General features: G+C 40.4%; 2 protein-coding genes across 2 annotated transcripts; both read left to right on the top strand.

The window, feature by feature from the left end:
- The first annotated feature begins 38,197 nt into the window (after positions 1 to 38,197).
- BAZ1A (bromodomain adjacent to zinc finger domain 1A) lies at positions 38,198 to 103,715 on the top strand. The gene is made up of 27 exons (XM_042790809.1): positions 38,198 to 38,413; positions 39,181 to 39,330; positions 46,613 to 46,891; positions 58,545 to 58,688; positions 64,869 to 64,970; positions 66,214 to 66,301; positions 67,849 to 67,983; positions 68,646 to 68,748; positions 71,661 to 71,827; positions 72,625 to 72,720; positions 74,579 to 74,717; positions 75,175 to 75,321; positions 77,710 to 77,805; positions 77,934 to 78,158; positions 78,812 to 78,977; positions 79,250 to 79,363; positions 80,126 to 80,250; positions 81,985 to 82,593; positions 85,422 to 85,585; positions 85,771 to 85,928; positions 88,458 to 88,606; positions 96,428 to 96,675; positions 96,793 to 97,019; positions 98,195 to 98,679; positions 99,769 to 99,914; positions 102,039 to 102,126; positions 102,664 to 103,715. The coding sequence occupies exons 2-27, from the start codon at positions 39,218 to 39,220 to the stop codon at positions 102,852 to 102,854; spliced, it is 4,704 nt and encodes a 1,567-aa protein (XP_042646743.1). The 5' UTR covers positions 38,198 to 38,413; positions 39,181 to 39,217; the 3' UTR covers positions 102,855 to 103,715.
- A 13,678-nt stretch (positions 103,716 to 117,393) lies between these two features.
- On the top strand, positions 117,394 to 123,030 carry CFL2 (cofilin 2). The gene is made up of 4 exons (XM_042791157.1): positions 117,394 to 117,452; positions 118,929 to 119,236; positions 119,337 to 119,413; positions 119,505 to 123,030. Exons 1-4 carry the CDS (start codon positions 117,450 to 117,452, stop codon positions 119,615 to 119,617), a joined length of 501 nt encoding a protein of 166 aa, XP_042647091.1. The 5' UTR covers positions 117,394 to 117,449; the 3' UTR covers positions 119,618 to 123,030.
- Positions 123,031 to 140,627: the final 17,597 nt, after the last annotated feature.

Below are 140,627 nucleotides of genomic sequence, written 5' to 3'. Positions count from 1 at the left end.
ACTGCCATTAGTAGAGCATTAAGAAAATTTAGTGCTGATCATGACTTCTTGTGCTGCAAGAAGTCCACTAGTGGAACAGTCCACTGGTCACGTGTTTGGATTAAAGGACTGCTGCTCAGTGTTTTTGTGCAGAAATTCTGTGGTTTTGTTATTTTTGCCCCTTGAAAATAAGAGAGTACAATAAAATGTATCCTTAGCCTCAGAAATAGTGATCCAAATCCCGCTTACAGTCTAGGTCAATCTGGGTTCTGATACATGAGTTCTGGCAGATGTAGCTGAGGCATCTTTTGCCCTTAGCTGTCTATCCTGCCCCACTGCAGGAGGCTGCGGCCTGTGTAACAGGGCAGCAGTCAAACCTGTATCCATAATATCTCTACCACCCCAATTTATGGTCTTTCATTTTAATCTACAGTTAGCAGTGGCTTTGTGCAGAGAACATGAGTTGACAACCAGGGCTGTTGATGGTGGCCTGAGTGCTCTGTCTTTTTTCTGTTGCCTGAATGCTTGAACAACTTCTAAATCAGCTCCTGTACTGCTATAGTTTACAGTACACTGGTTTAAGATAAATTGTAGCCACTCTTAATTGTCCTAAAAAGTTCTATCATTCAGGAACTAGTGGATAAATTGTTCAGATGTCCACATGATAGAGGTGAAAGTAGAAATTTGACCGGCCATTCTGACAACTAAACTGTCTCTATTTCTCAATGAGATAGAGCCTTCAAACACTAACCTGCCAGGTCTGGGTAAGGTGCAAGAACACAGCTGCTTCCTTTCCACTCACTACAGGCAATGGTGAACAACTTGGCTAGGTAATGTATTTTAGGAGATAAAGCTGTTTTACTGATTTGGGCCACTTCCAGAGAACCTATGGAATATAGCTCTCAAAGATGAAATGCTGTGATGCCTAATTTTTTATGAACAATCCAATTTTGTTTCCTTTATTACTGATATTGAAATATTTGGCTATCATTGCAATTGCTATAATGCATTCTGATATCATGAACCAGTCATAAACCGTGACAACTTGTCATCTTTTCCACACTTGAACCCGTACAAGTTGCAGGGGTGGTAGTATCAGTTTCCTCTGTCAATCAAAACAGCGTGCTTTGGGTTTTAGTTAGAGGAGGAATAAGTAATTTATCCTCCCAACAAGTATTGATACATTGTTAAGTGGCCAAAATGTTTTTTTTTTTTTTTCTTTGGCAGGTAAGTGTTTATGATCTTCTATACTAACATTCAGCTTTCCTGTCAGAATTAAGAGTTCCTTTTTACATCTGTCCAACACTGGAAGGACTTAACAAAATGTGAAATCTTGATCCATCAGGTTAGTATATTCCCAGCAGAACCTAGTAAAAGGTCACGCAGGGAAAAAAAAAATTGTTCAGGTTTTCTGTCCTTTTTCAACATATAGGGATGCACTTTCTAAAAAATGTGTGGAATGCAAATAATAGTCAGATTGGTTTTCTCTCACTTATTCCTTCAAAAGATGTTCCAATTTATGTTTCTCCTCAGATTTGGGATGTGATGTATTTCTTTGTGTTTAAGAGGAAATCAAACACGCCTTGTCAGAGTGTTAATGAGCATCCATACTCTGTCACTATAATCTCACCTGTTTGAAAATCACATGATGTGCTAATATGCTTTTTGGTAGGTGAAGGTAGATGAAATCAAACCAGCTCATGTGCTGACTGGGGAGGTAGTTGTTTAGTAATATAAAGCACTTGCTGTCCTCCAGTGCCACTGAGCATCCTGCCTTTCCAGCATTCCCAGTTCTAGTATATGTCCTGAGAATTTCACTGTCAAACCTGGGTCTGTAGTGTCTTTTCTATCTATAATCCTTTAGTAACCCACTGAGTCTGTGAGATGCCTTTTAATATCCTCAAAACAGCTTTAGCTAGCTTAGCTCCCTTCCTGAAAACAATGAGCATTTGTGATAAAATAGGTAAGTGAAATGGAACAGCCATCTCCTCTTTTATGGCACACAGTGTTCTAGACAAAAAGTAAATGTAGTTTATTTCACTTAATGTAATGAATCAAGTATTTTAATTAGAGGACATAAATCTGTTTTTTTTTTTTTTTTTTTCATTTTTTTAAAGCTTATTCTGGGTATTTACTTCAGTTTTATCTACTGTGAAGCCAGTGAAATACCCATTTTTGTGACTGGTTCAAAACGGTGGTAGCAGGTGCTGTATTAATTTGACAGGCTTCGTGGCTACATGAAGGCTGTATTTGTCTCTTAAATTAATTTATGCCTTGTGAAATTTTTCTCTTTCAGGTGGTTCACGCAGACATCTGTACTCAGGCTTCACTTCTTCAGAAGGCTGATGTTGTTGTAATGAATAATGTTTTTGAATATTTTCTTGACAGACAGGAACAGGCCAGGTAAGCTATGTGTCCAAACAAGTTATCTATTTGGCAATGTGTGTGTAACCTTGTGAGTTATGGTAAACCTTAAGGTTGTGCTTTTTGAAGTCCCATACATAAATTACATAAGGAAATTGTTTTAATCTGCCTACACTTAATTGTTATACCTAACTGCTAAGGTGTTATGGCAGTTGTTTATTGTTAAACCCACTAAACACTGCTGCTTTGTTTACCCAAGCCTTGCCCTGAATCCTTGCACTGATCTGTTAAAATAGTATCTTGCTGTGAAAGGATCTGAAATTACTATATCAGCATAAAGCTTAATCTTCGCAAAGAAGACAGATCACTGACTTGTGAATGTCAGAGCTTTAATACAGGTGCACTGCAAAACATGGTTATTAATGATATTTCTAATATATCTTCATAAGGATATGGTAGCAAACAAACGCATGCCAAAGGTTCTTCTCTTTCAGGTACAAGACACTCGTAAAATGAGCTTTTGCTAATCCAACAGTATCAGTTTAAAATGTTAATAAGTTTACTGTTCAAAGTTATTGTGCCTTTAGAATGGGCAGTCAAAAAGAAAGGGTGCCTGTGTCTCCAGCATCCCAGCCAACAGTGTAATTTGCTAGCAGTTTCAGCTAAGGCTTGTCCTACTGCCCTTGATACCAGGCGGTAATGTTAACCAGAGAGGCACAGAGTGGATGAGTGAAGGGTAGTGGGTGTTTCAAATTGCCAGGAGATTTGTTTCCAGGCACATGACTGAGAATTCATTTGATTCTTCAAGAACTCAGGGGTAGTGGTTTAATGTTGCATTAGTACCATGAAGACAAATGACATTTGAAGAATGCTGGAAATTAATTCTTTTTAGTCTGAATTGCCGTGCTGTAAGAAATATCTGACTTGCAAAATCGGAAAAAAAGGAATGCTGGGGACTGTATTTAAATACTCTTGATTGCTAATGTCTTAAGTATTTTGTCATGACTACAAAGTATGTATGTAAAGAGCAGGTTGTTGTTAAACTTACTAAAGCAGTGCACTCAGAGACTGGATTTTCTTCAAAACCAAAATTTTAAAGGGACCATATGTCAATGTTTAATGTTTTGACAATACAAAATGACATGCATGTATATGTCAGAGTTAAAAAGTTACAAAATCTAACATTGTAAGACTATATATTCCCTCTTTTTAATACAAAGCTTGATTTTGTTATTACAAAGATACTTGCTTAGATTCTAATAGTGACTGATAAGCATATATAGCAAGTCTTTAAACTTAGTCTACCTCTGGCCACTAGACTGTAAAAGTGTTAGATTCATTTTATATCAAATATGGGTTTTATCCTAAAAATTGGTGACCTACTTCTATATATGTTTCAGAGCTTGTGAATTTATTGCTTGTAAAGTAAGGAAAAGAGAGTCCTTATTAGTGACAGTGCCAAGCCTTAAAGAATCGCTTTCAAAGCTCCAGGTAAGTTCCCTTAGCCAGTTTTAGCCAACACATTTTGTCACTTTCTATAAAAGTGTCAGTTCTGTAGTTGAGGTTAGCTGCTTGCCAGTGTTGCTGCGAGGAAAGATACGTAATTTTGTGCATAGATTAAAAGGTGTGGGACTCTGGATTCTATTTCCTGGTTGACCACCAGCACATATTCCTGTACTTTGATTTATTTCCACCTGTAAAATGGATATCCCAGCCTATATCAATAGGCTGCATGAATCATTGTATTATCATGTGTATTATTATCAGTACCTTAGCTGTGTAGTTAAGGAACCCCACAAAACATTGGCAAAGCCATATTACAATGTAAGTTTTATGATAATCATATCCACTTCCATCAGACTTCTTCCAGATACAGGGGTAGAACCTCAGAAGTACAGATGTATTTATAAATTTTTAGAGGCAAAACCTTGAAATGTTTTCTCTGTTTAGCTCTACATTCGCACGTTGCCCTGAAACACAACAAACTGTTTTGTTAAGCCAGTGGGAGAAAGGGACGTATTAAAGAAGGACCATCCCTGAGGATACTCTTGTCTTTTGACCTGCTGTCAGCCTAGAAAATTACAATATGCCAGTATGAGCTACCTGAAGTACCAATTAGGGAGACATGTGGTCTCCCAAGTATCCAAGTGATTACCATCCGGTGTCTTGGATCAGTGACATAACTTTAAATTGCAGTTGGAAACAAACACAGTGACAATGCAGCTTACGCTGAACACCCTGTGCTGCTGCTGTTCTTCCCTGAGTAGCAACCACCTCTGATGGACCAACCTCTGCTCTGGGTCCATTCTGCCATAGGTCATCAGTAGATTACAGTTGTTATGTGTATGATGCCTAGACAAGTTATGTGGGCTGGCTTTAGTTGGGAAACAAAATGCTGATCATACATGACAAAGTTAGTTGTAAAGTGGCTTGCTCGCCACAGTAGTTTTCTTTAGAGAAATTGAATCACTTGTTGCCTGTATGCTGATGGGTGAAATAGATCCTCAGCCTCAGGAGCAGCAATGGTGTCATTTGACCTTTTCTTGAAGCAGGCAGTAGTTACACAGCAGCTGAGAAGCCCTTTGTAGCCTTAATACAATACTCCCTGCGTGTAGAACAAGAAAGTACCTGTGATTCTTCCATGGTACAGTTAGCTGCTCCCTCAGTGCTTCTGTCAGAACGTTGCTCTCTCATCGGGATACTTGAGGCTTGTACAAATGCATATAGAGAAGCAGTTGTAACATGCTAACAAAATGTCTAGACTGTTGAGTGAGATAATTTTTTTTTAATTTATTTCTATTCCCTCCTATTTAAGTTAAATGGCATTTCCGGAAATTAATTTATCATTGCTACGTTTGGAATGACTAATGTCTCTTGCTATGTCTTGCCTTCTTAACATTGTACTGACCTTGAAACTCCTGCTACATTTCTCAGTGTTGTGTTGATTTAAAGATCTGTTTTCAATGTTTCAGACAGATATACAGCTCAGCCAATGGGTCAAAGAGATGCAGCTAAACTATGATGTGTATATGGAAAAGGATGTTGACAGAGGAGCACTTGAACAAATACATTTATACAACGTTCTCTAGTACCTGGAGAAATGTACTAGTATCCTTGTAATATATATTTTGGATCTAAAATTAATTTGGATTGATTTGTGTGAATAAATAATGTCAGAATTCTTACTGTGATTTATCCGAGTCATGTCTGTGGTCTGTAATGAAAAAAAGTCTTTTGAAACAGGTTTTCTTATGGAGGCATTCTATCTCAACACAGTATATTGACTTCTACCTAGGAGATATCTTTATGGTTTAATTTTTGCAGAAATGTTAGAAAGTGTGGCTATGTACTAATGCTAAAAGAATTTTTGTTCACTTGCATTGTGCACTGCTAATGTTTGCTAAATACATCAAACTTAAGAATAGCAAATCATTATTAAAGTGAATTATAAGAATGCATTTAGCATAATGTTACTTAAAAGCTTCAATACTTTAGAGTTTGCTGTTTTGTTTTGGAATAGACCATCTATTATTATCAGTAATAACATTTATTATTAAGAGTATTTAATGTTCCTCATACGGAATTTGTAGGTTTTCTTTCCAGGGTCTGCTTGATAACCAGAGCATCTACTGTCATAAGTTATGAGAAGTAAGTCCTTCAATTTAGTTAGTTGTCCTTAAGGTGGCTATTAATGTAAAATACCGAAAGACACTGAGGAGCCATTGAGAATTAATACAGCAAGTCCAGGACAACAGAACTCTGCTCCACTTCCTGCACTTCTGCTGGGGATGGTCGGAAGTGTAATAAGGGGTTAAGTAGCTGAAAATTCTGAACAGGTGTCATGGCTTAGCAGAGGCTTGGTGGTGGCGTAAAACATTGGAAATTCGTAACAGAGCCTCCTCAGAGAGAAAAGATCCACATACGCCCACCACATTTATATTTAGATTTTACGTTCTAAGGATGTGAAGCTTTTAGTCAGATGAAGAATGTTTCATTTTTTAGCAAACATTAACAATCCAACTGCAAAAATACTAACTTCAGGAGTTTTAGACTAAATGTGATATGAATTTAGAAGCATTGTTAGTGACTAAAAGTTTGCTACACAACTTAGGACTAGTGCAAATGGGAAAACTTCAAATTGCATTTCAGTCTTCAAACGAATTACAGGTCAGTGAACTTGATAATATATGCTGTAAGCAAAAAGGAGCAGTGGCCATTAGGCACTCAGTAACATAGTAAGTAAATGTTTCTGTAGAAGGATAGTGAGTTTTAAGAAGTCTTGTTTTTTATGGTCTGTTTGGAGTAGAGGAGGATGTTTTAACTTGAGTGATACTGAACTGCTGCCCAAATACTGTGTTGAATCTGTTTTTCATGCATTCAAAAATGAAGAAAGATGGAAAGCTTTTCTTAAAATGTTTATTTTATTAAAGCACAGTAACTTAACTTTTGATTACTTAGTTGTCAGTGAGACAAATGCCCCTAGAAAGGGAACCTAGGAGAGGCTAAGCAATGGGGTGAAGGTAATGCAAGGCTAATAAATCTAACAAAGAAAATAAAAAATGAGAAAAAAAGGCATGTGCAATTCAGAATGAGGAAATGAGCACTATAGTAATCAGTACAGTACAGTGGAAGCTGTGACTGAATTTGGAGTGTATAAATAGGCTGCTATAAAAGGAAAACTGACTGGCTCTTAAAAAGCTACTTCATAACCCTACTATCATGTGAGAAGAAAACACCATGTCAGAATGCTGCTTGCTTCTTCCAGACGTCCTGCAAAATCTTCTGAATCAATTGTCAGGACTTTTGGCTCATGATACTGGGTATAATCTGTGCCCTGCACCTTGTTTTGGTAATACAGGAACTATAGCTTTCATTGCAGTTGTTTCCCCTCTTCATGCTGAGTCTTCAAATACTTTTTTTGAGTGTTGATCTCAGATTAAAAAAATTTCAATAGACTGGAGCAGATCACCAGCATATTTAGTGACATCTGTATCCTCTGACTCTGGAAATAGAATGCACGCATCTGGAGCTCATATGCAGCAGAGGGTGCAACAGAGAAGCTCCCCTGTCTTTTTTAGACATCAGGAGAAACTCAAGAGGTGAGTTCAAGCTGCTGAAACTTCTGTCTTCCTCTCCTGCCCTTAGCAGGTCCTTGATTTAAACCCACACCCCAACATGTTCACAGAGAAGAGGTGGTGGTAATTCAGTTTGGTTTTGTTAAACTGATACTCAGAAATACAATGCCTCTGTGCCTTTAGACAACTCTTCCTAACGTGGCTTCATAGGGCCATTCTTAAGGATGCTATGAGTTGCTTAACACATCTACCGGAGAGCTAGAAACAACTAAGGTGTGAAAACGGTATTAATTGAATTTGTCCTGTTTCCAGCTTTAACTTTTGTTATCTGGCCCCTTTTAGTTGTGTTATAGGTTCCCACACACAAGGGTTGCAAAAGTAAGGTGTGAGGAGGTTTTCAAAACCCTGTGTGAAAGTGGGCAAGTCAGTCCTCCCTGCATATGCTCAGAAGGGCTCGGACGTCAGCTGAAATCCTCCCAAGAGTGTGAGTACTGCCTCAACTCAGGCTTTGCTTGTTCAGCTTGAGGAAGCTGCCAAGGGTATAGCCAGTGTGCCGAGTCCTTGTTCTCAGTCCTGCTACTGCTGTATTGCGTGCTATTGGGCAAGTGATTGAACTTTTCTCTGCCTCGGTGTCTACAGTGAAAATAGGAATAGCAAATCCAAAATCAGAGCAAGATTGTGAATAACTTGAATATCAATTGCTTTAAGATTGTCATATAGAAAGTGCTAAACAGCCAAGCTGTTCTTTGTAAACTGACCTACTTTGAAAGACCTGAAAGGCAAAGAAAATATCAGTACCTCTCCGAGATAAACTTTCTAGCTGTTATCTTCACAAGACAGCATTGAAAAGCCTAGGTCAACCACACTGCAGTGTTGAAAATGCATAAATAATTATTTCCCAGTTCCCTCAGTTTTTACACTGTCCTGGCTGTTAGATGACCACTGGTGTTGGGAGGAGGGGACAGGGTAGAAACAGTAATAAGGCAAAAACTGTCAGGCGGTAAGAATGATAGATTAATTTTACAGACAGAAAACATACCAAATATTTTTGCTCGAGATTCTGCTTTTAAAGAAATCATCAAATGCTAGGTGTGGGCAGCCTGGCTCTCAAAGGTGAGTCACTTCTCGTGTGCTTTTTCCCAGTAAGCAGTACTGGGAGGATCTAAGGGCACCTGCCTGGGAAAACTTGACAGTGGGACAAGCTTGAAAAAATCCATCTCTTTCATTCCTCACCATCTATATCCTGCTCTCTTTCTCCTGTCTCTTACCTCTTTTCATCTGCCTTCTCTCTCCTCGCTCCCAGCACAAGGACTGGCCCGTGGTGCAACAGGAGGCACACCAAAGCTCAGCCTGCACGTTGTCTCCATTACCAGAAGACAGTAATAGCGACTGTAGCCAGTAACTTCAGCCGAGCAGCTTCTAAGAGTCCATGCTGACTGGAGTAACAGTGGAAGGGGCTGCTTCGCGCTCTCCAGGAATTCTTGGTAGGGACTCCAGAGAAATGGGCAGAACCAGCTCCATCTTGTCTCTGAGGCACCATGACAGTCCCAGGCTCTGGCTCCCCCACCTCGGTAAAGTGGGAACTCGGCACACAGTGCCGCTGCTGGTTGCCAGCATTTAACAATTGGCCTCTCAAAATCCGCCCTTGGGCTGTTGCAAGCCCTCTGCAGTAGAGGGGCATGCATTTGTAGAAATAAGTAGAGAAGTAGGCAATGCTGCTTGGCCAACAAATGCATGTTAAATGACTTTTTAGAAACGTCTGTGCTTCCACTCATTATTTGAGAGCAGATTAATGTGGCACAGGGTTTTGAGGTAGGAAGAGAGATGGGATGTCATGCTTAAATATATATATGTATATTAATTCCTGAAACTCAATGCAGCTTGCCACATTTAAAAAATGAAATGTTCATGTGGCCCTAGGGATGAGTCTTTTCCAACAGGAACAAGGTAGCCATACACTTGAAGGCTTGGAGCTGATCACTTCCAGAGTCCCTTGTAGCTTGGAACATAGGAGTCCCCTACATGAATGCATGCTGGAGTCATTTCCCACTTCTCTTTTTCAGCAATGCTAACAAATACATCTTAAAAACCCAAACTCAGAAGTTCCCTATTAGTTACAAGCCTTTTCTACTAATTATTTTGCATTCCCCCTTTTTTTCTGTGGCATGACCTGCATGACACCAGCCCCTCCTGCAGCTGTGGTACTTCTACTTACCTGTAGACCCAATCTTAGGGGTTTTTGGATTCGTTCTTCTCGGGAGGTTCCTCTCCTTCCACTTGATGGGACAGAAAGAGGAGGAGTTTTCAGTTGTCATCCCAGGGTGCAGCAGAGTCCTCCTGGGCTCTTTCTAATCTGCCCCTTTCTGGGTGAAAATGGCCGGGAAGGATCACTTTTCCATCACCTGCCCCGAGCCCCACCACAGGCCTGCGGGGCAAGTGGGAGGGAGGGGAGGCTCTGCCTCTCTCCTCCCGCCTCTGCTCAGCTGTGCTTCCCCAGGTTTGCCGGAGCGTGGAAGGCAGACAGCCAAAACTGTCAGCCTGGGCTGGAAATAGCAAGGATGGGGAAAGTTGGCAGGAGATTTCATGCCAAAATTTGAAGCAGAGTATTTTACCAGAGTTGCTAGCCGCCGCAAGAGAGATCAGGCCCCAATTGTCTGCAGTATTGTGTGAGCGTGTGTGTTGTGTATGTATGTGTATATATCCACCCACAGAATGAGACTGCGCTTATCCTCAGGAGTCTACTATGTACATGGACAAAGGTAGAAGAAAGGAAATATTATTTCCTATCTTCCAGATGGGGCATTGAATTTTGTGTTGTTATTGTGATTGTGTAAATGAGGTAATTGCACGCACATGGTCTGCTGTAGGATTGGTGAGTGTACTTTTTGTGGTCAATATATTCAAGGAATTACAATTGTACACATGAAAATATCCACATAGCTGTTAAAATAAATAGTTTCTATTTTTAAAATGACATTAAGAAGATAAATAGTACACAGTTTACTGGGGAGGGAGGAGACGAGGGAAGCATCACTGACAGCTTCCTGGCAAAATGTTTAAGACACTAGAATACAGGCACCAAGCTGACACACAGATAAACACTGCAAGGGCACTGGTGTAATGAAAGATGAATTTGGATGGAGCTGCCTGCTTCCTACTACTTGAACAAAGAAGCAAACAAAGGAAAAATAACAATTTTAGTAGTAAGTGAAATGGAAAGCTAACAAAACATGAGGCTTAGTGTCTTAAACTAAGCATGATGTTGCAGAAGCACTTGCCGACTAACTAGGGCTGGATGCTGAGGAGCAGTGTTCTGTACTAGAGATAATAGATGCTCACATACTTTCTTTCAGTCCTGCATAAGGTGTGCAAGCTGAGGATGTGCATAAACTGGTACATTTCCTTGGTAATTTCGAAAGCATTTTGAATGGTAAGTACATTTCAGTTAGGAACTGTGACAATAAGGTAAAACAATTAGGAACTAGTATCCTACTATATAGTATGTGTACTAGGGGTGTCTCTCTCAGAAGTCTGCACAGGAGCATCTCAGACACTCTCCCTGATCCTTTCCCACTTGGGCATGTTAGAAAGACCGGACCAATGACTGGTGGGTCATTGTCAGAGCTCCATTCCTGCCAGGACAATAACCCAGAAGGTCGTCAGCAAAAAAGTCCAAAACAGAGCCAGGCAGTGAGTGGGTCACAGTAAGCATTCAAGGATTTTATAATCAGAACTACCACACATGTTAGTACAACATGTGTTGCAATATTGTGAGTCTGTAGTTCTAATACACTTACTGGAATTAGTCAGGACCTCCACTGCCTAGTTAAAATCTGTGCTTCATAGACTGACTCTCAGTGTCATCAAGGTGTCAGCCAAAAATTCTGAAGCTGCACAAAGATTTGCTGTGGAAGAGAAGACTCCAAAATATGTACAGCTTTTGGCCCTCTTTCAGGAAGGGGCTGATTGTGGAGTACAGTACATGTTGTTGGGCTTTTTTTATTTTTTAATGACTCATATTTTGGACCTTATTCCTGTTTGTCTTTCAACGCCAAACAGAAATTGCTATTTAGGTCGAACTGCTGTTTTGGTACTAATAGAAGAAGACATCAATTTTGTCTATGGATTTCACAGCTATGCATTTGTCAGAGTGAAGTTCCCTCTTTAGGCTACTGGTGACATTTAGCTATGGCAGTGTTATACCAGCTTTCAGTGCTACCTTTGCTGTGTTACTTGTGCACACACAGAGGTGGGATATAGCTGGAGGGCTACCTTTCAGATAGAGCTGCTTTTTTTTGTTCATGCAGGCTCCGAGTACAGCATCTTTTCCGCCCAGCTCCTGCTTTCGGGCTGCCTCCTGCTGCTACTGCACTGTCCTGGCTCTTACCTTCTCAGCTCTCCTCACCCACTGGCCTAATCCTGCCTCTTTTCCCATCCCTGGCCGCTGCCAGCTCTGCTGTATCCCGCCTCTCTGCAGGGCTGTCTCCTAACCTTGTCTCCCTGGGCTCTTCCTGACTGCTTCCAGATGAGTGCCAGCTTTGGAGAGAAGCCCAGCTCGCACCTAGCAGAGGGTCTTAGCCTGTGTTCTGCTCCACACCCTGTCTCGGATGCTGATGTGCCTCTGCGGTAAGGCACGCTGCGCTGCTGCCCTGGAACCAGTGCCTCGGAGACATGTGCGGGAATGGGAGACCTGCTTGCTCAGGTGGCAGAAGAAGTCTGGCACTAGCAAATGAGGTTGCTACAGGCCATTCATCCCTTCCCCTCAGGTAACCAAGTGAGTTGAATCATCTATGCGCAGCATGAAGTCTGCACAATTTAAGTGTCTTGCCTCTGCAAGAGCCGCTGTGATGTATCAGATGGTGCTGAGCATGGAAACTGTTAGATAAAGTAAAGGGGAGCACGCTGGTTTGGACGCGTGCTGGTGTAACTCCATGTGTGCAAGACTTCAGTGAATATCCTTCAGTTCTTTTGTGCTTAATATCTGGCTCTCCACCTTTAAGTTAGGGTACCAAAACTTCTTAAGAGGGATCTTCAAGCCTCTCTACACATGGATACTCAGATACTGAGCTACAGCCAAAGTTGTGGGCTGAGGGAGAAAGTACAAAAACGGCTTTAAGCTATCTTTGAAATTCTTCCATATCTGTATTATTTTGCTTGCTCTAATTAAAATAAATAAATAAATAAATAACATTTTAACTTGCAGAATAGCCAAATATGATCTGGTTAGCAGTTATCCCAGGGTCTCTACTACCAGCTAATGTCTAGAAGGCTGAAAGTACCTCTTAAGGCTACGATTCTTTCCCATCCTCCTCAGGCTTTCCTGCAGGTAAGGGAAACCTTAAAATTACGTGTTTTGTTGTTCAGTTCTGAGAGGGCTTTGCTGACAGGAACAGCACAACTGATCACAGCATGAGAACTAGATTAATTTTTACTTTCACAGAAACCATCTTGTTATCTATGTAATTATCCAATCCCTTTTACAGGACATGCGTGACATACAATCCAACGTTGCATTCCTTTTTCTCTGTGTCACTGTGGTCTGTCCTTGTTTTTTTCTTTTGTTTTTGTGTTTCGTTTTGTTTGGTGTTTTTTTTCTGGTCAACTATTTTACCCAAACTTTGTATTCAGAACAGCTGATGCCACCCTGAAACTCTGGTAACAGAAGGATGTTCTTCCATGCTTTACTATTTTTTCCTCTTACCACTCATCAGTTTGTGTTGATATTCATGCTCTGAATTAACAGAAGTTCGTTGCAGCACCCACATTTCATCATAACTGTACATATGGTTTAGCTCTCACAATAACAGGGATGAGTTTTTATTTAATAGCTAGAAAGAGGTATTTTGCTGAGACTTAGAAGCAGACCATTCAACCCAGAGCTACTGTCCTTCCAGTAATATGGATTTGTTTTTTTACTGTCTTGTAACTACAGTGTTATGGTATCCAGACTTGGGATTATTCTTTTGTCCTTCCTACAAGTGGCTACAAGGGCATGAAGGGAGTGGAGAAGACACAACTGGTCAAAAACTAATTACCCTCTCCCCATGCAGGACTTAATGGTGATGAAGGACCCTGGCACAGAGGAGAGCAGACAAGCATCCTGTATGTGTGGATGACATCCATGCTCACAGCCTAGATTAACTGGCAGAGCTATCTAGGCTCCAAAGCAAGTATTTCTGGCCCATAGGAATGGGATCACCTCACTGCTGTGATCACAGCACAGGAGGAACAAGGTGCAAACTTCTCAGCATCTCCGGAGCAGCCTGGTGGTCATCTGGTGGGGAAAGTAGCGATATGCTGCTTGGTGCACCAAAGAGGTAAAGCCTACAAAGCCCAGTGATGACCTGAGCCTAGGGATGGGCCCTGTTTAGTGCTGCACCATAGAACTCGCAGCCCTGAGAAGCCCAACCCTCTGCAGCCACTGCGTTTGATAAGTCAGGACTTCTTCCCATAGCTTCCCACTTTGCTTCATGTATGAACCAAACAGTTTTCTCTCCCTTGCCTTGCAGAACTATCTGTCCTCTCTCAATCACATTCCCTCCTTTATTATTCCTACAGTGTTTTCAGAAATGCACATGGGCTGTCCCATTACCTGTCACCTCAGTAAGGGGAGTTAAAATACAGAGGTCAACAGCATGGGATAGCTTTCTGCCCGAACTGGTTCACCGGGATGCTGGTTCCCAACCAGCCTCCCTGTGAGGTGGGAGAGGGGCAAGGCAAGAAGGAAAAGCAGGAGAAATCAGAAGCAGCTAAACCTGTTCTGAAAGAATTAGGGAGAACTGCTCCAGGCAAGGAGGCTGGTGGGGGCTGCGGTTTCTGTGTCTGTCCCGCAGATCTGGGGTGATGCACAGCTGGTGCACAGCCTTCCCTTCCTCCTCTGGGTGCTCCCCATTCCCAGGGCAGCTTTAAGGCACTGGCCATCCAATGTGGGGAAGAGGGGCCAATGAGCCAGTTGGCAGGAGGAGGGCTCTGCCAGTGGAGGACTGGCAGCACCTAAGGTGGACGCAGTGTGGGATAGCAGCTAGCGCTCCTCCTCCTGTGGGAAACTGCCCTCTTTTCATTTTCTGTTCTAACACTGCTGTGCTCAGTGGTCTTCACCTATTACCTGTGTAGTCCACACAGACTTGCTCTTTCCAGACTGGCTCATGAGAAGGTTCCTTCCCATCTCCCCTGCACTTAGACCCTGGTACTTGAAGGAGCTTTCCCTGCAATGCCAAGGCTCAGCCTAACACTTTTAACCACGCCTAAGGCCAGTGATTTTTCAGAAGCCATATTTATGACCACATATAAATTAGATACAGATTGCTTAATTTGCATAGGTGCCAGACACAGAGATGCACAAAACTTGGCAGGTGTGCCCAGGCGCAAGGGGGATGGGCGTTCCAAGAGGGAGAAGACAGGCCCATGTTCAGGTTCCTGTGGGGATTGCTGCTGGCATGGCAAAAGGGGCTTACTGGAACCCAAAAAAGTTTCAGATCAAAGCTGTGAAAGGGCTTTTAAATCCAGTCTGCTCTCTGCCTGCACTGCACCAGCACTCTCTTACACTTTGCTTTAAGCAAAAACTTTCGCTGTGGTCAAATTATTATGCGTGTGAAGAAGCTGCCAGCATGAGGCGGCTACAGAAGGTTTTGGCAAATCAGCTGAGTGTGAGACATTGTGGTTGGACTCTGTCAGGTTTAGCAGCGATGGCTACACACTGCCTACCACCCATCTCCTCCATCTCACTGCCAGGGATCATTGCCTCTGCACCGGCCATGGCCAAAGCAGGGGCTTGCTGCCTTAGCCCGCACAGTCCCCAGGCCAGACTCAGTGGCGAAACCACCCTTGTCAGCATCTGCTCTTGTTTCCCCTGCTGCTGGGACAGACAGCACTGGAAGAGGGTTACAGCAGACACGGGGGAGGGAAAGCGTTAAAGATTGCTTCTGTTCAATCCAACAGAGCCCATCTGTCAGAGCCCTTAAAATGCATTCAGTCCCAGGATGGAGGTTTCAGTTGGAAGCTTTAGTTTGATGCTGTTTAGTAGGGTCCGCTTATAATGAACCAAAAGCTTAGACAGGCACCCTCTGTCAAATCTAGCTGGGCAGTTTAAAACATTAACACAACCACTCTTCCCCGCCCCCCCCCCAGCAGAACAGGATGGGTACCACACCTCACCCTTTTCTATTCACAGCCCAGTGTTTTGGCTTAAGCCAATAATAAAGATGCTAAGAGACAAAGCTGTAAATGAGGATATCTCTCACAAATGCCTGAATCCTGCTCTGCTACCTGGCAAAGGAGACAGTAGCTTTTCATGACTGTGATATCTTAAATCTTGTTCAACAAAGTTGAGATGGAGAAGGGGAGAGCCATCAGAGCTCTGCAGACCCTTTGTTCCTGAAGGAGAACATCTACATAGGGTTTAAGATGTCTTAAATTGTTCACGTTGTCTTGGTGCCTTTAGCTGATTCAGCTTGTCTTCTAAGTGGAGACATGGCAGAAATTTACTAAAACGCCAGTGGAGATTTTGCCTGGAGGCTAAAGGCCAACCACGAGTAATTATTGTGAAGGCACCTGTTAATGAGTGAGGTTACTTACATCCTCTTTGTTTTCATCACTTCTCTTTGTTAAGCAGAAGGCACATCGGAAATTCTGCTGTTTGAGGATGATAGAAGATTGGGGATGTGGTTATCTGCCTCCACTTACTACACTCTCAACACTCCCTCTCAGAGGCTGAGTAGGATGGCTAGAAAATAGGGAGGATGTGGTTTTTGAATTCTGAATCATGACAGTTTTCCCCCAATACTCTTATCTGTAGTAATTAAAAAATTCCAGCCTAGTAATTAGACTGTAGCTGGTCTCAGGCTCTATGGGCCTTGACACTAGCTTCTTACATTTCAGGACTAACCAGAGTAATCAAATTAAGTTTTTTTAATTAACAATTCTACTAAACTGATACTCAATCAGAGGCCAAGCTGAGCAACAGCATTTTAGAAGTCATTCTCTTACTTTCACTCCTGTTTTCATTTCTTCCCTGGGGAGCTGTAAATCCCGCACTAATTCTTTCAGTGAAACCTTGTAGTGGAGTCAGACTCAGGCTGCACGCAGGAACAGATAATGTGAGTGAAGATATTCCAGCAATTTGATCTTTGCTGTTTCAACCTGCCTTAGAATGGAGGATGGATTAGATGACCTTCAGAGATCCCTCCCAGCCTTAATTTTTCGGTGTTCATAATATCTATGGAAACATGATGATCAAAAAGAGGTGGGTGCCTCTTGCTTCTAAATACTTATTTTCAACTGGTAAACCAATTAACTACATGTGTAGTGAAAAAGAAAAACAAACCAACAAAAACCCAAAACAACTTACAAAAAACCTTAGGGGGCTTCCAGAACCTTAAATATGTACTTCGGAATACCTGAGCTCTATTCTAGACAGTAGAGATGTGATTAATATTTCTTCTCAGATCAGGCTAGAGCACTTGCAAGGGAGCTTGTGGTAGTTTGTCACTTTTTACCCTAGTCCTGCCTGGTGGGGGGCTTCGAGCTGGTACTTGGGTGCCTTTCCTCCTGTGCCTGGGCAACAGGGAGTGAATAAAGCAGCAAGTGATTAGCACTGGTTCCTGCAGGGCCTCGAGAGGTGCCTTTCGGAGATCATTCAGCAGACTTCAGTTCTGTCTGGTGACAGGATTATCTTGGTCCCTGATCAAGACCAAGCAGGGATGCATGCATCCCACAGGTATTGCCTATGAGAACTTACGCTTACAGCCTGAAGTTCTGCTGGGCTCCAGTAGTATGTACAGGATCAGATACTGGTGGAATAACTCTGTGGAGTTTGACACCAAACTCTAATTCATTCACGCATTCAGGTTTCACTTGGTTTAATGATGACCTCGTCCGGTGTTTTCTCAAGTTAAAGATTAGCTGACACACATGAACTGGTAGTTACTGTAATATTAACCTTCTTCCTGGCTACTGCTCAGCTTGTCCCTGAAATTTATCTTCAGGCTTTGGACCACCCTTACCCTGAAAGCTGAGCAATACTAAAACGTAACAATCTCAAACACTGTCACAGCACATCTTAAACTGCCTACACCTCATGGAAAAATCTGACAGATGCCTTACTTAGAAATGCTTTGGTTTAGGTATGTCGTTCTATTTTGTTTCCTTAATATGTTTCTATGAAAACAGGGTTATGGTTTAGGATTTAATCTTCTGTGTATTTCTGACTTCAGTCATAATCTCTGTCCACATCAAAATTAGCTGGGGCATCACCTTCACAGTGCACATGAGATTTGAAAATTATCTTTTCATCATTTTTTTTTCTGTAAAGATCTAAAACCTAAGCAGAAAAATAATGAAAAGAGCCTACCTTTCTTTCACTGATGTGTCATGCTCAAAGTTTTCTCATCCTTTTTAAATTATTCTTAGTGGGAATTGATTTTGCGGTATTGATTCTAGAAATACTGCCTGTAAGCAGTTGCGTTTTCTGCAATACGTTAAATAGTAAAAGGGATCTGGGTGCATGTATTTATAAAAAATAGAGTAATTATTTTATACAATCCACATATCCATAGAAATTCAGTCAAGAGGTAGTGCTGATTACAATACTGCACTTGTTTTACAATTCTGCGTTCTCACTAGAAAAGATGATAACAACCCTGCAGTTGTCTTTGCCAGTGCAGAACAGCATATACATTTGAAATTTACTGGGGAAAAACACCCCATGAGTTTCCATGAGTAGCTGAAAAGCTGAGTAACAAAACTGGTGAAAAATGCATTTCAACAACATACAAAATAAAAAAACCCAGCACTTTATACCTAAAGTTAAATATTCATTACAGAAAAGTGGACTTAAATTCAATGTCAGAATGCTGTCACCTGCCCTAGCTGAAACTGTGCCTTATGTTGGTTAAGGAGGTTGTATTTGACCTATTAAAAAAAGAATCCCAAAATAAGGAAACTCACTCTTTCCTTGGAAAATTGCTCGTTGTTCCTTGCTTCAAAAGGACCAAGGAAGCAGCAGACATATATATATATATATACTGCAAATCAAAGACAAGAGCATGGTTAATAGGCTACCTGACCTTTCTGAGGGAAAGGCAGCAGGAAGGGCTGGAGAGGGCCAACATGGGGAAGAAGTGCCATGCAGCTCCATGGCGTTCTCCAAAGTCAGGGCAAGAACTGAATTTATACATATTTCCAGAATAATTTCTGAACCATGTATTCCCCAGTCTTTTATGAGTTGTCTTCTAATTCTTAAGGGTTCACCTACATGCCGTTTTGGGGATTAATTCAACTGTGGATCAGTTCAGAAAGAGGTAGCCATGTGGGTACAAGCTACGGTGATAGGAGCCACTGTTAGCCTAGTATAACTGTATCCACTCTAACAGGGTGTGAAGTCATTTCAATGATACTTGCAAGTTAAAATCATTACAAAAATATGTTTAAATTATCCCCGAGAGCAAAGATAACAGATGAGTGAGCTACATGGTTGAAATACTTTAGTGTTAATAGTGCTAGTGTTGGTACTTTAGAATAATCAGCATTATCACTTAAAAATAATTTGATAAATCTTTCAATTTGTTTTAGTTGTGACTAGTTTGTCTTCATCTCCCTTGTCAATGTGTGGCTGCTTAACAGTAATTAAAGATGAATCTTATGAAATGCATTTATCCAAAATGATTTCTTCCCATCAGTTGCTTTACCCCATTTGGTATCGCAGGTCAGGACTCATCTGCCTCGACAGAGTAAAGAGAACAGTTTAGGTCATTTCACTTGAGGTCTTGGTTTGCACTTCTTACCACCATGAAATGCTCTAAGAATTAAAGGATGACAGAAAACTCCCTCAAATCACATTTTAAAAAGCTTTTTCTAAAAGTGACTATGTTAGTAGACTTTATTGTCACCAGAAAGCCTCTGTTAATCTTACAAAGCATCTGCAATGAATAATCTTCCCCTCCCCCATTCTTATTTGCTGCCAGAAACAGCTTATAAATGCTCCGTTGAAAACGCTGCCAAATTTTGCTTTTAGGCACACGGTTGTAAATAGAGAATATTTCTACTGATTTTGGTAGAATTACTCCAGGTTTACGCAGATGCAAGTGGAAGCCAAGTTTTGCCTGGGTCTTTCCTCATCAGCTGCCACTTGGTGCACTGGTCAGCGCGGGAACTGCCGCCTTTGGTGTCAGAGGAAGGCAAGTGCTTGAGCCGAGTCTGCCCATCGTTTGGCAAATTATTATAAACAGATTTGCACAGATACTCCTTTACAAAACAAACTGGTCAGCAGGCTCCAGGCTCTATTCTCCTGATGCATTTTACAGGAAATAATATCAAGTTAGCCATTATGAAACTACCCCCTTCTCACACACGCATAATTGCTTCCAGCTTGCTGATTATTGCCCTTTCCTTAACTGATAGAGTGAGAAGAGAAATAAAAATATCTCATACAGTGGGCCAAATCCTCATCTGGTATAAATCGACATAGCTCCATCAAAGTCAATAAAACCATGTTGATTTACACCAGTCGAGGAGCTGATGCACTATAATTTTTTTACTTGCTTTTAAAAATAAAACCTTATGTGATTGTGTAACCAACATTGCAACAGAAACCAGCATTTTCTTTTGTGAAGTCAAACATGTGCCCTGCCTTTGACTTTCAGACATTTTCACTTAGATAGTTCTTCTGTGGCTTTTTTTTCCTCACCTTCTGGCAGAATGCTTCTACCACCCTTTTTACTGGGCCAGTGTCATGAGCAAGGTACATATCTGAATAATATTCGGACACAAAATAATAATTCCATGCAGTAATGAGGATAAGGAGTAAAATGTTACCACTACTCTTTCACACAGAAGAGGCAAAAGGGTTAAGCAAAGCAAAAGATAAGAAAATTACTTCTCTACTGGCGTTCTCTCTGATCACTTTCCAGTCAGCTAACATATATTAACGGTACCAAACATTAGTAATTCCTATCCAGGAATGACAGTATGGTAAACTACTATTATAGATTAAGTTTCTTAAATAATCTTTAAAATAATACAATGAGACTTATTATTACAGGGTTTACTGAAGCTGATAGAAAGTGTGCGCTCTGCCTAGACAAACTCAGATTTTTAAAGAATTTCTTCAGCCTTCACTAAGGGCTGTCAAACACATGGTGAATTTTTTGGGAATACTCTTTGTCTCTTGTTTTGATCAAAAGCACAGAGAGATGTTCCATGGCAAATCTTTTACATCCATTGCAGGGGTTCTATGCATTTCAGTGTGGTACGTTGTCAAAGAAAGGCCTGGTCTTTCCTAAAACCCTAATTTTTTTGACTGGTTGGTTTGACTGATCTGTATATGCAGAAATTCATGATCATTTCAATAACAACCTGAAAAATCTGAACAATCTCATTGTTAATGATGACATAGTTTTGTACTGGTTCAGCAAAGACTGTTAAGAAAACTTCTATTTGTTAATTCTTGGTGTTTAGCAGCCCCTAATAGCATGCTCGTAGTTTTATTGGAATTAGTGGTGATATTTGCAGGATCATAGCCTTTAATTTCCAATAGCTTTTCTGAATACTGTAGCATATTAAGGTGTAATAAAAAATTGCGATAGCACGCATTTCCAAATGATTTTGTGCAAAATCTGGGCAAGATTAAGCTCACTTTAAAATACATATTCCATTGCTTTGAATAACATCGTGAAAACCATTCTACGATGTCTGGAATTCAGTTGCAAAGACTGAATCAGAATTCAGTCACACATTCTGTCTCTGTTTTGATACACATTTTTTAATTCATAGGCCAGTCTGAAATGCATTCAGAATTGACTGGAAAGCTTTTGTAGTAACTTGAAAATTTCCTTATCATGTTCAGTAAGCATCACTGCACTACTTATTTTGACTTGGGAAAGGTTGCTTATCTCTATTAAACTGTGAACCTTTTGATCTTGGGATCCTGCTTTTACTATAATCATCATTTTGGATTGCAGCTTTTATTTGTAATGAGGGTTTGCCACCTGGATGAATGGATGGCTGAGCTGTTGATGCAGAGAAATCCAATTCAGATCCTTCATTACCTGTATGTTTCTGTGGCAAGATATGACTTGAAAACATGATCTAGTCCCAGGAGAAAACAATGGTTCTCCAAGCACCCTATAAGCAGGTATTTCTAGTCAGGCACTCTCCAGATTCTGGGCAGAGGAAATTAAAATAAAACACACACAAATTGGCAAACACTTTCCATTCAGTCAGGATTGAAAGAGTGGCCCTGTCTGTAAAGAAGGGTGGTGGTAGATCTTGCCAAACAGTTCTGTCACACGTAGGGTAGGACAGCCTTGCATAACGTGGGCAAGAAGTGTCAAGTCCTGCTGGGGACAAACAAAAGTTACTTGAAAAGTCAGGTTCTGTCTTCCCTGGTACTGATCGGGACAAACAAGCTGCTCCAAAATGAAACCGTGCTAAAAGACAAGGAATGGAAAAGGGGTGTTCTTAGCTAGAAAGTGCAGCCTTTCACAGGGCTGCAGTTCAGGCTTGGTGACTCTGGGGAGGAGGTTTCTGGGCTGCAGGAGGCTGGCTTTCAAGCTGCCAGTTTAGCAACCCAGAGCAGGGGAGAGGCTGCTCTCTACAGAGCTGACCCCGTTTCCTACATGATAGCAAAAGCAACAGTCACATGCCAGTGTCCACACTTGTGAGGCTTGAGCTTTTCCTGGAAAAGTCACAAATTGCTCTTTGAGGAAGTTATATCAGACAGTATTGAGATGGATGATTTGGATGCAATAGCCACAGACCATTTGCCAGCATGTCGGAGACCAGAGACCTGGCTGGTGTACTGCCCTGTGTTGAGGAGCTTGGCTTCAGCTCTGGTTGCTGAGAGTTCATCAAAGCACAGTGCTTCCAATGAAACGCTTCAAGCTCAGAGCTTGTTTCAGCAGAAAAAGCAAATCTAACTAGCTCCAACTGAAGGTTCCTTCCTCCAAGCATAAATCACATATGGAATAGGCATAGAAGATTTAGGTAATGTTTCAGATGTGCTTTTCTTTTTATCTACAGCAAAACTTTTATTTTATTCCAAAGTATGGCAACAGAGATCGAAAACCATCATGGCATTGCCTTGCCTTAAGTGTGCTGAAGATTTGTGGCATCTTTAGACTGGATTCTTGGCTTTGGAGACTAGAGAAACCTGAAAGTGTACTGGCTGTGAAGTCAAAGCAGCTTGTTACCCCACTTGCTTTCTTCCACAAAATATTGAAATATTAAGAACACAGGCAAATAACACTTGGATACAATTCAGTTTGTTTGTGTTGAGTTGCATTTGTTTGTCTGAAGCCAAACTGGGTGGATAATTTTGCATTCTTTATCTTAGCAGTGAATTGTGTGGTTCTGAAATCTGAATAAGATAAGATCACATACAAGTAAAAACATGTGTAGGCTGAAAAATCAATATGTTTCAAAGTAACTGTTGAGGAACAAATGATTCCTGTACTAATATGCTGAAAACTAGGTTTAGGGATTCTGCTAGGGCTGATAGTACTACTAACAGTAAAAGCAGTATTATAGGGAATTTGAGCTACCTTCATAGTTAGATGTTAATCATGCCATCACCTAGAAATAAGGTACTCAGAAGGCTGATAATGGTAAACTGCAAGACTAGGGATATTTTAAGCTTCTCAGTCTTTGCATAATAATTAGATCTTGAAAACTGTAGTTCTTTTTAATCACTCATGCTGAGGTCTGCTCTTCCCATTTACCTTGAAATTTTTTAATATTTTAGTTGAATTATTCAGAATAGCTACCATCTTGCTAAGTTGTTCCTATTTTTTAGTTCAGGACTCAACGTCACTGTCACCGAAGAGTGGCCGAATTCCTGCTAACTTAATCACATTCAGACCTATACTGTGCCTAACATCAGAAAGCCATTAATAACTAGCTTATACCAACCAAAGTCTGTTCTGTCAGTGATGACACATCTTAAAAATAGTTTCCTCTGAATGAAATCTACATTTCTGTACTGAATTATTACTTGCTGGGAGTCACTCTTTTAGTAACCCTTCTGCTTTGCTGAAACAAAACACTCATTGCCCTTGAGAAACACCTGAATAAGCCATGCCTAATATGATACAATTCAAGAATAATTAAAGGCAGTAACTGAAAACTGTAGGCTAGCAGCAATATAAAGGTTTCCTTTGCCACCAGACTGACTTTTCTTCTTTCAGCTCCTGCTTCACCTAAGCATTTAGGAATGGTGTAGAACTCAAACACTCAACTTTTCAGAGTTAATCCTCAGAATCTCCAGTTTCTGTGTCTGGTACATAATTCACTAAGACAGAACTAAACATCTCCTGTTTATAGTTCTGACTATATGCTGAAGTCTCCTGAGTGCTGGCTTTGTCTACAAGCAAGCCATATATGTACTATAAGCATCTGTGTATTGATAGCACAGAATTTCCCAAGTTCTCATCATCTTGGCAGATGATTGACTTTTAAAAAAGCTACATATGCAATAGCAGTCTCATCCTCTCTGCAGGTATTTGTTTGGTCAACAGCATTCTTTAGAGAAATGCTGTGTTGACAGGAAAAGGGACAGGTTGTTGAGTTATGAGGCTGTGGAATGATTGTGGTAGGCAGGACTCAGCAGCTATGAATAGAGCTGTAAACCAGGACGAGTGTCAATTCAGTCCTTCAACAAAGTCAGAGTGACTCAAGTAGTGTGTCAAGGCACACCACGCAGAGACTTATCTGCTTAGTTCTACATAAAGTATTAAAACAAACAAACAAACAAAAAACAAAAACAAACAAACAAACAAAACCACTCAGAAATCAGCAGAACTACATCTTCCCAGTGAGGAGCATAAAAACAGTGCTTAAGCTGGAGTTTGGACTAGAGGCCTCAACTGAGAACGTGTGAGAAGCTCCCAGTCCAGTTTATTTGGTTTTTATGAGATGGGGAAGAAGTGCTGATTAATGCAGCTATGTAACTGACAAAAGGAAAATCCTCACACGTGATGTTAAATGGCAGAGGAAAGAAAAGAAATAAAAGAAGAATGACCTACTTTTTAACCTATTTAACAACAACTGTAAATATTTTTATCTACATGCCCCTGAAGTTCCAACTTTATTTTCCTGGAAGTTTTTAAACAGCTGTGAAATCACTTGTTACTTGCCAATTACAGTATAACTTTGAATAATCAATAACCACAGCAATGCTAGAAGAAAAGCAAGCTGGCAGCTGAGCATACATGTTAAAAGGGATGTTTATGACTGGATGATTAAGAGCAGCAGTTGGAAGGGATCAGGGCTGGAAGCAAAGGTAAGGCCAGAAATGGTAAGTGGGACTGGGGCATACAGGACAGAAATGTGCTGTTTGAAAAAAAGGTAAAAACTCCTGTAATAGTGCTAGGAGCCTCATACATGTAGTGTGAGAAGCCACCATCATTTCCAAGAACGTGGTGCTTTCTAGCCTGGAGAAGCCTGAATGAAACATTAAATCAGGTCAAATTTGGCAATTTTTGTTAGAATGTGGCCTGGTCCTGTTCTAGGAGGACTTAATGTTGTTGTGAATTGATTCTATCACTTACAGATCAATAATTCCTAACTCTCCAGTGCACTGCCAACTGTTAGCTCCACATCTGGGATCCTTCTAGAGCAGTAGGAGCTTGTTTAGATCCCAAAATTGGTATCCCTGCCCTTCTGAGTTCCCAGTGGTCCTCCAAGTCCCTCTTGCTCCTCTAACCCAAGACAAGATATGCTGTAGCCACCTCCTTGTTTGCTGGGGCAGCAATCCACAACCACATACCCTGGGGGAAGAGAACGAACTCCTGTGGAGAGGCTGCATGGTAGAGGTGGGAGAAGGTAGACTCCTATGAAAGGGAGAAAGGGGTCAGCACTTGGAAGAGCAGGAATCTCACTCCGTGGGCCTCTTGCCCAAGCCATTCAAAGGTTAGTCCTGTTGTAACAAGTCAATTTTCTACCCCGTGGTAACACCATTGAGTGTGTGCCACCAATACCTGGGTTGGAGCTTTAAACATAATACACTGAAGTCCATCATGCCTTATACTACAAAATTGATGGCTAAAACCCCCATGTAAGAGCTGTATTCAAAACAAAAATCAAAATAAAATGTGGCATTAACAAAATCCAAATGGAATTCACACAGTAATATGGACATAGTCTTTATTTTTTCTTCAAAGTTTAATGTGAGTCTAGCTTGAAATGTACCATAATATGCATTACTTGTTATGAATAAGAAAACCACTTATGACAGAGTACCCAATGGCATCTGCCATTACAAGTTACTTAAAAGCATTCTTAAATACTATAAATATCCCAAGGAACTGTGACTTCTTTCCCCCTTGAACACTTTTTATAACATCAGAGCAAGCGAACTTTTGATGTACACTACTGCTGTAAAACTGGGTATGACAGTCCAACACTGAACTGTGTTTCTGATTGATAAGGATGCACTTAAAGTAACACTAGCAATTTATTTTTCCTAATGATCTAAATTATTCTGGAACTAGAAATTCTAGGAAACTGTAACATGTTCAAAGATATTAAAAAAAAACACAACCCAACAATCTGAAAAGGGCAACATATATAACAGAACTGTTATAAATCTACTATTTTTTAAATTGGGCAGTGAAAAGCAAGGTAGTATTCACCTTGTACAAATAATATTTATACACCACTTTCCTTGCAGAATGTCAGAATAGGGAGTCAGCTGAATCATTTGGTGCATAATCTTGTTCTTTCATGAGACAAAGTTCACGTGAAGCAATAAGGAGATGGAACAAATTAGGAGAAGGTGAGTGCTGAAATGATGAAAAGATTACTTTCAAACAGGTACCTGTGTTGCCTTTCAATTTTTTGGCTGTCATGTGTTCATTGCTGTCACTGCCTGACCTTCCAAAATATAGTACTGATGAAAATCCTTTTCTGAGCACAGGGTTTCATGCACCTGCAGAAACAGGACAGAATGTGATAATCACTTACGCCACCGAAGCAGCTTTAAACAGGCTGAAATCAGCATCTTTCTCAGGTGTCCTTATTTTGTTCCCTTCACAGTCAAACCTGGAAAGAGACTAGCCTGTGTTTGGAGAACCTTAGCTGTCATTCCATTTTGCTAAGCAAGCCCTGCAAGTTTATGGTGTCTCTAGATATGGTAGTACTTTATGTGATACCTACTATAGTTTAAATGAGTATGAACCTATATCCGCACTGTTTAGGCTGCTTACTGTATTGGCAACCAAACTAGTTTAGTTTGAGGGTGTGTAGTCCTCTTTTCCTCATAACTGGCATCACCTATCTCTTAGATGCACATTGAGTGTTCCTCCCACTAAATATCTGATTGTTATAAAAGGGAAAATAACATTTTTTTCCCGACTTTATAAGTTATTATTGCAATCTTCAAATTAGTGCATCTATCAGAAGGGCATAGGGGTAATACCAGCTCTAGCCCTTCCACTAAAGTCTTCGTAAATAAACAGACAGTGAGCAATTTCTTGTTCTCAAACCCTGTGCTTGGCCCTCAGGCCCATTCAGTGCCCCAAAGGGCTCTTTCTCTCCCCTTTCTTTCTTCTTCCTTCTCACACAGTGTAATACCCAGCCAGCCCCAGGATTTGTAGCTAGCTGCAAAAGGGCAAAGGTTTTACATGACTCTAGGCAACAGGAACACAAAACCAAAATTTCCGTCCCCTTGCTCTGGGCAACTGCTAGACAGAAGGTTGGAGCTTTGATTTGTTTTGTTTTGGGGTTTAGGTTTTTTTTTTTTTTGCTCCTGGAGGCAGTGCCTTTGCTCTTAATTAATTCGAATCAACTTGGGAAAATCAAATGTACTGCCTGGACTACTTATTGCTCAGGCCTTCAGATTCAACCCATTGCTTTGGATAGCTGCTACCTCAATGTTTCCAGAGTTATCATTGTACAAAGATACGTATCTCGGAGCACCCTCCAGTTAGCCTGAAAGAAGAGCCAGTAGGGCAGCCAGCTGTATAAATCAAGTATATGACTGTCAACAGATTAAAGCCTTTTGATGTTGATTATTAACAGTTTTCAACATTGTAAAATGTTGACTCTTTTTTTATTACTCCACTAATTCTCATTACTTCCTCACCAGACAAAAGCTTGAGAGCGTGTTTGTATAAAACAAGCAACAGGAACTCTAAAATGATACCTTGGATGATTCGCTAGAGACCAAGGAAAAGCAAACATGCCCAAACCCTATCAGTTGACATTCAAAAATAATAGTTCCTCAATGCTGATTCTAGCCTATTTACAAAGATGAAGAAATTAGGAAAAAAAAAGAAAAAAAAAAAAAAAAAAAAAGGAAGGTGCAGTGAACATTTTCTTTAACTATTTTAGAGTTTGTGTTGTTGTTTAAAGAATTAATCAGTTCCTTGTAGCCCAGGGGAGCATTCCCAAGGCAGAGAGGCACTGCAGAGCGGGTACATGCAGCCCATGTCATTTGTTTCTTTGCATATGTTCTGGGAGCCAGAGTTCAGAGGTAGGGAAGTATATGCTGTCTCAGTGGGTCTATGCCCTGCAGAGCTGTTCCTGGAGAAGTGAAAATAGTTATGGCTGGGGCAGTTAAGCTGGCTCTAGACCTGTTTTGAACTATTGGAGCAGAGCCAAGGACCTGGCTCAACTGATAGGTTTTGTTTTCAAGTTGCATAAGTGCAAGCAACCTGCAAGACCTCATTATTTTTTTTAGTACAATGGTTAGGTTCAAGTAGGATTATTTAAATAGCAACTACAATAGGACCCATGTATGCATTTTTCACTTTACTTTTATCACCCTCCCAGGTGCTACATCCTTGCTTGTAGGCCTTTGGGTTCTGATCTTACAGCTGCTCAAGTGTTTTGACATACTGAACACTGCTGAGTCTTTAAAGATCCTGTCGACAAGGGGTTTGTGTGTGTATGTGTGTGTATCCACTTACTCCTTCAGAAAAATTGCAGATCGTATTCATCTATCTTATTTTTATTAGGAAAAAATAATCAGGTTTCATAATGAACTAAAGAGTAATTTTAGTACGATTGAACTTACAGGGGTAACATTCCCTCCTTCTGGACACTTTTTCATCTTACTGCTCACTCTAATTTATTTAAAAGTTCAAGCACACTAATGATCTTTTTCTCTCACAGATTTTTTGCAAAGGCTTTGGAACATATTCCTATAGGGGAAAATACGTCTTGAAATGCATAGCTATTGACAGTCAAAGTAACTAATAAATTACATTTAAATGTAAAGAAAACAGTGTGTAAGTCAGCTGATAGGGCTGGATTTTTATCTTTACTACTGCTATAGGAGGAAAGCATACTATGTCACATATTTCAGATACTTGAAGGCAAATCTCCCTTTGGTGGGACAAGCATATCCTTAGACCAGTCATCTGATACAGAATTAAGCAGAGTTTTTACACAGGCAAACTCCAGACAAAAGGAACTTAATTCCAGATAATGCTAAGACATACTGCATAAGTCTATGCACAAAGCTTGTGCTGGCTCATCTAGATCACTTTTTATGCCAACTTAATTAAATACCTTTAAAAGCCCATGTTAATGGGCTAATGTAACGTTTACACCTTGTTTCTCAGTGTGTCCACCTGGAAGTTCAGAACACAGCAGCTAAACCAATGCCAAAATAACTCTAGTTAAACTAGTTCATGGTCTGGTCTGCATGCAAAGCTCACAATACATCTAAGATTAGGATTTAGGAGTAGACTGTGTAAAAAATGGTGTTAGGAAAGTTCCTTAACACTGTGAAACAGTAACAATTTACAGTGGCTTTTATCCTCTTCTAAATCCTGATGAACTGATAGTTCACAAAATAAAGGGACAGAAGGGGCAGACTTAATTTTACAAAAAAGGATGGTTACATACATAAGATCTATACACCATGGAAATATGAAAGACTAGTTATATAGACTAATTCTGGTTTAACTGAAGAAACAAGTCCAAATTATTCCCAGCAGCATTTTGTTGTTTGGCCCCCACTGGAAGTGATTACATTTTCGCGACTCTCAGCAGAAGGACCTCGGGGAGGTTTTATATACACCGAGCACCGGAGGCGATGCAGCCGGTGTACGAGGAACGGCACAGCTTACGGCACCGAACCCAGTGCTGCTTCTTCGCTGCTGACTGGAGCAGTGGCCAAACCCCATGCCCATAACCCAGACACCTCAAAGCTTTCACATGGCTTGGAGACACGAGGCACTTCCTACACATTTTCAGCAAAGGCTGGAAGGGTGGAGAGGGCCGCGGGCTTCCCTCGGGCAGGGGGTGACCTGCTCCATGGCGGGCCGCCACTGGGGCCTGCGTTTGCCCAGGCTCGTGACCCACCATTTGGAGACGTGGTGGAGGAGTGGAGGAGGTCGAGGTGATGGATGACACAGCTTTTCCGCGGCAGCCGCAACTCCGAGCCTTCCTCCTCGGGCCACCCGCCTCGGGAGCTGTGGCTTTCAGCCTCCCATGCACCCCCTGGAAGACGGGTCAGACAAATGGCGAGGGCTTCCCCTAAAACGCCTCCTCCCGCCAACGCCTGCCTCCTCCTCCTTGGCCTGATCGGGTTAAGCTTTAACCAGCCCACCTTATCTACCGGCGAGCGCGCAGATGCCCCACCCGCCATGAGGCCGGCTGCCCGTAATGAGTGATTTGTGAGGGGCTTTGCCTCTGTCGGGGTGCCACTGCCCACGCAGGGACCCCCAGCCACGGTGGCGCCCATGGCCCGGGACCCCCAGCCAGGCTGCCTGCCCCCGCTGCGAGCCCCGGATCCTGGGGCCCGCGGCCAGGCTGCTGGCAGGGCTGGCGTGCGGGGGGGGCGAACAGCCTCGGGCTGCCCGGCCAGCCTGGCCTCCTCCCTGCTGCCCGCCAGCCGGACAGGCGGCTCGAAGGGACTCGAAGCCCCGTGGTGGGTTGATGTCCCTGTCCTGCACCGAGGCCGAACCGCTCGTGGTTTAGGCAGGTGTGGAGGGGCGCGGAAACTGCCGGACGGCCAGCCCTCACTCGGGGAAGCCAGGAGCCGCACGTGGAAGCTCCCTCCATCGTGCAGGTGCCATGGCAGTGTGCCGGCTGTTAAAAACTGGGTGGTGTAGAGGCGGCTCCAGCCTCCTCCGCACTCATCAGAAAACACAGAGCTCCTGAAAGCGTTTTTCTTCCGGATCCCACTGACGGGCCAGCCTGCAGAGCTGGTGCCCGCTGGGGTGGCAGCATCAGCCTAACGCTGAGATACAAATAGACAGCAGTGAATAAAACTCTGGTGGCATTTACTCATTAACACGGTGGGACTGAGCTTTGACAGCCACAAGAGCACTGCTTCTATTTGCTTCTGCAAAGTTGTTTGGAAAGTCACAACTTTTTGTAACCAGGTTTTATGTGAACGTTAAGAAGAATTTGTGTGTGTTGGCTTCAGAGATGGGCTGTAGTCACAGGCTGTTGTGGAACTCCTCGAGAATCCAACCATCAGCACAAACCCAAGCTGTGTTTCCTGGAATACCTTTCGCTTTCCTCCTCCTGATTTTTACGACAAATTGTACTCCTGCCAGGAGATTCCTTCAGACCGTGTAAATGAAGTAGTATTGGGGGGGAGGGGGGAGGCAAGTGTTTTATTTCAATTATTTCAAGTATTTATTTCAATTATTATGTCAGCTGTTAAGCATTTTTATACAAGCGTGTGCGCATGCAATATGCACAAGTATTAGATAATGCTGAGGTTGTAACTCCTTTTGCTGCTAAACTTTCAGTTGCACAACAGGCAAGAAATGGAGAATTGAGGTCATGTGTATGCCTTGCATGGTTAAAAACCTATCTACAAAGCAGGAAATTCTCTCACTGAACTTCGGTTTTGTCACAGAGGCACAACACACCTCTTCACAGACATAAGAAAACAAAAATCAAGGCAGTTCAGGACAGTGATGGGAAGGCGTGGGTATTTTTAAACCTGATCTAGCCTTTTAAACCTTTCTCCTTGGTACAATTTTAATGGAGGTACTTACCAAGATAAGGTGTAAAAGAACCTTCTTGCACACTTTCTCCTTTTTCTCATTATTAGCTGCATTTCTGTCACCAGACCTCAGATGAGTCAGTGGTACTGCGTGCAACTGAAAACTTATTTTAAAGAAAGGGTCTAAGCCACTGCATCCGTTAGGGACTAGGGAGAGCTGTAGGTGACCTTTTGTTTTGCCCTAAAGGAGGCTTGCAGTTGAAAGTAACTTTCTGATTTCTGGGGGACAGTGGGATGGTCAGTATGCTGTTTTAAGCATTACTGTCTCTGTAAACCTGGATTTACAAACAGTTTCTTATGACATTCTGTAATTATGGTAAGTAGGGTATAAACTTTTAGAAAGTATTTTAGCCTGAGATATTTATACCAATTCAACCTTAAACATGGGTACATTTAGAGATGCATAATGATAAATTGCATCACTAGAAAGTGTTCCTATAGAACAATAAACTATGTGGATATAAGCATTTTTACAACATTATATCTATGTCCACACTGTGGGGTTGTACTGAATGAGGTCTCAGGTACTATGACTTCCATGTGTGAAGCATCTTTACAATCTTAGCATTGTAAAGTATTGTCTTTGCTTTTTGTTTAGGAACTTCTTGGATGACTGGAAATTAAAACTGAAATAATTTTCTGTTCTTAATTCACAAATTACTGAATCTTTAACGATTTCATTCTATCAATCGTTGCGCTAAATTGGTACCAGTAACAAAAAGGTTTACATTTTCTTCCTTGCTATGAATGCTTGGCAACTGTATGATAACAATCCTACTAACTTTCCAGCTGTCCTAAGTCTTCCCAAGCCAGCAAGACCAAAGCACGCACTGCATTTACCACCTTTTAAGTTGTTTTTCCTTTATTTCTGCTCTGTATGCATGTTTTATATAAACCAAACACATTTACGAGTGCCTGACTTCTAAGAAATGTAGAAATTCTATCAGTGTCTCACTTTCTCTTGGGTGTGAGGTCCCAACATGGGCATCGTGGGACAGTGGTGTCCCTCTAATACATGCCTGTCCTTGGGTCTGTGGGAGGAAGGAGCATGACCATGTAGGCTGTGCCTCAGAAGCTCTCCTTTTGGAGGATCTGCCCTGAGTACAGCATTCCCCTAAGGAATATGTTCTGTGGCTGTGACGTAGTACGGCGGGCTCCCTTCCAGCTTTAGGATGCAGCACACCAGGCTTGGATCACTCTGCCAGCACCCTGTTAATACAAGCAGTTATGGAAAAGCAGTGTCCTGCAAAAGCTTGAAATCAAAACTGCAGCTTGCTTTGTACCCAGGGCCAGCTACTGCTCTACTCCAGCCCTCATCTACGTGGGCTGAAGTGGTGGCCAGGATCTGAGCACACGCAGGAGCATCGTGGTGGGGCTGTTCCCCCTGCACACACCACAACTCGCTCATGTATCGTCAGGTGGGGAGACATCCACAGTCCCCATCGAGCCAGCTACTGGCTTCAACTCTGCTCTTATTTGGCATCTACCATCAGAATAGTGCCCAGGTTGTTAATCTCTTTGCCTCATCGTTCCTAAAGCCCTCTATGAGAGATGAGTAGCAGGACAGAAGAAAATAAGGTGGGGGCCAAAGGAGTCTCATATTAAATGGATAAATAAGTCAGAATATTAGTCACAGTTGTAAGCCATCACATTTGTTGAATGAATGACTATGAAAATCCAACACAGTCTGTATTTGAGCAGAATTATATATTTCAGATTGGCTTATCTCTCTAATCTCTGACTAAATAACCCAGATCAGCTACCGACCAACTTCTCTTCATGTACTCCTCAATGGAAACTGCACTGCATGGGTTCTCTTTCAATATGCAATCAGGTTTGCCTAATCTCAGTATTACTGAAAAAAAAAAAAAAAAGTTGGGACTCGGTAGTCATATAACAAAATCATAAAGTAACAGCCTTGAAAACATTGGCTCTGCTCATCAACTGGACAGAGGTGTTCAATATAAGTAATTAAAATAAGATGAATTCAAACTTATTAAATTGAAGGTTAGTATTATGCAGTTTGAGAGTTCTCAGTCTTAAATTGGACTACATAAAGAATATCTTGCTGATTCAGATTCAGGTTTCAAGCCGGCTGATGCAGGATATTTAAAACTATTGTAAAATGCCATTGTCACCAGTGGTGACAATATGCATATGTAGCAAAAGATAGCAAATTCACCCATCATTCACTCCAGATCATTCATCAGTCATCATTCATTCTAAATATTGGTTAGCAGTGAGAAATTCAGCATATTTTAGTGTCAGAAAATAACAGTAGTGACAATATTCTGTATCCTGTGCACTACAACTGTAAGAAGGAAAATGCAGTACCAATCCTCTCAGAATTTAAGCTGGTTTCACAGACACTATTAGGAAATGAATAGTGGTTTCACAACATCATTTTATCATTTTGTAATCAGGTTAGAGGCCAATCATACATGGTCATCGCTGCAAAGTAGATGAGGTCAGAGTTCCTCCACACTAGTGTAAGGTTATCAGCTTAAATACCTCTAAGAGTCTTTTCTGAGGGGGAAAAATAGGATACAATTAAAGTAAACTTTAAAGGAACTTATCTCTTCATTTCTGGGGTTGCATGGAAATTAAACATGCAATGCCTGTTAAAAGCAGTGAGAAGTGTATGCCTAAATCCTATTAGACTGTGAAAAAAAATGAAAAAGATAGAATGCCTTTCTGTAGAGTAACTCTGATGATATAAGAAACATCTCAGCGCTTCCCAGGGGCTTTGCTGAGGGATGAGCCTTGCTGTGTGGGGCGGTGTTTAACCTTAGCAATGGGTGAAGCAGACTCCGGCCATGACTTACTGACCTCTGTGATAGCAGCAGACCCAAAGATTGTGCCTGCATTTGCAACTGTGGAATGCCTGGATTAAGACTGTTAGGAAACTACCAGAAAATGTGACCATACCAAAAATTCACTGACCACAGGGATTGATTCTTTACCTTTATTTGTGACTCATGTGAAAGCAACAAGTGTTGAACACGTCCAGCAACTGCAGAATAAGGAACCTCCTACCCTTGTGATTACAGAACTGCTTTAAAAACATGTTGAAATACAACTGAGCTAGAGTGAAAGAAAAATGAAATGCGTTGTGAAAAATCATCTGTGTATCTCTTCCTTTTTTTTACTGAAGTATGTTATTTATAAATGAGTATGTTATTAAAAACTGAGCACAGAGCTTTACAGCCAGTAAAAGACAATAGATCAAATGTTACTGTTACCCACAGCTGGAGTGGATTGATAAAACCAGCACATTGTCTTTGCTCACATAGTTTAAAGTCTAAATAAAGATACATGATCAAAAGAGTAAATTGGCTCAGCAAGGTGGCGGAGAAAGGGCAAAAGGTGAAAAAAAGCTATATCAGTAAGTTATAGAATGCATAATCAGATAAATAAGGTGTTTTTGCTGGGTGCTGTAAGCTTTAAAAAAGTGACCTACAGTTTGTTTGCATTACAGAAATGAAGGATTTTCAAAACAGCGTTTGGAAAGCAAAGGGATACTATCTCCCCAAAATCTACTCAGTGCATTAAAATGAGTCAATGCTCACATGCATGTTATATTTCTCCTTTTTTTACATGCTCCAGTCAACTGGGAAGAAGGTAGAGATTATTGGTATTATGTTATTTGACTGAACAACTCACTAGTAATTTATCATTTACACAAATAAGTGCATTTTTCACATTTATCTTTTCAACCATCTGTTTCTCACAAAAATCAGAGTTGAGAACGTAGCATGCCATTCAAAGTCCAAGGAAGTTCTTTATGAAGAAATCCAATGAATTTTTTTCTCTGACTTCAGCCAAACCCTGAGAGAACAGTGGCAACTTTGGGGAAAAAATAAAGAGAACAGAAAGGCAAGCAAGCAAGTGGCTAAACATATTCTACAGAAAAAAACTCTCCTGATTACATGATAATACAGGTAAAGCTGAGTAGAATTTTTGCTTTTGCATGGTTCCATGTATATGATTTGGCTAAACATTAGTTGTTCCAGTACACAGTTAGGTGTGAATTTAAAGTGGCAACACTCTAGTAAAATAATTCCATGTGCTCTACTTGTTCCAGAATCACAATAGTCACACGTGGAATTATTTGGTAATAGATATAGCTAAATAGATATCTTGGAATATCTGAATGTGTGTGTATATATATATTCATATATGCATATATATATATTAGTTTCTTTGTGTAAAGCTGTTCTTGGTGCTTCAAAGACAGGAAGAAATAGAATAGAACAAGGAGAGAAATCTGTGATAAAGCAGGGAGCAAGTGAAGAGCAATTAAAAATTTGGAAACTGGGGGGAGCTTTGAAGTAGCAGCTGGGGGGCTGCCCTGAGTCTGGGCTGACACTGTCACTAGGAAAATTGTTCTACCCTTGTAAAGCAGAGAGACCAAATATTTTATAAGATTGTATGTTCCCAATACAACAATTTTTAAAGTTCTGTGAATGAGAACTGCAACCTCCTTGGCTAGAGAACTCTATTTAGTATGGGTGTTAGTGTACAAGTCATCCTTTAAAAAGACAGTAGCTTCTTTTTTTTTCTGCTTTGTGGCAAAATCCACATCAACAACCCCACTGAATGTCATCAATAATCCCATTCTTGTATCTTGAATCAAAACTGTACTCTCAGTGATGTGTTAAAAAAACCCAGATGATTGCAAGAATTAAACACGGTATGAAAATACAATAAATATTCTCATGGAAGGAAAGAAACCTTTTTCTGATTTCTCAGAATTCATTTACATTGAATTATCAACACCCAGTTAGTAGCTGGTGCCATAAAAATTGTTCTAGTTCCTGCTGACCTTACTGGGAGCAGAATGAGAGACTGGATTCGTGATTTTAAAGAACGGAGCTGGATTCAGAGGTGAAAACTAAATTAACTGCTCCTCTTTATCCTAAGAACATGAAAACACAGTGCAACCCTATTACTCAGTGAGGATCTGTTCACTGGTAAATCACCAAGGGAATAATGAGGGGGGAAGAACAAGAGGAGGAGGAAAAGGTGAGAAGAAAAGAGAAAGAGGGCAAGAGAGAGCAAAAAGGGAATTTTCTTTTGATGTCACAGTTCTATCAACTCATGCATTTTTCATGGGTACCAACTAGTGCTAAAATAATGCTGTGCTGACAATCTGAGCATGAAAAAAAATCAGCCAAGTTCCCGAACATCATGATACTGGCTTAAAGATAATGAGATTTACAAAAATTTGTAACTCAAAGCTTTTCTTTCTCTTCTAATTTGTAAGCCTTTCAGGTTTGTATAGTCAAGCTTTTCTCTTAAGCTTGAGATTTAGAAATGTAATTATTTTTAAGGAGACCTGAGGTTCCAATTTAATCGCATCTGCTGAAGAGCTAGAGCTTAAAACAAAGGTAAGTGTTGCAAAGTCTCACTCTAATCAGAAGAGCTGGCAACACTAAATGTCATAACCATGGCATACTGTACAGTTTTGATGCAAAACGAACTAAAAATTACCAGATGTTAGATACAAGTGCATTCACTGAAGTTGCATTTGTGCTCTTTGCTATAAAGTAATTAAAAACTGAAAGTGAAGCCAGCTGGCAAATGGAAATACACTGGTCAGGCTCAGGAGTTAACCTGTTTTGTAGCTCAAGCTTCATATTTTGTAAACTTAACTAGAAGAAGCCAGCATTAACATTTCTCAGTGCTTTTGATTAAAACTTGATCACCTTTTAAACAAAGTAAGTGGTGGACTGGATGTAAACATTCTTCTAGGTTTTAGTCAGACAGGCTACAGCAGTGCCGATCCTTGCCTCTACTTGCAGAAGAAACCAGCCTATGCACAGGTGCAGGAACCTTTATTTGCAGAACAGCATTTTAAGTTGTGAACTTACACTATTTAGTTATCAGCCTTCTGAAATTATTCACCTCAATAGTTCTACTGAGTTTCTACAATTATTCCGTAGATTTTTTAATGTAAGCTCTGGACCTTGCGAGGTGTGGACTTTCTGTGTTTTTATGTCTTCAAGCTGGTTAGCACTCCTATGAACACAATTAAATTAACACCCCGGTTTTAATTACCAATGGCACTGTAAATGCATTAGTGTTAAAAAACCAAACCAAACAAAAAAACCCCAAACACCCCCAAACAAACAAAACCCCAAACTGGTGAAAAATTAATACGTTAATAAAACCATGTAGTGACGTTTTCGGTGAACTGGAAAAAAAGAGGCGATGTTGAGGGGCCCACGTAACAACTCTTACGCTCATCTGAATTATATATCCTCTCACTTTCAGGAAACTATATCCGTGTGCCCCTGCACGGTCTGACAGCTCTACGCTGCTCGGCTCCCGGGCTGCCACGGAGGGAGACGTCTCCGGCCCTGGACTGTCAAACGCCGAAGCGGCGGTGGGTCACCCCGCGGGACGGAGCGCTGCCGGGGCCGCGCCTGCCCTCGCTGGCCGGCGGGTACGGAGGGCAGCGGGGCGCTGCGGGGCCGAGCGGCCGGCGCTCGGTCTCCCCGGGGCTGGCGGTCTCCCCGCGGCTCCTCGGCGCCGGTTTCGGAAGCGCCGGTAGTGCCGGTGGCAGGAGGCGGCGGGCGGGCAGCGCCGCAGGCTCGGCCGTGCCGTGCCGTGCCGTGCCGTGCCCCCCGCAGCCCGGCCCGGCCGGCAGCGCAGCGCAGGAAGAGCCGCTTCCCCCCCCCCGCAGTCAGCCGGCCTGCCCCCCCCCCCCCCCCCCCCCCCCCCCAGCCCCGCACCGGAGATCTCCGGCTGATAATTCAAAAATGGAGGATGCGCCCTCTCAGCCATTAATTAATAATGTAGCTCGCTGTCTTCCTGTGTGACACACGCTGGAAGGCACCGAGCGGCCAATAAAGATGTAGGGGAGAGCAGGGGAAGGCTCCTCCCCGCAGCTCTTCCTGATTGAGGGCTTGAAGAAGTAGATCAAAAACTTCCCAGGAGCCGGGGGGGGCAGAGGAAAAGGGAGAAACGCGGCGAGGGGGACCGCGCTTCGCACCGGCCGAGCAGCAAGGGCAGCCTGCGGCCGGCCCAGGTGGGCAGGAGGGGAGGGAGCCCCGCGGAGCCCCCCGCCGCGGCAGGCCGGAGGGCGGGGGGGGGGGGGGGGGGGGGGGGGGGGCGGGCAGGCAGCCCCCCGCGCCGCGGCCGCGCTGTCCCGCAGCGGCGGAGCCGGAGGCCGGGGACCCCCGTTAGGCAGCGTCCCGGCAGGGTGGGAGAGAAGTGGTCGGCGCTGCCCCCCCCCCCCCCCTCCCTCCCTCCTCCTGGGTGTTTGCTTTGCGGGGAGGAGGCGGAGGCGGCGGGGGAGTGGAAGTTGGTGTCCGGCCCGGCGTGTGTGGGTCAGAGGCGGGGGGGGAAGGGGGTGACCCCGGGGGCAGGGGAGCCGGAGGAGACAAAGCGCGGCGGCGGCGGCGGTCGGGGGTATCCCCGAGCCGAGCACGTTGCGCGGCCGGGGCGGGGGGCGCCGCCTCCGCCCGCCGCTCGGCGTCATGGCCCCATTGTGAGGCAGAGGGAGGCGGAGGCGGGAGGAAGGATCCGCCGCTCGCTCCGCGCGCAGTCCCAGGCAGGCAGCGGCGTGTCAGCCACACAAAAGGCCGCCGCGCCGCCGCCGCCGCCGGCGCTTTCTCCCGCTCCTTCTCCGGCTCCCCCGGGGGGAGGGACACGCCGGGCCCGCTCCCTCCTCCCCGGGCCGGGGGGCGCCGCTGCCCCCCTCCTTGTTCTTGTGTTTTGTTTTTTGTTTTTTTGCCTTTTTTTTTTGTTTGTTTGTTTGTTTTATTTTTTTTTTTCCCCCTCTCCCCCTCGAAGCGGGTCCCGGGGCAGGAAGAGAGCGCGGAACGGGGCGATGCCGCTGCTGCACCGAAAGCCCTTCGTGAGGGAGAAGCCCCCCGCCGACCTTCGGCCGGACGAGCGCGTATTCTACTGCAGGGTCACTAACGAGATCTTCAGGGACTACGAGTAAGAGACAAGCCCGGCGTCTGTGTCCGTCCGTGTGTCCGTCCTGTCCTGTCCTGTCCTGTCCTGCCCTCCCCCCCCGGCGGCGGCGGGCGGGGAGCGGTTTAACCCCCGAACGACTGACACCTGGGCGGGCGGGGAGGGGAGGGGATTCCCCGGCAGCGCCGCGGGGAGCCCTGCCGGGCTGGGGGGGGACGGCTGGCGCCGAGCCCATGCCCTCCCGAGGGGCGTGGGGGGAGAGGGCGGATCTCTCGCCCGGGCAGGGGGAATCCCTGCCCCTCCTCGGCCGGGGTATCCCGCGGCCCCCTCCCCCGTCGGGGAAGGAGAGGAGGTGGGCCGGCTCCTTCCCCCCGCCGCGCTGCCTGCGCCGCGTCGCCCCGTCCCCCTGCCCCCGCCGGGGAAGTGAAAGTTGCGTGTGTGGGAGGCGGCAGGCGGTAACGCGGAGCCCGGGCGCTTCCCCCCCCGTTCCCCCCGCCCCGGCGGCAGCCGCGTGTCGGCGGCGGACGGCGCTAGGCCGCCCCGCGGAAGGGGCCGCGCCGGGCCCGGGTTCAGCGGGGCCGCCCGGCATGTGCCGCCCGCCCTATTGTTGCGGTGGCGGCCGGGCGGGGGGCGCCGCCGCCCGCGGAGCCGGGCCCGGGCTCGGCTCCCCGGCCGGCTGCCGCCGCGGTGAACCCCCCGGTGCCGGGGGCCGCCCGGGGCCGCGCTCGCCCCGCCCCCGCGGGGAGCCGCCGCCTGACCCGGTTGGAAATGGCTGGCGGGCCCGGCCCGGCCCGGGGGTCACCGCACCTGCCCGGGGGGCGCGGGGCCGCGGCCCTGCCGCTCCCACCGGCCCCGAGCCCGGCGGGCACACCTGTCCCCTTAGGACCTCTCCTCCTCAGTCTTTTTCCGCCCTCTTTCCCTGCCTCCCTCCTTTTTTTTTTTTTTTTTTTTTTTTTTTTCCCTTCCTTCCTTCTCCGTGTGTAAAGAGACCAATGGTAATTGTGAAATTGTTCTTAACCGTTGAAGACGTATTGCACGGATAGTCCCGAACTTGCTGCCGCTTACTTGCTTGCCTGTAAGAACAATGGACAAACTATTTAGCTAGACGTTTTTAAAAAGCTGACAAATATTTGTGTCTTCACCCCCAATCTGATCCAGCACCATCCCCACCTACAAAAAGGCCCCCACATCTAAACTCTCTTTTTTTTTTTTTTAAAGACATGCAGACTAATGAGATTAAATCTGAAATACTTTTCATTTGCAGCATACGAAATTAGAGCACACCTTAATCTTTTTCATGTTTAGACTTGTTTTTCTTACTCAAATACACTTCACCTAATAAAATGTTAAGTTGGATTAGGTAACTTCGGAGGGTTATGTCTTACTGTTTCCTGGATGATATACTCTGGGGAGGACAGGGGGGTGTTGAATATTTTGATGGAAGTTTTCTAAGGAGTGTTTTCATTGTAGGGTGTGTAAGTACCTAACAAGCAGGAGCTGACAGCCTCCTGTTTCTGTAGGAATTAAGTCCCCCTCCCCCAGCTTCCAATATTTTGAAAGCTGCTTTTCTGGTTACAATTAGTATTATCACATAATTAGATGACTCTCACATATTTGTTGACACTGCACTGAAATACTCTTCAGGTACATGTAATTTTGCTAAAATTTCAGTATCTTCTTTAAAACATCTTTTTGCTTTCAGAGGATTTGGTGAATATTTTAAGTACTCTGACAGGCATATTTACACTGCAAAGATGTTGTCAGAAAAAGTATGAAAGACCAAATTCCGTATTTAACCAAAGTTCATGAATTAAGGGATAAATTTAGACTTGTGCTCACAAAGGCGATCCTTAGAAATGTCAGTGGGTAGTTAGCTTAGAGGTCAGAGCTTAGAATATGGTATTTGGAAAAACACTGCATAAAACTCTGCTATGCTTGTTTTTTGTGTATGTGGGGTGGGTTTTTCTGTTTTGGTGGGGTTTTCCCCTACTCACTTCCCCCCCCCCCCCCCTTTTTTTTTTTTATTATCTTCTGGCTTTTTTGATAGGTGGGTAAAATTGGTGCTTTGGCTTGAAAAGCTTAGTATTTTTCTTTTTATTTAGCAAGGTGTCCTGGCACAGATGAGTAAGTTTAGATTGTTAGATGTTTGTGGCTTAATCTCCTGGAGAACATAGGGTGATCTTTAAGCAAGTTTTAAAGATGCTGATCCTTGTCTCTGCTGGTTGCAAAGCAATGCTCCAAATAACTAATGTCTTCTGAAAACAAAGTTTCCCATTTCTTTGCCTAAGCAAGGGCAATTAGATTAATAGGGATAGGGAGGGCCCACTTTTTAAAAATTGTATTAGCTGTTTCATGAAAGGAAACCATTGTATAAATCAGGCTTCTCTGAATCAACTTTTGCAATAGCTACTTGAAATTTTTGAGGGGAAAGTTTAAAAATTATAGAGTCTGACTAGTTCAAGTGGGCTGTACAGATACATATGGTAACCTGAATTTGTCGCCTTCCTCAGCTATATGAACGCTTTTAATTACTACAAATGGTTAAGACTTAAGTTGTTTTCTTGTTTTTTTGTTGTCGGTGGTTTTTTGTTTGGTTGGTTGTTTTTTTGTTTGTTTTTTACAGAGGACAAACTTAGTGTTGAAAAGCTGCTTTCATGTCCATGGCAGCTTTAGTAGAGATCATACATTAGTATTGCTCTTTTCTTTATAAGAAATCATTATGATAATGTGAGGAGAATTTGGCAAGACTTGTATTTTGTAAAGTGTCTTTCCCGTTAAGAACCAATTTCCTTTTTAATCTGAAATACCATCATGTAATTTTGTAACCCTTTGAAAGGGGATGCAGTGGGGTGTCAGTGTTCGATTGTATTTATCAGGAGTAACAGGAACTGGGGGAACTGATGTTCTTTGTACTTGGTTGCTCTCCCGATTAGAGGAACAGACCTGGAGACAGACCAACAAAAAAGGCTCTGGAGCCATAGTAGAAGCTGGAGAAGCGAGTACGGGGGTGCACAAGATGCATGAGAAACGCATTAAACCAGTGGGATGTTACCACCAGTCCTTGACACCTTGTCTGTGAAAGTTAATAGCTGATCTAGATGTGCGGTGAAAGCTACTATTAAAGTATGGGAAGCCTTGCTTGTGAAGACAGCCTGAAAAAGAAATTTATGAGTCGTATAGATACAGTGGTAGGAATGTTCCTCGTTTTACTCATGGTGGGGGGAGAGGGAGTAGTTTAAGCAGTTTTGCATCTTCAAAACTTACTGAAACGTCTTTATAGATTGGCCTGTGGAATTCTTGGTTACAGTCAAAAAGAGATCTGTTTAAGTAGTGTCCTTAGTTAAATTGGGTGGATTTATCTGTTTTGTTGGAAAGAAACTCAGAACTTGAAATATATTCCTGAATGCATAGTTAACCTGTAAATATTAAGGAATAAATGTCCTTCTCAGTTTTTCTTGTTTGTTTGTTTCCTTTGTGCATTATTTTGTAATACGTATTATTGACCACTTCTGGAGGCAAGGCAGAGTACAAGAACATTTTTGCGATCCAGGATAGCAGAGTTCGTCTTCTGTGATTACCCTCCTATCATAGACTAAACAGATTATATATTAGAGGCTCATAGAGGCTACAGGATTAAAAGTAACAATTATTACAAATTAGCCATTCCACAGATTTATTTTTTTTTCTGCTTTTTCCTCTCTCAAATTTCACTTATTTAACATGACTTTCTTATATTTTACCTTCTCCAATATATAATTAATCTGTTTAAAACAGGAACACCCACCCAATTTGTTTTTAATATATGCTAAGAAAGTGAATGAAAGTAAATGATTTGAAACAAACATATTCTTGAAACACACAAAAAATACAGTAGATCTTGGACTCAATGGGAATACTTGGTTAGTTCAAGCAACAGGCATCTGTCTTTTCTAGGCTGGATTCTTATATTTATTGCAAGTCATTGAATTCATTAACAGAAGCTAAGAAATAACTCCTGTCAGATACCTACCAAGTAGCAGTATTAAACTACTTCTCAGTGATTTGCGGGTAATTTTGCTCTTTTCCTTACCTTGCGTAGAAAACTAACTATATAATGTAAATGAAAAAAGACATCCACCTGAGAAGTCAGCATTAATTATTACTACAAAGAAAGAAAATTCAGTTTTTAGTCCCTGCTGCTCAAGTAGTTGAGCTGATGTGGGCGTCTTTGCCAGGGTGCTGCAGTCCCGTCTGACTTCGCGCAGGCAGATGGGACCGTGCAAGTGAGCTTTGTGGAGGCGTTTTGTATGAACTTCCCTCTCCATGTTGTCAAGAGTTACAGAGATCTTGAACCAGTGAGGAAGCCCCAAAGACCATAATACCCTAGATAAAGATGTAGATGAGGCTTCAGATGTGATGTAGCAGCAGATGCACTTGCTGCTGTGAATTTAAGTTGAATGTAGACTATGACAAAGTGCATTATTACTCTTTAAGTAAAGAGAAAGGGTATCACTGCTGTTGCTGCCCTTCTCTTGGGGGGGTGGGTAGCTGTTGTGCCTGCTCTTTGTAAATCTTTTGGTGATAACTGACTTGCACTAGAGAGAGACAGGGACAGAAAGAGTACTACAAAAAACATCTCTTGTTACACTGTTGGGATTTTGTTTTCTCCACTCTCTCAAACCAAGTTAAAGTGAGATCGTTAAAACATTGCAATAAAACTGTGTTAACAGACTAAGCCACAGATGGTTTTGATGTGCTATAGGTAATGACTAGCTAAAGACAAATAATGCTTTCAAAATCAAATGTATTTTTTTTTCACACATTTTTTTTTTCTTTTCTGTAAATTCATGGGGGGGGGAAAATCCACACAAAAGAAAAGAGGAAATGAGGGAGAATGAAACTAGATACACAAACTACTCTTGTATGCAAATGGAAGAATGTTTCAGTTAGAGTAATCTTAGAATTTTACACTTATAAGAATCATGGATAAAAAATTTTAAAATTTTTAGAGAAGAGTTTGTTGGGTTTTTTTGTTTGTTTGGGTTTTTTTCCCTTTTTATTTTTTTATTTTTTTTTAGTTGTTTTTTCCCTGTAAGTTCAATGCTGTTGCTTTAAATAGCAGGACTGCCCGGTGTCCCCTCACAAAGAATAACAGCCGCTCTTAAAGGGACACTGTCAGCGTCAACCTCAGTCTCTCCCTCACTCTCTGCTCTCTCTCCCTTTTATTTTCCTCTTCATAATTTCTGAAAATGAAGTTCTGGTACATTTTAAAATAACACTTAAGGTAGTTTTCTCTTTCTTGTCTAATAAAAATTATCAAGAACCTCTTTGGTAAGTGAGACATAAAAATGTATGTAGAGACACATAGCTTCATGAAGATTTGAGTACATGTTTCTTTATCCATTGTGGTCCGTAAGACTACTAAAAATTATTGTGAATATAATACAGAGGTACTGAAATGTAGGGCAGGAAGAGACCTGAAGAGATCATGTTTTATGTATTCTATCACCTTAAAAAAAAACCCAAACAAACCCAAAACCAAAAGAAACAAACAAAAAACCCCATATTTTTATCAAATATGTTCTTTAAAATGTTTAAGTAACTATTCTATACCTTAAAGATACTGATAGACTATGGTTGACAGCAAAAAAAAAAAAAAAGGAATCTTCTGTCCTGTACAGAAAGAATGACAGAAAGCCATCCATTCTTCATATTTTGAGGAATAATTTATCTTATTCTCTCTCCTTTGTTCTCCTTTTCTTGTTTAGAGTAAGCAAACCCAAGTTATTTCTTATTACTTATGAGTGTTAGACCCATGTACTGTCAAATATATTAAGTAGATGCAGGTGATATAAAAATCTGAAGATTTGTAGCTATTAAATATTATTCAGATAATATATCTCTTCCTCTTCTGTCCTTTTCCCCTTCTTGCAGCTGATGTTCTTCCTAAAGCATCTTTTTCTCACTCAGTGCAATACTGTGCTCATACAGAAAGGATTATCTGAGCCAGGACCCTCCATTGTCCTCAATCTGGAATTTCCATTTTCATTTACAAAATGTTATGGTTCATCTGTCCATCTGCAGTGAACATTGTTGTCTACATCAGTCTAACTGCCGCACATTTGCCATCTTGAGTTTGCAGGGAGCCTACAAGAAAAAACTCGGTGCGAACTGTCCAGTGCTCTAACCCTGTTACTAGAAATTACTTGAACAGTTCTGTCCTTTTAAAAATGGGAACACTGCACAGTGTAATTTTTTTTTTTTTAATAAGAATGAAACTTCAGTATAAGTATCTTGTGTAGCCTGTAGTGTTCTGAAAGTACTGTGTCTCTGCCTTGAAATAGCTATGTTAAACTGATACAAGGCAAAACAAAACTCAATTTGTCATGTTTTGTGTTGCATACTCATCAATACTACTCCATTAAGATTTTTAAAGGAAGGCATATAAAAATCATTGTCTGAACTGGGGCATATTGAAAGACTGCTCTGCTGTGTGGGTGCTGAGCCATAGTATATAATGTGTTTCAACATGGTTTTGTGAATACATCTACTTCATCTAGAAAGTGTACATCATCTACAAACCACTGTTTTTCTGATACCTGTCAAAAATTGACAGATATTGACTATTCTTGATTCCAATATAATAACTAGTAAGCAAGCAATAATAACAGTGTAATTTTAGCATTAATTGGAAATCCAGGGAAGGAGGAGAATCAATATTTGCTAACGGAACAAGGGAGGAGAAGAATCTGTAGGAAAAAATAGTTTAATGCTTTTTCTAAGAGCAGTGCAAACAGTGAAGGAGTAAAAGCTGTTTAGAGAACTACTTGACATTAATTTTTTACCTCTTCCATCTTTTAATTTCTGAGCTGTGGCACTCAAAATCTGAAACTTACTCAAGTTTCAACATGTTTGTGTGATCTTAAGGTTATTTTATGTTTGTAGAGTTTTAGACCCTCCTCTTGCAAATATTTGGGAATGTGGGGGATATGAGGAAGATATGACACCTATTAAACTTAGTGTGGTTGTTCTTGTACATAAGGCCTCTTATACGTTAATATTTGTTTGCAGCACTTGTAGGGCTTGATGCTGTTACTGTAGTCCTCAGTGAGAGGAGACTTTCTTTTTACAATAGTAGTTTACCATGCCATGCCTAAAAAGTGGTAAATGACCTTTGATTATCTACAGCCTGTACAGGAGTAGAGCTGCCTTTGCATTTCAGGCTTGTAAAGGAAATTTGCTGCTGTATTAATTGTGAGCAAATAGAAAACGTGAGTCAAAACTCAACCGTTCTCTTTCTCTCTCCCCCTGCCCCCTTTCTTTTCAGTGATTTTTTTGAACGCACCATTCTGTGCAACAGCCTGGTGTGGAGCTGTGCTGTCACAGGTAAACCAGGACTCACATATCAGGAAGCACTGGAGTCGGAGAAGAAAGCCAGACATAATCTTCAAAGTTTTCCAGAGGCACTCATCATTCCAGTTCTCTACTTGGCCACCCTTACCCATCGCTCCCGACTTCATGAGATCTGTGATGAAATCTTTGCTTATGTCAAGGATCGGTATTTTGTTGGTGAAACAGTGGAAGTAGTTAGGAATAATGGTGCAAGGTAAGTATATTTTAAAAATAAATATGTATTTAATTTTGTTTGGTGTGGGTGGCTTTGTGTGTGCTTTTTAAAACCAAAAATTGGGATAATAAACTCCATCAAAAGCACCTGAAGTGTGAGGTGTGATGCTTAAGCTAGAGATACTGGATACTGTTACTGCTCTTCCCTATTTTAATTAAGAGTAGGATTGTATTGCTGGGCTTGGTATCTCTTCCCTTAGTTTAGAGGCAGCTGTGGAGGCAGGACAGCTCTCTCAGGCCTTGGCACTGCAGTTTTTTGGTCTGTGTGGTGGGTTTGCAAATGAATGTCAGTCCCTTGGTGTGAGAAAGGTGGGTTGTTTGTAGTGAGATTTATTGTGAAACTAGGGGAAGCTATACATTAAAAATTGTATGGAAGTTTTGGTTAAATCATCCAGAATGTAATTCATCACATTTATCACATGGTGTTTTGTGTATTCTGAATAGTGGAACTATTGGAAGCTTAAAGAATCGATGAAAGTTGTATTTTTGCTTTTAAGATAGTGGCGAAAATTGTGACTGCCTTCTCTGAGAATTTGGGAATTAATCATAAAATGTTTGTAATAGGTGATTATCTGGGATTTTGTGTGATGGGGTTTTTTTCCCCACTCAGAGTTAGTGCTATGTTTAGTCTTATACTGATGTATATACTGCAAGTGTTTTTCTTGTTATCTTCGACTGATTAAAAACTTGGAAGAATTTTGAGCTTCAGATGCTTTCTTTCTCATATCATTGGTACATATGCTCTGTAGTATAAGTTGTTTTACAACACGTAGCTAGCTTGAGTCTGTCTTTCATGTCGCTTCTAGGAGAAGTCTAGAAAAGTTCCATGTTTTGCCTAAATGAGTTTGCAGTTTCATCTAACTGAGATTTAAAATGGGAAAGACTTAAACATGCTCAACTTGGAAGTACCTGCAGAATGTCTGCTAAAGGGTTTGTGGGTTCAGCTGTTGCTGAGGTTTTTTTGTTGTTTGTTTGTGGGGTTGTTTTGTTTTGCTTTTTTCAGGAGGAAGGTGCCAGCTTACACTGAAGAGTAGATGGGGCATGACCTATTGGCTTCTGTGGGTAGCCTGAGGTCTCAACATATAATCTGGTGTATATTGGGTGATAGCAGTGGGCAGGTTCAAAATGGTCATTAGAGAACATAGTTATTCTGTATGAGTTTTTTTTAGTGACTGATCCAGATCTTATTTATGGCAAATTTTGTACTATACCAGGAAGAAAAATCTTTTGATGTGCTGCAGGAGTTAAGTTGTATGAAATTTGTATGGGTGTGTACCTAAGGTCAGCGCAGAATAGAAAAGCTTTCCATCTCTTCCCTGTTCCCTTCCTTTCAACCAGTGAAGTCCCAGTCCCCAAAGCCAGGACGAGAGCAGCTTCAGTAGAGTTGCTGCTTTCTGTACAGAAAACCTATGTCCAAAGTTTGTTTTTATTTTTCTCATCTTTATACTTATCTAATGACTAGACCCAGGTTACCACTAGTATTACAGTCATTTTGCTTAGAGAATAAGGTTTTTTTATTATTTTTTTCTTTTTTTTTTTTTTTTTAACTAGAAACTTGAATATTATGAACTGTCAGTGTGGTTCAGCTGTTGGTTTTCATTTGCTCAATGAAACATCTTTGTTTTCAATCTTTGAAGATAGTGTCAGTTTCCAAACTAATAGCAGAAAGAATGCTGTAGAAGAAACTTTTTTTTTCCCACGAACAACCCTCCTGTCTTTCTCTTACTTTTCTAAACTCTTCACTAAAGTATGGGTGTGCATCTTAGCTTTTCAAATCTTAAGTGCAAAGTAGGCTTATATGCAATAAATACAAGTCTGTCTTGTTTCTTTGTCTTTTGAAATTCACACTCCTTTTCACTTTTTTGTTTTCCCTAACAAAATGGTTTGTACTTAACATGTAAGCTAAATTCTGTTCAGATGAAGTTGTGATATGATGCTCCTTAATTTCACACTATCATGTTTTTACCAGCCTTTAATTCAGTCTTACTCAAAATTGTGTTGAGAATACATATCTAACAATTTTGTGTTTGTTTCAGTTTCACAGATCAATATATTAATAGGATATAAGCTAAATTTCTTAATCCTTTGGGGTAGGCTAGATATCATTCAAAATACTGAAGATTCAGATAAAATCTATTTTAATCAAAAATTAATCTGCTAGAGATTGTATGTTGTTTTAAAACTACGTAAGTGTAAATTTGTGTCTGGTAAAGGAAGCATGAAAAATTTACCTTAGCTGATTGTATGCTACTGATGTTCTAAACAAATGTATAGCAGAGACCTGATTCAGACCTTTAATATTAAAACCAGGAAACAGTGCAAATAACATGGTAACGCAGAGGGATTTTTGAACTTAGAGATACATCATTAAAGAACACAAAGTGGGAGGAGGTGAGGCATAGTTATTCTGCCCAATTAACAGTTGACTTTGACCTATATTTTGAAGTACTACATTGGATATGAAGTCTACTGGCTCATGTTATTTGTAAATAACACAGCTGTTCAACCAGGATTTGTGCGTGTTCGTCCTGTGCAGCTACGTTTTCTAGCAGAAATGGTCACATTCCATCTGTAGTGTAATAGTATCCTATGAGACCAACAGAATTTGGCAGATCGTGGAAAACCAGTTGTGTTGTGGTGTTGTAAACTCTTTCACTGCATTTATGTATGAAGTTTTTTGCACATGTAATGTCAGCAGCAGTTTGTTATCTGAGCTCCATGCATCATTTAATGCAAAGCCTACAACATAATGCATGTGTAACCAGGAGTTGCTCAAGCAATTTAGGAGCTATAAAATATCAATACTTAACTTTGCACATATAATATTTTTGTAGGATAGATTGCTTTGATGCAGCTTTCTAGATTTTCAGCAAAGTGGAGGAAACCCAAACACTAGAAGGGTTAGCATTTTGGCTTAATCTGAATGTTTTTATCTTGAGCATATGAAGTCTATAGTATTGTAAGCAGTGAACAGGTGATCTAGAAAGAGAAAGAGGACTAGTGCTTTGTGCAGAGAGGCTGGGCAGAAGGTGATTTTTTTTTTTTTTGAATCTAGTAGCTCTTTTATCCCACCAGTGTGTTCTGGTGGTTGCAGAATCTGATGCCCCATTGCTTTTTATGATCTTATGTCCCTATCAGGCTCTTCTGGTCTCTAGCCTTTTGTTCTGCTGCTCAGTTTTGAATTTGGCTGTTTCCACCTTGTTGCTGAGGTCTGATAGGAGGAACTCAGAGTTTGGGAGATACTCTGTTTTCCTGTTGTTTGGTTGTCTGGTGTCTAGACAGCTCTTATCAACCAGAAAGAAATTGTAGTGAAAGTGTCCCAGTCCTATGATGTGGCTTGTTCAGGTAGTCTCTGAAAATGATGCGTGCAATTTGCTAATCTAGTAGAAGCGACAAGGAGATAATTATGCTTGCTCTTTAACTATTTCAGTTGATGTATTGATTAAAAATGGCCAGCTTTTTTGGTTTGTATGTATCCACCTTTTCTAGCCAAACTGGGGCTGACTTTTCTCCAAAGTGGCAGCTGTGCTGTACTTTAAAACAGGAGATGCTTGGATTCCCAGTTAAAGAACTGCAGTTGTGTAACAACGTTTTCCTTGTACTGCCTTCATAAAAGACGCAATTATTATTTGAAACATCAGTCAGAAATATCATATAATATAGACAGAAAACTTAATCTCCAATTAAGTTTAAGTCTGTCTGAGTTGTCAAGGAATTGAAAACAGCTGACACTATAAGAACTGTTATTTAGAATGTCAAATTGCTGTATATGAAAAGTAATTTATTGAAAAAGGCATGGAAATTATTTGAGATTGTGTTGTGGGGTGGGAAATTAGAGCAATATTCCATGTTAACCATGGTCAGTTAAGATGTAAAATAAGCAGCTGATGTTTCAGCTCCCACTTTATTGAAGCAGAGGAAAAATGTTGACTACATCACTGGAATTGCTTCCAATATTTGCTCTTCAGAACGGAAAGTTTAAGACTCATATGATGCTAGTTGGCCTTTTGTTTTTTCCACAAGGAATGGCATCTTTTGCTTTAACCTGTCCGTTTATTTGCTGTTTTATACTTACTGTGTTGTATTATTGGTATCTAAAACATGTGAAATTTGATTTTCAACATCTTGGCATTTGAAATCAGTTACCTGAAAGTTGGAACTATGTGGTGTGGAAGCAGTACCTGAAATTACCTCAGTGAAAGCCTCGGACCAACCAAATAAAACATACAACTGTGTAACTCAGCTGTAGGATCTGTTCCTTTGTCCCTGAAGTCAGGAGTGTGCTTTTTAAAAATACTTTAACTTGTCAAAGGAATAACTAGATTTACAGCTTGTGTACACAAACAGTTGTGATTTATCACCAGTGTTCTGAGATTGGATGCTATCACAAGAAATAATGCCTGTCTTTATTAGGGTTTACAAGTGAGCAGTGAGATAATGAATTAATCTGTAAGCTTGCAGTCTGACTTGCAGTAAAGGGATATAAGGTTTCAGGTTGGACAACTCTACTAGCTCTTCAGCTCGCCCTCCCTTGCTCTTAGAAATAACTTATGTGATGATGCCTTAACTTCCCCATGGAGGGTGGGGGGCAACCAGTTGTCCGACATTTAGTACGGAAGTTAATTTAGAAAGTCAACCACCTGCAGACTAAAATAGATTGCTTAAAGGTAGTGTATAAGAAGGAAAAATCAAACAGAACATGGCAGATATAAAAAAGGAATGTCTTTTTCATTGAATTTGACCACTAGATGACACCACTGCAAAAGAGTACTTGCCTAATGTCTGTGAGCAGGCAACACCAGCATGCTTTAAGAGAACATAGTGTTTTTTAAATGAACCTATTTACAGAAGTAGTAGGTGAAGTTCTCTGTTAGGAAGGTTGCTGCATCTGGTCATACATTAGGTATAAATTAACATCCTTTCTGTGCTCTGAATGATCTAATGCTGACCAGTGTCATGCTGGAAGAAACGTAGATAATTATGGAACAACCTTGTCTGTAAGTGAAACTTCCTTTTTTAACTCATCAATTCTTTGGCTGATGTGCCAGTGCTTTAGGACTGTTCGTAGTGGATTAATCACTGCATTAGGCCAATTAAAAGATTTTCATACTGTTTTAATCTCTGTAAGTCTTAAGTGGGGCACAGGAAGCTTGTTGGTGGCCATGACTATGCCTAGATGATACAGAGTTGGGATGGTACAAAATAATCCTTGTAAGAGATAAGATTATAGCTAATTTCCCACTTTTTTCATTCAAACTGGCAACAAGGTATTACATGCTTGTGTGTGTGTGTGTGTGTGTGTGTATATATATATATATATTTGTTTAGAATTTAACAACTTACACTGCATTTAAATTATTTTCTAGTCCACCAACAAATTTTCCCCTTCGACATGTAGGCTTCAAAGCTGTCTGGATGCAGAGGCACTGGAGCTAACGTCTACAGAATCAGAAAGTAGTTGTGTGTTTTTGTAGTGGTAAGGCTTAAGCCTAAAGCATGAGTTCCTGCATACAAAGAAAGTTTCCTACTTTACTTTGAAAGGTGAATTTGAATTCTGGTAGCAAAGTTAGTGTGGTGCTTATGAAACAGCATAACTGACAGTATTGGAGAGCAGCTTACCTATTCATAGAGCAAGTATAGTTTGCATTCTTCCAGCATTGACGTTTAAGGATCAGTCAACTCCTGGTCTGGAAAAATCACGTTTAAGGAATTAACTTTCCACTGCCCTTGAGTCCTTTGGGATATAAATATATCTGTAGTTGTTGACTAATAAGTATATTTGTATTTGACTAATGGAAGCTATGAGATGATAATATCTGAAAGAGAACCTGCAACTCCTTTCTTATAGATTGTTGAACAGCTGTTACAACTATTTTTGGGCAATGCCAATCTGCTAGATCTCTTTTCTGTGCGTACTTTTATAACTTTAAATATAAAGGTATGAGGTTTGTGTGGGTTTTTTTTTGTTTTTTTGTTTTTTTTTTTTAATCACTACGATACTATGAACAGAAAGCTGGGCAGTTGAAACCATGCATATACTGGTGTTACTGTTAGTGGTGTCCTAATTCCACAAGAGACAGCTGATGCAGCTACTGTGTATATAGGATTCTCTTGTCCTAAGTAGAAACATGGTTCTTACTAGTTTCTTTGAAGCATCCAATCTTACCTGTAACTTGACAGACAAATGAAGATGCTAAAACTTGAAAATAACAGCTCTTACTGTATTTCAGGAAGCCATTATGTGCATAAAACTTGTCTCCTTGTTGTGTGCTTTTGTTTTATGTGTGCATTAAACTGTACCAGTTAGCTCAGTAAAAGATGTCACTTACTCCTTCAGATCTTGTCTCACTTTTATCTCTAATTACTTTCAAGTGTATGAGAACTGTTAAGACAACGATATGAATTACTGTACTTACCTGACATTTCTTAAAAATTTACTAAAAGCTGACAAACCAGTGTGAGGGTATAGCTTTTTGGTACTTCTTGGTGCTTGCTACTATAGCTTCTTGTATTACTGACTCTTTTGGGGTTTTCTGTATTCAGCTAACTTTACATACTATTAGAAAAGGTGTGCTTTTTTAATTCTGTAATTTGAAAAAAAATTGCTTTCATTTGGGTGTCTGTTTTAAAAAGTGAATTTCCTTTTGTTTCTGACTCACTGTTTGTTGGTTTTTGTATGTTAAAAGTTGGCCTCAAAATATTGCGCTGTTCCCCCACCCCATTTGAAACAGCCTTTGCATCCAAGGGGTGGTTTTTGTATGCTTATTGTAAAGCATACAGAGGCACATTTATAATTCACCTGGGCCTTCATGAGATCTTGTTTTTTTGACCTGAAATGAGGCCATACCAGAGTGCCAGACTATTATTTATATCACAGTAGTTAGCGCCAGCCAGATCGAAAGCTGTTGTGCAGAATGCTCAGCTGATGGGTGGTGAGAAGTGGTCTCTCCTCTCACAGCTTCCAATGCCAGCCTTGGTTAGATGTAAAGGCCTGCTCAGCATTTGGGAAGAACTCCGAGTTAAGTCAAAGTGCCAGTAAGGTTTCTGCTTGACACAGTGAGTGCAGCTTCTCTTTCTTCTCTGCAAATTGTGGTGTTCTACACCTTCAGCAGTGGTAGATGGAGATACATGCTTGTCAAGCAACCCATAATAGCTTGTGTATGTGTTTTTTAGTTGCAGAGCTGAATGAAAGAGAAATGTGGCAAGTAAGTTATACTTACCCTTTGTTCTGGGTTTTCCTGAATCACTCATCTTGGACTACTGGCAAGTTTGAAGCATGTACTATGTCTTGCCCTTGTTAGGTGTGCGGTTTCCTCAGAACAGACTCTCCTAGTGACCCAGTATTCATTTGCTTAGATGTCATTTTTCAATTAGGAATGCTAAACTACTGAAAGCACTGACCTACTCAAGAAATTAGTGTCTCGGGGCATATAAATGAGGGAGGTCTTACTACTTCTTCTTCCTCCTCTGCTTTTGTCTGTTGCCAATATTTACCTCTTCCACAGGCTGTAGTTCTTACCGGATCCTTCAATGAGCTGCTTGAAGTAGCTGGTGGGACAAACTTACCCAGCTCTGCATGTTGGGTTAGTTTTGGATTTTTTTGTTGTTGTTGTTGTGGGTTTTGCTGTTTTTGTTTTGTTTGTTTGTTTGAGAGTTAGGTAAGTGAATTGAATTTAATGGCAATCAATAAATGAGCACCAGAGCCACAAAAAACAAGCACTACATGAAGTATGTGGCTGGAAGGAGGAATGGCAAAGGGAAGATTTTCCCCTTTTGGCCATGTTGAACTGATAAGTCATCTCTATCTCATGGACCAGCAGCCTGAGGCTGCAGGTGCGGTCTGTCTTTGTACACCTTCAGCCTGTCGCCTCCTTACCATTCTGGGAGTGACAAGGTTCAGTCCTACCTTAAAGTTTTCTGCTGTTTGCGTTAAGCTGCTCTTCAAAGTACAGCCCAGAATCGTTCTTCTAGAAAGAGACTGATGGGGCTGGGTTTCCAGAGAAACTATATCCTGTGCCATAGTCTCCAGTCAGTGTCTCTTGCCCTTAAATTGCTGGAATCAGTTATGTTCTTTCACCTGTGCAGCTGACCAGCCCTACCTGCAATTCATGGAAACCGAGGGAAATCAATGTAAGATCTCAGTTTTCTTCAGCTGAGAGAGTAGTACACTAGTATTTTAAGAAAACTATATTGGTGACATTTCCTCTGGCTTTGTGTTTAAAACTTTTCGGCTCCTGTGGTGGTGTTCTGTTTCTTCAAAAAACAACAGATTTAATCATACAGGCCAAGCACTTCTTGGAACCTTTCTTGTAGCATGAGAGGACCTCAAAGAGCTTGATTTCTGAGCTTAGCAAAAAATAAAGCTGTGAGCATAAAGGCCATCCTTGGGACAGGTCAGAGGACCTGTACCCTGTTGTTGATAGCAGCCTATAGGGCAGAAAGAGGTATGCAAAACTGTTGGAGTATGGGGTAATAGTTCTATCTTTTGGCTGTCAGGGTCTGAGGTAGAGTTGCTGGGACTGTTGTGTAAAAGTTCATGATGGCTCTATTCTCAATTTAATGTGATCCTTTTCTGAAGACCTTTGGGGATTCACTTGGTGTAGCTGTAAGTTTTTTCACAATATTTATTGTTAGTTGAGGAAAGTGCTTCCTGACTGAGGAAGATATTGGGGTAACATTTATTTACTTTAATGCCTCTAATGTTTTAATTGAGCTGCCCCAGTTCTTATTTTATGGGAAATAGTGAGTGAGCACGACTTGACTTTGACATAAGCTCTGTAAAGATCTTAAGGTATCCTTTTTAAAACGTATTTCAAGTAGTATGCTTCATTTGAGTGTCTTGCTTCAGGTTTCAGTTCTGCTGTTTTATGTGCCTTATGATATAAAATAAGTTGTAGTGAGTGAACTCATGGAATGATTAGGTAATTGAGAAGAGCAGACCTTTGCTCATGCTAGAAGCAGAGTGTCTTTGCCTCTCTTAGCGTAGTCGTCAATTCCCTGGGCTATGACCTGACTGCAGCAAGGCTAAAATAAGACTTAATTTGTAGATTATTATTTCTTTAATGCCAGAAGGAGTGGTTGCATCACTTTCTATAATCCTCTGTTTATCAGTAACCATTAAATTTCATTGGATTATGCTTTTATTGAACCAGGTAACATGTGTTTCACTTGATTCTTTCCCCAAAGATTTCTGGTAATTATCTGAATGCAGACATAGAGGATGGAGAATCGCTTGCTTTCTGTGATATCTTATTCCATTAGTCATTCTCCCTGTTTAATAATGAAAAGGGGAAAAAAGAAAAAAAAGGCAGCTGTATTAGGGATGTTGCTAGTTACTGAATCAAGTGTATAGAATATATAATTTCCTTTCTTAGAGGAGATGTGATACCCTATAAATTACAGGGCTGTCTGATGGATAAGCAGGTAAATTAATTGTTGGTAAAATACTCATTGTCTAAATAGTCAAGTCTTTTTGTGCAGGAGGATTGTTTCATATATGTGTGTGTTAGCCTCTTTGTCCCTTCGTAGCATTGGGTAGAGTAGGTTGTGATTTAGCTTTCATGTGGCTGTTTTACTGTGATTGCAAATTTAGTGTATATGCACTCCCTCTAGTGGTCTTCAAATAGTAAACAAATTAGAAAGATTGTCAGTAGTCTCAAGCACTGGTGCTTTTGATTATTTTCCATTAGAAATTAATTTTAAAGTGTTTTTTAAATTGAATTGAACTCTCTCTAGGAAATATATTTTATAATCTGAAACAGAAATAATTCTACTAAGAAGTCTTTATAGCAGATGACCTTTATTGGATTTAAAAACCAGCCTAATAATACACATTCTGCCATGCAGTCAACTCCATGTTTAGTATGAAGGGGACACTGTGATGTTCCAAATATTGGAAAACCAAGTTACTGTAATGATAGACTTTTCTCTTAGGACTCATCTGGAGTCTGGTGCTGGGCCAGACCTTAATAAGCCTCATTGGACTTGGACTTGTTTTGTGAACAACCACTAGGCTCTGTCTCATTACGTACTTGGGTGTTCTTGGTTCTTTACATGGAGTCTATTTAAATTTGCACTGTTAATTAGCTTGGGCTCCACTCACCAGGAAAACATGTCTTCCAGCCCCCGAGCAGCCAGCTTTGGAAACAGGACTGGCTGTGTTGGAATGGCAGTGTGCCTGCTGTCAGTGAGTCCAGCGGACGCAGGCAGATCTGGTGTCCCTGTGGATAATTAGGCATTGATTAGGCATTGGTCATATTGTTGCCTTTAAGAATATATAAGGAAGTTCATGGTTTTGGGTTTTTAATTTTTTTTTTTTTTTTTTTTTTTTTAAATAACATATCCCGTAAGAGCATCCTGGAGTGTTCTCTCTGTTGGAGAAAGGCTTGGGGAGGCCAGCTGCAGGCACTAACAACCTTACTGGTCCTAGCTAAATTCACAAGTGAATATGACCTAGGATATTTTAATGTTCTCAAATTTTCTCCATGTGTTGTGTCGTTGTGTTCCCCCCCTGCTTTGTTCTTCCCCTCAATTTGTGCAGACTTTGGATGGTACTGTCTGCTTACAGAAAGAAGTGTTTAAGAAGAAACATTTTTACATCATTTCTTTTTTGCCAGTGTTCAGTTCAGATATAAGAACACTTAGAACTTGTATGTCATAGATTCGTTGGTGTTTTTTGGTTTGTTTTTAACTTAGGCATGATGCCACACTAATTCAAGCCCTGTGCTTCATGTATTCTCCATTTTATTAATTTCAAATGACAGTGTTTGGTGCCCAGAGAAGAGAATTATTATGTGTTCTTTCTGCCCCCACCCCGTGAGCTTTTAGTGGTAGTATGTGACAGCACCCATTGATTGCAGTAGTTAATTTTCATGAAGCAGGCAAGGCTTTAGGAGATTAAAATAAAAAATAGGAACCATGGAATTCCAAAAAGGGGAGAAAGTTAGTGGTTAAGAACCAGCTATAATACAGTTACCCAGCATGAAGTGTCAATTAATTATACTTTTTAATATGTAGTTAATTCTGCCTTTTATAACTAGCAGTCAGGATGGCAAAGGGATAGACTTGTTTTGTCAATTGTGTGCATGCCAGATGGAGCCTTAATATGTGTCAGCAGATAAATGGGCCATTATTAAGATTAGATGCATAGTGATCATTTCAGCCTTGTTTATTTAGGTCATCGACAGCAGTAGAAGATGATCTCTTATAAGTAAAGATATTTTGGGATCTGAAAATCTTCTGCTTTTCTTAGATTGCTGTCAAAATAAATGTAAAAGGTTTGGCGCCTAGTTTTAAAGTAACAATAAGTTAACTTTTTAATTTACTTAAGTGAGAACTGAAAAAAGAATTTACAACCACAAATAATTATACCAGTGACTTGATTTGTTATCTGGAGTACTGAAGCTGATAACTGTGTAAGCACATGAATTTGTTCATTTATTAGACGGAACACATTAAGTTAGTATTTTACCTAGTGTTTCAAGTATTGATATTTAATTTAAGTATTTACTTATTTAGCAGACAATACAATGTTCAGTTATATATGTATTCTTAAAATAACATCTGCTAGAACTTTAGAGTCCTTGCACTAGTGAAAGACTTTGATGGTAATAAACGTATGTGTTTTATTTCAGGTTGCAGTGTAAGATTTTGGAAGTCATAGCTCCAGCCCATCACAATGGAATGGCGAACGGCCATGCCAGCAGTGCTGATGGAGACACAATTGTCATCAGTGACAGTGACGACTCAGAAACGCACAATAGCTCTGCACAAAATGGGTAAATGATACTTTTGCGGTATAAAGCATTTGGGCTGGGTGGAAATGAGACTAGAGCAGATGTGGCAGGGTCTAACCGAAACAAATTACTTGATCAGTATGGATCGTGAGTGTTCAGCTAGCTGAAGGTGACAAGCTGAATATTCATTCACAGGTGCCAGTTATGCTGTGTGTAATCCACCATGGAAGTATGCGTTATGAGAAATGGAGTTCCTACAGAATAATCATTGTTAATCTGTTTCACATGACAGTGTTTCTATTGAAAGATGGTAGAAGAGCCACATGCCCATCACTAGTTCTCTCTGTGCTGCAGAACCTGTGTTACTGTAGCTTGGAAAATGCATTTGTGTTCTGCATTTCTAGTCTCATACTACTTAGTATGATGTATTCACTTCCATCATGGTGCTCAGAGTTGAGATTGCCTTATAATAATTAGAGGATGTGCTCTTACCACAACTCTCTGAAAAGTCTTTTCAGAGACTTACTGTGTTTGTGTCCAAGATATAAAAATGTACAAAGCCTTCTTCATTATGCATGTGTCCATCTAAATATATACCACTGTATTTAATAGATTTGATTATGATTTTAGGTACAGAGAAACCGTGTGTCTTGTCTTAAAGAACTGCCTCTAGGCTGGAATAAGAGCTTCTTGGCTATCATTGTGTTTAATTTGGAGAATCCCTTTACCGGCCAGTAGTTGAGCTTATATATGTAGTTTATCCTAGCAGTATAATGAAAAAAAATATTTCTGTGCTTCAGAAGCACAATGCTGATGAAAGAGGAGGGTTTGAAGTGGGCCTCAGTCTTTTATCTAGAAACATCCAGGCTTTACGTGAACTGTCATTGACTTTCAGATGTCATGTGGATGCAGAAGTTATTCACATTGATTGCTGCATGAGGACTTCCATGTCCTGACATGTCTTGAGTAGCTAGGTTGGAGCTCCTCACTTGGCTAAGAAGATAACATGGCATAAATAGTTTTTAAAATTCTCTGCTGTCTCTTGAAGACAGTGTCCAAGCTGTTCATGAAGAGGTCCTACATATTTAAGACAATAAATGCATTTTCTGTGTTCCACAAGGCATATGCCATTTGAAAGGAGGTTATTCTTGGAATCATGCAAGTGTGCACAGAGCTGGCTATGCGATTGATCCCTTTATTGCTGTCACTTCCGTGCATGCAGAGCTGGTAGTAAGACTGAGTCTTATACTGCCAGTCAGTCTGTGGTTTTCCCCAGCTGATTACTTATTTCAACAATGCAGAGAAGGGAGGGAAACTAATTTATTTCTCTTAGAGAAATCTTATGAGAATATACACGTTTTTGAAGCACTGTTCTGTGGCATAATTAAGATTTATGGTACAAGCTTAAATTATAGATCTCTTACATCTTTAAAATGCTTACTGGAAGGTTTAACTGAGTCTTTTCATAACAAATGCAAGAGTGCAGTAACACTTCAGTTAGTTTCTGGATATATTCTGAGTATATGCAAACTTGGAAACTATTATTTGCGGTAGCTGTAAAACCTATCTGAAAGTAGATCGTTGTTGTCGGGTTTTGTATATTGGCATCTAGGATTATACCCTCACTCATAACAATAAGAAATCCCACTGAACTGAATGACATCGTTTTGCAGCACTAATCCTTCGGGGACTATATTTTGATGTTTATGGAGAAACTTGAATGTGGAGAGTATGAATGTTATTCACCATGGGACCATGTCAAGTTGATACGTGCAGAGCCACAGTTCTGCCTCTTGTCTGCACACAAATATCCAGGTTTTGAGACCCAGCCTTCATGCAAAGCTGCAGTGCCGTTAAACAATGGTACAGCAGATGCTCGGTGTGTTTGTGAGAGGGGGAGGGGAACATGGCACAGATTGATGGGCCATCTGCAAATATTTTTCCTAAAGAATCTGTAAGGCTAGAAAATCTTAACTGAAAATAGATGTCATTAGAGATCCCAGCCTTTCCCTGACCTTACTCGTGTCTGCACAGGGCAGAAATAGCCATGCTTTCTGTACAAGTGTTCCTGCTGACCTTTTTTATTGTGTTCTGTAGTAAAAGCTGAGGTTGTACAGGGAGGAGGAGGCCATGGTGCTTTCACTCCTGCACTCCCTCAGAAAAACAGGCTGCATTGTAAGGCCTAGGTTATGTAGCAAAAGGTAGCAGTCTTCTGAGATCTTAAACTGCTGATACTATACGCTGGGACCCTCTGGTACTGCAGGATAGTGATCATCATGGAATGGCAGTGTTCACACCTTAAACCGCTAGACTTAAGGGTAAGGTTGAACTCTTACATTGGCTTTAGCGCTCAGCAACAGACTGGAGACTGGGGGGCTTGTACTGTGAAATACATAGAATATATATTCACTTAATTTGTGGCATTCCTCCTGCCAGGGCGATGAGTAATGTGAATCATCAACCACATCAGAAATGCTAGAAGAAAAATTTATTTTGCTTTGTTGGCTGGTTTGTGGCAGTAAATTCGGGTGTTTATTCACTTGGAAGTGAAGCAGCATCTTTATTTTGGAGAAGAGTTAATTTTACCTACAAATTTTGGGATGCAAGCAGATGTAACAAAGTTTTTAGAAATAATGCCAGTGGAACCTTACCATCCAGATTTTTTACCACCTTCCACCTAGTTTTCTGTCTCTATTTGGAGAAGAAATTATGTCAAAAAGCACGGTCATAGCTTGTCATTAAAGCTGTACAATGTCTCCAATAGAACAAATATTTCCTCATCTTTAATTTCTTCCCCTCTCATTCCTCCATCGTCTGAATCTAATAATAATGATGGTAGGTCTTAGTCCACTTTGTATTATAAAGAAAGACCAAAGTACTGGATCAAAGGCAGCTTAAAAACTTTATCATAAGTTTCAAAGTCAGGATTTTGTTGCAAAATGCTGTTGTCTGGTCCATAGAGCGGTATAACCAGCATGCTGTTAGCAGGCTTCAGGTCACTGTATTTCCTTGTTGAAGTTTTAGTCAGATTACAGAAAACATTTGCAGTTCGAGATGGGTAGTTGTAATTGCTCAGTACAGAGTGGCTTGTCAGTGCCAACCTTCAAAGGTGTGCAGGGGCCAGCTTTTCTATCAGGATCCATATACTGATAGGTTACCTCTGTGTAAGGCTTGCACTGGAGCATAAGGAGACCATATTGTGTTATTTAGCTAGCATTCTTCAAGGGAGCTTTTTCCTTTCCCAAATGTGGTTTAAAGAGAAGAAGAAAAGCCAATGCCTCTTTGGAAAAGCAGGACAGAAATAATTTTAGATACATTCCTGATCCTTTAACCGTCAGTATTTTTCAGTGCAATTTTTCTAGTTCTGTTAATACCACAAGAGATTGGTAGCTCCAGAAAGACTCAGACCAGATAGTGTAGATAGTCATGTCCTGAATGAGGTCACTCAGAAGGACAAGGTCTCAGAAGTTTCTTGGTGCAGCTACTTTAAGATCATGCTGTCTGAATATAATACAGTGGAACTGTTAGCAGAAATTTATATCCGGGTCATGTAGTCATTGTGCCAAAGTAATTGAAAGGCTGATGAAATTATTATCTGTCCATGGTTCAGAATAACCTCATTCAAAAAAAAGCAAGAGTTTGCCATGTGCTAGGCATGTTTGCTTGAGTGTAGTAGAAACTAGTATGATATGAGTCAGTTCCAGTTTTCACTTAGTTAGAAGATATTCTGTATTCTTTCCTCTGGATCTGGTGGTTTGTCAGAGCTGTTCTGTGAAGACTTAATGTAGCACATCTCTGCTGTGAAATGGGTCTAACCTTTGTTAACTCTTAGGTGTTTTTATAAATAAAGTAAAATATAACAAAAATAATATGAGTTTTATGCCAAAGTGACTAGATAATCAATATATATATTTTTTAAGCTTTCTATGTGTACTGAATGACCTTTTTCTTCCTCTTCTGCACTAAGCAAGATTTTGACTTTAAAATAGTATTTATGGAGGAGGATTTCAGGAATATGTTAACTTCTTAGGATAATCATTGGAAATTCAGAAACTAAGCAGAAAAGACTTTGTGTGTTTGGAAATTAGGTTGAGGCTATTATATATGATCCACTGAAAGTGAGAAAGAGACTTACGCAAACTAAAAAGTAAAGATTAATGATAAGAGAGTTAATCACTTGATTATTCTTTGAGCCCTGATTTGATTTCAGACAGTATCGGTACTTAGAATCAATTAAAAATATATAAATAAACTAATATACTTTTGGTATAACATTGGCACTCTGCCTTTTATTTTGTATCTGAACATTATCTGTTTGGTTCCTTCTTTAACTTGTTAGACTAAAGGGCTATAAACACAGGGGTGTATGGTGAGGGAACAAGTTTGTATTTGATACTATCTAGAAATGCCTACTGACAGCCTTTGTTACTTTAGCTTTCCTGTCTTGAGACTGAAGGTCATGGAAGACCAAGTCTCTGTAGGACCAAAATACAAAACCTCTTTTAATAAACTTAAAATTATAGACAGAGATGTTAAAATCTTGCCAGTAGGTATACTGAATTACTTTGTTTATACAGTTTATCTCTGTTTTACTAATATGACTAGCTGGGTGGGAGGGTTTTGTTACTAAACTGGAGTTGGTCTGACTGATTCAACTTGAGGCTATAACTTTGATAGTATCATGCAAGGCAGTGTATGTCATAGTTCTTATCTGTAGGTCCAGTAGACGTGTTGCTGTTTCCAAGTCTGAATCTTTTTCTGTCCCTTCATTTGTTTTTAACTATATTGATCATTTAATCATTGTAAACTATTTTTTCCAGAAATTTGCAAATTATTCTCATCTAAAATGACACTAGCTGTGGATAAGTACTGTTTCTTTTACACTTCATTTATATGAATGAAGGTATTTATTATTAGACACCTGAACATTGCATTTCTTTTGACTTCTATTTCACAGAGTTAGTGGAGGAAGAAATAAGAATTGGAGCAAATTTCATAGTGAACTGTACTTTGCAAGATAGTTGAATATATCTCGTGTGTGGGTAAAGAATAGCACATGGTATATTGATTTATTTTGTTTTGACACACACTCCACCTTCAAGCATTTTGTATATGCCAGAAGGACTGACAATGATGATAAAATGCATAGCTGTAAATCCACTAGTTCATCCACATAACTGCTTCACCTTCCCTTACTGATGAAATATGATGATAGTTGAATACTTCCTGATAAAGCAATACAACTTCTAATTACAAATTACCACCCTAGGAGAAGTTTGTTCTGTTGTTTAATAGTAAAATGCAACATTATTTAAAGAAAATCTCAGTTGTTTAACTTTGTTCATGAAGTCTGTGCATAAATATGCCACACTGAAGTATATTGTCTGTGGCAAAAACCCTCTCTGTTTTTTAAAAGAGTGAATTTTGTTTTGGTATCACACCAGGCCTGGCTCATTATTCTTGCAGGAAGAGGTGTAAGAAACCAGTTACTGTCATGTTAAAACTGAAGAAACATTTTCCATGGGGAAAAAAAATGTAGTTCTCTGTAGCTGATAGTTGTAAAAGGGTAATATGCTTTGCGGGGAAAAAAAAAAACCAAAACAGCAACATTTAACTCAATAAGCATTTCTTTTAAATTGTAGATGCATTACGTTGAGATTGCTGTTATTTTCAGAATGTTGTTGGTGAGAGTGTTTTTTTCTAAATTGATATTTCAGAAAAATATGTTACCTGTTTTTATTAATTTTGAGATGTGATCCGTAGCTCTGTGGCTACTATTTTTATTCATTTTATTTAACTCTGTCTTTTGGATTCCTTCATCATCATCCCTTTTTCATTTTTCCTGTCCTCCTGTTGCCATCACGAATACTGAGAAGATTAAAGTGACTATTTTCTGAGGGATAGGGATGTATCATTACTTGTTTTTTTTTCTCTTTGTTTTTCCTTCCCTTCCAATCTCCCTGCTAAGAAAACTAATATTCCTGATACTTCTTCCTGTTCTTGGAGGAATTGGCTTTGATGCAGATCTAAACCTAGTGACAGAAAAGTTGGCAGAAGTGAATAGGTCCCCTTTGGTGCCAGTGGAAGTTACAGCCTGTATTAAATATGGCTGGGTATTTTCCAGGAGGTCCATTGTGTATGTGTATAAATATATTAAATGTGTACGGTACAAGATAGATGTTTTGTGATTGTAGTTAACTTTTTTTTTTTAAATTTTTTTAGGGAGAAGAAAGCCATAATTGATCCTTCTTTGTTCAAATACAAAGTCCAACCTATTAAAAAAGAACTTTATGAAACTGTTATTGTTAAAGCATCTCAACTAAGGTAAAAATTGGTATATGAAAGTTAAAACTGTACTTTATAACTGTGTGAGTTATGTAAGTTACTGTAAGATGTTTTTGATATGGCATTTTAAAACAATATGTTAGAGCTATTAATTAGAGGCACGGAAACAAAATACTGTGTTTCACAAGCTTTCTGTATCAGGGGTTCCAAGCATTACTAGTGTTAACACAGATACCAACGCCTTACAAGTGTCTGCTTTTGTTGGCACACAGACGAGACCTGCTGTTGCTTCTGATACCTGTGCCTATTGCTGTGGCTGATGGAGTAGGTGGAAAAAGTTTGAGAACCCTATTCTATAATCTTGATGAACTACTGGCATTGCAATCTCTTTGTGTGGTAGTGTTACTGGTTTGAAATGTTGGAGAAGACACTGGCAATCAGACTGCTTTACTGCTTTAAAATGGAAAGCTGCAAAGATTTTTATGCTGCTTAAATAACATAATTTTGTCTTGAATTTAGGTAAAACATTTTAGATTGTGCATCAAAACTTTATGAACTGGATACTTTGAAAAAAAAAAAAAAAAACTTCAGTGATTTCAAGTCATTTAGTTCCAGCATGAATCAAGATTAGTTTTTTTCATTAACTACTCCTGTATAGTTAGTTTTCTCCTTCCCATGAAGTGGTGTGGATTGCCTGGGATACCAGGAAGTGTTTGGAGTGCAGTGCCCTGTACGAGGGGTGCCACAGCCTGACCAAGCAGTGGGTGGGCTCACCCCTCTCACTCGTTGGCTTGGGACTTCTGTGCCTTACCTCCCTGCCTGAGAGATATAAATGCTGATTTCCTGCTGTCCTTGCTGCTTATTTGTTTCTACCCTCTTCTGAAACAACTGGACTTCAGGTTTTTTGGGGAATTTTAAAGGCTACTGTGATAAGGAGTGTTCAGATGATATAGTGGGGGTGAATAATGGGCTGTGGAGTCTTTCTATATGTGTATATAAAAGAGGACGTACCAGGATCTTCAAAACAAAAATTACAGATGCATAAAACAACTGTTTAAGTCTTACTTGGTGTTTGTTTTATTCACAAGGAAATTTGTAACTGAATTGGTGTTGCAAAGAATGGCTGTTAGATACAACAGTAAGGGTGTAATTTCTGATTAGGAAAATTTAAATATGGTCAATCATATGATTTGTTACATGTGTTCCTGCACATATTGTCAGCAGTACTTAAACAATAATTAAAGATGTTAATTGATAATGCTATCTTTCTTTCCTAATACAGCCGTAGGAAACATCTCTTTTCTCGTGATAGACTTAAACTTTTTCTGAAACAACACTGTGAACCACATGATGGAGTCATTAAAACTAAGGTAAATAAGAAGGAATAATTTGTGGGATAGAATATTGACCCTATTCAGTCTTTTTTTTCTCTTTTCTGCTAGCTGCTTAGAGCTTCTTTTTTAAACTACAAGTTTAGGTTTTTGTAAGTATAATACATTGAGTTAGTGTTTGACTTTTCCAAAATAAAAGTATGAATACGGCAATTTTTTCTGTAAAAACAAGTTTTTGTTAACTTTTGCTTGTAAACAAGATGGTAGCTTTTCTGTACATGAAGCAGAACTTAATTCTCTAACTTCTTTAGCTACCAGCTTAGAATAGTTCCCAAAATAGAATTGGGAGCTTTTACCTAAATGTTATTTATTAAAACATAATGTATTTTTGTTTAGTCTAACACATGAGTTGTTTTCATTCTTCAAGGTATGCAGCTGATACTTCTAAGTCAAATAAAAACCAAGTATTTCTGTTTTGGTACGGTATACTAATATTATTCTGTACTAATGCTTTCAGCTGGAAAATATTTTATTGTAGATTGAATTCAGTCTCCAGTTCTTCTGTGAGACAGAAGTACTGAAAAGTTCAGGTGGCTGGAATGGGCTTTTGATGAGGCCTTAGGTGTTGAAGATGTTAAAATGCATATTTTTGTCATCTTATGTGGAGATATATGGTGATATTTAAAACTAAAGTTCACATCTTCGTCTGTGTAGGATGACTCTAAGAACTTCTGTTTCCTTGTGCTCAGGGAATTCAGCAGCTTTTCCCACATCTCCTAAGTAGGCAGCAATTTCCCTTGCCTTGATTGCTGTGCTGTGGAGCTGAATGGGATAAACTACCTCCTTCCTTGGGCTTGTTAGTGATCATGTTGTCCTTGATCTGATACAGTGTGCTGGGTCTAGCGGTCTATTAGTGATGCTTTCTGGTGCTTCAGAAAAATCACTGTATTCTGTATATGTGTGATTTGTCATCTTCTCTTTGGGCTATTTGTGGAGTGTCGCCTTGTTCCCATGCTGATTGCCTTGCATTTCAGCAGTTACATGAACATGTCTTATTTGGGGTGTCTTTTTTTTTATTCTCACCAATATCACTTGATAAGGACAGACTTCCTGAAATCACCGGGTTGAGAAAGCGGACTTAAAAAGAAACTTTGACAGCTCAGAATGAGAGAAGTCCTAAATTTTCTTATCCTCCATAAATGTTTAAGTATGACAGAGAATTATGTGATTCTTCAGTAATTTAATTTTCTGGTCTTCTTCATCAAAAGTCATTCTCAACACATTTCAGTAACTTGCTAGGAAGACTGCGTCCAGCTGTGTTTGCTAAAAGACATCTAAAGAAATAAAATCTGACCAGATGAGGCCTAATGCAATTTTCAGATGTCTGCTGCTTACATTATTACCCTCTTGATGGATTAACTCTACAGTTAGACTATTTCAGGGTTTTATTTCTTATTCTAAGCTAACCAGTTGTGAATCTAGTTATTTTTATTGTCTTCTTTTGTGAATTAATTCATTAAGTATCTTATATTTACGAAAATGTAAGAATTTCACAATTAATATCTGCTTTCATCTTTCTTACTAAGGCAACATCAATTGCAAAATATAATTTAGCAGAACAAAATTTCTCCTACTTCTTTCCTGATGACCCACCCACATTTATCTTCAGTCCTGCAAGCAGACGGCGAGGGAGACCTCCAAAGAGGGCATCTACTAGCCATGTAAGTAATAGCATTTTTAATTCCAGGTGAAGGCACATCAGCATATTCTTTAAGTTCTTTCATTTTCTCGGTGAACTTTCAGAACAGTTGGAATGCAAGGTTTATGATGTGCTTTTTTTTTTTCTTTGAGGGTGAATTGGGATATGTTACATAATTGCTATTGAAGTAGATTGCTTTATAGTTAAGCTGGTAAAAGGGACTGTACTTGATATGTTATCTTTTTATCTACCTTATTTCTGTGATCCCACCAAGAAACCAGCTTTTCTGTGTCATGAAGGTGCATAGAGTACTTGTCCCTTCTGGGAATGATTAATAAATAATTTGCTAAAAAGCTTTGATTTGTACTCTTAGATACAATTATGTCACTTGCTTTCAGATAGTTATGTTACTTGCCTATATTTAAACACAGCGAAGCATAGTGCTTTAAACTACTTTATTTCAAAAGAATGCTGGAAGAAAGTTTTGGGTAATCTTCTCCTCCCCACCCCCCCCCCCCCCCCCAACTATTCAGCAGGATCTCTGAGTAGTTAGTATGTTTGTGGGAAACTCTTACAGCCTATTTTTATTCTTGTTTTAGAGAAAATTGGGAATATCTGTTGCTGGTCATTTCACTGTAGATGTTATGTTCTTTTTTCCCACTCCCCCTTGAAATTCTCTATCAGGAGGATGAGATTACTGCTAAACAAAATACTCAAGGAAACAAAAGTAAAGTAGCAAAGGAAAAGACAAGGTTCCAGAAGCAAAAAGAAGATATGCAGGCCATGGGTAAGTTGAGGCTTAATCCTATGACTAGTAGAACCAGTTTTTGCAGGTCTGAGAGCAGACCATAATTAGAGTATTTTTGGGGTTGTACTTTTAAAGGGAAAAAAGGTAGTAAGAGTGTAGTGCCATAGCACTATTGCAAAGTGCTCCTTTCAGTGGTTAGAATGGTTGTTTAATGATTTTTTGTTGTTTTGTTGTTTTTTTTGTTTTACTAAGCTGGGGAAATGTAGGAGGCTTGCAGTCCAGCTATGTTGATTTCGATCTCAGATAAATAAAGAGCAAAATAAGTTTTTGCAGAAGTTTGGATTCTGAAGTCACGTATAAATTTTACGAGCAGAAAGTACATCAAAACATGAACATTTAACAGAAATCAACCTGTAGTATGAGCAAAATCCATAACTACCTTAAAATTTAAAAGGAGGAAAAACTACCTCAAAATTTAAAAGAACTGCAATGCTTTCTAAACCTGTAATAATCCTTAAGGAAATCTTGAGTCTTTCTGAAGATGTCTGTGTGTAGATATTTAAGGTATGTCTAAATGTTCTGCAAGATTCTTTACAAATTTTTCTAATTAAAAGAATACAAATCACGCAAGAGATTTTTATTTTGGACTGATTGGATTATTTTGGTTTAGTTTTGACTTGCTTCTGATCTATTTAGGCTTGATTTCAAATGGAGTAAGGGGACCCGCATACCTTTTGTATGGGTTTAACTAGGTAAACTGGTGCATCTTCTTGAGGAGGCAAAACTCAGACAATGAGATGTTCTTCTGATGTACTCCTTAAGGAAAGGCTTTCATCTGTTGAAATATTTAATTGAACTTCTGGTTTCTACCTTGTTTTCATTGTCCCTGCCATCCTAAAAAATTCTATGATGTCTCTAAATTATGTAGTCCAACATCTGCTTAACTATCTGCAAAGTTGTCTGAGGCTGTTCTGGCCCCTTTTTTTATAGGAGTTGGGGATGCTAGCGTTTAATGGGCACCACTGAACTTGTGTGTCCACTTTTTTGCACAACTAGCATCTATTTGTTTGTGCTGGACATGGCAGCACAGGACAAGGTAATAGCTGATCATCATTAAAGCTGCTTCCTTTTTTGTGTAGTGTGAACTGCAGCTTCTAGAAGGCTAGTTAAGGCACATTCTGGCTTCATTTTATCTTTGTGTTATCCTAGTGTACCCCAAAACCCAATGGCCTTGAAACATGTAGTTTCAAACAATGAAAGACCAATCAGCCTTGAACTAAGTTGCATGACATGGAGATCCAAATGTATTCTTTATATTTTTTGCCACCTCGCTAGAAAGCTGTTGCAGCATGTTGATATTCACACTTCGTAAATGCTTTCTATTCTTTGCTGGGGACACAAAATGATGATGATGATAAAATAAGTAATAATAGTTAAAAATAATACGGTGGTGTCACACTGGCTCTGTGTGTTATTTTGGCCCTATCTTGGCCCATTATTATAAACTCTTATTTTTTAACCTTTTTTTTAAAAAAATTTTTTTCCTCTTTTTTCAAAAGATTCAATTCTTTAATTTGAAAATGGCAATACATTATACTCGTTGTTTGAAAAGTGTGATCTCATCCCTACAATAAGCTTAAAAGTACACTTTCAAATACACTATATTAATATAATCAAACATAAATCTAAACATTTTACCTGTAAATAATGTTTAATTGGAATGGTGTCGTGGTTTGAGCCTGGTTGGCAGCCAACCACAACGCAGCAGCTCTCTCTCCCTTCTCCTCTGGCAATGAGAAGGGACAGAGAGCCAGGCTTGGGGTTCGAGATAGGACTGGGATGGGGAAAAATCCCCCTTTATGATCACGAACAAAAGGCAGACTCGTTAGGGGAAGAAAAAAAAAAACTTGGCAATTACTGACCTTTGTAAATTCTGTTATAAAGAGCTACTGTAGTACTTTACTAGTAATGTGAAAAGGTAGCAAAATACCAAGTACCTTGACAAAGCAACCTTCTCAAGTATGTAAAAAACTATGGGAGATCAACTTCATTGCTTTTGTTTGCTGGGTAAGAGCCATTGCTGCTATGTATAGTAGCTGTCTGGAAAAGCAATCTCGCCCACTTCCAGAATTTTATAGGAAAAATGTAATGAAAATATTTTTTTGAATGCCGTCTATGTGGTAATAGAAATAAGGATATTTTTACATTTTGTTCACTTGTGATTCTGGTTTTCTTGTTTATTCAAGTAAAATGGTAGGCCCCCTGACCACCTTTTATTTGTTAGCCTGTGTGGTGGTTGACAGACATTGTCCGTCCACAGAAAGTGGAAATTTGTATCCTGCTCTTCTTCTGCAGACAACTCCAGAGAAATCTGGATCTATGCAGGCTAAAGTTGAGCTTAAACTGTGTAACAGAAGCAAAATTTGCACAAAACCCACTGACATACTAAGTAGATTTAAAATGTACTGACTTTTCAGTAATTCAGTAATAATTAAGTATTTAAATATCACTTATTTAAAGGTTTTTACTATCACAAATATTTCATGGTTATGTGCCACACCTAGTTGTGACATGCTTTTATTAAGCTGTCATTGCTAAATATGTTGCTGTAATTCTGTGCAGTTGGAATCAGTTCTTATCTTTGTATGTCACTCGATAGAAAACAATAAACAAGTAATAAACTTCTGTATACTCATAAAAACAGAGAAATTTGACTTTATTACAGTGATGACAACCTTGTAAAACATGTATAATGCTTAGGCTTAAAATTCTGATTCTCTAAAGAACTTTGAAGTGATTGAATTTCTGGTTGGCATAGAAGCAATTCAGTCTTCATAACAGTATCTTTTTCATATCGTAATTATAAAAAGATCAGTTTATTTAGCACAGTTAAATAAAATTAACATTTTAGAGAAGGAAAAATAACTTTGGTTTGTTTTTTTCCTGTATAGCTTTTGAAAAGGCTAAATTAAAACGAGAGAAGGCAAATGCTATAGAAGCTAAGAAAAAGGAGAAAGAAGATAAGGAAAAAAAGAGAGAAGAATTAAAGAAGATTGTGGAAGAAGAAAGGATGAAGAAGAAAGAAGAGAAAGAGAGACTCAAAATAGAAAAGGAAAAAGTAATGCACTTGCAGTTTGTGTTTCATATAGGAATAGTGTAATGTCTTTCTAGCTTATTTGTTTCTTTGTTGCTATCTGCTTCAACTTAATTTCTTTCAACTGTTTTCAGTTCATAGAAATGCACTTTCAAAGAATAGGCAGTTATAAGATATGATTATGGATTTGTATTTCTGGATAACATTCTCCATATTATAACTTTAGTTCACAAAAAGTTCACTTCAAGTTTACTTCTGAAGGAAGGTGGGCAGGTGTTTTTTTTTGTCATTAATACATGACAGTATTTGATTTGATGGTTGTCTTCTACTTGGGTGTTAAAGACACTGTACTTCATCAGATTCACAGCATGTCAAATGGTTGTGGATTCCCGTGCAGTCTCTTTTTGTGTGGAAATTGCTAAATAATATTTTGTCATTTTGAATATCAAAAAATTATTTATTCCAGTATATTCTGCCACAGTCACACCCACTATCAGTTTTGATGGTCTTTTTTGTGGCAACTTTTCATAGATAATCTTATTTTTAGGTATTCTTTTGTTATTCACTTCCCTTTAAAAAAAAACCCCAAACAACCAAACAAACCTGCAGCAAAACCCCATGTCTAATCCAAGAAAGTATCACCAGTTTACTTCTAAACTTTTTTGCCAATATATTTTTATACAAAATAAAAATTATTAGATTATTCTAATTAAATATGATTTTGTTTTATTTTTTTGGTGTGATTGAGATGAGTGATGTACTTCTAGTAACTGTAATAGGGTGGTCTGACCATATTTGATATACAATTGTGACTCTTTCAGGAAAGAGAGAAGCTGCGTGAAGAAAAAAGAAAGTATGTGGAATACCTGAAACAGTGGAGTAAACCTAGAGAAGATATGGAGTGTGATGATCTTAAGGTATGGTTGAATTTGGAATAGCTCACGTTCGTACTTTCCAGGGGCCCCAAGCCAGATTTTGTAATGCAGAGGCAGATCTAGATCTGATCTGAATGCCTGGGGTTGTGAGTCACCTGCAGCCGGGTGGTATTTCCCAATGGTGATAGTAGAATCATCTGCATCTCCATTTTCACTCTCCAGAAAAACTTTACAGGCTGTTGTCAGTCTTAACATGGAAGAGATGTATTTTTAAAGTGCTGACCTTACTGAGTAGAGGGTATTGAGTATGTCTGACTTTTCTGTTAAATATACAAGATGAGCTAACCTAGAATAAACCTGAGTTCCTTAAAAGATCCAAGTAATGAAGAAAGAAAACTTTTGGCTGCAAAAAGTAAAAAGGACATTAGCTTGTTACTCACTGTGGCATTCTTTTGATTTAAACAATAGAAGTATCTACTTAACAGGCATCTTCTGGATGATCCTGGAAACTTGTAGAAAGTGACAGGAATTTACCTACCAAAGAGCTTAATGTTCTAAGCAAGACTATAGCATGGCTGTACATAACAGAAGATTGTCTTGTGTTATACATTTATGTACATTTTATTATGATTAATTTTGGCAGAGGATGGTGAAAGGAGGCAAAATTGTCAGAAACACAAGGACGGGGGTTTGAGATACACAGGAAACATGACAGAAGCTCAAAGAGGACAAGTGGGAATAGAGAAGAGTGTTATATGAATTGAAATGATAGTGCTTGGGAGGAATAGAAGAATTGAATATATTTGTAAGGAGAGCCGTATAGGCCCTTGACGATGAGAGAGAAAACTTAGCTGTGTATAGAAAGGGAGAAGAAAAGGAAGAAAGGGAAGAGCATTGTCAAAATGAGAGGAAGCTGTGCAAAACAGTGCTGCTGTATTTCAATTGCAAAAGAAAAAGGGAGAAGTAGGAAAGTAATATCATCATTACAGTGAAAATTGACAAGAATATTAATAAAGATGAGTTAAGGTGAGGATGGATTTTCAAAATATTCCATTTTCAGAAAATGTATGAAGTAACTTACTGTGTTCTTCCGAAAGCATAGTATTCAGCATTTTTCTCATTAATGTTTGTGAACTGCCACCTCTGGAAAGGAGCCATCTTTCTGAGAATTGTTTGACTCTGCTAAGAAACATTAAGTGAAGTCAAGTCTTGAAGAGTTACATCAAATTATTAATTGAAAGTCAAACTCAGTGTTAGACACTGTCATCTGTGATTTGGAGGTGGTGCCTCTGTTAAGTGGCCTTGTTATGTGGTTACATCAGCTCTCTTTAAAACATCTGCAACTACCATTACTGTCTTACCAATGCAAAAACCCAAATACCTGAGCACTCCGTCATTAGACATGGTCTTGCATATACGAGTATTAGATGGGTGTGTTTTTATGTGAATGTGTTGGGTTTTTGTTTGCTTGTCTTTGCAAGCAATAATGACTAACTTTTTAAGAATATGTTTATTTTTGCTTGTCCGGACAGTTCCAGCAAACTTAAATTCAAAACTCTTGTGAAATAATACAGGCTTGAAGGAAGAATCTTGACAGCCATTGTTTTCAACTCGTAGTGGGTTTGAGTTCCTTTAAATAAATATACAGAATCTTTCAAGTTTGTGAATAAACTTTTATCTCAAAAGATTTATGTCCAAGTTGCATGCTCTTCAGTTTTTAAAGTTAGTACTACCACAGATGTTGCAGTGATAATTGATTATGTGTCTTGCAGAACTATTTTCACTAAAACGTAAAACAACTCAACAGATGCACTCCTTAGAATCAGACTGTCTGGTTTTATTCACTTGTGTACTCTGCAGAAACCAAATACGATATTAAGTTGTTCCATTTGGATTGCAGGAACTTCCAGTTCCAATGCCAGTGAAGACAAGACTTCCTCCGGAGATCTTTGGTGATGCTCTGATGGTTTTGGAGTTTTTATATGCTTTTGGGGAACTTTTTGATCTTCAAGATGAATTTCCTGAAGGAGTGACTTTAGGCAAGTTGTCATTTATGTGGCAAGGTGTCCCAATTTTGTGGTGTCCCTTTTTTCCTACCAAACAACCAAATATCTTAAGTGCGCCCAAGAACCAGTGCTACAAAACTTTCTGTGCAGCTTTAATATGTCAGTGCTTACACGAGCATATCAATCCAGTTTTCTCTTCACAGTCAACTTCTGCAGTGTTTATAAAATCAAAATTAATTTCAGTGTGGAAGCTGTTAGTCTACTTACTAAAATGTTGACTTGTACTTTACACTTGCAGTTGTATAAAGAAAATAATGTTGTTCTGTCAGCACTTTTTCTGACACCGTCACCTTAGGAATATTTGCAGTAAATTATGGAAAAGTAACTTGATTATCATACCTGAAGGGGAAAAAAAATGTTTTCGTTCTTCAGTACATAATCGTTTTCCAACTTTGCGGCAAAAGTGACGCTTCTTAAACTTTATTCACAGAAGTTTTAGAGGAAGCTCTTGTAGGAAATGACACTGAAGGCCCACTATGTGAATTGCTGTTTTTCTTCCTGACTGCCATCTTTCAGGCAATGGCCGAAGAGGAAGAGGAAGTGGCCAAAGATCAAATAGCTGATGCTGAGACCAAAGGTCAGATCCTTAATTTTACTGCTGAAAAACTGAAATTCCACTTGAATTAACTTTAACTTTAAACTGCATGATTTATGGCATTCCTTTGTTTAACCTTGTCTTATTATGCATGGATATTGTATGTAAATGGACTTGTTTTTTCTCTTTGATCTGAAATTAAAGCTTTAAACTGGGCATGGAGGGTGGGGTCTGGGGGGGAGAGAGAAAAAGCAAGCACATTATTACTACAATTGTATCCCGCAAAGCATAATAAGTTTTTAACAGCACTGCTTATGTTTTGGAGGTGAGGGAGACTTATCTTTTACCTTACTTCTCTTCCTTCAGCACTGTTAGATGTTTCTCCCGAGGGTCAGGAAACAAGGCATTCTCCTAAATCTTCTCAAAGGTCTTTATAGCTATAAAAAAAATTCTGAACCTAACTAGATTTAAAAACTTAAACTCCCCAGCACAACTATAATGGAGAATTCAATATTCATTGTCCTTGAAGACTCAGAAGTATGCATCCACAACTCCTAGATGTGTCTCTGTTTTTCCTGTAAAGGATCTCACAGTCACTCTGTCTTTGGTCTTCTCTCTAAGGCTGAAGTTGCCCACGTTTTCAGAGGCATTTGGTATATGCTAAGCACTGATCATAATGAAATGCAGGCTTTCTTCCAAATTCATGTGGTCCTGTGTTTATGGACTGCCAAATTTGCTGACTAGTTAAAGGAGAAGCTTTGACCCTTCCTGCTAGTCTTTATTTCATTAGAGGTAGATAGGAACATATGAGCACTCCCCATTTGAGGTCAAGTGAATCCTGTGGTTCCCCCATAAGACAGATGCATGAGGTACAGGAAGGATCCTTTAATTCTTCCCTTGAAGACTATGCATATTCTCATGCTTAAAATTGATGTCCCATCTATAAAATGTCTTTATATAAAACATGGGCACTATCTTCAGCAATAGAGGCTGCTCTTGTTAATTGGATAGTTACAGATTTGATATGGTGTTAAAAAATTTAGACTGTATTTTAAGTACTTTTGCATTTAGCAATTAAACTGTATCTTTTAACTACTGAGAGCATTGCTTGGGCAGTATAAGCAAGGATTCCATTATCAGGTAATCAGAGAATAGATGATTAGATTCTTTATTATTCATAGGACTGATCAGGAAACATGTGATGTAATGTTCATATTTTAATTTGATTATATGAGGCTGGCAGTTGCAAAAATCTGCCGCTTTGCTTCTAGTTAGCAGAGCTGTGGGCAGGGCTGTTTATTACCCTTTACTTGCCTTTCAACTTTCATTTCTTGTCACTCTTGTTTAGACATCATCTTTCCTGTAAAAGAATTACATGTTCTTGACTTTGTGATTCTGACAAACCAAGCTAGTAGTAGTCAGCATGTTTGCTCACTTAAATTCTGTATAGGCAGTGTTTTTGCAACAGAGAACACGATGGGTGTAGGTTTTTGGTATGTACAGTACTTTCTCAAATCCTGTTATACAGATACAGCAAGAGGGGAGGTGCTGAGGTTAATTTTGCAATGTCTGGGTGACAGTTTTCAAACAACGTCAGTCATCATACAAGACTGTTACAGATTTGCTTTTTATGTAGTCTTAGTTTGGATTTGTGGTTCTTTATTGACTGGTGACTTTGTAACTACTCAGTGATATGGACTTGAATAAAGTGAAATTGTTGAAAAAGCATGCAAGGCTGAAAAAATTCTGCCAACCCTCTGGAGAAATACCTGTAAGTGCTAAGGAAACTTTTGCCTAAGAAACAGAAATTTCACTGTCCCTCTTTCCTGGTCAGTTTGCTAAAGTGTGATACTCCTTTTTAAGTGCAGATGCTTGTTTTGGTAAAATAGGTTTCTTTGTAATGCCTTAGTAATTGTATTTATGCAGAACAGTAAAGCTGTATCTGAGTTACAGATTAAAACTATACAGTGAATGGTGATAACCAGTATGAAAATGCCTGATTGGTTTGGATGGTCTTTCCTAAAAACAAAATGATGATAGGAAATAACAGTTCATTTGAGGGAATGAAATACAGGTGCTCTGGTATTGTTGGTTGTTCTTGCTTTTAAGTGTGTTTATGGATTTATTTTTGCTGCCCTTTATGTTGCCATTGTGCATGTTTTGTGCATTAGAGTTGCTTTAACAGCTTATACGAAGAACAGCGTATAGCATGTGGTGCATGTCCTTAGCTTTTAGTTGGATTTTTAGTTGCATTTAAAGATACGTAAATTTTAATTTGGATGTTGAATTGAGTTTTGAATACATTGATGCCATTGTAAATATCGGCCCGCTTTTCGCTTTGTTTGCAACTTTTAAAAAACGGCTTGCTTTCCTCCCTTCCACAGTACAAGTTTTAATTTGCACTAGAATAAAGTGTTTATTTCCTTAAAGATTTAACAGAGGCTTTGGATGAAGATGCAGACCCCACAAAATCTGCACTGTCTGCAGTTGCAACTTTGGCAGCTGCATGGCCCCAGTTACATCAGGGTATGTGTGGGTTTCACTTCTTGTTTTGTTACTGTTCTTATTTTGCTCTGTATTTTAAAGCACATTTTTAATATTGATATACATTTAAATGTCTATATAAAATAACTGTTCACTCTTCTCAACTGTAGGCTGCAATTTGAAAAACTTGGATCTTGATAGCTGCACTCTTTCTGAGATTCTCAGACTTCACATTCTAGCGTCAGGTGCTGATGTAACATCAGCCAATGCAAAATACCGTTACCAGAAACGAGGAGGGTTTGATGCTACTGACGATGCTTGCATGGAGCTGAGATTAAGTAATCCTGGTCTCTTGAAGAAACTTTCAAGTACCTCAGTGTATGATCTGTTGCCAGGTAATAAAAGACAATAAATGTTATAGATTATTAGACTGCTCATTAAGTGACTGATTTTGTAGCTGCTTCAGATCAGTAGTGGTCAAAATTTACTGTATCATAGAATAATTTGGGTTGGGAAGGACCTCTGAAGGTCACCTACACCAACACCCACCCCCTTTGCTTCACTCCCCACATGCAGGTCCCACCAAATCAGAGATTGCAGAGCTAGGCAGTCTTGTTACTATTGAGTAGCTTTTTAAAATCCCAGTAAAAAAATGTTAGTTTTATTTATAGAAGGGGATCTGTCTGTGAGAAGCATCTGAGCATTTGATTCAGCCCCTACTTTTTATTGCTGTTCTGGTTTAGGTCTTTTGTTATTTGGAAATGGAGCAGAAAAATTACTATATACTGTTCCTTTATTTCCGTTTTGAAGATAATACTGCATTTTAGTTCTTCCAATGCGAAAAGTTAATAAGTTAAAAATACAGGCATGCATCTCTGAGCAAAGCAGATATTTCAGGAAATGCCTCTTTGCAAGTGCAGCTGGTGCACTATAGATGTTTGGTCACTTTTTCTCTAGTGAGAACCAATCTTCAGTCTGGAGTGTGTAAGCATAAGGCTTATTTATCAGTTGTATAAAGAAATATAAAAATGGGTCTGAATTTTATTAGGAGAAAAGATGAAGATCCTTCATGCCCTCTGTGGGAAACTTCTGACTCTCGTCTCCACTCGAGATTTCATTGAGGACTCTGTTGATGTGTTACGACAGGCAAAGCAGGAGTTCAGAGAACTAAAGGCAGAACAGCATCGCAAAGAACGAGAGGCAGCAGCAGCAAGGTAAAACTAGCATATGGAAAGCTAAATTTTGTTGCTACAAATTAGATGGATTCCTCAATTGCAAGAGGCATATGAGAAACAATAGTAGTGTTTGTGTTTTATGCTGTTTTTTTGAGACCCCAGACAGGAGGGAAACTTTATTGTGCTAAGCATTGTACTTTCCCATGTTATTGTTACTTTTAGATGATGGTGTAGTATAAAAGAAAAAAGATGTGGCCAGGTAAGATACTAGATTAATTGCAACTGGTTTTCTGTGTTCTTCTTACTATTAGAATACGTAAGAGGAAAGAAGAAAGGTTAAAAGAACAAGAGTTAAAAATGAAAGAGAAACAAGAAAAGCTGAAGGAAGAGGAGCAAAGAAATCCTGCTGTGGAAGTATCTGTTGGGTATGATACATGGTATTACTGTGATATATATGATAAAGCACTTTTCAGTTATGTGGCCAGACCTTAGCTATGTAGTTTTCATTGACCTGATCATGTACAAAGGTATATTTTAATTTAAGTATATAGCTGTAATTTTATTTTTCTTCCTAGTGCTCTAGAATTGCTTTATGAAAGCAATTTTATTTTTTAAATCAACTTTTATTATACCCCTGGTTCTATTGAAAGTTTGACAGTTTTACTTACTGACATGAGAAACTTGCAAAATCCAATTTGTATTTTTTTTGCATTGCTTTTTGTCTTGCGATGATTTGATATTTGAATATCTTCATAATAGACCATTCTAGTTAGTTTTCCAATTTGAGGAATTGGTCTGATCTGAGCTAGATAATATTGGCCTCACATAACAGTTTATGAATCAAGTAGCATTTTTTTAAAAAAATGCTGTGCTATCCCAAGTAATTTCTAATAAACCAAGATTTCTTTTTTCTGTTCTATTAATAAGACTGTATAGTTTCAGGTGGTAAGATTCATGCACATGCAGCTGTATATGATTCCAGAAAAAAAAATCATAGTGTATAGTGTATATACAACACTATATCTCTACCCGCTTGAGGCAGGGAGTTTGTTAAATAAATCTGCTTGCAAAAGGTAAGCATGGGTTGAAGATAGGTTTTGTGCTATGTTTTTGAACCTGTAATTAAAAAAAAAAATCAGCTTTTAATACCTGATTGGTCAGTTATTCACCTTTTATTTTATTGTCAGGGAGGAGGAACGGGAAGACCTTGATACTAGTACAGAGAGCAAAGAAATTGAGCGTAAAGAGCAAGACATGGACACAATGACAGAGGATGAAGAGGAGTTGGGACCAAACAAAAAACGAGGAAGAGGTAACGCCATATTTTTTCATTTGTATACATGTATGCACACACACGTATGCATGTACCCAGGAAGTTCTTGAGTTTTATAGCAAATTTTTATACAGTATCAGTCTTTCCTCTAAATTTTTAAAGGGGGAAAAAAAAAACCAAAAACAAAAACAAACAAACAAAAAAAAACCAAACCAAAAACAAAAAACCACAAAAACCAACCAACCAACCAAAAAAACAACAAAACCAAAACATCCAAATGTGATCATAATGGGCTATTAAGTGCATTGAACTGGCCTGATGTAGTTCTAGTGGTCAGCTGCATGTTCTTTCACGCTTCTCTTTCTTCTTGTCTTCCATACTTGCTGTCTGGATTCCTCTTTTGTCTAAAAAACACAACAAAAAACCCAATCAGGTTGTTGCCTGGCAAACCGTTACAGTTATTGAGTCACGCACTCCGAGAGTTGTCAGAATCTCACCTAGTAGGGTATAGCGTGGTTCTGGTTCGTTTTATTGGGAAGCTGCAAAATCACCAGGTATTTTAAAAGAAAATGTTATGTTGCGTGGTTGAGTTTAGTTTGCCTTTGTTAATGAAGCAGCAGGCCTTCTATACAAGAATGCAACCAGATTTATCCCCAGACTTAATTTCCTCAGCAGTGTGCTAGTACAAGCTGTGGTGCAGTAAATGGCACAGCCTGCTATTTGTAACTAAACAGATATTGCCACAGGAGGATGAATTGTTGGTGGCTTTGGGCTGCTAGCTCATCTCTGTCTTTCTCCCGAGTCGGCTTTGTGCTAGTCTCTGTGACAATTAAAGTCCCAAATGACTGGGGACTTCAGGTTGCAAACTTGTACAGTTCCTAACAGTACCTGTGACAGAAATTCCGAGTCATTCAGTAATACAGACTTGCATGCTTACCAGAGCTTTAAAATGGAAAAAAAATTAGGTCTTAAACAGAATTTCAAGTTTCTCGAATGCCCATGTTTGAGACATTGTGCCTGGAGGGCAAACAAGTGTTATTTCATTCCTACAATTGGAGAAACTAAAGGTCACACTGGAAATCAGTAGAAATTGAGTGCTAATACCATCTTTCACTGTTGCACCTCTTAATTATAAGCTGTACTTTTCTCAATGACTGTCAGGGCCTGACTCTTTGGTAAATGAAGATGTAAACTGGAGTATTTTCAGCTGGTACAAGTTGAGGGGAAAAAAACAGTAGTATATATATTTAAAAAAAAAATATCGTTAAAGTAATGTGATTGACTTTGCAATAAAAGCTCTTCTATCAGTATTCTGGTTTTGTTTGAGGTCTTTGGGGGGTTTAAGTTAATCATTTTGAGTATGATAAATTAAGTCCAAAACATAGTTTGTATTCAATAATGAAATTGGTAGAATTTTAATTTATCATAAGACACTTTAACACTTAAGTTCTTAACATTTTGTGTTGTGGTTTTTGTTTTTTTTTTTAATGTTGTTAAAAATGACAGTGTCAATAAACGAGACTTGGTCTAGTTCCTGCAAAGTGAAAGCACACTAAAGATGGCTTCCTTTTTTGGGGGGGGAAGGGAGTTAATCACTTGGAATTTTTCTTTAAGAAAACTAGTATTGTTTCTTGACTGACCTGATGGTCCTTGACAGTGTAAGTTTAGATAATCAGAAGGTGGCAGAACCAAAATCTGTCCTTTACTTGAGATTTTGGTTAAAGAAAGAATTTGTAAGCATGTTGCTATCATTCTTCTTTCATTAACTTTTAGGAAGGAGAGGGCAGAATGGATATAAAGAATTTACAAGACAAGAAGAGACCACTTGTGAAAAAAGTGAACCTCTTACTGCTGAAGATGAAGAAGCTTTAAAACAGGAACAACAAAAGAAAGAGAAGGAACTGTTAGAAAAGATTCAGAATGCAACAGCCTGCACAAATATCACCCCACTGGGTCGTGACCGTCTGTACCGACGCTACTGGATTTTCCCCTCTGTTCCTGGATTGTTTATAGAAGAGGACTATTCTGGTCTCACAGAAGACATGTTGTTGCCTCGAACCTCTTCCTTTCAGAATAGTGTACAGTCTTGCACAAATGAACCTCAGGTATTCAGTAAAACTGGAGAGTCTTTGAAATCCTCTGAATCTACCTCCAATATTGACCAAGATTCACACACCAGTGTTGTCATAGAGGTGCCAAGGCCAGTATATAAACCAAACCGTTGGTGCTTTTACAATTCTCGGGAACAACTGGACCAACTCCTAGAGGCTCTCAATTCCCGAGGACATAGGGAGAGTGCCTTAAAAGAAACTCTTTTGCAAGAGAAAAGTAGAATATATGAACAACTAAGCAGTTTTCCTGTGGAAAAATTCCATATTCCAGGTAAATGAAAGGTTCCTGATCTTAATTTGCTTCCACGGCTCTATTTCCTATAAAATATTCTAGCAACCTCTAATTCTCATTTAATTGTGATTTCTAAGAAATAAGAATTACTCTTAAGTATTGCTTCATTCTCTGGAAATCAGGTTTGTTTTTTTCTTTTCTTTTTTTCTTCCTTTTTTTTCCCCGATGAATCTTTCTGGTGTTTTGTTAAAAAAAATGCAATAGTTTTTCTGTTATCTCGCTGGTTAGTAAAGTGGGATTGGCTTTTAAACAAACATCTTTAGGAATTAAATTGAGCTTTGGGAAAAGATTAACTGGGGAATAAAGACTAATATATGCTAAAGGTAAATCATAGTATTGATCATCTGATCTCCTGATTTCCAGTATGATGGAGACACAAGGTACGACACTGGAGACAGAAACATCGCCAAGGGAGGCAATTACTGTTACCTTGATTTGTTGAGTAGGACATGTTCTTTCATAACATGATGCATGAAATTTTTCAAAAGCCTTTACTGGCCTATAGTGAATAAGGGAATGATAGCATATTGCAGGGTCGTGCTAAAACCTTTGGGAGGAAAAAAATAGCGTAGCTGTGTTGGTTATTTGGGTTAACGTCAGTGCAGTAGATTCTGCGATGTTGCTCTTTTCCATTTATTTCCCTTTTCTTTTGACAGAGGCTTGTTACAGGAGGAGAAGACATCTGCAGAGCACTATTGTTTTTATGGGTTTCAAAATGTAGGCGTGTACTTAAGACCATCCTAGAACTAGATTTAGGGGTTTTTTACTTTCTCTCATAGCCAAGTATTTTGCCATTTATTGGCCAGGTATTAGCTTCAATCACTAATAAAATTCTGTGTACACAAGCTTCCAGCGGGCTTGTTTGTGGCATGTTGGTGGGTAGAGGATGCTACCAAAATGAAACTCCCTAGAGTTATGTTTAAGAAATTGCATTTTGTTTTGAATTATGCCAAGTTACTGTGAGGAATTCAGTGTATCTGTGTTGGGGCAAGGGAGAATTGCTCAACGTATAACTGAGTTCTGTTTTACTGGAGTGTGTATGCCAGGATATGCTATGGACATGTCCAATAGTAGTAAATCCGTAACTGATCTACCATTTCTTTTGGTGGAAGATAGCGCAGGACAGAGTTTCTGCATAGTAATTAAGCTTTATTTGGAGGCCTTATGGCTATGTTTGTCTTTCTGGTGGGAGAATCTCCATAATTTTCTGATATATTTATGTTTATGTGGGTGGTTCCTTATTTTCCTAGTTGCTACACCCTTATCTGTATTTTGTAGGTTGCTGTCTGCCCCGAAGCAACCTGATTTCCACAATCATAGATTCTTCGTCTCTTTCTGTAAGAATTGTAAAATAACACTGATTAAAAAAAAAAAATGCAGCTTTGAACTTCACTTTAATAGAGATAAAGGAAATTCAAATGCAGTGGTCCAGTCCCACTACCACCTCCCCTGTGTGATAGGCTGTGATAAGTGGCCACATGTAGCTGTACCTCGGAGGGAGTTTTAGTGCAGTGGACTTTAGCTGCTGCCCTACTGCCTTCACTCAAATGACTTTCAGGACAAATGAGAACTACTCTGTAATGCTCTTGGGCTGCAGACTGCTCTTCTCCATTTTCTAATTCCCACTCAAAATAGCATGGAAATAAAACTGATATGTGCTACTACGTGATTTTATTCCAGTATGCATTAACTTTTCCTCATAAATTATTTGCAAGCCAATTGCTGCTGTTTCAGTTCTGCTCAAGAAAAAACATTTAATTTCTTCTTTTTCTTTTAAACCAAAAAGGACACTTCCCACATCCAGACATCAGAGTATGCTAGTACACATTTTGATAATATTTGCATAGTTACTTTCAGTTAGAGGGAATTGTTTCTGCAGTTGAGAGTGTCTTAGAAATTCATCCTGTACCTCCTTAACAACGGCTTTATGGTAATTTTTGATTAAATACCTCTAAATTCTTGCATATACTTCGTCGTCACTGCACTCATAGGATTTAAGGTAAATCCTGTGAACAGAAACGCTTGCCACCTATGCGGATTTGCAAGCACTAATTTAGGATCTGGGCATACTTTGAGCTCTTTCCTGTGGCTTTTAAACTTCTGCATGAATTTTCAGTTCTCTTATGAAAAGGTTTTCTGCTTGATAGCGCATCATCAGCTCTTCCCTTCTTTTTCATAAATTATCTTCCTGTCTTGTTCCTTTTTCCACCCGCCTTTAATTAGAGAATACAGTCAGTCTAGTCTGCCTGTGTCATGTTATCTGTTTGTTTCGTTTTAAAGTTAGATTTTTAAAAGGGATTTTATCTTGTTCTGTTAGTTTTTGCAATTGTCAGTTGTGCATGCTTGTTTTACATGTTGCCATGATAAAGATCCATGCAGGAAAGAAAACTTAGTTCTGTAAAGGAAGGGCCATCAAAAATGAAAAATACTAGAAATATGATTTTATTATTTTCCTTGTTTTTTTTTTCCCTCCTTGAACTTATAGCAGAGAGTTGTTGATTATCTGCTACTTTAGAAAGTGTTTTAAGACAAAAGAATGATTTTTTAAACCGACAAGAATTTCTCATCCTCTGTATTAGGATAACCAGATGCTAATCTGTAAGTCTTCCCTTAAAAGTATGCTCCACTTGCTTGGATTGGATGCCTTAATTGGCATGGAGATGTGGTGTTGGCAACTGCCACTACAGGAAGGGAGTTTGAACCTGTGTGTTTACTTTGTTCTGCCCTGCACTACTTTTGTGCCCTCCACCAGTGGCTACTTTAGGGAACAAAGTCCACTAACATGAAGTGACTTGGCATTCTTGCAGACAAACCTCAGAGCGACATCAGACCTCCTTCAGGACGGGGCAGGATGCAGAATGCCCACGATGGATCTCACGTATCTGCAGAGAGGCAGCTTGAACTGAGACTCAGAGACTTTCTTTTGGACATTGAAGACAGGATCTACCAAGGAACGTTGGGGGCTATTAAGGTATCTGTGAATTGTAGAGCACCTGGGAGCACTGTGGTGCCGTCGAGTCTGTAACTTAAATGAGAACTCTTGCATGCTGTGTGTTTTACTGAAAGCATAATTAAATTAACTGTAGGCAGTAATTGGCACTAAAAGTTTGTGGCCTTTGATTCCTTAGAAACTTAAAATTTGTATGCTTGCTTCAGGTTACAGACAGACAGTCTTGGAGAGCAGCCTTAGAACATGGGCGGTATGAGTTTCTGAATGACGAAAACAAAGAAAATGGTATAATTAAAACTGTGAATGAAGAATCTGAAGAAATGGAAACTGATGATCAAGATAATAAATTTATTGTGAAAGACAGGTAAGAGCTATAGTTTAAATAACGGCTCTTCCCCGTGAGTTTTCTAACAGTGCTCTGTTTTTTTTAACCTTCAAATTGGTTTTTCCCTCAAATTCTTTGGAATGGTATTTTTTAAGATTTGCGTTGTAAAATGTGAGATTTTTGCATTGGTTTACATTTTCTAAATGACACTGTTCTGTTACTATATAAGACTAAGACACCAATTTTTACAACTTTTACTATTCAGACATGATACTGTTCAAAGTGAACATTAATTATCAAATAAGGAGTACACAAATGCATTTTAAATTATTTTAAAATTAAGAGAAAAATTAATCTGGCAATTTTTGTTTTGTTTTCCAGAAGGAAAAAAACAAAGCAAAACAGCCCCAAACAAACAGCAACAACAACAAAAACACTTAAAAAAACCCAAAAAACAAAAAACCAAAACCAACCAAAAAAACAACAAAAAATAAAACAAAACAAACAAGCAAACAAACAAAAAACAAAACAAAAACAAAAAAAGCAACCAACCAAACAAACCAAAACCCCACACTTTGTGGAAAGAGTATGAGTGCTTAAAAGGGAAAATGGGAATGGTAACAACAAATTGCTAGTTGAACTGGCCAGTGTACCTCTTCAAGAGTCACAGTGAGAACCATCAATGCAACAGACCATGGTCTGGATTAGCCTTTAACACTGCAGCAAAGCAGAGATATAATCTAATAATTTTGAGTTAGGATACTTCTGTAGAGCAAGCTGCAACATAGTAAAAGAGATAAGACCTCAAATCATACAGTGTTGCAACTGTAAAAGTGTTTTGTTGGTTTTTGAACAAACATTTGAGACAGATGTGGGACTCTACCCTATGTCAGTGTTGGTTGTAAATCATACTGTAGAAACTGACAAGATTTCTAAATATTTCATTCTCAGAGGTTACATACTTTTCAGACACAAATATCTACCTTAATTTACTTAATACACATAAAACTGTGTATCTTGATAGGATGTGAATGTTGAAATAGCGCAGGAAAAAAGATTCGTTGGAGGCAGTCATTGTACTAACACACTGTTTGCTTATGTATTCTGTGAGGTCTTCTGCAATTAGACTTTTGTTTTATGAAAGCTATATTTCTGGGTGCATTCTTGAATGCTGTGTTCAATGTAGGAACGTAAAGTTCTTGAAGGTTTTTCTCTTTGTATTTCAGTTTGCTGAATTAGTATTTTCATATAAGACTGCCCACTGGATCTGAGTTCTTTAGTTGCATGCAAAATGGATATGGGCATCCTTCTTTATATTAATGTCACAATTTACAGACACTTGCTTCCTGAAGGCCACAACATAGAAATATGCCAGTGTTTTAATTAAGAAGCTAAAATTTATCTGTCTTCAGTTACCTCAGGCACTTGCTTCATTGCCAACTCTCAACTGCAGAAGCTTGTTGCTTCATTTTTTTTTCCATTTGATATTGACTCTGTCAAAGTTTCTGAATAAAGTCTAGTCTAATAAAGTCTTGCATATTAAAACAGAGACTATGGGATTCTGAAATCATGTGACAGACTGCTTTTGATGCTGGGCTTTTTATCCACCTCAGAGCGAGTGACATCTCATTAAGACCTTGGAGTTTGACTAGTGAAATGTAAATAACTATGCAGCTTTTTTTCTGTTTGCTTTCAGACTCTCAAAATGTGTGTGACTGCAAAATATAATGAACAGCTTTTAAGTGTGAAGAAAGAACAGGGACAACCAAAAGCATTGCTCATTCACCAGAATAAAGCAGAATCCAGACAGTCTTAATTAGTTATTTTTTTTTTATAAACCCCGAGTAGAAATTGAATTTTATTTTAATTAGTGTGAGTTGCTCTCCTACACTATACTTAATGTTTGTGGTTCTGGAAGATTAACTACACTTTGAAATTATTACTTAGTCTTTGGTCAAAGAAGGCTGTTTTATTGGAAACCTAACACCCCCCCCCTTTTTTTTTCCTTTATTATTTACATGAAGAGTTAGTATTTTAGAGAAGCCCTCCAAGGATGAGACAATTCTTGATTTAACACTCTAAAATTACTTTTTTGTTTTCATTTATTTTTTTTTCAAAACCTTATTAATTATGGGGATATATGTAGTTGAGCCTCTGTAGATGGAAGTATTCTAAAACGTTACAGCTCACCACTGGAAGTGTTTTCACTGAAAAATTACTAGGACTATACTCTTCACAGAAATCTCTCATAAGCTAGCTGATGGATGTTGCATCAAATCATCTGGAAATCTTAATGATTGTATTGAAATCTGTCATTCACATTTCTTGAAGTGTAGATAACTTTGTTGCCTAAAGATGAGTTACTTAGATTAACTAGACTAATTAAGCAAACTCCAGAACTGGGATATCTAATCACACCTGTGCAGTATCTGTTCTTGTCCACAGTCCACACATGTAAATGAAGTGAAAATAAAAATCTACTGTGGGTACAGACCTATACAAATATCTACGGTGTTAATTCAAAGTATGCTAAAAACCAAAAGATAATTTAATACTTTTCTATTCTAGACTTGTTGGGTTAAAAACTGAAGCTCCAAGTGCTGCATCAACAAGTACAAGTACTCCTCAGCCAGTTAATAATGTGGTGCACTACTTGGCATCTGCACTGCTTCAGATAGAACAAGGAATTGAGCGCAGATTTCTCAAAGCACCTCTTGGTAAGCTTTCAGAACTGAAACTGTATGTCTCTAATTTTGTGTAAGATTCTGTAACAAATGGAAGAAAAAAAAAAATCAAAACACACCCCAAACCCACTTCCTTCTTTTGTAAGACTGGATGCTTTAGGGGGTTGTGTTGGGGAAAAGAACAAACAACTAACCTGTTACTATGTACCATTGTAAAACTGAAAAATGTTAGCTTGTCAGTTTACAAGATCATGGGGAGATACTAATATTTTTCTTATTCTGCATGTCCTGAATTACATGTATTAATAGCATATTTTACTCTTAAATACATGCTTATTTAACCCAGATAATTTCAGTGATCTTGTTTATTGTGACCTTACAATTATACTGATGCGTTGGGAGACAAATGGTACCCTTAGGCAGAAATGAGTGAGATTTCTGGGGGGAAACTCTGTAATTCAGCATTACTGTTGAGGCCAATGTATCATGCAACTAACTATACAGTGAGTTTCTTCGGTGTGTTTTTTACGTTATAAAAATTATGCCCTTTTTTATACAGTATCTGTGAAAGCAATATAGGCCTGGTTTATCTGGATCACCTTGTTCAGCAATAACAGAATATTTGCAGTAAAACATAATAAAGATTTACACTGCAAACTTTCAGATCCTTAGGTTTTGAATTTATGCTATAAAGCTTGGAAATAAAAGGTTGCAAGAAAAATTTAAACGAAAGCACGATTATAGCTTGACTCTAACATGTATTTCTTCCTTGAATTCCTCTGATGTACTTTAGGGGTGAGAGAGGGGGATCCAAAGGGCATAAAGTCACTTTGTTTTCCAGTGATCCCTCAGGTCTGGATTCCTTAGGATCCTTTTGCAATTCAAAACCTGGGGTTTTGGCTTGGGGAAGTGTGTGAAGGTGGTTCATCCTTCCTGAGGCAGCAGTCTTGGTCAGGTTTCCCTTCCAGATGCTCCCCTGAGGACAAGCCGTGCTCGGATGGACTGCTTTGCTTCCCACCCGCAGGAGCGCAGAGTGGTTTACCTCAGACCATGGGTCCTCCAGAATGCAAACTGCTACATGTCCTATTCAATTGATACTCTCCTCTGATAACTCCTTCATACAAAATCCTTAAGCTCTGGTAGATTTTGCTGCAGTAGTTTGAGATGAAAATGCAGGTTTTGGTGTATTAACACTAGATGTTACTCCCACATGGAGTCTGGTGTCTGGATGTCAGTTGCTGCTGAAGATGAGTTGGAACTAGATTTGCACCTGAGACTGACATGCAGGCATGAGTTCCCTTCCGCAAGCTTTCATTATCAATGTAATGACCTCTAGAAGAGTGAAATGCAGCAGATGATTGAGGGGAGAGCATAGGAGTAGTTTAAACCACGGCTCTTCAAAAGATTTACTTGGCTAAGTGTTTGGTCAACTCAAGTATGTCTGCCCTTTCCAAGCCAGGCATGGTACAGCTTATTTCCTGCCATATGACTAGATTTACGACATGTGCATGGGACAGTTAATCGACAGTACATCTAGCATTTGTCCTATTTACTCCGCATGTGCTGGTTGTAAATACATTGTGCAGTATATGCCTTCATTTCCCAACTCTCTCTGAGAGTATTTTGGCAACAGCATCTTGCTGACAGCTGTAAACTTACCACAGTGTGCCCTTAAGGGGAAAACACAGCTATTAGTAGTTCCTGGCCATAGATTGGGCATCTTGAATTTAGAGGAAAAGGACTAAAAAAAAAAGTGCCCCTGAGGTATTGGAGAGAAAGTTTTTTAGCAATCTTCCTGTGTCTCTTTTTTTTTTTTTTTTTTTTCAGTGTTCCCAGCTCTACCATAATCCAATCATGGTTCATGATTTTGCCTGACCCTTTGATGATCATGCGTTTTCTTGTTTGTTTTTAATTGGGAATCCTGTTTAACTTTAGATGCTTTATACTGTGTGACAAAAAAAAAGTATATAGGGAGAGCAATCTTAGGTGATTTGCATGTCTTAAATCTCATATGTTTGTTTACCATCCTGTGCCTCTGCATCTTTTTTGCTCTGAAAATTGTAACCCTGTAAGATTACTGTAACATATAGAATAACCTACATAGCTGAGGGAGCAGGAAGGATCCCAGGTCTCCTCTGCTCTGGCTTACTGCCCTAACCATTAAGTGACAGTGTCAGGTTCCCTCTTCCTTGCTTTACTTTTGGTGCCAAGTGTCTCATGTTTTCAGCTGTGCAATGTGCCGCTTTTAGCAGAAGACAAGTCTGAATGAAGGCAGTATTTTAGTTTTATCACTAGAGAGCTCTTGGCGGAGCCACGGCCTTGAGTGGCTCGGTAGTAAAGAAAGCTTAAAACACACCTATTCGCTGCTGAATTTACTGACCCATAGGCAGTTAGTTATGTGAAAGGTGCTGGGACTTGGGAACTTCTGGACGTGACCAGAATGTACAAGTGCAAAGAGCCAAGGAAATGTGTGTTTGAGAGGCACCTGGCAAATTTAGGCAATTGAGAGGTCAAGCAGCAGTTCTGGATGCAGCCCTTCCTGGATATAGCTCTTCAGTGTTTCAGACGTGTTTGAAAAACCAAGAATGTTAAAAGTTGCGTAATCTTATATATTCAGCTTAAGTTCCTCAGGTGAAAACCACGTCTTTGCATGACACCACAGCAAGTTCTGTTTCTTAGTTTGCAACTTGAATATGTATAACAGGCAAAGAAAAGTTCTCTCCTTAGCTTGACAAGGAGGTGTTAGTATTGTTACTAAACTTTTTAGTAAAAAGCAGACGCTGCTTCTTGCTCAGGTACTGCCTTGTGCTCAAAACTGTGATGCCTTGTTTCACTGACACCTCTGGAAAGTGGCCAACAGTACTCTTGATGATAGAAATTAGCTTTTAGTTTGTAACCACTAGGTTTTTGGTTTGTGGGTCTTTTGTTTCTGTTTGCGTGTCCTTATATAGATCATTGTGTTCATACACTCAATTTTCTTTATAACAGGATGTTTTTTTCATAATAGTTCCATCTATTTTATAGAACAGTCCCCTAGACAAAATACTTGCCTGTCTGTTGCTAATGTTAAACCTGGCAAACCCAGCTGTTTATGCTGATTTAATTACCACTGAAATAAAAAACACTGGAAGTCAAGCAAGTGCTAGGAGTGGTGTTTTGTTAGCAGTATGGGGGAACACTTTTGGTAAGAAGAGTACCCCTGCCATTTCTGCTTTAAACCAAATTGAACATGCTTTGTCTTTGTCATAATTTTGGTTGTTGCCTTCACTGCGGAGTTTCTTTTCCCTCTCTGGCCCCCCTTCACTGCTCTGCTCCTATTAGGGAATGGAGCCATACTTAACAGTTTTTAGTTTTCACTCTATTTACAGCTTCTAGTACTAAAGACAGCACAGTGAAATTCAGGGCAGTCACTGGCAAGTTTATCCCGGTAGCCTCCAGGGTGCAGAGCAGACAAAGGGACCCAGCACAGCAATAAAAGGACCAGCTGCTCCCCTCCGCTCCGTTTTTGTTCAGAGGCTCTATCAGGCTGCCAAGAGCCTCGCTGGTGACTCTGATAAGTTTAGAGTTGGGGTGCATACCAAATGTTCAAGTGGAAGAGCAAGAAAAGGCTGACCCAGGAGATAGCAATGCGAAAGGAGATCTAGAAACCCTGGAAACAGCACCCTCTGCCTGGCAGAGCTGCTAGATGGCCGCTAATCTTCGGTTGTCTGGTGATTAAATGTAACAGGACTTGAATTGTATGCATTTCTTAATTATGAATTGTGGTTTAGATATACTTTCATTACATATTAACTATGAAAATTTGTTTTTTCATCCTTCAGTCCAGCCCAAGGTAATGTCTGGGGGAGAATCACAAAAAGGTGGGGGGTGTGGGTGTGTGCAGCTTGCAGTACATGTTTTTCCTGCAAAAATTCTGAGTTTAGATGTAAAAAAACCCCTTTTTTTTTAAATAACTGTTCGGAGACTCTGAAGTGCTGCTTCTCAGATAAAAAGTATGTTTGAGGGGGAAGAAATACAAGCAATTTTTATTGTGGATTTTGCTACTTTTTAGGTATAAATTACTTTTCCTTATATTTCAAAATACGTAAGTGTGAAAAGTGAGGTATAAAACGATGAAGTGGTTTGTTTGCCCTGGAGTTTGGTAAAGCAGCCACAAAAAAACCCCTGCCTTGTGCACTAGTGCAGGACTTAAGTCATTAAGCATCCTTCAGATTTCCATACGAAAGGTTGGATTCTAATTCATGGGATCACCTTTGTGACTGATACTGGGAACCATTTACCTCCTTTTTAACTTGTCATGCACTTCTTCTAGGACCAAAAAAAAAAAAAAAAAGCCCACAGCTTTTTTGCTTATCCTTATTGCATTCCTTTCTTTCTGGATTTTGATTATTTTTGTTTTCTCTACTCCCAAAGTTGTTTCTTTTTCTATTTATAATTGTCCTCCTCATAAGAGCAGCAGACATCTTCCAGCAGTGAAATGGGATAGGAGTAGTATATACGCATGCTTTGTTTTCATGCTTTCATTACTTCCCTGTGGAGTTTTGTGAGCAGAGGCAGCAAAGGTGGAAGTGGGGTTTTTTTTATGATGAAGAATTTTTCTTTAGTGTTCAGAGAAAGCAGTCAAAGAAGGTACACTGCATTTGCAGCAGAGGTTTACTATGGCTCTTACTTCCTGGGAGAGTAATTTCGTCATTTTAATACTCAAGAACACTCCTGCACAAAAATACCTCAAGTATGTCATTTCACATGGACAGACAAGCTAGTTCTCTTAGTCCTTGAGGACTGTGCCCATAAACTGGCTATTTTTTTGAGTTGTTGGGAGTTCGCGGTAGCACAGATCAGACAGGTTTGCTGAGAGAGAAACCTGTGGTCAATAAGCTGCTCCTATAGTCATTTGTACAGGAGGTGGACAGAAAGTTAAGGGAGGGTAGGTTTAAGAGCTTTCAGTTTAAGCCTTCTGTTCGTAGTGGGAGTCAAACTGTGGAATGTGCAATTCCTCAGTGCACAGTATTCTCTTACCCTTGCCTGCCTACCTTTTTCCACGTGCACATGTTGGGAACCACTGTTCTAGCTATATGTTTAGACTACACAAGTGTGGATTATAAAAATTAATTAAAAAATAACCTGCCACACTTCAAAAAGATATTTGAAATAACTTTATGAGTTTAGGTAATACATAAGATGATAAAAGGGACCACTGGGAGGATAGAAAGAGAAAGAGAATGGAAGCCAAGACTAGTCTGAGAGATGGTAAATTTTAAATGGCTCTTGTATTGCTAAGAATTAGAAGTACTGAATATTTTATCAGGTGTGGGTTTTTTGATTTTTTTTTTTTTAAATTTTAGTTTCTGTCTAATGACTTTAGTTTTGTAGCCCCTTCCTTACATTGAAGGAATTCCAGTATTGAAGCCAAAGGTTTAAACATGGGTAGCAAAACAAATACACCTCAAAGATTTCTTTTTTTTTTTTTTTTAATTTCAAGTTTTCTGCACCCAGAGATAAGGAACTGTATTTTCTTTTTAGCACTTTGGGACAGAAATCTGCATGTTTGCATAATCCGTTTTTTTTTTGTTGTGTTTTTTTTTTTTTTTCCCCCCCTTCCTTTTAATGCCCCTGTTTTTTTGAAACTTCACAGCATTGTGCAACTGCATATCCTTTCTAGAAATACTAAAATGGAAAACCCTTCCCTGAACTCAATTAGCTATTGATAGATGAGTGCATAGATCTGTCACACAACTTCATTTGCATTGTAGCAAGGCTTGGAGGGCTTAGCTGACAGAGGGGTATCCCACTGCGCAATGTAGAGCTGCTCAGACACAAAGGAAGAGGCTGTTTCTCCCTCCAAGTTAACAATATAAATGAGAAAGATGATGGATGGAAGAAAAAAGTGTTATTCTTATTTTACAAATTGGGATCTGAAACAGCGGGTGTCACTTAGCCTGTTTCTTTCGGCAGCAGGATGTGCTGAAGCAGGTTGTGGTCAGCAATTTCTCTCTCTTTATATTCCACTTCTGCACCGCAAATATTTGTTGTTTTGTGTGATGAGCTATATTGGCGATCCAACCCAGGCTAAAAATAACCACCAAAATAAGTAATAATGCTCAAGCTGCCATTGTCAGCAAAAGAAATGCTTGCAAACTGTATATGTGCTTAAGATAAAGTGTCTTTGCCAGTTACAGTAGAAATCCACAGCAAAACCTAAGTGGGTCTCATGTTAGCGTCTAGCGTCCTGACAAGTGGTTTTCATTTTCTTTTTATTGAATTTTAAAAAATGCATTGAGACACATACTGCAGTGCTCTGAAAAGAACCTTGTTCACTATCCTTAGTAAGACTGAACTTGAGACGAGAAACCTAAGGACAGAGTAATAGGAAATTTTAGGAAATCCAGATTTGTATTTGCAGTTCAAGAGAAGATATATTTTATTTATGAAGCTGTATTGCCTGTTTATCCTCTGCCTTCTCCCATCCCTCCTCTTCTGCTGCTTGCTGCTAATGCAAATGTATGCAAGATTAGGCAAATCCCGGCAGCCAGCTGATGAGAAGGCAGAAAGACCTTGCCAGGAGAGCAATTAGTCTCTTTCTTTTTGTTCTTTCATTTTATTTGTTATTAGATATTTTCTCTTCCTATTCCTGAGGAGAAATCATTTGGGAGACAGGTGGATCATGGGCCGTTCCTGTGCCCACTGTGAGTAGTGCTGCTTCAAGATGGCATTTTATACTGGAGTGCATCATTAATCAGCTAGAGATCACACAGTAATAACTGGACTATCCCTTCTAGAAGGGAAATTGGTGGTCATTTCTATAATCAAAGGTACTGCTATATTGTCTCATCTTCTCCTCAAACCTTCTTGCTCTAAAATGCCAGTAGTAGCTTTCAACATTCATAAAGAAATTCCCTTTCTGCTCAGCAGCAGCAGTGCGGGGCGTAATTTATACCTTTTCCCTAGCCCCACAAACAGCCCGTTTGCTTCGGGAAGTCCCAGCTGCTCCCCATTTGGTACCACCCCCCTCGCTATTCTGTGTGTGTACTTGTGTGGCCCCTTCGGTGGCCTGGATTGAAAATCAAACCTGTTTGAAATACAATATAATTTCTCACCCTTGCCCTCCTTACATTTATTTCTAACTTAATTAGTATCCCATCTCTTACTTGGTTTGCCACTAGGTGTGTACCACAGATTAACATGTGCTACATTGCTTATAATATCTCAAGAAAACAGTTACATTTCAACCAGACCAATCACCCAATCTGGTTAACCACACAGATGTGCAGGTTCTTGTAAAGGCGGAGTGCAGGGCAGGAATAAAGTCATTGATGCATGGGGAGAGGACTGAAAGATTGTCTGATTGACTATACTGGGGCAAGTGCAGGTGAGAAGAGCCCTTTAAGCTGTTTTTTTGCCAGTGAAGTGTCTGTTTAATGCCAGGTACTTTCTTTAAATGTAAACATTTTGGAATTTCAAAATGTACCTACAAGGGAAGGTAAATTTGGAGTGTGATTTTTATTATTTTTTAATCTTAAGCAGTCTTCAGTTACACTTTATAAATTGAATCAAATTGTTAGGCTTCCAGGTTGACCTCTGAGTAAGACTTTTATGTTTTACTCATGTCCTGTGTAAGTGCAAAAGTTGGTAAGTGCAAAAGTTGAATTGGTACTAAAGAGTGAAATCTTTTGGCTTTAGCACCTTGGAAACTAAAGAGGAAAAGTACTGTAGCGATAAGACAGAGGTTATTACATTATCTGTTTGAAAGTCAGAGCCTTACCTCATAGTCTAGAATAACGTGGATACTTGAAAAAGAAGTTTGATCATCCTGCCTTTTTTTTTTTTTTTCCCTCCAATCCTCTTCCATGGAAGATGCCAGTGATGGTGGACGGTCCTATAAAACAGTTTTGGATCGCTGGAGAGAGTCACTTCTTTCTTCTACCAGCTTATCCCAAGTCTTCCTTCATCTGTCTACGTTGGATCGAAGTGTCATCTGGTCAAAGTCCATCCTCAATGCTCGCTGTAAAGTGTGTCGAAAGAAGGGCGATGCAGAAAGCATGGTGCTGTGTGATGTTTGTGATCGAGGCTATCATACTTACTGTATCAGGCCCAAGCTGAAGGTATCTGAGGAAAAAAAAGTGCTTCCTTTTCACACAAAACTTGAGTAGTTCTTATAACTTCATTGCATATTATTAATGCTTGCTTTTTTTTTTTTTTTTTTTTTCTTCTGTTTCTAGGTCATTCCTGAAGGGGACTGGTTTTGTCCAGAGTGCCGACCAAAACAGCGCTCTAGGCGCCTCTCCTCCAGACAGAGACCTTCTGTGGAAAGTGATGAAGAGACTGCTGAGCAACTGGGAGAAGGTGAAGAAGAGGCAAACTATGATGAAATGGGACAAAGTGAGGAGGAGCACTATGAAGACGACCAAGATGAGGAGGATGAATCTCAAGAGGAAGAAGAGATAAGGTAAATAAGTATCTGTTAAAGTGGTTTCCTACTGAAATACCATCTTATTAGGTGGAGTAATGGTTTACATAAGCACATAGCTTGAAAATCTAGTCTGAAAAAATATATTTATTTTGAAAAATGGCAGCTTGTTATGAACTTGGCTCTTGCTGATGGGTTTATTATTAACAAAAGTTAGGTCTACTGGACTTAGACTCACTTTTCAGGATGAAAATTCCAGCCTTGGATGTATGGGTGAGAGATGGCCATCAGAGTTGCAGTTCTGTACAGCTACTGTTTGAATGTAAAGAATTGAATATGGAGTTGAATATAAATGTTTTCAAACAGTAAAGAGTTTCCAGAGAAAAATCTGGAGTTGTTTTTGTCCAGTTTTGAATTGTGGGGGACTAGATGCACACAGTAATTATTGGGCCATTAGGAAAGACAAGGTCATTCATTGGAGGCTACGTGACATTGAAACCCCCCACTAAAATCAACTAACCAAAGAAAACCCCAAACTACTAAATAATCCACTGTGATAATTTCAGTAAAGTGTTGGATTTGGTACACATTCCAGGAGTGTAAAAGTTGAAGGAAACCTTCCTGATCTCAAAATATTTTTCTTCTTTTTGGTACTGTCCTTTGAATTGACTGAAGCAAGATTATTTGTTGGGATTCAGTAGTTGGAGAGAACTTGCATCTCCTTGAGAAGTAAATTTACCTCTGGGATCCTCACTGTCTCCTGTAATGGAAGGAGAGTCTTGAGTATTAGTTACAAACCCTGACTAGAACATAACTTTTATACTTAGTGTTTTAGAACTGCAGTTTATTTATGTAGCTGATAATACTGTTCAAAAATCCTAGTAGTTACAGTTGCTGTGAGAAATAAGCTAATGTTTTAAAGGAATGGATAGCTGGTGCTCCAGTTAATGTATTCATATTGCACAAGCTGCAAGGGTGATTGGAATTCTGAGCATTTCTTTAAAGTATGTACTCCATGTAATATTTGATTAAGGGATTTCAGAGCAGTATTTAAGATAATGGTAATTGGATGACTGCATCATCTTGAAAGCCAGCTGCTTACCAGTCTGACCTTGGATGGTTGAGGTTTTTAAATGCTGAATTAGAAAACTGAGAGAAAAGAGGGGAATGGAACTTTGGGATAAATTTTAAACATAATTGTTCACTTTTTGTAGCCTGGCAAAGCAAGGAAGACCCCAGGTCAAGTTTCCATTAAAAATGAGAGCAGCCAAACTCAACAATCCGTTCTCAAGTCAGAACAGCCAGCGTCAGGCAAGATACGCTTCTCGGAGTCAGCAAAACACATCTAAGCAAACTGAATCTTCATCTAAAGTTACCAGAAGGGGTTTAAGAAAGGTAAAATCAGCCCCTTCATCAGTGACAAGGCCTTCTTTAAGACTTAATAGCCGGACCACTCGTCAGAGCCAAAGTTCATTACAGGCAGATGTATTTGTGGAATTACTTGGTCCTCGAAGAAGACGAAGAGGAAGAAAGAGTGCTGATAACACACTGGAAAACAGCCCATCCAATTCTCTCGGATTTAGAATTGTTGATACTGCAGACTCAAACGAACGGCTTAGGAAGTATCCAGTTTCTGCTTCAAAGATTTCTCTTCCTGTTACTGAACCCAAGAGAAGAGGCAGGAAACGACAATCCACAGGTTAGAGAAATGTGTTTGTCCAGAACAAAAACCATGTTCTGTTCCTTGCCAAAATATTTTTGTGGTGGAGCAAGGAGACTAGAAGTGGTGGTTGAAGGCATTTTTACTACTTCCAACAAGACAGTTCCCTTCTTTTGCAGTGACGGAAGTGAACCTCGGAAAAAACCTTCGGTCATCTAAAGAAAAAATACTTAATTTGCCAAGGAGATTTATTGTATCCATATTTGAAATTTCATATTTGCTTACAATATGGAGCAATTGCGAATAAGTGGATAGAAAATGTGAAAGTAATATTTTTGCCTTAACCCATGCAAATGTTTACTTATAGCTTTTATGGTTTTGTTTTATTAAGGAGTTAAATGGTGAAGAACACTCATGTAGGCAAGGTGGTGAAACTGGAAATATACATGTGCGAGAAGAAACTGCTACCAGAAGAAAAATGTTGTCTATCTGGTGTAGGGCTAACAGTTCCCTTACTTGTTAAGCTAATACCAAGTATTTGATGGTAGGGAAATACTTGGAATGCTACAATAACATTTTAAAAACAAAAAGGACCCAGTGTGAGACTGAAGAATGTAAAAGAGCTTGCACTCCAGTGTGGCAGCCTTGTATTCTGCACCATTTGTCTTTCACTATTGGGAGTTTCTGGGCTTATCCTCTATCCGCCCTGCTGACTACTCTTGAAAGCAGATAAACCCACTCTGAATAGAGGTTTTGTGGAAGTAAAAGTTACGAGCAGGCAGCTTATTCTATTTTTCTCTAATAGGGCTTTTCTTTAAGTGTTTAACAGATTGTTTTAAAATAAAAATCAGTGGAAGAAATCCTTTCCAAAATTAATGCAATGAAGGAGAATGAAGGAGGAACTCAGCTAAGTCCTGTTACTTAATATTTTGTACATCAAGACATTTACTGGTTAATAATAAGGCTGTAGTATAGTTAATACCTGAAACCAAACTACATGAGTTGTTCCCTGAAACTACAGTTTTAGAACCCATGAATAATGGTGCTTCGCTTTTTTTCTTACTACTTTTCTTTATTTTACTTGTCAGGTTTTTATTTTTATCTGGTGGGGTTTTGTTTTTTTTCCAGAATCATCTCCTCAAACCTCATTGAACAGGAGAAGTTCAGGACGTCAGGGGGGAGTCCATGAACTCTCAGCTTTTGAACAACTCGTAGTGGAACTGGTACGACATGATGACAGCTGGCCTTTCATGAAACTGGTTTCCAAAATCCAGGTAACTGATAGAACTGTAGAGGGAATTAATAATGGTTGAGAGTCCTGTTTGCTGCCAGCAAAACTTCGTTTTTTATAGCATTGCCCAAACAGGGGGATACAGCTAAGCAATGGGATTCATGAGAACTCTCGCACTTCAGCTCAAATACTTGGTGCCAGAAATAACTTTTCCAATTGACGTTACTGGGAAAATTTTAAATGTATTTGCTATCAGGCATTTAAAACTGTGAAATGCTTTGATTTAAAAAAAAAAAAAAAAACAAAACAAAACAACCAAACACAATAGCAACCACCAACAAATAGAACACAGGACTGCTAAAGGTAAGCTTATGGTTATTAAGTAGGTAGTTAAATTAATCTTCAATTCCTGCAAAGGTATTTTGAGAACAGACGTGCTATAAAGTAACAAAGTAGGAACAACTTCACTCCAATGTCAACTACAATGCAGTAAAAAGAGGATTTCTTAGCTTAGTTCTTAATTTAATTTCCCTTGCTTCAATTTTAAAATGCTTCATGGTGAAGTAAGTACCCAAAGTAAGCACTGCTCTAGAGGTTTGTATTACAATAACAGTTCCCAAAGCGCATCTACTTCTCTGCAGGCTTGTCAGCTGTAAGGCTCTGTGGGAACTATCCTACCCTAACAAAGTGCCTGTCCTCTCCAAGCCCTCTGGAGCTACTCTGTGCACAGGCAGGACCTAGAGCTCGGTGTTTAAGTGCCCTGTTAAATGAAGACTTGAAACTTTGAATTTAGAGTCACAGATAGCTGGAAGGATTAATGTATCTGGACAAAAAAAATGATGTACAAAGGTGAATGAAAGAGATTAGCACAGAGGAGGAGGAGAGGAGTCTTGAGTGAAACAGGGACTAGTGTCTGTCTACTAGAGTACAGGAATTGCACTGGAAAGTGCAAGAATATGGCAAGGAAGCCTCCTAAGGAGGGTTGGAGAATTCAACTTAATTTTGATCCTGAAAAGAAACTGCTATAATTCAGTGCATTCTGGTTTGCCTGAATCAGTCACTAAGGGATAGTCTCTGTATATTTAGGAAAGAAAAAAATCATACCTAAGTGATGCAAATTTTCTTCATTATGATAGAAATTTTGGTTTAAATTTTTTGCTGCCTTTAAGACAATGTAAAGAATACCGTGAACGATCAGTGCACAACAAGCCAGAAAGAGAAAATTGCCTTTCTTTTTAGTACTTAAGTAAACAGCACCCCTAAAGGGAAAGGAATTAAAAATGTGTTAACCTAATTCTCCTTCTCTAGATTTGTTTGCAGGTTGCACTTGATATAGTAAAGTTACAGGCCATAACCAAGAAGTTGGTTTTAAAACCTACATGATGGCTCATGTAGGTATCTTTTCTTGTCCAAAAAAGTCAAATTTGGATCGGCTATCTTTTTCCTTCAGCCCCCTGCCCTGCTTTGTGAAACAGTCACCCTAAGCTTGGTGCTTACCTGGGATTCAAAATCTGTGATCCAAATGATTAGTGCCCTTAAAGATTAGGCAATCCTTTTCCTCCCCTCGTTTTTATCACATTAACACTGTTCTGAGTGGCAGTTTATCTCTGGTACGTGCATACTGTGTCCTGCTTGCTACTGAAAGGTTCACTACCTTCTCTTTAACACGATTAAATGGAATCTTAGGATTTTGTTTCTCTTGAAAGACTGCAAAACAGTGACTAATAGTGGAGTAAAAATGGTCATTATTCATGATTAAAGAGCTTTTAATATTGTAATACTTTATAGGAAAATTAAAAGTTTTAAAAGCTTGGAAATAATTTTTGCACTTGACAGATGGGAATAGCTGGAAGACCGTAATGCTTATCTGCTCGTGCAATTCTCTTACACTTGTTCACATAGTACTTAGGATTAGATTTATTAATTGAATTGCTGACTAACGTTTGTATAGTCTGATACTTTAATGATACTAAAAAGTAGAAAAGCAATACCTGAAAATTAATATGCAGTTCAGGAAATGGACGTGGTTGCTTGGGAATTCTCTGTTTGTTTAAAAACAAACCCCAAATGCTTTCTGCTAATGCATGATTTGCTTAATTTTTTTTTACATATGTAGAATTTTAAGTTTTCTTTTGTTTGTCTATGAATCTTTTTTTTTTTTCCAAAGGTACCAGACTACTATGATATCATCAAAAAACCTATTGCCTTAAATATAATCCGTGAAAAAGTGAATAAATGTGAATATAAGTTAGCATGTAAGTATTATATATTGAAAGATGTAATGAACCCTGTTCTCTCTATTTAAAATAAATTATTGTCCTAAAAAAGAGCTGTGTCAAAGGGTTAGAAAGCTGAAGTTGTTTGATCTGGGGTTTTGTGGTGGTGTTTTGGTTTCTTTTTTAAAAAAAAAAAAAAATTTACTAATTTTTTAAAATAACATTTGTTGAGCATAGTTCTCTTACTAACAAGGTACATGATGTACAGATAGATCAGAAATGAGCAGCTGAGAAACTACTGGTAATTTCTGAAGCCTTTGATGTCAGTGAGTGATACTGATGAAATGCTCAGAAAAGGTACTGTTGTTACTGTTTGATTTGTATTTCCTTTATTGATAATCAGATAAATTTAAGCACGTTTACACGGCACCACTAATATAATGATAGAAACTTGACACATATGTGAAGACGTTTTAGTGTTGCATGTCTGTGTAGGATCTGTATGGATTTAGTGGTGTCATACTGCTCTCTGACTTGAGACATGCTAAATTAGTGTATTTACTTTTCTTTTGCTAGCGGAATTCATTGAAGACATTGAGCTGATGTTTTCGAACTGCTTTGAATACAACCCTCGTAATACAAGTGAAGCAAAAGCTGGAACTAGACTTCAAGCTTTCTTCCACATTCAGGCTCAAAAGCTTGGACTTCCGATCACATCTGGTAATGTGGACCATGCCACTCCCGTGGCAAAGAAGTCACGAATCTAACCTCTGCCTTCCAAAGGATTTTTTGAGGGAATCTGTTATGTTCATTAAAATGAAATGTTAAATCACGCAGTCGTCATACCTGTATAAAGCAATAACAACTGTTTAACCACCTTGAAGTGTGGCCTGCACTATATTCTCAATGTAATATTAAGCACTCAGGAGAACGTAGGAAAGATTACCTTTGCTACAGTTTTATTCAGTGTCTAATAATTTTGATAGACGTACTGGATACAGTACTGGTTTACAGAGGTTTTGTACATTTTTAATACATTCATGTGTCCAAATATCTTCCAGAAGTACATTGTTTTTTCCTGCACCAAATGACCTTGTTTAACCCTCTAGATTTTGTAGGAGCTGTGGTATTGAGGGCTTTATCAACTCAGATAAAATCTTCTGCTGTAACACAGTTGAAGAAACTGTGTGTATGTTTAAGACTTGTTTGAGCATATCTTCTCAACACTACACATGAATGAGTACAACTGCATATCTTTTAAGTACTGTACCAGTGCTGGCTGGAAGTATTCAGTCTGAGTTTATTAAGTAGATATTTATTTAGCATTCAAAGTAATTTGTGAATTTGTTTTGTATTTATAAAATTTGTACCTGGGGATTAAAAACAAAAAAAAACAAAAAAAAAAAAAAAAAAAAAAAGGAGAGAGTTCCATAACTTTTTTAAATTTTTTCCAGGTTTTTTTTTTGTTTTGTTTTGTTTATTCCCCTCTAACTTGATGATCAATCAATAAATACCTTCCTGTGTCCCTGGCAGTTCTTCTAGCAATGAGTAAATTTACAGGACTGTACTATAAGTTTCTACGTACAACTTTGGAAGTGTACAAATAAAATGACACATTTTTCAAAGTATTTTGAGCCTCTGGTATTTCCTTTTGAGTTATACTGCTATACTATCTTCCGCATTGACTTACTAGGACAAGTTGCTGGAGAGAACACAGCAGAATTTGGTTTCAATGTGAGTACCCCAACTAGCACTTTTGGCAGCTACAGCCAGTGTGATACCTGGTCTCTGAGTGGTGCAAATGTCCATCAGTATGTAAGGAGTAACGTAAGAAGTAGGGGTAGAAGTTGTATGGTTCTTCAGTTAGGATCTTTATTCTATCAGTATAAAACCCCATAACTTTGTTTAGCTGACCAGAAGCTGCTTTAAACTACTCTTATTGTCCTTGATAGTTTCACTTTCAGTGTTTATTAATTTAAAACTCAGAGTCAATAGCTTTAAAACCTTTTTAAAACCAGTTTTGCCTACCTGAAGGTTTGCCGTACTCTGAAGAAACAGTGTGAAATGGAAGTCTGGGGGTAGGACTGAGAAGGGTACGGAAAACAGAAACATGAGGCTTGCTGCTGCAACAGCTTTTCTGCCTGTGTTTGTCCTAGCTTATATTGTAGCATTAAGACCTGTACGTGCTGCAGACCTGAACAATTACTTGCTATATAGTGCTGACTTTGCCTTAGAGGTGGCAAGCATGGGCATTCCCTGGAGCCTTGGGAACGGATGGTGATAGGTAGGAGATTGATCAGTTTGAAGTGTTGGATTTTTGGTTTGGTTTTTTGTTTGTTTCCTCTTTAAGAATGACAACAGGGGGGGGATATTGTTTAGAAATGTCTGTCAATACTTCTGGATTTCTGTGTGAGCTTTTCATTGTTCAGAGCTCACATCTCTCTCCTGCCCAGATCAAAGAAACATTTCTTGTTCCCACCACAAGGAACACTGAATCCCATAAGGAATGTGAGCAGCAGAAGACTTCTTTGAAGGGTATATGTTGTACTTGATATCCCTGCATCTGTCTAGTCCCAAGAGGATGTGAACATCCTGACTAGCAGGTTGCACAGTTGTGCAAGTTCTTGTTCACATGAATAGTCCCCATTGACTTGAATGTGTATACTTTTTCAGGGGAGGGAGGGAGCACAGTGAGCTGAACAAGTTCATCTGTGGCAGATGCAATTTAAATTGTTACTGTCCCCAACCTACTCCCAGCTGTTCATTCCTATCGCTCTTTCTCCAAGGTTATTCCCTTCAATAGCTTCCCCTCAGTGACACAACTATAATTTTGAGTTTGCGTAGAGCATGTGGGAACAGCTTAATGCAAATCTCTGCTTGTGATGGTGGTGGTTGTGTGCTTGTGCTATGAGCTAAGTTATCAATTTGTCGTTAAGTTTGCAAGACTAAGGCCTTACTTAAACATGCAGAGGGTGAAATAGAGAAAAGTGCCCACTTTGAGCAGCTGTGCTTAAAATATTCGTGTATGCTGCATATGCAATGCAGATTTGCCTGTCCTTGGCTCTAGTGGTGTTCACAGGGCATGAACCAAGCCCTCTATTCCTGGCAGTAGACTGCCTGAGTTGGTACTTTCATTGCAGCTTTTTCAAACTTCAGCTGTGATTTTTCCGAGTTATGTCAAGATGTCTTTTTATGACTATTTCCCCCATGCATGCCCCTTTGGAAAAAGAAGAGTTGCTTCACATCTCCCCCCTTGTCTTAGGGGCCGAGATATTCATGCTCTTTGTCCACCCGTGTCTCAGCATGATCAGCCATCCCATGTGCTGTTACCACCACGGTAAGGGATGTGCAATATATGCAGGGTGCTCCGAGCCAAAGTTTCACAAAGGTGCAGAAATGGATAGGGTCAGTGGTTTCATCTCAGAGTCAGAGGCCCTGGCTACTCAGGCTGTACCAGACTCCAGGAAAACAGGCAGTAGGCTTCCTTGAGCTCATAGTCCAGCATCTGTCCTCCCAGCAGCGTTTTGATAAAATCCCATAGTAGAAGTCTTTTCCTTCTTGGAAGCTCCAATATACCTTAGCCCTGGCAGGCAGCCAGAGACTGCTCTACCAGCTGTTTTTCCTGCTGTGCAAATTCTGCCCCTTTCATTCATGACAGGGCTAGGGATTACTGACTAACCACCCCAGGCAGTTTCTTCTGATGCTTTTTGTACATAACCCTTCCATAATCATTGGCCCAGTTCCTTTGGAGGAACTGGTCTCCAACCCAAAGGACCCTCTCTTCCAATAAATCTCAGTATTTCCTCAAAGGCAACTTGCTCACCTCCTGGCCACCACAGACTGCCAAAGATGCAGAAGACAAATCCCAACAGTGGCTGCCGTTATTGGAAGCTGCCCTTCCCACCCAAGCAGGACAAGGTCAGAAGGAGAAGGGCTGTGCAAATGCTGGATGTAGCCTCGTGTGGTGGTTGCAGTCAAGCTGATACTGGCTGTTCGTGCTTAGGTGTCAGCTAGCAGCACGAATGTAGGGAAGCTGTTGTGCCAGGTTCCTTTGCCTGTATTAGGAGGTAGGTGATTACCTTGACTGGCATATTCAGTGTCAGATTCACTTGTTGGAAGTTTAACTCCTGGAAGCCTTTAATGATGTTGGTAAACTGGAATTGCTTTGGTCTGGCAGCCTGTGTGACGGATGTGAGCCAGCACTCTTCTTTGTGAAGGGTTTGGCCTGGGGCCACCATCCCTGCACCCAGTATTGGATGGCTCTTGTGTGGAGGGTGAAATTTTAAGTATCATAGGAGAGAGCATGTAAATGTTAGTATTAACAGTAAAGGAAGATGACCTTATCATCTTAGCAAATATGGGCATTAGAAATCAGCAAGAAGTGGAGGAAAACTGGCTTAAAATTACGTGTATAATCAGAGAGAGTCAGCGATCGCTGGACCCTGAACAGCCCAACTTGGTGCAGTCACCAGCTGCCACACAACCATCCATCTCTGAAACTATCCGAGTCCAAAAGTGGAGATTCTGCTATGGACGTGTGCAGGGAGCAGATCTCTGGGGACACCAGACCACACCAGAGTCCTGCTGAACATCATGTTCCTGCTGGACTGGTAATTTAGTACCTTAGGATTTAAGAGATTATACATGTGGTTTATGAATCATTGATGTAACCCCTGAATTAACCCCCACCCTTCAACAATCTTGTATCTTCTAAATTTTATCTGTTTATATTCCAACAAATAATACCTAACACTGGTCACGTTGCCTGTGTGGATCACTGTTGTAACTGATTGCAACAATTCCAGCTAACACTTGCTGAGGTTACCAAGGATGACCTGCAAGAGACTTCTCCCTCAAAAAAACCTGCCAGTGCCCAGATGACTGCAGGTGGGTTTTTCTACGGCATTTGGCTCGCCTGCTCCAACTCCCCCACACTGCTAAACTGCTGCCTTGACCTTCACAGCAGTGACGGCTTGGTCTAGTTCTGCAGAGGTGCTCCTTGTGCTCTACCCATCTTGCTCTAAGGGGATATTCTAAGGTTTCTCAGCCCACTACCATCGGACCAAGTGATGTCATCTTCCTTCCACCCTTCATCAGCAACCTACTTCACTTAATCCGGTGCTTCCTTAAACAGTGCTCTACTAAAACTTTGCCTTTAAATGCTTGCTCTGTCCAGTCTCAGGCCTGTATTACAATCCCTCTTGAAGAATCTCCAGTTACCACTGATAAGAAAGTTTCCCATTGTGGGGTACTGAGGTTTGAACATGTTTTGGATTAAGTCCAATGCAAAAGGTAAAAGGACTCATGCTGCAAATCAAAATAATTATAAAGATGGGTAAGTAAAGCTATCACCTTGCTTCCCATCTGTTTCCTAGTAGGGATGCTGAAGTAGCACCGTACCTAAAACATGTCTGTGTATTTGTGGACGTATGCGTGTATGTTTGTGCAAAGTTTTGTATTTTTAACCACTGTAAGCTACTGACTATTAAAATAACAGTTATCATTCGTGAATGTTGTACATCCATGTCTTTAAAAAGTTTGTCTCCAGTACCTGGGAAAGTGCTGGTAAAACTGATTTGCTCAGCCCAGGAGTGGGGCTGGGAGCGAAGCCCAGCTTCCTCCTGCCTCCACCCGCCCCGGCAGCACCCACCAGCCTGAGCTTCAGTGACAACATGCAGCTGGGCCTGCATTTGAACTTGGTTTTATTTTTTAAGTAATCAAACAAATCTGATCTCCTGGTGATGAAACACTCCACCCTTATCGATGTACCTGCAGCTGCATTCTGGCAGACAGACACTTCTCCAAACCAATGCTTTTTAGCATTTGGCATGCATTAAAATGCTAAACATCAATGTGAACTATACCTGAAATGTTTTCAGTGGCAGAAGGCCACAGCATGCGTATGTTTTCCAAAAAGTGCACTGAGGCCAACTTTGGGTTTATTCCTCTACCGTAATATAACAGTTTCCTGGGTTTGTAGTGCTGCTCTTCTGGAAAATTGCTACAACTAAATTTAAATTACTTTTTTTTTTTAGGTGAAACTACATCTTTCAGATTTTTTAGGTATGCAAGAAGAAGGAAAAAAATAGTAGTTTTCTGGGCCTACAAAGACAGGCACCTCGGCCAAGTGGTTTCCTCGCGCGAGGCTGCGGGCAGGGCAGGGCAGGGCAGGGCAGGGGGGTGGCCGGGCGGGGGGTGCTCGGCCCCCCACGAGCTCCCCTCGGCCCCTGCCAGATGGGCGAGGAGGCAGCAGGTGCCCTGCCTGCGCCCTCCCCACTGCTCACCGCATATGTCCGGCTGCTCAGGTCACTCGCTTTTGACGCTAGAAATGTTTGATTGGGCCAAGTTTCCTACAAGGATGTTACGTGACAGCATGCTCTCCAAAACACCGGCTGCTGCCCACAGAAGATCAGCTTTCACTTATTCTTCTCTACAGCCGTTTGCCTTTCCTTTCTTAGATTTGTTTCAAAGAACGACAGAAAGGGTCTTTATTTGACTAACGGAGTGCCACTGCGTTATCGTGTGGCACACTGTGCACTGTGACACGTCGTTATCATCGTGTCGCAGCGCAGAGTTGTTCTGGCACTGCGTACAGTCTGGTTTGACAGGGCCATGTCAAGGAACTGGAAATGGCACGCTTGTGCCATAATTTCCCCTCTAACAAAGTTGTCTCGTAGAGGGTATTCCTGCTCTGCTACGGTAATACACAGTCCGACTAGAGTGTTGTCAATTTGCTATTCTTAGCTTACCAATTTATTAAGGGTTATATAGCTATTTCTTAGATGAACAGTCCTATAAGAAAGTACGTAATAACCTATGTGATTTCCCATTTTTCTTCTCCGAGCGCCTTACAGATTAAATTCGTTTGGAGAGGAAAGGACTTGGAAGAGACAGGCTGTGCTGTGACTTGGCTGCTGTGAATCACGCGTTCGAAGTGACAGAAAGGTGAGCCAGGATGCTGAAGCGTTCGGGTTTTGGATGGCAGTTTCTGCATTTGATGCCGGGCAGCGTGGGGATTTGCCTGTGGGATCAGGGCTCCGTCGCCGCCTTAGGCGAGCATTCCTGTGCAGATCCCACCACCAGTCACATGCCGGGCTCTGCGGTCCTGGCACCACTCGAGAGCGCTGCTGTCACCAGAGGACACTTTCGCACTGACCAACAGGTCCCGCGATCCAACCACGGTTATAAATATTCCTGTGCCCCAGTCATCCTAAAGCCCATCCTCACACACCAGAAAGTGAGCTCAACTCATGTATTTAGCATGTTAGGCTTAGCTAATGTTTTATTTTTAGATTGCTATCTGGAAAAGAAAAACTTGGCCTTTTTAAAAGGCAAGATCAACTTTTTCAGCAACATACTCCGTGAGGGGGCTTTGCAATGCTTGAGTAGGTTTAGTTTGTGCATCTTTTGTTTCCACAGTTGTCCACCTTTGTTTCTAAGAGGTTTCTTAGAACCAGTCCTTGGGTTCGACCTTCATCAAACAGAATTTCCTTCCATTCAGATACAGTGCTGCAAACTGCGTCCTAGGTCTGTCTGGACCAATTTTAATAGTATTAAAACTTCAGAACCAAAAGCGTCTCTTCTCCTTTTTGTCTGGCCTTTGCAACTTCCAATCTGAACAGCCCATATAAACTAATCTCCCCTGTTTTGGCACTTTTGTGATGGTTCCCTCCATTTCCTGGAGAGGATGTGATCCTTTTCTGGTGATTATTTTTTGTATTGCAAAATCATGTCTCCTTAAATCAGACCTACAATCACATAAAAGTTCTGATAATGTTTAGAAACAGTCCATTTTCCAAGGTCTTTATTCCAACGTGATGACATAACCCCAGTAGGAGAGGAAGCACAGGGTGATGAAGGTTAGCAGCAGAATCAAGCCAAGGCTGCAAGATTTGGGATTAGTGCCCGAAATCTGTGTGCAATCTGTGTACACTGCTGCTCTGCACTTGTCCAGCCACAGGAAAACAAGGATTCCTTGTCCCACCAGGCACCCTGGCTGTCTCAGGGGGCCCACTTTTGGGGGGAGGCTCTTCTGTAAAGAAGAGTGTAATGAAGTTGAATCATTATATTCCTTATGTGCCAGCCAGCCCCAGTGTCTTGAAGGTCTGCACGCACCTATCCAAAAGGGAAGGGGCTTTCTGAAATTACCGCCACCTTTCCCTGGAGCTGTACCAGTTTAAATTGTGTCATCTGCTACGATGTCTGACCGCATCCTAATTTTTGGCAGTCGTCCTCCTGAGAACCAGGCTAAAGCCATTCAAGAAGTTACCCCTTCCAGCTGTCCCGCTCCTCCGCTGAGAGGAGTCGCTGCTCTGTGGCTGAACAAGTTTTCAAAAACCTAACCAAGATGAAACCACTGTTAAGAAAGCTGTAGATGCGGACTTTAATTTGGTGACACTAGTGTTGTACTTACTCCTTCTTTGCATAAATTTTATTATATTTATGTACTAAATTTTACATACTGTGAGCAAGCAAAGAACCACCTGTTGAGCCACTGCACAGAGAAAAAAAAAAAAAAAACAAAACAAACCAACAAAACAGACCATGCTTTTATCTCTATTCTGATTTTTAAAGAAACAAAAAATTCTGCTCCTGTGCTGTGTCCAGTCTATTGAAATCCTACTGTAACAGGCAGCAAAATTTGCCTTTCTAAGCTTGAAGGGAGAAACTTGGAGACTGCCAGCACAAGGACTATGACTCAATTTGTAAGATGTGAGAAAGAGCAAAAATTGCTGAATGCTGCTGAGGCACGTGCATGGCAAAAGGACATGGCAGCAGTGACAGACACATGGCTCGAGCGAGGCGTCTGACAGTGCTGAACACCCACTGTAATAACAGATAACTTTCTTCTGGTGGCAAAGGCTGGGAATTTTTGCCATAAACTTGAAGAGGTGAGCGAGGGGTGAAACTGCTATTGAAGAAGCACCTCCTGGGACCATTGCGTTAACATCCCCGCTAACCTTAGGCATCCCAGTTTTATAGCTCCGCTAGAAATTCTTGACAGAAACCAGCAAAACTATTGACAGCATTCTCTCTGTTACTCATATGCATGTCCTTGATTAGTGCCAGGAAGGAGCATGAGGCTGTTGGGTTCATCCGCAGCCGTGGGAGGATGCTGTGGGCTGGGGAAGGCGCTTACATAGGAGCTCTCAGGCGTGACTTCCCGTGCCTTACCCTCCCCCGTGCAGCAGCTCCTCTGCTGCAGACACAGGTAGCCAGGATAACGTATTTCTCACTAAAAGTGGTGCACTTCAGCTGAAACCAAGCTGGCAGTACCAGAAATTGTTTTGTTTTTTCTTCCTACTGGTTTCACAGCTGGTACGCTTTTAGTGTGGGAGATTTTCGCTTTTAGGGGACTCTGCCATTCGCTCATTTTATAGGAAAAAGTTATGTGTCTAAACCAAGAACATAAAGGGAATGGACTATCCAGAAGAGGTATTTCCAGGTGATTGATATATATAGCAAATTATGCCATTGCTTTTTGGCTGCCTGAAGAACATTGGTGGACTTTTATTTTGTTAGAATAATTAAATAATAAAATCTATATCTTGTTTAGTGTTACAGCCTATCCTTCCAAAGCACTCTGGCAGCAATTCCCTTAATCCACTTACCCAGCGTATAGGCCAGCTATATACGCCTGGTTTTCTAAAGGTCACTTTGGCTCCCTTCTTGCTGTTTCACTGTAATAAGCATTACTCTCTGATGCACAGCAACTACTGTGCTCCCACAAAATGATGCCGCTTTTTACGTTTCCTCTCTTTAGATAGGATTTACCGTATTGCATCCATGTCTGCTGTATAGCTGGGGTTCTGCTTCACTGTATGTACAGATACATGCGTCTCTCTGACACATCAGTAGTTTGAGATAACAGGCAACATCAAACTCCTCAAACCTAGTGTTGTCAGAGGATGCTTATTGAGAAGGAAAGTCTGACTTTGCTGTTTGCTTGAAACAGAGGTTTCAAGAAAATAATTGTTCTGCCTGACCTACATTTCCTTCCTTAGCAGGAGGGAGTGTCAGGGGTTTAGAGCGGGGACAGGGACCCAAACCTCCCTGCCTGGCACCTGGGCTCACCACAGCCTTCCTGGGTGACCCCGGGGCAGACCATGAAGTGTGATAAATAATTCTCATCTGGCAGGGATTCTTCAATAATAATTTTAGTAAAGAGCTTTGAGACCTTGGAATACAAATGCTACAAGTGAAAAAAAAAAAAAAATTACTGTCTTTACCACAGAAGTTAAAGTTGTCTGAAAAAAAAAGTGAATAAATTGAGTAATTGGTATAATCAATGGCTGATCTAAATCCTTCCTTACCTGACATTACGCTGTGAATTTATCTCAGCTGTGAACAAGAAGCAGCAAGAAGCGAGACCTGGGAAGAAACTGCTCACGGCGAAAATGCATTTTGCAGGGCATGCAGGAATTTATGAAGGCTAATAGGGTAAATACTAGTTAATTTTTCTAGTGCTATAAATGTGCAAACCTTTGTGAATGTATAATATGTGCTAATTACTTAAAAGTCATTTTTATCTTCTGTTTTCATTCATAAGGCTGAGTAATGTTTCCCTGCATTTTAGACTTCAGGGGAATTTTTTGTTCCGTTTAGCCATTTTTCTGCCATTAGTTTCCATGTTTCTCTCGCAGGAGGAATTTTTATTTCCTTTTTTGTTATGTTTAAATACCATCCCTAAAATGATGTCATTACAGGACATAACATTTTCATTAAATCTCCCTTTTATTGTCTACTGACCAATGGCAGGCCTGTGGCTGCCAGCGTTATGATTCACCGGCACGTGTGACTTCCCAGTGCTGCCCTGAGAGTCACAGGGGGAGAGGGGGGGATTCCACCCTGCCCCGAAAAACATGTGGCTGCTGCACCTCAAGCACCGGGCTGCTGCTGCTGCTGCTGCCTCCTCCTGCCTCCCTTGGCCTGCTCTCCTGGCATATGGCCGTAAGATGAACCCAGCCAGGGAACGCGGCCGGCTGAAGAGCTTTCCAAGGGAAAAAAGAAAAAACAAACCCCCCCCAAAAAAAAAAACAAAACAAAGGAGCTTTTCTTCGGCCACATCACCGCATGGTCAGAAGAGCAGCTCCACTTGGCAGGGAAAGGGGCTGCTTAAACCAACCGAAGCATCACAGCAGCCAGGCCGGCATCGCAGCTGGAGGAAATCTCACCCCACCTCGTCCAGCCGCACCTCGGTGCTGCAGCGAGAGGGCTGGACGGGAGGTCTCCCGGGGGCCGCCGGCGGGGACAGCGGGCAGCCCGCCAGGCCGGGGCGGCGGCGGGCGGGCAGGCAGCACCCCCGGGCCCGTGCTGGGGCTGCCGAGCGAGGCAGGAGCCGGGCGGCAGCCTGGACCGTGACTCAGCCGCAGGAATGTCCTGGCACGGGGAGGCCGGGGCGCCCGGCGAGGGTGACGCAAGGGGCACGGCTCGCTCCCGTCCCCACGGTGGGCAGAGGCCAGCAGGCACGGCCCGACTCCTCTGGGAGCACCTCGCTCGTCCTCAGCCATGCCCAAGCCATTAAGAAGTTGACTGATAGCTCGGAGCCTCGGGAGGATTTTGGGACCGCACTGGTAGAAGAGGCTGCTGAAGCCAGCGCGAGTGACCCCGCCAAGGACGGCGGAGCCCGAGCTTCCCTTAGCGGGGAATCCGCCTCCTGGTCCGACAGCAGGGCTTGCTGGGGATCCCTGCTCCACACCAGCACACACCTCCTGCCCCTCGCTGCAGGCTCCTGGGATTAGCGCACGTGGGAGGCACTGCGGGGCTTGCTAACTTGCAGCAAAATCATGCTAGGATCCACCACTTATTGTCAAGTACATTTACCGTATCATTTTTTAAAAGAAATGTCACCCACAGTGTAAGGAAAGACATAAAACCTCAGTCTTTGCCTCTCATTGGGGTTTTCTGTAATACTCTCCTACATTACAAGAAGTTAGATTTTATCTGGCATTCTTTGCACTCCCACTGAAAATACAGAATTGTCGGAGGGAAACTGGACATCTTCCAGAGGTACGCAGGAGATCAAAGGGGAAAAGGAAGTGCTCTGAGCAACAGATCTCATCAAATGCAATTTCCTATGGATTCTTCTCTCTTGACAGATCAATTTTTTGAAACTGAATGGTATTAAGGCTTTCTGTTATTTCAGGGTACACCTACGCAAGTTCCTCTGCTTTCCCTTTGTAGTCCTCTTTCTGAAGGTAATCTGGTTACCCTGTAAGAGATCTGATGTCTCCTAGCAGAAACCAGCAAGTTCGTAAGTTGAACTGGTAGATGTAGAACCCCGCTTTCTTCTACCTCAAGTGAATTATTTTATGAAACTTAATTACTTAAGGATCTTAATTACTTGTGTGACCTCTACCCCTTTGCCAAATTTAACTCAAATAAGCTAACAAGTTAAAAAGTCACTGGGACAAGGACTAGCCCAAGTGAGAGAGGGAAAGCCCGAGGAGGCCCAGCTTCCATCAGAAATGAGGCTGAAATAGAAACGTTGGGTTTAGTGACATTGACAGAGAAGCAAAGAGGATGTACAGCATACAAAAGGCAAGGACTATGATTTCAGAGACCGTCAGTGCATGGGGCAACTTAGTCCATTATAATCACTTCGCACTGATGAGCATCCAGGAGTTGAATCCAAACAAACAGTGCCTTCTGCTTCACGATGAGTCATTGCTTCCATCCACAGGGGTGAGGAGAGGCTTGGAGGGCTTCCTCGGAGGCATGCGCTATGCACAGGGTATCATTCACAAAGGTTTTAGTGCTGTTGGGCTCTCTGAATCATAAGGCTATTTTGGTGGTGCCTGGTGGGATGCAGGTCTTGTGGCACAAGGGTAGTGAAACTCAATGCTTCCTGAGTGCAGCCAGATGCCAAGGTGTGGAACCAGCTTTGCCTGAGTGTGCTCTAGCAATAAGATTTGCTTGGTCATTATTGCTCTTGGCTGGATACTGGCCACTTCTGTGGCCTCCAAGGTCACCACTGAGCTCTATCACAAGTTCCTTCACTGATCACTGCAGTCACTGGGAGTCCATTGTTCATTTTCTTGAAAATGAGAAGCCCCTTTCTGTTTACCTGTAACCTGTTTTCACCCCTGAGGAATGTTCTCCGATTCTGGTAAACTCATTTATTTCTCAGAGCTTTCTATCAAGTCATAAAATACCCCTGCTTCAGCCCTGGCTTCTTGTGTACTCTGACAACTGCCAGGTACCAGTCAGTGATGCGCAGCAGCAGCCCTGTGTGCCCGGGTGCCCCAGGTATGCACCTGGTGAGGTAAAGGGAATAACAAGCACTTCTGATTTATCGTTCAGTTTCCATGGTAGTAAAGATGGAGGGTGAGTCACGCACGGTTTTGGAGTTGTCATCTCTGGGGCATCTAGCCGGCCATGCAACTCTGATGCTGGTAACTCTTTCTCCACCTTTTGTTTTACGAGCCTGGGATGTGTGGCGCAGAGGCCCTGCATGGGTGGCTGAGGGTGGTGCGCTGCAAGGGCAAGAGATTAGGGCACTCACACGCAGCAGTTCCGTGGCGTTGCGGAGGCGTTAGAAGCAGCCTGCTGAGCCCACGGCGGTGACCGCCGTCACGGGCACCAGGGGACGCACCGCGCACCAGCAGGGCTACAGCTGCTTACAAAGGCAAAGGAACCCCTGTGCTGCTGTTTGCTACAGTGGCCTCCCAGCATTGTGTATGGCTGCAAGGACACAGACCTCCATCTGGGACATGGAGAAGGGCACGTGTCACGCACAGCGTGCCATGACACGCTGCAGTGTCACGGAGGCTGTTTTGGGATACATTAAACCATTCTGACGATGAGGATCTGAAACTGCTTAAATCCACCCTAGTCCATGAACCTGAGCAAGAGCAGCAGATGTCCAGAAATGGGGCTGTCAAGACATTCCCGTGGACTTATGTTGGTTTAAGCCAACCGTAAAACTGTGTCTTGAGAGTTACCCAGTTTAGTATTTGTGCTATTAATTCCCATAACAGTTTTCACCTATCCTAACTAGTTCCTTATTTGATCAAAAAGCATCACAGCGTGTTGCATTTGAAAACTGAATTGGGTAATGGCTGACTCGTTAAATGCAAATGTGCAAGAAAGGTACTCCTTCCTGGGTCCCGCACTGCTGGCCCGAACAGGCAGTAAACCAGTGGCCACCAGCTGGAAAAAAGTTGCCAAATTCTGAATTAAAAAAAAAAAAAAAAAAAAAAAGGAAGCCAAATTCTGAATATCTATGAATGCAATTCAGTCTTGAATTCTGCTGACAGAGAGGGCGGGATGTAACTCAAAAAGGAGACTGGAAACAGAACGGCTCATCTGATTGACATGGTGGCATGTAATAATGGAGAAAGGGGAAAAAAATCCTGCATCCCTCATGCAACGCAGTGTGGATGTATATACATAGATATATATATTTATGTATATACACACACGTGTGCTGACCAACAGTAGTTCACTGGTTTCTACCAAGGTACTACTGGCAATTCAGGTGTTTTGGGGAGAGATGTCTGCCGGGCCACGACACAGGCTGGGAGCTCCCACGTACAGCTGTTCAAGATCCTGCGTGTTCGGGATCTCCTGGTGTTCAGACACACCAGTTCAGGGAGCAGAAGGCCGCACAGCACCGACAATCCCCGTGCCCACCTGGATGGGCTAGAGATAAAACGCTCCAAGTTTGGGGTCCTGTGCCCGAACCCCCTCCCTTCCAGCTCCACATGGACAACTGAGACACCCCCGGGAGCGTTTCCCTTCCTGGTTTTCCTGTCAGCCACCTTCCTATCTTTCAGTGCTGCTCCTTACGCATCTGTGCAGCTCTTCCAAAACCAGGGGTGCCACCTCAGTGCCAGGCCCCTGCGCAGAGCGCGGCAGCCGCTCAGTTCGGGGGACGGACAGGGGGTCACGGCGCACAGCAGATGCCCCCGATGCCGGCTTGCCGGGTGCGCGCGGACAGACAGACAGCGCCCGGCGGCGAAGCGCGACGAGGGGGACGATGCTGACCAACACCGTGACTTCGGGGCAGCAGGAAGCACGCCGGCCGGGAGCGGCCGTGCCGCCGCCGCGCCCCCGCCTGAGGCGACCGCCGGGGTCCCGCGGCCCGCTCAGCCGCCGGGGGCAGGCGGGGGGCCGGGCGGATTTGGGGCGCGCAGCCCCGGCCCGGCCCCGCGGGGGGGGGGGCGCGGCGCCGCGCGGCGCGGCGGCACGTGGTGGCGGCGCGGCCCATGTGACCGGCCCTCCCCGGCCGCCGCGGCTCAGCCCCCGCCCGGCCCGAGTCCCCGCCCGCCTCGCCCCCGGCGCCGCGCTCCGCTCCGCTCCGCTCTCCTGCGCGCAGCAGCCCCGCACCGCCGGCCGCCGCCGCCCCGGGACCCGGCGCCATGGTAAGGGCGGCGCGGAGCGGCGCGGCGCGGCGCGGCCGGGCGGGGAGGGCGGCGGGGGAGGCCGGTGGGGGCCGCGGCGGCGCGGCCCGGCGGGGCGCGGGGCTGAGCGGAGCAGGCCCGGCGCGGCGCGGCCCGGCCCCGCGGCCTCCGGCCGCCATTTTAGTCTAATTTTAGCCGGGTGCGGGGGGAAGGGGCGGTGGGAGCGGCCGCGGGACGGGAGCGGGCGGCGGGGCGGGCCGCGGCGGGGCCGGGGGGCCGGCGGCCGGGGCCGGGCGGGCGGCGCAGCGCTCCCTGCGGCATCGCTCGGGCGTGCGGGGCGCCCGTCCGTCCGTCCGTCCGTCCGTCTGTCTGTCTGTCCGTGTGGGGGGCGGGGGTCCGGCGGGCGCGGGGAGAGGGGCTGCCTCGGGGGGAGCCGCGCCGCGGCCCGGGCGCCAGGGGTGTCCGCCATGGGCGGGAGGCGGCGCGGGCGGAGCGAGGGTGGCGGAGAGCGGGGCCGGGGCGGCGGGCAGCCCGCTCCCCCGGGGAACAAAGCCGGGGCAGGGGGCAGGCGGGCTCCCGCGGGGAGAAAGCCGGGGGCTCCCGGCGAGCCGCGCACCGGCCTCCCGCGGAGCCTGCGCGGGCAGCGGCGGGCCGGGGCCGGGGCCGGGGCCGGGGCCGGGGCGCTGCGGGCGGATTGCGCTCCCTCGCCCCCCGCGGGGGTTGCTGCGTTATTGTCTCTTCGCCGTGAGCTCCCCGTTTGCCCTGTCAGGGTTTTGTCGTCTTGCTGCTCTAGGCTCGGGTTTTGAGTGGCTTGCGAGCTTCCTGGGGAGCTGCACGCATCGTAGCTGGTATTTTTGTATGGAGGAAGATCAGTTAAAGGATACCCGCGCTGCGGTACAAAGTGAAATCCAGGAGTTGTTAAAGCACGGGGTTGAAGCTGACACAATGCAGAAAACATTTCTGCTGCTTGTAGAGCCTTACATCACCCAATAAAATGAGAGTCGTGACAGTGCTGGATGTGAGCTGCTGCTGTAGAATTTGTTCCACTGGAAAAACAAAACAAAACAAAACAAAACAAAAAAACCCCACGAAAACCACCACCCCCTGTCCCAACCCAAAACTACAGACTCCTCTCCTATGTTCAGTTCCCACTCTCCCCGCCCCCCATGCTCCCCCTTCCCTCAAATAAGCCAAATGCATGATAAGGCAATGGAAAACTGAGTAGTACAGTTGTGAGCCTTGGATAAAACTGCTATCCAGAATCGCAGCTGAAGATGCTGAGATCTGCAACAAGAGAGCACAGAATTTGCATCTCCTTTGTATCTTCTGCTCCGATCCTGCAGAGATTACTAAATTCATAGTGTGTTCAGGTTGCATATTGTATTTTTATTCTTAGGGGGGCAGGCAGACTTCTTTATCTAGCACTGTGGGCTATCATCTTTTCTAGCGAGTGTTAATTTTTGCTGTTTAAATGATGCCTTTAATCTCATTTTACAGGCTTCTGGAGTAACAGTGAATGATGAAGTCATAAAGGTTTTTAATGACATGAAAGTAAGGAAATCTTCAACCCCAGAAGAGATTAAAAAAAGAAAGAAAGCTGTTCTCTTCTGCTTAAGTGATGACAAAAAACAAATAATTGTAGAGGAGTCAAAGCAGATATTGGTTGGTGACATTGGAGATACTGTGGAGGACCCCTATACAGCCTTTGTGAAGTTGCTACCTTTGAATGATTGCCGATACGCTTTGTACGATGCCACATACGAGACAAAGGAATCTAAGAAAGAAGACCTGGTATTTATATTCTGGTGTGTAAAAGCAAAGCTTGCTGTTAAAATTGAATATGCTGGCGTTAACACTGGATGACTGAATAACTGTTCTGTTATGGTTTTCTTCTTTCCTTTAAAGGGCTCCTGAAAGTGCACCTTTAAAAAGCAAGATGATCTACGCAAGCTCTAAAGATGCCATTAAAAAGAAATTTACAGGTACAGACCTAAAAATATTTTGCTCATTGGTTATAATGCCATTTAGATGTTGAGGTTCTCACAAGTACACTGTTGTCCGTCTGTCTTTCAGGTATTAAACACGAGTGGCAAGTAAATGGTTTGGATGATATTAAGGACCGTTCAACACTTGGAGAGAAATTGGGAGGCAACGTGGTAGTTTCACTTGAAGGAAAACCCTTATAAAAAGACAGACAAGTGCCATCTGGATCTAAGGAGCTTCCATTTCTGCAGCTCGTTCAATTGGAATAGTATTAGTCTCCCCGTCCCCTTCCCTCCTGAAAACCTAAGTCCTTTCCCTAATTCCCCTGAAGGAGGTGTCATTGTTAAGCAGTCTACCAGTGATTGCCATTAGACTGTTTAATCCTGGTAGTTTTATGTAGGATCCAAGGAATGCTTTCACGTCATACTCTTAGCCAAAACTGACGTTGCAGGCATTCCTTGCAACATGTACAATGAATGTGATAGTTAATGTGAATAGTCTAGCAGACAGCAAAGGGTAAGCTAATTGAATGCCTTGAAAGTATTGTCCACTGGTCGGATGGTAGACTCTATACAGTATTACTTACAGTTGCACTTGATTGCAGTTCCATGAGGCTCTTGTGCATTCATACACCTCACCTGCCTTGACAAGCCTATTTTTGTGACATGGCAGCACACAACACTATGCATTTAAAGCACTTTTTTGTAATATGTTTGACCCGCCCCCCCCCCAAAGGAATGCCAATTAAGTTGCTGTAACTGTGTCATCAAATTATTGTAGTACCTCAGTTTCATTCCTGTTACATGCATATCTTTATAAATGAAGTAGCTGTTATGATGCCTTTTGTTTTCCATTGAATGTACACTACTGAACAGGAGTAGAAGTTATCTGTTTACCATGTGAGTCTTGAAACACTAAAGTTTTGTAAAACATCAGTCATGGTGGCAATTTCTGTATTAAAAAGAGCCTTAAATGGAACATTGTTTTTTGAGATCAAAAACTGGCCACGTTGCAATAAAACTTGTGGCTTATTACAGAATGTTGCCTTGTTTTCATTGGAAAATACAGTTTTTAAGTATGTTTAATTTAAGCATATTTCAAATAACTTCTGTGGAAAGTATTGTAAAGATAAACAATCATTAATCTCATTTTAAATAATGCAAGTTGTTCATTCCTAATCGTGATTTAGGCACAGCTTTACAATACTTTGTGGCTCTGTTCTGATCATTCGATAAAGGACCTGATCCTAGTTTACTGTTAAAGTGAAGAAGCTACCACTACTAGAGACCATTAGTTCCATGAAACACTCGTGTCAGAAACGTAAAAATACAAAGTAATTAACCACGCAGTGTGTTTCATACCTGAATATTCTTAAAGTTCTACATGTCAAGAGTAAAACCTTGCATGAAATCTTGCAGCTCGCCATCTTTTTTTTGGTCAGATGATGTGTAATGACAGTTATATGCAAAATATGAAGCCAGTAAATAATTTTTGTTTCTTGAGTGTTGCAGTTAAGATGGACTCGGTACAAGAAATAGCCTAAATGAACTGTTCTACTTCTTAGCTTCTATGTAAATAGAACTGGAAAGTGTTTGCTGCTACCAAGGCTTGCATCGGGGACATGTTTTGGCTGGGAGCCAAATAATGCTCTCCTTATAGAGAATTTGATCTGCTCTGTGTGAGCAATCCTCCGTTGGCCAGAGCTATTTATGGCAAACACATGCTTTTGTATCTTGTCATCGTTACCCACAAATGGCAAAACTGGACATGATTCTCCTGGTATGCATAAAGGAGCACTGTTAGGCAGCCACTTGCAGCTCAACTGTACGCGCTGCTAGAAGGAATGCTCTTTATCACTACCTTACTTTAAAAAGTTGGTAGAGTAGAACTGTGGAGCTTTTAAATATGGGTCCTTTGTGTTCAGTCCATAGCCCTTTTTCAGCAAGGAAGCAGATAATTTTTTTTTTCTTCTTTGTTTAATAGTTTAAATAACCTTGTGGTACTGTCTTTAGGCTCTCTTGTCCTGTAGAACTTTAAGACTTTGTTTCAGGCTTCTGGCTATCCCTATGACTTGCACATCTCATTGTGTTAGCTGTTCTATGTAGACTAAACTTTACTAGAATTAAAAGGCATGATGACCACTGACTTACTAAGTGTATTAATGAGTCTTGGTTTTGTTCTACAAAACTCTCCTTTCAGGTACCTTTTAAGGTTGAGAAGTAACTGATGGTATGCATGTTGTCTAGATGAAAAAAAAAATCTTTTTATTCCTCAAAATAGTCTGATTATTCACGTTGTGTGCAAAGCCCAGTTTAATGTAAAGATCTACTTTGTGCTTTATGTTTGACTTGAGTTCAGTACAGTATAATGAAATGATCTTTTAACTGATTTTTCACAAGGTATAAATGGTTTCTTTAGAAAAAGCCAAAACTGAAAATGTTAAATTTTAATAAACCATTTGAATTTCATTTTAGACAGTAACTTTTTTAAGCAGTACTGTGTTGAAATTTATTGTTTGTCTCTGCTGCAAACAGTCTGGAAAGATGTCTGGGGCTTCTAAGTTGAATATTACAGGTTACTTTTTTTTTATTTTTTAAACTAGCTTAGGTGTATATTCACTCAGTCCAAGTAGATATAAAATTGAAGCACAAACTGTATTTATGTAAGATTCCTACCAAAACAAGTTTTGGATCCAGAAGGATCAGCCTGCCTTCAGTTTGTTCTTGAAATGACTGACTGACTGATGTGAGGTCTGGTTCAGATGGCTTGCTTTTAAAAACAAAAAACAAAACAATAAAGTGCTACAGAACTGTTACTGTTCGAATGATAAAACAAATGAGAGACAGCTGGCATCTGTTCCAAAAGGGTTTGTCAGCTGTTGTTTTCTGTCATTATGCAAAATGGTGAGGGCCTCATTGTGGTGGAGAAGTGGAGGAAAATCCTCTCGAGTTGAGTATCTTCTGTGTATCTCTGTGTAGACGTGACTTTTGGCTTCAGTTATTTTATTGATAAAGAAATGTTAAATAAAATTTTCATGAGAGTAGCCTGTGCAGAAATGGCATTTTTCTTCTTCTAAAAAAAGAGTACTTCAAAACCAGCAGTTGTTTTGTTAGATTTGGTAAATCCTGGAAGAGGTATAGACATACGGGTTTGATTTCTCTGAAAGGGGAAATCAGTCCGAGACTAGGGTGAGTAGGTGAAGTTTACGCTTGTGGCGATGGACTTGAGTGTAAGAATCACTCCTGGTCAGATCATTAAATGGATTTTGAGTATGTTCAGTTAAAACCCAAAGTGTTTTGTAAAGTGAAGAGTCTTTGTCTGCTGTACCATTCCCTCAGAACAAGTGACGGAATACAGCCATTGCCACGATTTGATAATAAGCTTTACTCTCTTATGCCAATTCCAGTATGAACCAAATTTTCATGTCTGCCTATTTTTTATAAACTTCTGCAAGTTCCCCTTAGTTTGTGGTGGCGAGTTAATGATTGTAGAGTGAAAACATGGCACTAGTGGTGGATGAGAGATCATCAATGTAGCACCTGTCTATAAGTATTGAATTTCTTTGAAATATTTCTGATTTTGAAAACCTGGTATAAATAAAATTAATTTAAATGTCTTCAGATGTTGAGTTTGTTTGTATGCTAGGCAGCTCCTAAGCTCATCACTTTGTTGTTGTCTTTGGATTGGGAGCAGTCCAGACACTGAAAGGAGAGATGGTGGAGTAAATGCATGGAATACATGTGTTTTTGTAATGGGTTTCACCTACAGCCTATTCAGTTCAATACTCAGCTGTAGCAAAAGCCAGCACCAGTGTCTCTGGACATAGGTAGAAATTTTTAGTGGGTTGGTGCTGAATAACCTTTTTCTTGTTTTGGGTCCCAGCTCATATGTTCAGAAAATCAGATTTTTAAAAAAAAAAAAGGTAGCAAAAAAAATGTTTACATTGACAATTTTTAATATTTGGAAGAAAGTGAGCTGATGCAGTGTGAAGAAGGTGACTCCATGAAGAATGATCAAAAGACTATCCTTTTGGTGTTAGTGGTATCTCTCCTCTTAATGTAAAATTTCTTGGATCTAGGCATAGCTTAACTGGAAGAGAGTTAATTTTGTAAACAAAGCTGTAAAGAAACAGCTTCCTCAGATTCTCTGGAGAAGACGGGCTTTTACACTACAGATTAACAATCCTTTTGGTGTTTACCTAACATAAGATTTCTATGTGGCTATAGGGGACATATATGAAAATATGCATTACAAATGAGTGAGAGGTCTCTTTCCAAAATTAAGTACTTTTATACAATTACTGCTTAGTTTAAAAATGTTCTATTCTGACTATATTCATATCCAGTGCTTGATACTGGGTACTGTTGAATTTCGGCATTTCTCTGCCTCACCTCCCACGCCATTGAATCTACAATTACTCCTGTACATCTTGCTACTCCTTGCGTTGCTTTTCTATGCAATCTACTAATAACATCTGGAAAAACAAAACAAAACAAAACAAAACTGCAGTGAAAAAGCCCCTTCATAGGAAATTCAAACAGGTAACGTGATTGATATTGTTTATTTGATGATTTGATAGAATTGTCTTTTTATACTGTAAGACAGCAAAAATGTGTGCTATTTGGAGGCACTGGAAGTGATTTTGACATTGTCTTTTTAATATCTCATTGTAGGTTAATACTTACCTTTGTAGCTACTTAGAAAACTCATGGCTGGAAAAGAAACTTGAAGGTGCCACTTCTTATTTTTAAAGGTTTCTAAATACAAATTCATATTATGAAAAAAAAAATAAAAAACAAACCCAAATTTAAATTTCTTGCTGCTGGCTTAATTTTTATTATTGTGTCAACAGGCTTAGGAATGTGTGTGTAGCTGTAATCATGCCTCTCCTCTTCCACCTCTTTATTTTTAAAAACAGCTGTGTCACTGCAAATCCCTACCATCTGCCCGCCATCTTCTGTAAAGCTTTACAGACAATCTCCACTTGTACCTTTTAGTATCTGTTTTCCCCCTCTCTTGTTTGTGATTGTAGGGGTTTGATTTAGAAAAACTAAACGCTGTAATATTATGCTCCTCAAAAGCTTTTCTATTATGCAGAAAGTTAAAAGCATCAGTTACTCTCTGGTGAGCACAGCTGCAGGGTATACATTGGCTTGAAAAAAAGAGATGTGATTTTGAGAACCAGTTTAGAGAGCCTTATTTGTGTCTGCTTCCTCTTAGTGGCAGCACTGCTTTCATCTGTGACCTTCTGTTAAGGCTAATGTGAGAGCTAAGCTTTTCTTCCATTTTGGCTGTTTCAACAGAAAATTGAATGTGCATGTAGCAAACAAGGTGCAGAGAAACAGAGGAAGGTTTAGAACAAGCAGTTTTTCATAGAGACCTGTGCATCTGGGGGGCCGGGGGGGAGGGGTTACAGTGGAGGATTTGTTTCCTTTTAATTTCAGCATTAGCTTGCAGCTGTAAAGACTGAGCTTGTTATCTTTTGCTCTGCCTGAACATACTGATTCCACAGTCTCAACCGTCTCAATGCTTTTAAGCAATGAAATGTGAACATACAGCTGTGTATCAGTGGAATTTGTTTTACTCTTACAAACATGAAGCCATGCTATAATGGGGCTCTTGGTTAGTAGTATCATATAGGTGATGTACCTGAGCTGCATCTGAAAAACCCTTCAAAAATGTGTATTTTTTCATTACACCAAATTCAATAATTCAGCTATTACGTTGGGATTGAGGATGAACAAGTATAGTTCTTAATTAGGTGGCTGCAAGTGACAAATATAATTTATAGTAATAATTTAGAGTCTTAGCCCTGTTATTTAAGCGTGACTTAGAGATGAAACACTTCCCCGTCCACAGCATTCATTGCCTGCATAAATTCTTTGAAGAAGCAATAGCATAATTTTAGCTCTTCCTTGACTATACTGATGCAGGATCTGTCACCTGAAGGTTTTTATTCTTCTGCGTTGGTGAACTCCCTTTGTTAGCGGTGCATTATTTCTCTGCATCCACACTTCAAAATCAGTTCCCAGAACTCTCCTTCCAAGTAACCAGAATTCCTAAACAATATTTATTCTGCATGACCAAAGTAGAAAGGCATCTTGTAGAACACCCATAGGAAACAAATGCATGGCATTAGCCTACATGGCCATGGAACATACTTGGCCCTGCATGCCATCTCTGACTGTTGGGTTATTCCGATGAGAACATCAGCCTGTTCAGGTTTGTGTGCAACAGCCCCACCCAGAAAATTTGTGGAAACAGAAAAGAACGTCTTAATTTTTCTCAGATAAAGACTTTACAAGCTGGCTGAGTGCCTTGTTCACTGGCAAGGCTGAGTGAAACAACTATCAGGGTCACAGTGATAACCACTCTCTAAAAAATGTTTTTACCTGTTTTGACAAAAACACCTGGCTTTGATTCTAGCCAGTTTTATAGATTTACTTTGACAGGTGCAAAGGTTGGAAGTATCTTCAGGACAAGCTATATTTAGATATATAACCTTTCAATAATTCTAGTAGTTGCTTTAGTCTCATTATTTTATTTCTGTCACTTCAACTCCATTACAACTTTAACTTCCTGCAGTTCAGCATTGCAATATAATGATCACAACACAGCACAAACATTTAGAAGTCACTGTCTTCAAAATTAGTAATAATTTAAATCAATTTTATTTCTATAGCCTGGTCTGTTTTGCAAGGAGGATGTCTTGAAAGTCAAGTGGTCTTCCAGTGAGCTCCTGACTGAACACCTGCCATAGATCTTCAGGATAGGGTTGAAGAAGTGTTGGAGCATTCACATCAGAGCGCTTTGCTTTGCTTTCTGGCATAGCTGGATACACTTTCTGTCCTGGGATATGCTGACGTTACTGTGATATCAATGTCTAAAGCATTTCACCTCCTCTTTCATTCTGAATAGAATGAACATACTGCAATTATAGCTTTTTTTCTTATGGTAATAGTCAGTCATCTCAGCTATGAATTTTACATTTTTCTGATTACCCGAAGGAGAAAAGAATGCTTCTCATAGCGCTGTGCAGCATAAGGCCAAAATACAGCATGGGAATTACATGTGGGCATCATCACTGTTTTCAGCTATTGGGGCTGTTGTAGCAGGTACAACACACGATCTTGTCAAACTTGAGTTGTGCACGTGTCTTGGTAGACTCCAGAAAAGAGCTGTGGTGAGAGTGTGAGTATCTGGCACTCTAGCTCTGTCCCTGCAACATCCCTGTGGCATTCACCAGGCTATGCCTACTCTGGAATTTCTCTTTCAGGAATCATACACTGCTGTTCTACTCTACTTCAGAAGTCAGAGTGACCTATAGCTCAAGACTTCTTCAGGATAGTACACCAATAGTAATTCAGAATCTTACTTTAATTTAACAGCTTTTTTCTTTGGAAAATAAAATAGTGAGGATAAGATTTTTCCAAAGGTTTACTAATTAATATCCAGGAAATAGAACATTATATTTTCATGTTTGTGCTTTAAATATTATTCATCTAGATACTTAAGGAACCTGGAATTTCCTGCTTTTACCACTATTTTTTTTTTTTTCTTTCAGAAATGGTGTTAATAACCAGTCTTCCTGCTGTAATAGCGAACTGTGGGAAGATGAGAAGAGTTAATTCTCTTTGCATCAGCATCTTCCATTGTGTGCAAATACAGATCCTCTCAGTTTCTTCTTAAAATAGTGTTTGGACCACATTCAGTAGTGAACAGACAAGAACACAGGATTTCTGTAAGTCACATTTTACGGTATTAATATGAACATGAACATGTTTTTGAGCTATGAGATGAAAACTTTCAATTACCAAAGTGCATATTTGGGGTAAAAAAAAATCAGTAACTTTTTAAAGCTTATATTTTTCTTTGCTAACAAGTTTTTTGTGCTGTAAGTTGCCCATGAAGTTCTGTTCTTTCCCTTTTGTTAGTTACTTGTTTTGGTGTTCTCACTTTCCCCACACTGCATCATATTTCAGTTTAGTATGGACTGGATTAAATTGTTATCAAAGGAAGGAGGTATTACGTATATAAAATCTACAGTTACTGTAGGAAAAAGTAAACTGTTTGCTTGATCCAATTTTATGGAGCTACTTCTTTCTACGGGGATGGGATCACAGTAAGAAAAAGGGATAAATGGGTTTGCTGAGAGTATTTAGGAGCACTCAGTGGGAATGAGATTATTATTGTGATGCTTAATCCTGAAGTAATCATAGACCGTCTCATCAACCTTGTACCAGCATTTGAGAGAGATGAATATTCCAGCTACTTTATGGTGTTAGCCTGAGATCATTTTCCATTGTTATAAACTTGGAGATCTCCTGATAAATACAGAATAGAATATTTATACCTGTGATGAATATTTCGATGTTTTCACATATGTTGTTTTTAAAAAGATGGTTCATAAGTAGCGGAAATGTAGTTGTTCAGCATCTTTTAAAGCCTGAAAATTAAAGTGGAGGTCATAGAAGCAACCAGTTCACTTAATCTATTTTGGGGAATTGCTATAATGTTATCAGGCTTGCTTTTCCATCTGTGGGGCACAGTGTGAAAGGGTGTTGTGGTGCCACAGTATCTGTTATCACTGACATTAAGTGCATTTAATGGTAGTAAAGTTACAAGTCATGCTGTATGCAAAAGGAATAAAACAATATTCTCAGATCAGAATTTGCCATTTTCATATACAGTAACATTTTGTTTCCTTTGAGCAGGTATAAATGTCCTGATGTGTCTCTGTTTCCTTAAAGAAGAAAATCACAAAATTGAGCACTTCCTCTCTCTTTGACTTGCTTTCTGTGTCCCTTCTCATCCAAAGCATTCTCCCCCCTTCCGGAATACATGCCAAAATTGCTCATCTGTTTCCTCTAATCTATTTATCTCAGTTACCTCAGTTTCATCTCCTCTCATCACCATCCTTTTTGCTCCCTGCTAGCTCCGATTCTCCTCTTGCGTGCTTTAGTCTTTATCATAAACATAGAACAAACCAAAGAAAAAACACCAAACCACTTTTGATCCATTTACTGGTTTCTTTTGTTAAAAATATGTAGCCTTGTGCTTATGAAGAAATAGTTTGAAGAGTAAACTTGGCTACAGTTTACCAAACTGGCAAAGAGTTTGAAATAATCTCTCGAGATATTTGAACAGTTTCACTCTGCTCATGCAGTTTTACTCTGAAATCCAGACTTCACCATTTAGATGGGGAACTCCCATCTTGGGTTATTTTATGCTTTTCTCAGTGCCAGAAGCCTAAACTGTCCTTTTTTGCAATCATTAAAGCATCTAGTTTCATCTGTTAACTACCACAAAAGCAGTAGAGTACTTACAGTGGGGGGAGATGCTAGGGATGCATGAATTTATAGTATACTGAAAACTGAAGCTGTAAAAATAGTGTAAAATAAACTGTGTATCAACATATAAAGCTGAAAGTTAAATGCATGGCTCATTGGTTAAGACTTCATAGTTAAATCAAGAAAATCTCTGTCTTATAAAATGTATAGAAAACTGTCACAGGATTACAGGCCATATTGCCAACTTTACATGTTCAGAAAATAAAAAAAAAAAGCAAGAAGTAGTCTTTTGTATAATCAGAAATTATATTAATATAAAATCTTGTAAGAGTTTTAATCTGCTTCCTTTTCTGAAACCTTGTATTATGCTCAATTCACCTCCTCAAGCTTTTCTCTGCAGTCTTGAGCACTAGAAACTGACATCATTGCAGTGAGGATTTATTTCGTTTTCCTCATCTTAAAAAGAAAAGGAAAAAGTCTGTGATGAAGAGATATATGAAGTAGGGCCATCTGAGGGTGCTATTTGACAACATTGCGAAGACAATCTAATGACATGTGTGAGATGAGAAGGGGATTCCTGCAGAAGATGGGCTGAATGCTCCCCTGCTTTCCTACTAGTGCTTAACCCTGCCACACCAGGCAGTGAATTTAGGAATCTACATTTCTCACTTATTTTGGGAAAGGTTATTTTTTTTCTTGTTTAGTAAGGCACGATGCCTGAAATGTTTCAGATGTTTCTGAGGATTGCTTCAGTCTTGGTAGTTCAGCGTATGGTATGCAGGGTATCTGTGGAAGAGCTAAACTTACTTTGTGTTCACGACAGCGGCTGTGCTCCTGCGTGTTGCTCTGTGCATTTCCAGGCAACGCCAGGCTATTGTATTACATACATCTTGGACAGTAAGTCCAGCTCTTCCAGGAAGAATTGGATGTTCTCTGTCCATATATTACACGGCATATACGTACACTCACCGTGTATTCCACATAGATCAGAATCATCGGATGTTTGGGTCTCTGGGAGGTAGTGAATGATTCTGCCATAGTCATTCATACATGTCTCTGCTGGCAAATCTCAGGCAAAAGTCTAGAAAGACCGATGACCGCTTGCATCTCAGCTTCCTGTCATGTACATACTTTAAACTGCATATTCTTCAGTGTGCTGACTCCTGTACATATGTACAGCAGTGGTGAAATTTAGTCCATCAAACCTCAGCTGCTGATAATGCCACACAAGACATGTAAAGGCATTTTAATGTTCAACTTAAGGTGCAATTTGGAGTTACGCTACATCAGACATGTGCGTGCCTGATTCCAGCTCTTGCTTCCTCTCTCCACTCCTTTTAACAGTGTTCTGGCCACCCTTCCCCCATGAAGATCCATGATATGAATTAACTGAATTCCTCAGATTCTGAAGTCCTGACTACAAGCTTTTCAGAGACTGGGAGTCCTGCCATGCCATAGTATTCCTAAGGGTGTAGGCAAGTGTGGTCCATGTACATACAGCACATCACATCACAGAGCTTTGAATATGCAAGGGCTGGCACTTCTAGAGACTTTGGGTTTTGCTTTGTTCGTTTAGTTAGTGAGACAGACTTCACTCAGCTTCAGCTTTCTGTTAACATTTCAGGTGACTTTTATCTTGTGGTGTTTTGAGTGGAAAAGTAAATTATGAGTTTACTGCAGACTAGTTAGAAAGCAAGAGTAATAATAGGCAAAATATCTCATCTGATGTGTATTTGGAATTTAACCAGTGCATGCATGTGCAAAGTATATATGAAGTTGTAAGTTTTTTTGGTTTTGGTTTTGTTTTTTTGTTTTGCTTTGTTTTGTTTTGTCAGGACTGATGTAATCTAGGCGTAAGCAGGGGTAGCTCCATTAAAATCAGTGGAAGTTAGAAATGCTTGTTACAAGTTCATTATTGCCTGGAATCATTAGAGCAGTACGGTGTGAAGGTAATGGCAGCAGGGGAATGCTCTGGGTGTACAGTAGATGACAGATATTTTACCAGCATTATGCATATTTCAGAGCATGCATCACAGATTTGCAGCTTTAGACAACAAAGAAAATATAGTCCAGAGTGAAATGAGATGGGTCTTAATACATACAAGAAATGCAGCCATGATTCTTTTAATCAAAAGGTTATTTTAGATATGCATTATTAATTTAACTTAATAGTGCTTACTTCTTAAATGCACGAAATGCAGTGATAAATGCTCTTGTTTTATCATGTGGCCATTCATATCTATTATGACCTTTTTGGATCAGCACCCATGTACTGTCCCCTTGTGTTCTGTATGTGCACAGAAGTGCACCTCATTTTTGTGAATTTAAGTTCAGAAAACAGCATTGACATGATGGCCCATTTGTAAGGCAGAAGCTGGGCTCTCGGGTCTCTCCGCTGGCTCAGTGTAGTAGTGGACTTTGCAGGTAACTAGCATACACTGACAACAGTGCATTCAGCACAAACGTTGCATGGCCCAGTCTTATTGCCATATTAATTAGAAAATGGGTGAGTCCCTTCCATTTTTGATACAAAACCATAAGAAAAAACATTAGAAAATCCACCCATTATGGAAGAAACCCTATTTCACCTCTCTCTCAACTAGTTATGGTTCTAATTCACCTGTTATTGCCCTAACCAGGTCTGTGGATTCCAGTCTCTGTTTGGACTGCAGGTTAGGGGTTTCACTGGTATTCCTGTGTGTCAGCCTGGCCTGATGGCCAAGATTCATCCTTTGATGCTGCCAAGGTACAAGCATCACCCTCTCAAGTGCTTTACCACACAGCCACCCCTCACACTGAATGTAGCAGAACTTTACTTCTTGAAAGACACTGGTTCCTGGTTAAGGTCTTGTTTGCCTGGTTTCTGCCTCCAGAACTGTATAAATGTTCTGTATAAAGTCATGTTATCTGCTTGTTTGGTACTGCTCTTTAATAAGCCTGGTGGGTTTTTTTGAAGAATCGGATTCAGTTGTCAGAAGAATTCTTTATTTATTTTTATCGCATAACATGACTGTGTGTTTCGTTTACTTCCTCCAGAAATCACCTCTTGATCACTGTCTTTGATCAGAGGTGGTTGTGTTTTTCTCAGGCAAAGCTCCAATGATGACATGCCAAGAAATACTTCCACACACTCAGCCTGGGAAGCGAGAGAGGCATCCCTGTAAGCTACTTCTATAAAAATCAATTCCTGCTGCAAATACAGCACTGCCCATGTTGTCAGGCCTTGCAGAGTGGACTCACTGAACAGGTCAAACCTATTTTGTTCACTTCTTCCCACATGGGAATTGCTTGGCCTTGTGCATGGCTGAAGCATAGGGCTGCCACAGCCAAAGGAACACAGCCTTCCCCTACCCAATTTCTGGCCATATGATGTTCCACAGCACTTGAAAGGTCTGCAAGTCTGATCACAGAGCTCCAGAGCTGCAGATGTGGTACAGGTGAGGACTCCAGGCTGTACATGTGAAAGTTTGCACATAATTTTTCTATGCAAATCCAGCTGACAGGGAATGGAGAACCTGATGCCATGCAACGGAGCTTTCATTCCAACCACATGCTATTACCAGCCATCAAGCCATGTAGCACCTCCCCCTCCTTTTAATTCCCAAATTTAGCAAGTTCATCTTAAAATGAGTTAATTTTTTCCTTTCTACTACTACAATGCAGATGATGTTCCAGAATCCAAGTTTGATGTTTTGAGGCCTTATTTTAATTCCAGCCTAAATATATTCTTGGGCACTTTTTTAGTACCTGTATTGTTCTTTACTTTGAATAGTCTTCCCTTTCCTTTTTTTTTTATCCCCAGATGTTATTTTTTCTTATTTATTCACACCAAGATATTTCCTGTAAACTAGCTTTCTTCATCCCCTTAGTTGTCCTGGCAGCACCTCTTGGTACCTGGTCCAGTTTGAAGCTATCTTTTCTGAACATGTTTGACCAGGCCTCATCACTACATGTTATGAAGAAATTAATACATTGCTTTCTCTGCATTGCAGGATCTTATGCCTTCTTCTATTAAAGTCTGATATATATCATATGATTGATATATCTACTTCTTTCTCCTCTGATCTTTCCTCATGCTTATAGACATTTCTTTTGGCCCCTAAGATCATCACTTTGCACTATTCACTATGAAATTCCATCCTGTTTCTGTTACTGCAGTTCTCAAGGTCATGAAGGTCTTCCTGCACGATACTCCAGTCCTCTTCTGTATCAGTAGTAGCTTCCAATTTTGTGTTGTCAGCAGATTTCATTAGCTCATTTACTTCATATTTTTTGTGCCAAGGTCATTAACGAGAAGATTAAATAAGATTGTTCCCAGAGTGAATCTAGGAAACTCCATTAATAATTCCCCTTTCTCCTCATAGAAGACTCCTCTTCAGTAAGTGTCTCATATGCTTTGCAGTTCATATCTTAGTCTTGATTTTCATCTTAATTAATATCATACAAAATACATTCAGGAGTCCAGTGAGATTAGGTCTAGTGTCTATCCCTGTAAAGAACAGCTGATCATTTTATTGAATAAATACATCAAACAAGTTTAGAATAATTTCTCAATGATCAGTAGGTATTTTTATCCCACTTCCATATCCCTTTGTTTTTTATTATGTTTCCTTTTCAAATGTGTCATAAAATCCTGATTCAGCTCAGATGTACATGCTTTGGTAGCTGCCTAGTTCACTTATTCCCTTCTTGAATATATCTAAAAATCAATATTAAGAGATTGGTATCTCACCTTTATTGTTAATACATTAAGCCTCAAATACTTGGTACTTCATCCAAGCTAAAAATACTAAGAATTAGAACAAATTAAGTGATTTTCTAATATTCTGTTTATAATCATAACAGTGTCTCAGAAATGTACAAAAGAGGGGAAATATTAAAACAATGAAACAGCTATAAACTTCATTGTGGGTGGCATTCACAAGTTCTGTAAACATCACTTAACCAACTTTCAACTATGGGGCATGCTGTTATCCTACCATGGAGCCCTACATGATAGCCTTGTTGCCCAATATGAATCAATAGCTGGCAGCACTTCAGACTAAGCTGTGACGTTGCACATCCTTAAAATAAATTTCAGCATTGATGTGTTTTAGATTCAGAACCAGATGTGAACTGCAGGTGACCCAAAGAGAAAGGGGATTAGAAGAATTGCTAGAATGCTAGGAGGGGACTTGAGCTGAAAATGTGTAGGTTTAAGAGAGAGCCTTACTGAACCTGATTGAACCTTACTTGCTCTTGTTATTTGCTTTAGCTCATCACAAAGATTACTCATGTCACACAGAATCACATCTCAAGCAGTCAAAATATTTTATGACTCATGGAAGTCAGAGCCTTGTGTACCTTAGGGCATTGGTTCAGAATCATTGCAGAGGGAAGAGCATCACCTAATGAATCACCAGCATGACACTTTTTGCTGTCCCTTCCCATAAGCCTGTCCCCCAGGTACCGACTTGGTGTAACTCAATTCTGTTGTGCTTGCAGGATTTGATACAGTATTGTACCACTACAGCACACTGGGGTGTTTTATGGAGCAGAAATTAATGTACATTCTAAGATAAAGTAGTCATGATTAAGCAAAAGTCTTAGCTGTTGGTGGCTCAGACCTGATTTTGTGACTGTATGAGTGGGAGACAGGATTACATGAAGTCCAGAGCTAAGAAAGGTCAACCCGGACTGGAGGGGAAATTCATTGCCAGGACATATTACTGGAACACCTTGGCCTTCGGTGTTACAGTTAGGTGATTATATGGAGATGTAAAATAAGAAATACGGCAAATGAACACTTTTTTCCTATGAGATGTGAAAGGCAAAATTTAACCTAAAACTTCTATTTGGTGCAGTTGCAATTGGGCTTTACGCTGGTGCCTACCTTTGTCCTAATGCACTGATTCTCTGGGTGGGGAGATTTCAAAGTGCAAATTCCAAGAATAGCACTGCCTTAAATGGTGGGAAGTGAGTTGCATTGCAGGTTTGGTAAATCTGAAGGTTTTGTTCAGCCACTTAGTCATAGCTGCCCCCTCAAATGAGAAATAACAAAAGGAATGTTTTTGAGAAGGTGGGACTGGAGTGAAATACAAGGATCTGAAACTGTATGGGTCTTTTGTGTTTTAAAAAAGAAGCAGAGGTAAAAGATTTCCTATTGTAGAGTATTATCAAATGACTCCAGCCAATAAATTGTACATAATGATCTCGACTTCATGTAATCAGCAAAGCTCCATTGACTTTAATGGAAAAATGTTGATTTGCACTAGCAGAAGAGCTGAGTGGAAGGACGTGCATTCCTGACTGTCTTGCTTATGTGGGTAATCTCCCTGAAATAATTCTCAAAAATAAACATTATTAAGGGTCTGTATTTCTTTTGTAGTTCCATTCTGCAGGTCCTTATACTTTCAGCACCAAAGCTGTCTTCAATAGCCTTAGTGCACAAAATGCAAGGCACCCACTCCAGAGGAGGATCTGAATTTATTCCCTTTTTGCTCTGTCATGGATGAGGATGCCTAACAAGTCCTGAGACACAGATCCTTGCTCTGCTCCTGGTATATATTGCTTTGTGAACTTGTACAGTGTCTACCACAGCAGCAGAGAGCTAACAGGGAGGCCTGGGAACTCAGCAGCAATGAACAGGACATTGAGCTCCCTCCCTTTTGCATGGAGTCAAACACTGACCTGATAGAAGAATTTTTGCTCCCCATGTTATTCAATGTATCAGCAGGATTTGGCCCTACATTCCACAATTCCCGTGGTAATTGTGGACAGATCTAAGCACAGCAGTTATGATAACACAGCTGACCTTCCCAAACCCAAAGTGATGTTTCAGATTTGTTCTTGTACCTTAGGAAGGAGCGAGCTTGGTCCCAGCAGAAGGACTGGAAGCGTTTCCTGGGCTGGTTCCCATTGTTCAGTTCCCGTGCACTGAGCCACCTGTGTGGCCCAGCATTCCATCTGGGCACATGTAAAATTCTCAGTGAGGCTGGCTCACCTGTTCACCATCAGATTCACCCATTCAGAGGCAAAAATCCATAAGTCAAAAGGCAAGGGTGTGGAAAAAGAAAAAATAAAGTCAAAGCACCAGTGCTTTCCTTTCTTCCTTCCACCATTCATTGACCAGCTAGGACAAAAAGCATCCATAACACTGCTTGGTATTTCTCTGAAGACCTGATCCTGCAACGGTCTTCTCTGAAGAGCTGATCCTGGACCTGCTCATGACCATCACAAGGATCTGTCTTTCTGACCACATGCAGTACAGGTCAGTGTTTCAAATACGGAATGCTTCAGTTCCCCACAGTGCAACACAAGGCTTGTTTGCTCTCAAATACAGAATTACAGTTCTAATTTATGCCTACAAAGATATAACCTCTCATAGTATGGTATTATCTTTGCCTTGACCACGGGACTATTGCAACTCAATAAAGTGCTAATGGACATCTAAATGCTATTCCATTAGCCTCCATTCCAGATTATAGCCTGGCCAGCATCATAAAGTTGTGCTGGCTGGAGGCTGATGGACAAGAGCTTTTGTTACTTGTAGCCATGCATGCTTTGTGCAGACCTCCCTTGTGATGCAAGCTATCCCAGGTGAATTGGCGCTGAGACAGGCTCAGTGCATTTACCAGATGGCACGTCCTGTCCATCAGTGAAAACCACCACACTGCTCTAAAACACCATAGCAGGAGCCACAAGAATTTTTCCTGGTGTGTTCACAGCAGCGTGCTTTATTGTAATGTACCTGTGGGCTCATCTTCACTGAAGTGCAGATTGAAATAGTCCATTGGTAATGCCACAAGAGGCTTCCTGATTGGTTTAGGCCAATCTAAAACTGCACTGCTGCTGAAAAACGCGATGATACCCTTCATACTCTGTTTCCATCATGCTGGCTGGAAACTGATCCTGCAAGAAAAGCAGGTAAATTGGGTCAGCTCCCTCATCTGTCTGCCCCTGGGGCTGCACAGAAGGAGCGATGGGACAGCAGAGGGAGTAGGGGCACAGGGGGAGGCAGGACTTCCCCTCTGGCAGCAGCATGGCCTTTGATGGCTTTAATCTAAACTGCACTCTACAGTTGTTTCATGTTCAGCATCTCAAGATCCAGAAAGATGGTGTGAGGGACCAGACAGAACTGGCCTGTCTGGAAGCATGGGCTGCAGCTCAAGTTCTGGCGGTCGCACTGTGGGAATCAGTTATTCAGTGCAGCGACTACAATCACCCTGCACGTCTTGGCTGCTTTGCAGTGAGCACCATCAGTCAAGTCAAGCTGTCTCAGGAGATGGTAACTCAAAAGCAGACGGCTGGAAGTAAAACTGCAGTGAAGCCTAACAGTGAGTGCTCTGTGCGGCTGCATCTTAACCCATGCCTCTTACTGCAACTGGCTAGCCAAAACGATTTAAAATTAACAAGCACCTGCATCTCCATAGCTGTTAAGCCAGGAAAAAAACAAAGCAAGATATGCTTGGCCAGCCAATGTCTATGTGGGCCGATTTATTTATTTTTTCTGACTACCCCTCAAGTCAGTCCTAAGGCCTCTGGCTCTGAAGATACTATATAGATAGGAACACATTTGGATGCAGCACAGAATTTATTTTATTTATTTTTGGTTGGACCACTGGGCAAGCAGGCATTTGAGACTGTGAATGAAACAGAGGATGTATCTTAGGGTGGCTGATCCCACGCAGCTGTGCTGTAACACAAGCATCACAAGATTCACCTGGAGATGGAAGCAGCTTTGGTTTTGAGTCAGCCATTACCATGTTTGAAGAGCTGCCCCTGACCATTAAATAATACCTCAGCTGATTGTTGTTTTAATGCTGGTTGATGGCATCTATCAAACTCAGCTGTTACTCTGGTAAACATATATCAGAAATAACATGGTTGGTGTTTTTTTGTTGTTGGTGGTTTTGGTTTTTTTTTTTGTTTGTTCTTGTGGTTTTTTTTTTTCGTTGTTTTTTTTTTTAATTCTCTTTGGCTTATCTTTGATCATTTCAAATGAGGCCCCTTTGATCAGAAAGGCTTTAGGATGCTGGTCAGGTAAGGTGATACATGTAGGAAGAAAAATGTCAGCTGGTTGTTGTTCTGCAAGCTTGTGAATGTTGCCTCGAGCAGACCAGGTTAGTGGTGGTCACTTTCTCTCATGCTGTAAATGATGATCTAATACTACTAGCATTCATAGGACGTGTGAGGAAACATCCAAGGTTTTCAGGGGAGAACTCAGAAGAGTGTGGCTACCTGCCAGGCATGAAAGAGGGCAGGGCAACAATGAAATTCAAGTGAGAAAGAAGCCAGTGAAGACCGCATTAGAAGACCAAATGTAAGGCTGAGAATAAGAAGAGACAAAAATGGAATGAGCTGGGACTGGTTAGAGAGAGGACCTGAAGGCTTGGGAGCAAGGGGAGAGGTGTCATTTGGCAATGAGCCGGAAAAAACAGACAGTTGCCCTCAGGCAAGACCAAAGGAAATCCGGGACAGAAAGGGGTAGTCTGACAAAGAGAAAGAAAAAGGCAGGCTGGAAGGAGAATGAGAGATTAGGAAGGAAAAATGCTAAATATTAAAAAAGAGAGAAAAATAATTATAAAGCAAACAAAAAAAAAAAAGGATTAAGAGAAAGGGAAATAAGATAACAGGGAGCAAGAGACAAAGAATAATGACTAATAGTCTCCAACAATAGGTATCTACTGAATTAGGCAGAAAGTGTCATTCAGTCTGTTCTGGCAAAATAAGCACCATTGTGCAGTCCTTCCTGATACCCATTATTGTACCAGTGACAAGACATGACAAGAGCTGCTTTGTCTACCCTGCATGGTGCTGCCCTGCTGGGGCAGAGCTGGCCTTTGACGAATGACGTATATGAGGTCAGTGTTAGCAAATCTGCTTCTTGGTCACACTTTTATCAACAAGGCCTTATTTATACTGAGGTTTTTTCTGAATCTATTTTACTATTCCCTAGCCCTGACAAGAATCATCAGTGCTAGCTCCGATAAAAGCACTACTGTAAATGGCCTTCTGGTATTTTTACCTCAGACTTGTCAACATCTGACATGAAAAAACTAATAAAACTGCTTCAGAGAAGTCTCCCATAATGCCCCTACCATTGCAGTTACTGATTGCTAGAGTTAAAACTCCACTGGGAAGCTGCTACCCAAAGCGTCCCTATTGCCCTCCACAACCTGGGGTTTAAAACAGGCAGCTCTAAAGTTAAAAGCCTGAGAAGCAACATGGGAAAATAATCTCCCATGTTTCAGCTGTGATGTCAACAAAAAAGTTTTTCTTTTATAATAATAAATTCTGTTACAATAATTTAAAGAATTTTGTGCCAGTACTTGGTGCAAAAAAAACGCTTAGTCTGGAGCAGAGGTAAGGCCAGAAATTCTGGCTTTCTCTCAAAGAAAGAAATATTAAGAATTGGAAAGAGTGATAAAAAAGGATTTTCAGAATATTCTCTGAAGTGCTTCATGTTTCAACTGGTTTATAAAGAAGGGACTGGAGTTTAGGAAAACTGATGAGTTCAATGGCTTTAAATCCAGAGTAGGCAGCTGAAATGCTGATCAGTCAGAGATTTTATTTATAAACATTTCTATGCACCCCTGTGTGCCAAGAAGGGAGAGAGCCTCTTTACAGGCTCTTTCCTAGACAATCCTATAGGAGCTACGGGAGATGCAGTCTCCTTGTGCACTCATTTGCAATGAAGTATTTGTGTAGAGCAATGATTGTCTACAGTCTGCTATAGAAATATGATGATTAGGTTAGTAACAGTACGCAATCCAAAGAAGAAAAAAAAACTTCAAAAAAGGTTCAGAGCTCACACTAAATGATTTTTACTTCTGTTTACCGGATAATATATTCTTCCCCTTACAGCTTTTTAGCATTAGTTCATGGCACTGGTGAAAAATGAGGCTTTAGGTAGTTCTACTTTCTGCCTTGGTGTAGCTGTATACGGGCATGAAGTCATTCATAGCAGACAAAGACAGAATGTGTCTATAATGCCATGTAAATGAATTTTAAGAAGGCAAAAAAAAAATCTGATTCTTTCCTAGGGAAGAAGTGTGCTGAATTGCATTATAATGTATATGCATACGTATAGTCAGCATCTGGCACAAGGAGGCCAGGATTTTGAAAACTGCAGAGTGAGCCTTTTTAGGGTCTCTGCAGTCTGAATAGAAACCCACACATCCTTATTATTTGCATATGGCCCCATTATGCCTTGGAATTCACAGAAGTCTATTCCACATCGAGAAACAGATTTTTTTTTTTTCTTTTCTGATGGAAATGATTGTTCTTTGAGTGGATAAAAGTTATTAGGTACATACTATACTAAGCTATATTTTGCTTTCTTCTCTAGAATATTATAATTTTTTTCCCCTCTCTGTTCTTTTAATCCTACAGCTCGCATCCTCTTTGTGTTCATAAAAGAATATGATCAATTTGATAGTATTTTTTTGCTGTAAACTGATCTATCTCTATAACAGGTAAAAAAACCACTCTACTGCTAACTGAGCTTTTTAGACTGGTCTTATAATAGGATTTTGAAACCTTTTTCTCCTTCAGCCTTAATCTTCTGAAAAAAAGCTCTAATTTTCCACAGAAATAAAAGGTAAATATTGATTAATCTTTTTAAAATGTAATAATCTGCCCTGCCACAAAAAAACCTTGTGATACAGCTTTAATGATATGGTTCCTTAATACATTTTCAGTTAGCAGCGGTAGAGAAGATTTAAATGAAGTACGTAACAGAATAAAATATTTCATCTCAAAGATGAAACGAAAGGAGGAATCAATCTGGCACTGAGATACAGGAAAGCTGATCATGATGACCACAGTTTGTTTGCAAGATGTTGTGCCTGAGCTCCACATGAACAATACATGTGGTTAGTTGAAGGAAACTGAGAGCAATTATGTCTAGAGAGGGAAGTCAAGAGACTTCTCAAAAGATGAA

The sequence above is a fragment of the Tyto alba genome, unplaced genomic scaffold, assembly GCF_018691265.1.
Source record: "Tyto alba isolate M040663 unplaced genomic scaffold, T.alba_DEE_v4.0 Super-Scaffold_18, whole genome shotgun sequence".
NCBI lineage: Eukaryota > Metazoa > Chordata > Aves > Strigiformes > Tytonidae > Tyto > Tyto alba.
This window is presented reverse-complemented; position numbering and strand designations above follow the sequence as displayed.

What these genes read in the sequence shown, in the direction of transcription:
- BAZ1A (XM_042790809.1), top strand. Translation starts at nt 39,218, where the DNA reads ATGCCGCTGCTGCACCGAAAGCCCTTCGTGAGGGAGAAGCCCCCCGCC. An exon ending in AAATTTATTGTGAAAGACAG is followed by an intron (nt 85,929 to 88,457) that starts GTAAGAGCTATA and finishes TTTCTATTCTAG; the next exon opens with ACTTGTTGGGTTAAAAACTG. An exon ending in CAAGAGGAAGAAGAGATAAG is followed by an intron (nt 97,020 to 98,194) that starts GTAAATAAGTAT and finishes CACTTTTTGTAG; the next exon opens with CCTGGCAAAGCAAGGAAGAC.
- CFL2 (XM_042791157.1), top strand. An exon ending in GACCTGGTATTTATATTCTG is followed by an intron (nt 119,237 to 119,336) that starts GTGTGTAAAAGC and finishes TTTCCTTTAAAG; the next exon opens with GGCTCCTGAAAGTGCACCTT. An exon ending in CATTAAAAAGAAATTTACAG is followed by an intron (nt 119,414 to 119,504) that starts GTACAGACCTAA and finishes TCTGTCTTTCAG; the next exon opens with GTATTAAACACGAGTGGCAA.